Genomic DNA, 144,179 nt, shown 5'->3' on the forward strand with positions numbered 1-144,179 from the left:
GTAACTTCAGTGCCTTGAGTCTTGTGTTAGCCATCACAGAATCCTGAGAAGCTACAGTACCCAGAAGAGCAGAGATGAGTGATAACATACTAGCCACTTGGGAGAGCAACACGGAGCTGCAGCCTTGCCCTGGCAATATGGAGACCATGGGACGATTCATAAATCCATTTGAAAATTCTCCCACCACCTCCCAGAAGTACTTGAAGAGGTGGAAGATATTGGAAGGAGTTGAGGTCCAAGCATCAGTAAACTGCCACAGCAGAGAAAGGACATAATCAAAACCTTTGGCCAAAGTCCACGAGACTGTGAAGGGCCACACTAAAGCTGGTGTACATTACAAACACTTGAAGGTATATTCCAGCCAAGAGGGCCCCCTTCCGATCTAGGAAAAGAGAAGGGATGCATCAGTAGCTCCCCAAATCTTCAGATAAATAAAAGGTACCCCGTATGTTGTATGCCAACCTCTGATCATAATAAAAGGAAATTCACGAGGAACTAGAAAACAATGAACTGCACCACACGGAAATTTGTAGACTTCTGTTCCACTCCAGTCTTAGCCTCCCAACATGCCTTGCACTTTCCCACCTGTGCCCACCCCACCACCCAGTTTCAGCCTCTTCTTCACGGACAGAGCCTCTGTTTTGTTCTGGGTGGTAATGGGCACAGTTAGTGCTTCCAACTTGTGCGGGTGGGCACATTACACATTTCTGGGAGGATGCAGAAGCCTCGGGGTGATGTTTTCTTAGCAGCTCCATAAAAGGGGAGAGACTCCACTGGTATGTGCCTTTGCCCTTTGTCCTACCCCTTCTTGCACTGTATGTAAGTCCTCTGAGCTCAGCTGGAGTGATCTGATGAATGCAAAGCTAAAGCCCATGAAGACTAAAGCCTAGTTCCCAGGAGGGCTGAGTAGAAAAATAGGAGAAGAGAGCCCCAATGGCACTGTACAGCCACCCTATCGATCATGGGTCGGTCACCTCGAGACGTCAGGTTATGTCAGGTTATGAGAGTAAAAAATACTGAAATCAAATTAAGCCATCTGCTGGGTCTGTCACACATGGCCAACACAGTCCCTAACTGCTCCCTGCCTTTGCCTCTTTGCTAAGGCAATTTATTCCTCCTGTACTGCTCTATCTCTTCTTCTCAACTGGTGACTCCTTTATATTCCCATTTATATCCCCCGGTTTCCTCTGCACTAGTTTGCTGGTTGTGGCACAGGAGAAGCCTTTCCAGGTCCCTGTATTTCTATTAACATTTCTTTTGTGATGTGATGGATCTTCCCAGCTACACTCTGATGCCAGATTATGTCTTACCCATTGTTTCTTTTTGGATTTTTTTTTTTTGAACTTCTGCTTTTTGGATTTTTAAAACTTTTTAAACTTTACACTCAGTAGAACTTGGTCCAAAAGCTTCCCATATGAGATTCTGGTTTAAAAGGCAATTTTACCCTTGTTTAAACAGTGCAGAAGGTGAGGGCAGGAGTGGGAAGCTTGTTTAAAATCTTTGAAAGATGTAATTCCAGGGAACTTTTGCGTTAAAGTTAGTTCATGGTCTCTTCGCTCTCAACTTCAAATTTATAGTACACTAATTATGATTCATTCAGCATAATAACGCCAGACGCTGGCCCACACACACAGCACTAGACACAGCCAGCTACTACCAAAGCTGCTCAAAACACCATCTCTGGGCTGGGAAGGGGGGGGTCTTTAATTTGAGCACTCTTAACTATTCCTGAGGAAGTGTTGAGTGACTCATCCACTCCCTTCCAACACCTCCATCTCTCCATCCTGTGCCGGGTCCATCTGGCTTCCTACGGCCAAAATAGCATCCTGGGATGACTGTCCTAGAATGTACACAAATGGATACACACAATGGCGAAGGTTTGACCGTGTCCTAAAGTATTCCTACTGCCCCTGCCAGGTCTTCTCCACTGTGTGATTTCCCAGTAACAGTAAAGCCTGTCCAATATCCCTCAGACGTATTGGTCAAGAACTTCAATTCATCTCTTCAGATGTTCTTCTCTGAGGTTGAATGGATTGCCATGGTGCAACCTGGTGAAGGTATTGGATCCCTCCACTCAGCTATGCAACAACACACCCGTTCCCCAACTGTGGAAAGTCGTCCTGGGGCCCCAGTGTCTGTAAGTGCCAGCCCTGACAGGTGCTGCAGCAGCTCCCACTGACCCAGATGCAGAATGGAGCAGGCCCCCACCTCACATCGGCTAACAAAGCCAGCCACGCCTGTCCTTGGTTCACCCTGGGAGCCCATCCCACTGCATTAAATTTGGACTCAAGTAGGGCCTGCATTAAAAAGGTCTCTAAATTATTCATTATGTGGCCCTCCAGATAATTTGGGTTGTTGAAAACCGCAGGAGCCTTGTGAGAAGCTGTAGGCCAGACAGACAGCCACTAGGGGGTTCCCCACTAGCATCCGCCAGAACCCGAGGGCTGGATCCCTGGAGTATTCTGGTGTATTAGGCATGATTGATCAAAATATCAAACTGTTATTTTCTCCTTCCATCAAGATTTAGAAAGCAATAAGAATGTGCAGATGCCAAGTGGGGAGGAAACGTTAATGGTTTTACTTTCATTTGCTTTTGGTAAAAAACTGAATTTAACTTTGTCCAGCAGTATCAAACAGGGTGGGGACAGTGGCAACAAGAAAGCCACCAGGATGGCCCTCTGATTCTAGAACTGTAGGGCACAGGGATTTCTCTGTCTTTGAAGAAGCAGGAATCTTGTTAGAGCAGCCCCAAACCATGATTTTAGTAGGGAAGTCTACATATTCTTTTTCTTTATTCGCATTTTTATGGAGATAATCATAGATGCACAGGCAGTTGTGAGAAATCATGCTAAAAGAGACTCCATGTGTGTGTGCTATACTCCGTTTCCCCCAACAGCAACATTTTTCCAAACTATAGTATAATTCAACAACCGGTATACAGACATTGATCGTAATCAGATTTGTACTCCTGTGAGTGTGTGTGAATGTGTGTGCCTGTGGGGGGAGTCTATGCAGTTTATCTTCTATAGGTCCATGCATGGATCACCCTAGTTCAGGACATTGCACATTTCCACCAACACAAGGTTCCCTTGTGTTGTCCTCTTAACAAACACACCCACCTCTCCGAAGCCCATGGCGACCACCAATCAGCCTCCATTTCTAAAAATTTGTTATTTCAAAAATATCATATTAATGAAATAATACAGTTTGTAACTCTTCAGGATTGTTTTTTATTTGCTTTTGTTTTTTGTGGCTGTGTGTGTGTGTGTGTGTGTGTGTGTATTTGTTTGTTTGTTTTCCCCAGCATAATTCCCAGGAGATTATCCCAGCCAGAGTCTGTATACACTCCAGTGAGCTTAACCATTCACTTGTTGAAGTACATCTGGGCTGACTGAAGATTTGGCTGTTATAGAACCACATTGAAGATTCGTGTTTGTAGCAGAGCATGCTAGCTAATGGTGTTGCGCATTTTCACATGCTTACTAATCAACTGCACACCCCCTTCAGTGAAATCTCTTCATGTCTTAGGACCGTTTTCTAAGTTCATTTTTCGACTGTCGGGTTTTGAGACTTCTTTGTATATTCTGGGTGGGATATGTCAGATACGGCATTTTCACGTATTTTCTCCCCTATCTGTAACTTGTCCTTTCACCCTCTTTACACGGACTTTCCCATAACAAAAGTTTTTGAGTTTAATGAGCCCCAATTTATCTATATTTCCTTTCATGATTTCTGCTTTTAATCTCAAGACTAAACATTCTTTGCTTAGCTCTAGATCCTGAAAATTTTTTCCCATTTTTTCCAAAGGTTTTTATTTTTTTACTTAAACCTTTAAACCCATGATCCTTTTTGGTTAGTTTTATGATACTAGATTTAGATCAGTCGTGTGTGTGTGTGTGTGTGTGTGTGTATGCACGTGCACACGTTTGTTGAAAAGCTATCCTTCCTCCACCGAATGGCTATTGTATCTTTCCCTAAATCACTTGGGCATATTTGCGTGGATCTATTTCCAGGTTCTGTACTCTGTTCCATTGATCTATTTGTTTAAGTCTCTACCAATTCTGCACTGTCTTGATTACCTTCGCTAGCTAATAAGACTACAAGAAAGATTGATCCCCCCCTTTATTCTGCTTTGTCAAGATTGTTTTATCTAGTTTTCTAAGGTCTATCGTGCCTTCCCATATAAATTTTAGAATAAGCCTCTTTGTTTCTATAAAAAACTACCTTGCTGACTTTGATAATAGTCTCTTAAAACTATAAGTCCGTTTAGGTAGGAATTAACATCCCTGCTATGTTGAGTCTTCCAATTCATGAACTTACTTACTTTCTTTTTTTTAACATTTTTTAAATTGTCAGACTACAGTTTCTATATGTACTTTTTACACTTACCTCTAAACATTTTATTTTCTTCCAAATGATTGTAAGTGATGTGATGTTATGTTATGTCAAGTTCAGTTTACACATGTTCATTGCTAGTATGTATGTCGTGTTATGTTATTAAGTTCAGTTACACATGTTCATTTCTACTATGTAGAAATCTGATTGATTTTGTGTGTTGATCTCATATCTGGTGAGATATGAGATATTGCTAAATTCGCTTATTTGTCCTAGGAATTTGTTTTTCATAAATTCTCTGGGATTTTCTACAAGCATAATTATGTGATCTTACAGATAGTTTCTTTTTTTCAATCTTTATTCCTTTCTCTTCTTTTTCTTGCCTAATTCCAGTGGCTAGGACTCCCAGTACTATGTTGAATAAGCAAAGTAAAAGCCCACATCTTTGCCTTATTTCTGATCTTGGAGGGAAAACATCCAGTGTTTACCATTAAACTTGATGTGAGACAGATTTTTTGTAGATGTTCTTTGTCAAGTTGTAATAATTCACCTCCATCCTTACCTTGCTAAGAGGTTTTATCATAAAATGGTGTTATTTTTTTCAACATCAATTGATACAATCATAAGATTTTTTATCATGGTGTGATAGATGACTTGATCAATTTTCAAATGTCGAACCAGCCTTGCATAACCATAATAAATCCTACCTGGTCATGGTACATAATTCTTTTTATATATTATTGGATTCAGTTTGCTCGTGTTTTGTTGAGAATGATGCATCTAAGTTCACGAGAGACTTGGTCTACAGTTTTCTTTTATACTATCTCTCTGGTTTTGGTATCAGGGTAATAACGGCCTCAAAAAAATGAACCAGGAAGTGCTCCCTTCTCTTGTATTTTCTGGAAGAGATTATGTAAAACTGGCTTTAATTCTTCTCTAGTTGTTTTGTAGAATTCTCCAGCGTGCAGAAAAGAGTTAACACAACAGACCTGAGATGGAGATCCTTATAAAGACCTGCTTGCAAGGTTGACCTTGGCAGGTGTCTAGAAGCTTGGGAGGTAAATTGTTGCCTAAAGTGATACACCACTTCCCCTTACTGCTAAGAATGTTACCCAAACCATCAGCATGCTGTAGTTTGTGTGAAACCACTGCTTTCCTTCTGGGCATCTGGAATTTCAGTGATTGCGCTGTCACAGAGGCACTATGTGCCTGGATGAGCAACCCCAAGAAAAACCTTGGACTGCTAGGCTCAGGTGAGCTTCACATGCACTGTCATAACTCTTTGCTGGAAGAATTAAAAACTGTTTCACTCAACTGGGAAGTGACTCTTGGAAACTTGTCATTGGTTTCCTTAGAACTTTGCCCCATGTGCCTGTGCCTTTGCTGATTTTACTCTGTATCCTTTCGCTGCAATAAATCTTAACCATGAGTACAAAATATGCTGGGTCCCCTGAGTCCTGCTAGAGAACTTGGGGGTAGTCTTGAGGACCCAAAATATTGCTGTGAAACCATCTTGGCCTAAGGGTTTCTTTTTCAGGATGCTTTAAATAGCAAATTCAACTTCTTCACTAGTTCTAGGTATATTCAACTTGGTTGAAGTTTGGTAGTTTGTTATTTTCAAGGGAAGGATCCATTTATGCCAGCTTTTCAATTTATAGCATTCCCTTGTTATCTTTTCAGTGACTGCAGGGTTTGTAGTGATGTCTCCCAGTCATTCCCACTGTTGGTGATTAATATCATCACTATTTTTGCCAATCTTGTTGGAGGTTTTTAAAATTTTAATGATTTTTTTCCAAAGGACAAGTTTTTTTATTTCATAGATTTTCCCTCTTATTTTCCTATTTTTCATTTCATTAATTTCTGTTCTTTATTATTTCCTTCAATATGTTTACTTTGGGTTGATCTTGATAGTCTTCCTCTAGTTCCGTACAGTAAGAATGTAGATTATTGCTTTGCGACCTCTTCTTGCTTCTAATGTAAACATTTACTGCTACAATTTCCCTCAAAGCACTGCTTTAGCTGCATCTCACCTTTTCCCTTTCTTTCTTTCTTTCTTTTTTTTTTTCTTTTTGGTAACTGGTATACTGGTATTTTCATTTCCATTCAGTTCTGTGGTTCTAAAATTTTCCTTTGAGATGTACTCTTTGACCAATAGATTATTTGAAAGTATTGTGTTTAATTTCCATTTTCCAATTTTGGGGATTTTCCTGTTGCTAAAGGTTAACATTGCTTATTGATTTCTAGTTTCATTCCATCATAGTTAGAGAACTCTATAATTTCTTTTAAATTTTCTTAGTATTGATTTATGGCCCAGGATATGATATACCTTGGTGAATGAATATTCTAGGAGAGTTAAAGAAAATGTGCATTCTGTAGTAGTTGGGTGGAATGTTCTATATACGGCAACAAGAGGCTGTTGATCAAATACTGTAGTTCAGCTATTTTCTCCTAGTTCTGCCAGTTGCTAAGAAGGTAATGTTGAGGTCTCCAACTATAATTGTGGATTTTCTATCTCTTTTCAGCTTTATAAGTTTTGATGTATGTATTTTGAGGCTTTGTGTTTGGTGCACACATATTTAGGATCATTATGTCTTCCTGGTAGACTAATTTTTTTAAATCATTATGTAATGTCTTTTTCTCCAGGAATTTTTTTTGCTCTGAAGTCTACTTTATCAAAAAGCAATGTAGCCACTCTTGATTTCTACATTAGTGCTTTAATTATATATCTTTTTCCTATCATTTTACTTTCAACTTATGTCATTGAATTTGAATTGAGTTTCTCAGAAACAACATATAGATTGGTTGTTGTTTTTTTCCTTTATCAACTCTGCCAACCTCTGTCTTTTGACTGATGTATTTAGACCTTTTACACTTAAATATATATATATATGTTAATGTTTAAATCTTTCTTTAATTATTTGTTTGTTTTCTCTGTTTCTCATTTTTGTTTCTTTTTTTTTCCACTGTCTTTTTATGGGGTATGTGGACAATTTTTAATGTTCTATCTCTATTTCTGGTGTCTTTGAGTGTATTTCTTTATCCTGTTTTCAATAGAGTTGCTCCGAATGTCATACGTATCTGGCTTATAATAGTCTACTGTTGTCAGTATAAACACTCTGAGTGAGATGTAAAAAGTTCACCACTATTTATGCCCCTCTGCCTTCCTTCTTTTTAGATATTATTATCTTGAGTATAAAATGGTGTTATAATTTTTGTTTCAATCATCTACTGTGATTTGTTTGGAGTCATGAGTGCCCACCTTCTGACATTGACTACAGTTTTGTGGGTTCCTGAGACCTCATTTCCTTATTACACTAACTGCTGGTTTAAGCATTTCCAAGACTGTAGGAGACCTGATAATTTGCTAGAAAGACTCACAGAACATACTGAAGACTATTATACTCACTGTTAGTGTTTACTGAAGTGAAAGGATAAAAATTAAAATCAGCCAAGGAAAGAGGTACATGGGGATACCTGGGTGGCTCATTCAGTTAAGTATCTGCCTTTGGCTCAGGTCATGATCTCAGGGTCCTGAGGTTGGGTCCTGCATCAGGCTCCCTGCTCAGTGGGGAGTCCACTTCTCTCTCTTCCTCTGTCTTTCCCCCTGATTGTACTCCCTCCCTCTCTGTCACATAAGTAAACAAAATCTTAAAAAAAAAAAGTACATGGTGTGGAGTACAGGAGAGTTCCATGTGTGGAGTCTAGTTGCATCTCCCAGTGAAGCCATAGAGAACTCTAACTTCTCCTAGCAATGATGTGTGTCAATATTCACAGAAAATTGACAATCAGGAAGGCTTACCTGAGTCTTAGTGTCCAGAGATTTTATTGGGACTTGGTTATGTAAGCTGGATGGTTGACCTTAGTCTCCACCCCCTGTAGAAGTCCCAGGACCCCTGCCATAAATCACTGTTACAGTAAGTTGTTTGATGTGACCCAAGGTCTCAGGTAAACAAAAACACTCTTGTTAGTTAGGACATTCCAAAGGCTTAGAGAGTACCTCCAGGGGCTAAATACAAAAGGCAGACTTTAGGTAAAGTACATACTTTACTACTAATTTGCAAAACTATATACTAAACTAGTACTAAAAGAGCACTACATACTTTTTACTACATAATTTGCAAAACTCCTGAGGAAAAGACTAATCACTTGTATTTATGCTTTTTCCATTGTTTCTTCTTCCTTCCTGATAACCCATGATGTTTTTTACTCATTTCTACATGAAGAATTTTCTTCAAACAGTCTATAAGGGTGGCCCAGTAGCAACACATTCCTTTATTCCCCCTTTGTTTCAAAATGTCTTTATTTCTTCTTTATGCCTGAAGAATATTTTCACCAGATAAAGAATTTGTGGTTGATAGTTCTTCCCATTCAGCACTGGAAGAATATTACACCACTTCTTTCTGGCCTCCAAGGTCTCTGAAGAGAAGCCCACTCTCCTTTGAATTGATGTTTCCAGATAGATAATGTGTTTTTTGATATGCTTTCAAGATCCTTCCTTTGTCTTTAGTTTTCTAAGGTTTAATTATGGCATCTCTCGACATAGGTTTCTTTTGTCCTATCCTGTTTGGGGTTTTCTTAATTTCATGGAAGAAATTTGTGCCTTTGCCAAATTTGGGATGTTTTCAGCCATTATTTCTTCAAATCCTTTTCCAGCCCACTCTTTTCTCCTCAGATTCTGATGGTAAAAATGTTGAATCTTTTTTACAGTCCTATCCTCCCTGAAGCTCTGTTCTTTAGGTCAGTCTATTTTTCTCCTGTGTTCATATTGAGTAAATTCTATTGTTCTGCACTTAAGTTCATTGATTGTATTCTCCATCAAGGAAGAATGTCCCTCCCATCTATTTGTCATGAGTGGAACTCCTAATGGCCAGTGGTATTGAGCACACTGAATGTAGTCAGAGGGACTCCCGTTTCATGTCGGGGTGGAATCAGCTTCCTGGGGCTGACTTCCATTGCTAAGATGGGGGATGGGAAATGCCAAGTCTGGAATCCCTTCTTCTGTTGGCTGAGCAACATAAGATACCCTGCCTTTATTGTGTTCCCTAGTCCTGGGATCCCCAACAAATTCATCTTCTTCTCCTTTCAAAGATTTTCCACTGGTGATACTTGCATTATTTCCAGAGCTTGTAATTATACATTAATGAGGAGGAGCACATGGAAAAGGGGATTTAACTAGTTTTTGACATCTCCCTTAGAAACCTAGGACAAACCGAGATGCCCAGAGACATTACTGGGCATCCCGGCTTGTCCTAGTCTTCATAATAGTCTTCAGTATGTTCTGTGAGTCTTTCTAGCAAATTATCAGGTCTTCTACTGTCTTGGAAATGCTTAAACCAGCAGTTAGTGTAATAAGAAACTAGTTTTTGACATCTCCCTTAGAAACCTAGGACAAGCAGGGATGCCCAGAGGCCAGATTGAGGGCCTGCTGGTCAGAAGAGCCACTATAATTGTGCTTGTGTAAGAAACTGTGTCCACACTTGGAAAAATTTTAATTGATAGACACAGAGGATTGATAGGATAGAGAGAGAAATTAGAAGTGACCCGATGGCCAAATAGTGCAGCATGACCTATGGGTTTCTGGGATGTATTTGTGTATAAAGAGAACAGTGGGGAAAATGGGGTTGCATGGGTGAGGAGGGGCATCATATTTTTAGAGTTAAAAACTTCAAAAGCTAATATTATACTACTTCACCATTTATAAATAGGGAAACAGGCTCAGAGAGGACAGTTAACACCTTCTAAAAAGGCAGGGCTGGGCTTTGAAGCCAGGTCCACCTGTCCCTAAAATGCATACCTCTTCCACTGCACCTCCCCACTTCTTACAAATGGGTCTAGACCTCTGTCTTTAGAGTCACAACGCACTTCTAGACATGGAGTTAAATGAACCTCGGATCTCACTTTCATTATTCTGTGCCTTATTCAGACTTGGCAACAGTGAAGCATGTGAGCCAAAACAAGGAAGGTGTTGACCAAGGACTGCAGACATCAGAAAACTTTCTTTAAAACAGCAGGGCTGAAGAAACACACCTGAGCAGTAATGACTAGGGGTCCCTCTTCTCTGCCTGGTGCATCCTCCTCTCTCTCCAGCATATCCTGGGTCCAGTCTGGAAGCATGGGATTCTCTTTATTGCTCACCTGCCAGCCTTCTTCACCCTTCGTAAGGACTCCTCACCTTTGGTGCAAGAAAATACACATAATTAAATTTGGCTGGAGTTGGGAGAAAGCTGGATGGGTGGAAATGCCATGAATTTAACTTGGTGGGGAGGAGGGAAGTGTCTGATGCCATAGGACCATTTGTTTTATTTCTTATAGTTCAAGTCTGAAAAGGCTGAGTGCACTGAGACAAATACTCCTGTGTTCTCATCACCACGAAGCCCAAATTGAGACATTTATTAGATCTGAATTTAAAAATTTTTTTAAATCTCTTTCATCTAGAGAGAAATAATCATGTGTAGCTGATGTGCTCTTAATAATAGCTGTAATTAATCTGTGGAAGGTCTGTACTGTTCAAAATGCAATAGACGGGAGTGATGGCTGCTCCCTGGATTTGTAGCCTTTGGCTTCAAAACAAAGCCTGCAGGTTTGAGAGGAGATGTTGCAGCACAAGCCCTGAGAGTTACCTTCTGTCAGCTCCTCTGCTTCATCTTCATCTCTAATGTCCTGTGTATGTCAACTTTGGGGGGAAATGTTATGTTTTTAAAATCAACTCTCCCAAGTTTGACTATAAATCTCTTATGGAAATTAAAGATGAAAAACACATTTCTTTTTCACTGGTCTCATTTGTCTGATAAATGCCTTAGGGACTCACAGCTCAATCAATGCTTCCAATCTCCTGAATTAAATTATCTTCCTTTCGTGAGCTAGATAAAAATGATTTAAGTAGGTGGAATAATCTGGCTCTTATCTTAGTGTTATTGACTGAATGGCGGTATTATCAATGTTTTTCCCCCTCCTGTGTTATTTATTTCAAGAACAGCTTGGGATTGCTGGGAGAAAAAAAAAAAAAAAAAAAAAAGATTGTTTCACTAGAGAGTATGTCTCCAAATTAGTCACACTCAGCAAATAAAGGGTGTTCCCGTTTTCCCTTTGGAGTGAAAATGTAAGCTTGAGGCTAGTGGCCTTTTTCAAATGCAAGTAGATTCAGTGCCCTCCAAATCAGAGCATTCATACCACATTTAAGAGCATTCTTACATAAAACAAGGTAAGCAAACAAATTAGAATTACAGAAGAAACATAGGAAAATGTCTTTATCCTTCAATAAGAATAGTTTATCTTGGTATATTTCACATATTTGTTTATTTTACAAACATTTGTTTAGCAATCATTATGTACTAGACTCAAGGCCAGGCTCTGTGGATGTAAAGATGAATAATGCAAGAACCTGGAACTCACTTAGTCTGCAGATGGAGAAGTGCTCATATAAATAAGTGATGATACAATGTCTAAATGCTATAGTCGAAAGATACAACTGCCCTATGTGGGTGGGAGTCAGGATAAGAGCAAACCTACATGATGTATAACTTAAAACAGCACTGTTCAGTAGAAGTTTTTGAGATGATGGAAATGTTTGATTTCAGGTTTGTGCAATAGAACTGCCACTAGCTGCACGTGGCTATTGAGCACTGGAAATGTTTAGTTTTATTTCACTCTAACTAATTTTAAGAGCCACACGCAGCTAGCGGCTGCCTTTGTAGATAGCATAACTGTAAAACAATGGTTCTCAAGCTTTTAGTTTGCATCAAAACCACCTCAAGACCTCCATTCTGATTCTGTAGGTCTGGGGTGGAGTACAAAAGTTTGTTTTCCTAGAAGCCCAGGTGATTCTGATAGTTTGGGTCCATGGATCTCACTCTGAGAAGCACTCAAGTCCTGGAAGTAGGGCAACACCTGTCCTTTGCCAGTTAGACTTAGGAAGTGAATGAAGTAGACTCTAGGACCTTTTTCAACACCTACAAGGGCTTTCAAAATTTATAAAATTTATAAAACCTAAGATTGGTTAAGACCACTCTGACAAATTCTCCACTACACTTCTTTATCTGTTGGGTCATGTGAAGGGCCAAGGACATTTTGGGGATAGTGCTAAGGAGACATTGAATTGGACATTATTTTTTTACCTAGGAGGAGTATATTTTTGTGGTTTCCAGTCATGTGTGTGTATGGAGTTACCACAGGTAGTCCTGGTATGAATTGTATTAAGAATCCCACCACCCTTCACATCACTTGACATCAAGGAAATACAAATTAAAACCACATTGAGATACCACCTTAAACCAGTTAGAATAGCAAAAATTGTCAAGATAAGAAACAACAAATGTTGGAGAGGTTGTGGAAAAAGGGAAACCCTCTTACACTCTTGGTGGGAATGCAAGTTGGCATGACCTCTTTGGAAAACAGTATGGAGGTTGCTCAAAAAGTTAAAAAATAAAGCTACCTTATGACCTAACAATTGAATTACTGGTTATTTACCCCCACAGATCCAGATGTAGTGAAATGAAGGGGCACCTGCAACCAATGATCATAGTAGCAATGTCCACAATAGCCAAACTGTGTAAGAAGCCAAGATATCCTTCAACAGATGGGATTCTGTTCAACAGATGGATGGATATCCTTCAATGGATGAATGGAGAAAGAAGAGTGGTATCTATACACAATGGAATATTACTCGGTCATCAGAAGGGATGAATACCTACCATTTACAACAACGTGGATGGAACTGGAGAGGACTATGCTAAGTTAAATAAGTCAATCACAGAAAGACAATTATCATATGGCTTCACTTCTATGTGGAATACAAGGAATAGCAAGGAGGACCATAGGGGAAGGGAAGGAAAACTGAACAGAAAGAAATCAGAGAGAGAGACAAACTGTGAGAGACTGTGAACTGTAAGAAACAAACTGAGGGTTGCAGAAGGAGAGGTGGGTGGGAGGGATGGGGTAACAGAGTGATGGGCATTAAGGAGGGCATGTGTTGTGTTGAGCACTGGGTGTTATATGCAACTGATGAATCACCGAACTCTACTGCTGAAAGTAATGATGTACTGTTGATAATGATGTAATGTTGGTTAATTGAATTTAAATTTTTAAAAAATTAGGGGAAAAAAAGAGTCCCACCACTCACATTGCTGCTGACCTGCAGGCACTTAGTAGAAGGTTCAGGTCTGTAGGTTGTCAAATACAAGTATGTCAAATACAAGTATGTGACTCATGGGGAGAAACAAAGTTTGAAGTGGAATCTGTGGGAAATGTTTCCAAGTGGAAGGTTCAGTTCTTACAGGCACCTAGTCAAAATGGAAGCTCTCTCCTACAGAAATATACTTTGTGATTTCATGGCAAATACAATTATAAACAAACAATTCTCTTTTGTTTTCTTTTTGAAAAGAAAATAATGTTTAGATAAAGTTGGAAGACACTGTTTTACTTGCAATGTGCCAAGAGGTTTTGAAGTGTATCAAGAAAACAACTGAAAAATTAGAGTCCTGATCTGCATATAGAAAAGGGGTATTTGTTTTGGCCATCATTACATTTTTTTATTAAAAAGCTGAAAGAGAAATCCAACCAAAAATTAATGGAATATAAAAGTTATAAAGATGAGCAATATATTTAGTAAGGATTATTATTATTATTTGTAGCAAAAAAACATATTCCTTATATTAAACCAGAAGTAGTAATTCATCAAGAGAAAATAATACATTTTGAGTGGAAGTAAATATGAGCTCTTTGGGTTGTTTGATATTCCGATTAATGAATAGGAGTAAGTCCTATAGCAAAATGGGAGAAGATAGAACTCTTAACTGATTTGGCACAAAACGTGGATATAACCAACCATAACCTGAAACTAACAAGAAGTCACTGAATGAGAACCTTAGTGACAAAATAGTTTGAGTTTTGCCTATTCACAGAGTTTTTTTAAATTAATCTCTGTATAGAAAACAAAGTTGAAAAGTCCTTAAACCTCACATTGTATTAAAAAAAGCTCAATAGAGGGCACCTGGGTGGCTCAGTTGGTTGGGCAACTGCCTTCGGCTCAGGTCATGATCTTGGAGTTCCGGGATCGAGTTCTGCATTGCGCTCCCAGCTCCATGGGGAGTCCTCTTCTCCCTCTGACCTTCTCAGCTCTCATTCTCTTTCACACTTTCTCTCAAATGAATAAATAAAATCTCTAAAAAAATCATTTGAAAGCAGTCAAATAATGACTTAAAAAAATTCAGTACATGCTTTTCTAAATTTGATACTAATTCTGAAAATTTGCCAAAACAAATTGGAAACTAAATAAACTTTCTTTTTTTGTAAACTATCAGTCATTCAACACAACTTCAATCAACTGTGCTAGAGGAAAGACTAAATTATCTTCCTACTCTCTTTATAGGAAAATATTATCAAATTGCCATCTGAAGAGACTGAAGCAAAAAAAAAAAAATCTAGGAGAAACAAGTATTTTAGAGGGGAATCAGATAGCTAATTAATTATGAAGTTCTTTTTATTTTTGCAGTGTTTGTGGTACTTGTCAGAATTCTAAATTTAAAGATTCTAAATTTAATGGTGTGTTCTTTTATCATTTTAAATATTTGACTTAAACATTCATTTGTATTTACAGTTTTGTATTATTTTTCCTTCAAGAAGGCCCATAAATTATAAAAGCTTTAGACTCCACAGAACCTGAATTTAACCCTCTTTTTTTCCGAATACCTATGAAATGAGTTGAAATAATGCTTCAGTAAGCAAATGGACTTAGGAAAAACCTTCTTCACTAATGTACCTTCAGTGCTTATCACAGTGCCTTGCACATAGTAGATGCTTAATAAAAATTTGTTAAAGAATAAATGAAGCAGGGCGCCTGGGTGGCTCAGTGGGTTAAGCCCCTGCCTTTGGCTCAGGTCATGATCTCAGGCTCCTGGGATGGAGTCCCACATTGGGCTCTCTGCTCCGCGGGGAGCTTGCTTCCCTCTCTTTCTCCGCCTGCCTCTCTGTCTACTTGTGATCTCTCTCTCTGTCAAATAAATAAATAAAATCTTTTTTTAAAAAAAAATAATAAATGAAGCATAAAGCTTACATTCAAAACGTGGTGGGCAATTATCCAAGGCAGAGCTACATGCATCAAGAGGGGGCTAAGAGGTGGGTCAAGGAAAATTTTTTTTGCACATCTCATTTTGATGCTCTTCAGTAAGAGCACTCTGCTAGATTTTGAAAAGCTAAAGCTATATTTGACAGATCCTCAGGGACTCTAAGTCCAAATGAGGGGACAGAACCTAGTTAAATAGAGCACTGCTTTCTTTTAAGTGTCACTGGGGTGGTAAGATAGTCCAACGGACGTCAGAGGAGAGAGAGCACCTGGGGCCCATGTAGTTAGGACAAGTTCACGGAGAAGTAGTTCTGAAGAAGAGAAAAGGAAAGGAAGTCAAAGACTGGGAACGACAAGGGGTGAAGGTGGGAACCCACATGGTCTGCTTAGAAGGGAATGGGAGGCAAACAAATTTTGTGTGAATAGGGAGATTAGACAGGAAATTCCTGAAGGGAAAAGTTGGAACTCCTCTGGGATAATCAACTATGAAAGCCAAGAATACTAGAAGGAGAAGTTTGGTACCATCCTAAGGGTAGAAAAGGACACACAAAGGACTCTGCATATAGGAAAACAAGGGTCTAGTGCAGTTAAGAACACTTTGTCCTGGGATGCCTGGGTGGCTCAGTTGGTTGGACGACTGCCTTCGGCTCAGGTCATGATCCTGGAGTCCCAGGATCGAGTCCCGCATCAGGCTCCCAGCTGCATGGGGAGTCTGCTTCTCCCACTGACCTTCTCCTCGCTCATGCTCTTTCTCACTGTCTCTCTCTCAAATAAATAAATTTTTAAAAAGATTAAAAAAAAAAGAAGAAGAACACTTTGTCCCTGTGGTACAGAGGAGGGCTTGGAAAGAGAGACTCCAGCAGGGAGACCAGGCAGGAGGCTACCCCTGTAGCTGAGGCAGGGGAACGCAGGCCAGGGCTAAGGACTGAGCACAGCAAAGGAGGGAGGAAGCTGAGAAAGGATGCCCAAAGAAAGGGGGGGCACGCTTGGGTATTTGGTTTGGGGGGTTTTTAAAACACTTTCTGAATGTCAACACACAATAGAAGTTTTTTTCATGGACTACTTCATTTAACTGTCAGCAACTACAGGAAATAAAGGCCATCATCCCCACGATAGGGGCAAGGATCCCGGGGCTCCATGAGGTGGAGATGTGCACTACCAGGCAGGTTGATCAGGCTGTGTATTCCACAAACATGTCCTTTCCACACACCACACTGCCATAGGAGGAAAGAGGGAGGTGGAGTCAAGCACAGCTTCTAAGTTTGCAGCATGGAAACCGGGATGAGTGGAAATAAAGAAGCATCTGCGGGAGAGCTGGTGGGGTTAAGGGGGAGGAGAGGAATGGCCAGCTTTAAAGGCAATCTTTTGTAGGCAACTATTTCTGTGATTTCTATCTGAACAGCTGGAGGACAGTTTCTTTCCCCTTGTTCTCCCAGCCTGACAAGTATTTGGAGCCCTGGGACTTTGAGAGAATCACTCCGCAGCTGTCCCTGACATTTGAAAATCTGTTCCCAGTTTGAATTAAGTGGAATCTTCAGTCTTGGTTATGAAAGCTATTGCCAAAAAAAAAAAAAAAAAAAAAAAAGTGGTAGAGAGCAGTTTATTTAAACTTTTCTTTCTTGTTGCAACGCAATCCAAACAGACCACTCCATCTCCGGGGGGGCGGGGGGTGCTAGGAGGTAAGATCCAGAGCCAGATAAAGTTCAGTAGCTTCGTATCTAACTCTGACTTTTTCCCTAAAGGACCAATGCCATGGTCACACTTGAGGTTAAGCTAATAATGTATGAGTCCTGCTTCCTAAAGCTCCATCCTTAAGGAAAATGCAAATGCTAGGATATGCTCAGGAAAGGTGTATTTCTTCTGTTCAATAAAGGAATTGGTATTTATGTAGTTCTACAATTTACATTTTAGCAAAGATGTGTTGATTTATTTGAGTATTTTCTGACCAGTTTTAACATCTTATGTTCATCTTCCAAGGACAAATCACTACAGCAGCAAAACATCCTCCTCTTAACAGAAATCAGAAAAAAAAATTGATCACTTTCAAAGCTCCTCTTGTTACTGAAAGCATGAAAATTAGAGAAACAATACTGGCGCTTCTACAACAGGAAGCTCACTTTGAAGACCCTGTAGATATTCTCTTTGCTTAGAGGAAATCATAGTAAAAGTCAAAGTAACAAACTCTACTTGCAATGACTAGTCAAACACAGTTGTAGAATGGTCTTCTTAAATTACACTAGTGCTGTGGGGTCACTGTAAAAGACATAAATGTGTATATGGACCACATCTTCCTTATCCATTTGTCCGTTGAAGGGCATCTTGGTTCTTTCCACTGTTTGGCGACCGTGGCCATTGCTGCTATAAACATTGGGGTAGAGATGGCCCTTCTTTTCACTACATCTGTATCTTTGGGGTAAATACCCAGGAGTGCAATTGCAGGGTCATAGGGAAGCTTTATTTTTAATTTCTTGAGGAATCTCCACACTGTTCTCCAAAGAGGCTGCACCAACTTGCATTCCCTCCAACAGGGTAAGAGGGTTCCCCTTTCTCCACATCCCCTCCAACACATGTTGTTTCCTGTTGTGCTAATTTTGGCCATTCTAACTGGTGTAAGGTGATATTTCAATGTGGCTTTAATTTGAATCTCCCTGAGAGCTAGTGATGATGAACATTTTTTCATGTGTCTGATAGCCATTTGTATGTCTTCATTGGATAAGTGTCTGCTCATATCTTCTGCCCATTTTTGATATGATTGTCTGTTTTGTGTGTGTTGAGTTTGAGGGGTTCTTTATAGATCCTGGATATCAACCTTTTGTCTGTACTGTCATTTGCAAATATCTTCTACCATTCCATAGGTTGCCTCTTTGTTTTCTTGACTGTTTCCTTTGCTGTGCAGAAGCTTTTGATTTTGATGAAGTCCCAAAAGTTCATTTTCACTTTTGTTTCCTTTGCCTTTGGAGACATATCTTGAAAGAAGTTGCTGTGGCTGATATCGAAGAGATTACTGCCTATGTTCTCCTCTAGGATTCTGATGGATTCCTGTCTCACGTTGAGGTCTTTTATCCATTTTGAGTTTATCTTTGTGTACGGTGTAAGAGAATGGTCGAGTTTCATTCTTCTACATATAGCTGCCCAGTTTTCCCTGCACCATTTATTGAAGAGACTTTTTCCCACTGTATATTTTTTCCTGTTTTGTCGAAGATTATTTGCCCATAGAGTTGAGGGTCCATATCTGGGCTCTCTACTCTGTTCCACTGGTCTATGTGTCTGTTTTTATGCCAGTACCATGCTGTCTTGGTGATCACAGCTTTGTAGTAAAGCTTGAAATCAGGTAGCATGATGCCCCATTTGTTGTTGTTGTTGTTTTTCAACATTTCATTAGCGATTCGGGGTCTCTTCTGGTTCCATTTTTGTTTTTCAACATTTCATTAGCGATTCAAGGTCTCTTCTGGTTCCATACAAATTTTTGGATTATTTGCTCTAGCTCTTTGAAGAATACCAGGATGAATACCCAACTTTTGTAGCAACGTGGACGGGACTGGAAGAGATTATGCTGAGTGAAATAAGTCAAGCAGAGAGAGTCAATTATCATATGATTTCATTTATTTGTGGAGCATAACAAATAGCATGGAGGACATGGGGAGTTAGAGAAGAGAAGGGAGTTGGGGGAAATTGGGGGGGGGGGAGGTGAACCATGAGAGACTATGGACTCTGAAAAACAATCTGAGGGTTTTGAAGGGGCGGAGGGTGCGAGGTTGGGGTACCAGGGTGGTGGGTATTATAGAGGGCACAGATTGCATGGAGCACTAGGTGTGGTGCAAAAATAATGAATACTGTTATGATGAAAATAAATAAAAAATAAATTTTTTAAAAAGACATAAATGTTATGGAAATATACTTCTAGAATATTCCTTCCTTCACTGCCTATCATAGTTCATCAGACTGTTTTGAAAATCACATATAAACATTTCAACATAAAATGTATAATATATATTCCAGAGTTAATGTAAGGAATTTTGGATGGTGTTGGCTCTGGACCACTATAACATCACCCTGGTGTTATCAGCTCTGCTCAGAAAACCTTTCTGAGGGGTGCCTGGGTGGGTCAGTGGGTTAAGCCTCTGCCTTCTGCTCAGGTCATGATCTCAGGCTCCTGGGATCAAGTCCTGCATCAGGCTCTCTACCCAGTGGAGAGCCTGCTTCCCCCCTCGCTGCCTGCCTCAGTCTGATTGTGATTTCTCTCTGTCAAGTAAGTCAATAAAATCTTGAAAAAAGAAAAAGAAAACCTTTCTGAGGTGATGGGTAATGATTTTGATATATCTGACCACAAACATGAAGAGGTACAAAAAGGAAAGAATTTTTTTTAGACCCCAGCAGAATAAAAATAATATAAAATCAGTGTGAGGTTGTCAACTGTTTTGATTGTAAAGAGCTCTGTTTTAATCTGAGAATGTGTTTTTCTTTTCATTTTCTTGTTGTTAAAATTTCCATTCTTAAAAAACAATTTATAACAACAATAGGTGATTATTTGAGATTTGTTTCTAATATCATTTATTACAAAGTAGAAAGTTAGCAATAGTAGTTTAGTTTTTTAAACCATTTTTAATCTTTTAAGTGTACAGTTAAGTGGCATTAAGTACATTTACAATGTTGTGCAACCATCATCACCATTCCCAGAATTCTTCATCCCCCCAAACAAGACAGTCTGTACCCATTAAATGGTGGCTCCCCATTTCCCCCTTCCCAGGGCCCGGTAACCTCTGTTCAATGTTCAGTCTCCATGAATTTGCCTATCTAGGAGACTCATATTAAAGATTTTATTTATTTATTTGACAGAGATCACAAGTAGGCAGAGAGGCAGGCAGAGAGAGACGGGGAAGCAGGCTCCCTGCCCAGCAAAAAGCCCGATGTGAGGCTCAATCCCAAGACCCTGGGATCATGAACTGAACCAAAGTCAGAGGCTTAACCCACTGAGCCACCAAGGCACCCCTAGGAGACTCATATTAGATAAATCACATACTTGTCCTTTTGTGCCTGGCTTATTTTACTGAGCATGTTTTCAAGGTTTGTCCATGTTCTAGCCAATGCCAGAGTTTCCTTCCTTCTTAAGGCTAAATTACTCTATCCTATGGATGTGCTTGTTGATCTCAGTATTCATTTGTTAATAAACATGTGGGCTGCTGCTCACTTTTGGCTTTTGCAAACAATGGTGCTCCAATCCTTAAATCTTAATTAATTACATTTACAACAGTATAAAAAGAAAAAAATACTTAGAAATAAATTTGACCAAGGAAATGCAAGACTTATATGCTGAAAACTCCACAACATTTTGAAAAGAAACTAAAGAAGACATAAGTAAATGGAGAGACATCCCATGTTCATGGATTAAAAGACTCAATGTTGCTAAGACGTCAGTCCTATTCAAAAGGAGCTACAGAGTCCATGCAATCAATCCCTATCAAAATCCCAATGACATATTTGGCAGAAATTGCTCATCCTAAAATCTGTATGGAATCTCAAGAGACCTAAATAGACAAAACAATCTTAAAAAGGAAGACCAAAACCAAAGGACTCAAGTTTTCTGATTTTAAAACCTTATTTCAAAGCTACAGTCATCAAGACAATGTGGTACTGGCATAAAGTCAGACATATAGACCAGTTGCAATAGGATAGAGAGTGCAGAAATAAACCCTCCCATACCCAGTGAATTTTGACAGGAATGCCAACACCAATCATAGGGAAATGACAGGGTTTTCATCACATGGGGCTGTAAAAAGTAGTTATCCACATGTAAAAGGATAAATTCAGACCTCTACCTTATATCATATACAAAAATCAAGTCAAAGTGGATCAAAGACTTAAATGTAGGCATGTAAACTATAAAACTCTTAGAAGAAAACATGAGGGGAAATCTTCATGACGTAGGATTTGACAATGGTTTCTTGGATATAACACCAAAAGCACAAGTAAGAAAATAAAAATTAGACAAATACAGTTCATCAGAATTTTTAAAAAGGTGCATCAAGTTATGCTAACAATAGAATGAAACACTGAATGGGAGAAAATATTTGCAAATTGTATATCTGATGAGGGATTAATATCTAAAATATATAACGAACTTCTGCAATTCAACAACAAAACAAACCAACTCCAAAAAGGACAAAGGATTCGAAAAGGTGTTTCTCCAAAGAAGATCTATGATACATGAAAAGAGGCTTATCATCACAGTCATTAGGAAAATTTAGGTCAAAACTACAGTGAATTACCACTTCACCCACATTAGGAGGACTATTATGTTTGTATTAAATGGCACAGGGGAAAATAACAAGAGTTGGTGAGAATGTGGAGTAATTTGAGCCCTTGGGCGCACCGTTGAGAATGTCATGATGCAGCTGCTGCAGAAAGCAGTTGGGCAGTTCTTCGAAAAGTTAAACGTGCAATTACCCAAGGATCCAGCAAAGCCACTCCTAGATGTGCAGCCAAGTGAATCAGAAGCAGAGAGTCTAGGGCACCTGGGTGGCTCAGTCAGTCAAGTGACTGCCTTCAGCTCAGGTCACGATCCCGGAATCCCAGGATCGAGCCCCGACTAGGGCTCCCAGCTCCACAGACAGTCTTCTCCCCCTGACATTCTTACCCTCTCATGCTCTCTCTTACTTGCTCTCTCTCTTAAATAAATAAATAAAATCCTTAAAAAAAAAAAAAGAAAAGAAAAAAGAAAGCAGACAGTCAGACAAACACTTCAGGACACACTAAAAGAAGTTCTTCAGTTTGAAGGGAAATAGTAATAGATGTAATTTAGGATTCTCACAAAAGAAAGAAAAGCACCAAAAATGGTAAATATGTGGATAAATGTGAAAGATCACTTTGTCTCTCATTTCTTCATTTCTTTCAAAAACAACTGACTGCCACAGAAAGAGGCAGTCGGCTGTGGGCCTTGAGCCTCCATGCATGTGCCAGATTGCAAGGCTAATCTGTCCTCTGAGAAGGAGTAGCCAATGTAGCTAATCAAAAAGGCAAGTAAGTCAGTCACAGCAGTGGCAGTGAATACTGGAGAATTGGTCTCTTACTAGAAATAGGAAGACTGGCTTGTTCTCTGTTGTCTATGTTTTCTGCAATGTTTACCTCTTGCTCAGAAAGTCTAGATCCTTGACCATGGACCTCCTAGCTGCATCACAAACCTTCTGGACATGCCACATCCATCTGGGCCCACCACACTGCTCAGGTTAGACTCGAAGGCAGGAGGAACAATGCAAATATGCTGATGTCCTTAGTACTCCTTACACTGTGAGTGATAAAGCCTTCCATCTCTGGCCCAGAAGTTTCATGGCTTCTACCAGTATTCATGAACCAATAACAGGTTAATTTATTAACTTGCAAGCAGGGTGATATCTCTGGAACTTCAGAGTTCTTAACATGGGTTCGGGCACAAAATAATGATAATATATTAAGAGATTTATAGCATACATAGAAGTTAAATGTTATAAAGAATGGAAGGGATCTAATGGAAATGCATTAGTGCAAGTTTCCTACAGATGCGTGCTAGAATCCCTCGAGCAGCACACCGTCTAATAGAAATACAATAATATGCAAGCCATGTATGTAATTGTAAATTTCTGAGAGGCCACATTAAACACATATGATAAATCAAGAAAATTAATTTTGATATTTCATTTAACTCAGTATCCTTAAAATACTACAATTTCAACATGTGGTTCAACATCAAAATCATTAGCGAGATGTTTTACATCTTTATCCTATGCTCATTTTTCAGAGGCTTAGTGTGTATCTTAAACCATCAGCACATCTCAGTGTGGCCACACATCAGGTATGAAAACACACATCACTGCTTTAGAAAAACCATTAACAACATAAACAAGAAGGAAGAGCTGAAAAGCCAATAGATGAGATAAAATGAAGTACTAAAGAAATGCTGTTTTAATCCAGGAGAAGGCAGGAAAGAAGACAAAAATGTCAAAAAATAGGTAGAACAAAAAACATTTCTAGATACGGTGGATTAGTCTCTCATTACCTCCAGCTGGAATAGTGCACAGGAAAGGTAAGCACGAAAGCTCAAGTTGTGCAAACAGTTTTGTCCCAAAGCCACCATAATAAACTTTTAAAATTTATTCCTTTACTATATAGTTTATTTACCTATTTACCATAGCCACAGAGTGTTGTAGTTAAGAAGGTTGATTTGAGTACTAGCCCTGGATTTGAGTGTTGGCTCTACCACTATGTAAATCTTGGACAAATTACTTCATGGTTTCTTTATCTGCATAATGGATATTATATGATAACTACCTTAAATCCATGTCAAAAGGTGCCTGCCATCTTGGAATCCCTCAAAAATATTAGTTGTACATTATTATTATCCAGTCAACTAATTGTAAGGACCAATAACTATGGGCTTGACACCATTCAAGGCAGCAAGGATTCAAGGGTGAATGGCAAAATTCTTTTCTTCAACACAGAAGTGAGACACGTAATTTCTGACTGCCTACTTAAGTGGCCATCATGAAATGGAAATAAGAGGTACAGAGAAACAGTAGAGTAAATATACAAATGTTGCTATGTCAGTGTTCACATTACAATGTGTAATCTGTTTTCCTTGACAAAACTCAGTAACCAAGGAACCTGGAAAAACCATAAGTAGAGTTCTCTTCCAGTCATTCTTTCCAAAAATTAATCAGCTTTATTCTACTAGTGAATGGAAACGAAATCACTCTCATTTAACTTAGAAGAACAGTTTATACTTTTTCACCAAAAAGTTCAAGTCTTTTTACTCCTAATACTATTAGAAACTAGTATTTTATTGACAGTTGTCTCCACTAGCATCTTTTCTCAAAAGAATTTTGTTTGTTCACCCATATGACCCAACTTCTAATTCAGAGTTTTTGCCTAATGAGGACCACCAGGTTTTTAGTGACAACAATATAACAAGCACTTTCCATACACATTTAATCTCACTTTGTGTTCAAGCCTGAAACATGGCGTTAGAAAGCTGCATTTTGCAAATGAGAGTCTGTGAGAAGCCAAGGTCACAGAGTGGTCCGTGCTGGGGACAGAATGTGGATGGTCAGTGACTCTGCCCACATCATGGAATCTCTTCCTTACATAGTTTCCTCTTCTGGTGGGTACTTAGGAGAGATGCTAAGTTATTGAGTTGCAGTATTTCCCATTTGTTCAAAGTATAAGGAATTGGTCACCCCTTTCTGACTGCTCTTACACAATATTCAGAGGCTTCCCAAGGAGACCACGCATTCCAAATGGGAGCAGCAGCCTGGCATCATGTATTTGCTGCCGAGAGTGGCAGCCAAAGCAAGGTGCCTGGGAACTCCCCTTTTCCCACATGACTTCTCCGTTAATCATCTACAAATATGAAGAAGTTTTCTCAGTTAATACAACACCTTATATCAAGACTCTTTTTCTTATTTGTGTTTTTTTTAAGATTTATTTGTTTGAGAGAGAGAACACAAGCAAGAGGAGGGAGGAGCACAGGGAGAGGGAGAAGCAGGCCCCCCGCTGAGCAGGGAGCCCGATGCGGGACTGGGTCCCAGGACCCTGAGATGATGACCTGAGCTGAAGGCTGATGCTTAACCCACTGAGCCACCCAGAGGCTCCTGTATTTCTATATTATAAGCACTGTTTATTTTACTAATAGTCTGTATCATCCTCTGAGTAAACTTAAGTCTCAAACAAATCTCACAGCAAAATCTTCTTCACCTATACCATCTCCTAACACAGTCTATCCAAGGATAAAGAGCACCATGGAAAAAGTTAACAATAAATGTTTGTCAGTTGGGTTTTCATGAAGGCCTACACTCAGCAGTCTCTTACTTGTTGTTTCTTTTGTTTCAATTTGAAATCATAGTAGAAAAATAGGCAATAGTCAGGTGCAGGGATTTACAAAATGACCAATAATAATGTGAAAAATGTTCAGCTGTATGAACTGAAGGAAAGAAAAATAAATACAAGGGGAAACCAGAATTTATCTACTCAATTGACAAAAACAATTTTAAGTAATAATGCCTACCTGCTGATGAGATCGTTACATTGTTCAATATATCTGAAAAACAATATATCTGAAAAACAATACCAAAAAATTTGGTAATTCTTTTCACCCAGCATTTAACTTTAAGGAATTTACTTTAGGAAAATAATCATGGCTGCACAAATAGAGAGCAATAAGGAAATTCACTATAGCATTTTCTCTTATTACATAGCTATTAATAGTCTAAATGTCTAAAATATAAATTAGTTAAATAAATCATAGTCAATCCATAGAGTAGAATACAATACAGTTATTAAAAGTTGTGTCTTGGAAGAACTCTAGATGATTAGTATTAGTGTAGTATGTGACAGTAGGTGTTGATTTGTACAATACAACCCTGGGGGGGTGGACTCAAAGAAGATCTCACAAAATATCAGTAGTGGTTACCTCTGGGTATTGAGATTATGTATGATTATTTTTCCTTCTTTCCCAGCTTCCCTGTCCTATCTCCTACAAGGGACTATTATCCTAAATATCCTTAAAGTCTTTCAGTTAGCACATATTCCTTGAAGAATGAGAAGCAAAAAGAGAGAAAAAGGAAATTGTGAGGTACTTTTGGAAAAAGATGATATCACACTTTGCTAACTTCTTAAGGATCATAGACTCTCAGGGGAGGGACAGAGCTCCTCGCTTTGCCTTACTTATGAGAGCCCACCAAATCCAGAAGCCCAGCCACCAAGGCTAAAAAGACAAGATTTCTGGACCATCCCCATTCTCCACATTTCATCCATTCAGTCTAAAATATTTTACCGAGTCCCTATTATGTGCTAGGCACTGGACGTATTATAGTCAGGGGAAAAAGAGAAAGATGGAGGAATGGGAAGGAGGGAGGGACAAAGAAAGCTTCCCTAATATATTATGAGGGAATCTGACATTCACTGAGTGATGACCTATAAGCAGTGCTATGAAGAGGTGAGGTCCACTGGCTGCACAAGCCTATTTCAGGGACTTGCCAGGAGCTGAGCAGCTGTTTCTGGGAAGCCAGCATTAAGTCGAGCTCTAAAGGAAGCCTAAATATTAATTAATTAATTTAGTTTTTAGTGGGGCAAAGCACAGAGAGAGAGGCAGAGAGAATCTCAGGCAGACTCTTCACTGAACATGGAGTCCAAGATGAAGCTCAATGTCAGTACCCTGAGATCTGAGATCATGACCTAAGCTGAAATCAAGAGTCGGCCACTTAACTGAGCCGTCCAGGCAGCCTGGAAGCACAGGTATCAAGTACAGGAAGGGGTTAAGAGAATTCCAGGGCAAGGTAAGAATTCCATGTGCTGGAGATGCCGGGCAGGAAAGAGCCAGATTGCTATAGGAGCTGAGGGAGAGCAGGAGCTGGAGAAAAGACCAAAGCAGGCAAGGCTTCATGGACATGTCCAGGGGGCACCACCAAAGGATCTTGGCAGGGAGTCTCTTCACAGAACTGCATCTCAGCAGGAAAACTGGGTGCCAACTGGAGCATGGATTTGAGAGAGGGCTGGGTGGATCCTGGGAGACCATGAGGGGCCTGTCTAGGGTCATAGCAGTCAGGATAGACAGATACAAATGGGATGAAAGCTTCTCTTGGTGATGGACAGACTATTTTTAAGTGACTTCATCTCTGAATCCCTGATGGGGAGTCTCCAATCTTACGGTTCAAAAGCTCGAGCAAAGGAAAGATCGGCTTTTTGAACAAAAAGTGACGACTCAGGGCCATGGCTTTTTAACACAATTAAATTCCAGGTGAGCAGAGGCCATAGCCATGGAAAGCACTGTTTTGCCTGAAAAGTACAAAGTGCCTTTTTCCCCTGCTTTATTCATCAATAACCTTACAATTGGAGCTGATATATCTAGTCTTCAAAGAAACAGCAAAGACCTCAATTTCTGATTATTAAGGGACTTGCCATGAAATCATCTGACCCTTTGTTTCAGCAGTGTTCAGAGAGGAAAGGTGCCATTCATTAGACTCCTTTGGGGGCTCATCATTTCACTGGCCACCTTCCATGGCCTCTCTCTTCTGGACTTTGAAAGTCCTGCTTTCTGTCACGTCACATTTCTAATGGGAAGATACTCTTCTAATGAGAAGATATTTGTGTCCTACATAGGTCTGTCCACTTAGTCACTAGTCATGAGGGATAGGGCCTGGCATTGGCTGAAGAGCAAAGTCTGCAAGCAGTTTCCAAGTAGTGGAGGGTCATTTACTTTGATATCCCTAGAGGGGAAGATAAGTGAGCATAAAGAGACAGTAGTTAAGAGACCTTTTCCCAATGGTCAGGAACTTGGGTTCTGGATACTAACTGTCTGGCTTTCAACTCGGTCCTACCACATGTGTGATTCTGAACTAGTTACTAACTATGCCTCAGTTTCTTCTCTGGAGAACAAGGATCTTCACAGAATGAATCCGGAAATCCTTAACTAAAATCTTCGTGCACAGATGTATTTTAAAATTCAGAATTTCTTGATTTTAGAAAGGTAATAGGATTTATATTTTGTACCCACTTTCAGTGGGTCTAGTGCCTGTCCCCATCTCCCACTAATCAATCACATTAATGTTTCTGCAGCGAAACCCAGGTAGGTTAAATTAAAACTTTAAATTAAGAACAATGAGACTATGAACTCTCAGTTAGATTGATTTTTTTTTTTAACCAAGAGTTAAAAAGAAAAAACCTTTCCTTTTTCAAGACTTCGGGATTTCTAAGTTGTGAATGGGGGATCATGGAGCTATAGGTACCCCCCAAAGAGGTTTTAAGGATTAAATAAATGAGAGGGAATATATATTCAAGTACTTAGAAGAGAGAGAGGAGACCAGCCAGAGTTGAATCCAAGAGTTGATGAAGACCATTTGCCATTGGAGGCAGCATGCGTCATCAGGGCGCCATGGTGAAGGGGGCTCTCTGCCATCGGCTGGCACATGAAATGTAGACAAAATTGGCCTGTGGACATGCAAAACCCACCCAAGACTGAGTCACTTTCCCAAGGGAGCTGTATTCCTGTGTCCTCAGAGTCTCAAATTTCATTCTTCAACATCAAGAGTTTTCTTCTTAACATCACTTTCAGTGTTCAGTGCTCTCAGCCAATAATGTTTAACTCTGCAAGAAAAGAAAGGCAAACCCTAGGCAAACCTCGATGACAAAAAGCAACTTGAAACAAAGAGAAAGAATATTATCAAAAAAAGTCTAGCTTCTTTAGCTACAGTTGATGAGGCGTTGGAAGTCAATATGAGAGCCTGACAGTATCTTTGGTTACCATTTACTCATATTAAACCATATTTTATTTAACTATCATAAACGGGTCCTCATTTTATTTTATAGTTAGGAAACAGGACATTGCTAATGAACTATTTCGCTGTCTTTAAAAAGCTTCTAGTTAAAGAACTCTTCAAGACATTTTGGATTGCTTGAATTCAGCAAGCCATCATTGACGATTTCAGGCAAATCCTGGTTCTCCATAAGCAGAACTCGGTAGCGACAGTGGCTGATTCGACACTCCCATTTTGGGTGTACTATGAGTTATACAAAATGTAGTCTGCCCTTTAGCAGAAGAGTATTTGGATAAGGACCAAAATGATTTTAAAACAACACAAAACTGCATAGTTTGCAACAAATTAAATCTTAGAATCGGGAGTAGCAGAGTTCTCAGACCCCTGGACCAGAAGAAGCACTGTCATCCCCTGGGAACTTGTCAGAAATGCAGACTCTCAGGTCCCACCCGAGACTTCCTGGACCTATAACCTAGAAGCTCTGGGTTTGGAGCCTGGCAATCTTAAGCCCCCTCACTGATGCTAATGCCCTGAAGTCTGGCCTTCATTGCTCCAACCTTACCATGCCTCCAGAATCTCGCAGTACTCCATTTTGAATATATCCAAATTCCAGTGCAGTTCCTGAATCACGCTTCTTTTCACCACTAGGTCCTTTGGTTCACAATCTATGGCCTGGTCCTCATATGACATGGTTTCCTGTTGGCAGCCACTCACAGCTCTCTACCAGAATATCTGCTCTCTGTTTGGCCCTCCTGGGTCCTTCCAATGGTGTGCTGGTCATGCCGGGCTCTGCAGGGGTGCAAAGGGATAACTTCAATTGCTCTGCTCATTTGCATTTCTAAAAAGCTCCTAGTTGAAGTTGTTGCTGTTGCTTGGGGACCACATTTTGGGAATCACTTGAAAGCCAGCATCACTAAATTATTTGTAGGGGAGTGCCTAAAAAGAAGAAGGAGGAGGAGGAGGAGAACCACCAACCCAGACCTTTGCCTTCCCCAAATGATTGCTCTGACATGTTTCCCAAGAAATCCTAAGTATTCATCAATTAAGTCAGTGTATTTGTTTTCACTGGTAATTAAATTCCACTTACTTCGAAAAAAGTCTGAGGTAACTGAAGTTAACCTATCAGCAGAAACAGTCAATTTACCCAGTGAGCTCAGAGAAGTGCTTTACCTCTTGCAGGGGAAATGGCATACTCTGTTGCTCCTCCAATCTGCTGGCCGTGGCCCTGACCCTGGTTCTCTCAAGCTAAGGTGGAGTGGAGTAGAGGTGGGAAACCAGGGCTGAGCAGATCAGCAAAGGTCGTGGAATAGGGGATAGACTCTAAGCTTTGGAAAGAAACTGGGATGTGACGTTAATAATCCTGCCAATGACCAACACAGTTAATGCCTTCACACACACACACATCATCTTAAAAGGGAGGCTCTCACTTCCCCATCCTTCCCCACCGTTGGCCAAGCCAAGCCGGAAATAGAACACAGCTCACCTCTCAGGGACATCCCCTCCACTTCATCTCCAGAGACCGCATCTGCTGCTCCCAGAACAAGCTCTGTTCTCACAGCCACACAATTCACTGCTAAAACCCTAATCCTGAGAGTGGGGCTAGAGCCAGATGAGAGAAAATGCCAACAGGGCAAAAGCCTCATTCCAGATCCCAGATATGACTCTGCCACCTTCAAAATGGCAAGTGCTGCCTGCTGGCCCCAGCCAGGTCCACAGCCCACATCAGGAGCTTACGGAGACATTGGAGGGCTGTTGATGAAAACCACACCGTGGCCTGTGGCTTTTGCTTTCCTGAGTCCATTACTCCATCCGGGGGTGGGGGGGTCTAGGGAGGCTGTTTGGAGGGGCCACAGCATAAGGTCATGCATCACTTGCTGACTCCTCCCTGTGAAAGCAGAGAGTCAACATCCAGCCCACCGGAGACATGGGCCATTCTCACCCTGCTGATTCAAGGGTCAAAGGTCCTGGGGGAACAGGGCCTCAGTGAACTGCCTTTTGCATCTCACAGTGGTTCCTCAGGAGCGTAAAATAGGAGAAGTGAAACCGAACATTCACCGCTGTAGCAGAGGAGAGGAAGAGCCCAGAGGCCCCTTGTTTGGGGCCCGTTATTTTCCAGTAGGTCACATGCAGGGCCTGGCCATGAAGGGTCTCACGGTGGCCGTCGTCTTCTGGACTCTGATATCTCCCAGCAGCGGCAGCAAGGCCTGGCCCACGCACACGGTCTGCCGGAATGGGAACCTGGAAGTGCTCTACCAGAGTTGTGGTAAGGTCTTTCAAAATATGCTATTTTGTGTTTACGGGGGAAATGGAGGCCCTCAGATGAGGGCTGTTGTAGTGTTGAGTTGGGATTGGGAAGGGGTGAGAGAACCAGGACCCAGAGGCTTTCTCCACTTGCAGTGGGTCTGCAAGGCCATCGAGAGCCCTTGGGAGAAGGAGGAATGCAGGGTGGGGAGTGGGAATGAGTTTGAAAGAGCCACAAAGAGGACAAGACAAAGGCATTGAGTCTAAATAGACCAATTCACTAAAATGGCAGAGCCCAAAATGACCAAGGAGTCTACCAGATCATGAAACCCCATTAGCTCAAAATTAAGAAAAGATGCTTCTATGAGTCACCTCCACCCCAAAATGTACACCCCGACTACCTTCCAGGTTATTGAGTTTGCAAACTGAGTGAAATGATCTCGTACGTCAAAAGAGAAGATTCCTGCCTTCCAGTGACCCTCCTCAGCGTCACTGCTCACTAATTCAGCACGTACTCAATGCCAAGGTTTTTTCTAGAGCCAGATATAACCAAAGAGCATACGCCATGGTTATTACCCCAATGGGGCCAACATCTTTACCAACAAACCGTGCAAGCTAATGAGTAGAATTCAGGAAACAGCAGCTGTAGGTATTTGAACCAACACTTTTGATTATATAATGGTCTACAAAGGCTGTTAGAGCAGAGTACCACAGACTGAAGTCTTAAACAGCAGATATTTATTTTATCACAACTCTGGAGGCTGGAAGTCCAAGATCAAGGTGTTGGCAGGGTTGGTGTCTCCTGAGGCCTCTCTCCTTGGTTTGTAGGTGGCTGTCTTTTCCCTGTGTCCTCACACAGTCTGTCCTCTGTGCCTGACTGGATCCTGATCTCCTCTTCTTTTTTTTTTTTTTTTTTTAATTTTTTTTTTTTTATTTTTTATAAACATATATTTTTATCCCCAGGGGTACAGGTCTGTGAATCACCAGGTTTACACACTTCACAGCACTCACCAAATCACATACCCTCCCCAATGTCCATAATCCCACCCCCTTCTCCCAAACCCCCTCCCCCCGGCAACCCTCAGTTTGTTTCGTGAGATTAAGAGTCACTTATGGTTTGTCTCCCTCCCAATCCCATCTTGTTTCATTTATTCTTCTTCTACCCACTTAAGCCTCCATGTTGTATCACCACTTCCTCATATCAGGGAGATCATATGATAGCTGTCTTTCTCTGCTTGACTTATTTCGCTAAGCATGATACGCTCTAGTTCCATCCATGTTGTTGCAAATGGCAAGATTTCATTTCTTTTGATGGCTGCATAGTATTCCATTGTGTATATATACCACATCTTCTTGATCCATTCATCTGTTGATGGACATCTAGGTTCTTTCCATAGTTTGGCTATTGTGGACATTGCTGCTATAAACATTCGGGTGCATGTGCCCCTTTGGATCACTACATTTGTATCTTTAGGGTAAATACCCAATAGTGCAATTGCTGGGTCATAGGGCAGTTCTATTTTCAACATTTTGAGGAACCTCCATGCTGTTTTCCAGAGTGGCTGCACCAGCTTGCATTCCCACCAACAGTGTAGGAGGGTTCCCCTTTCTCCGCATCCTCGCCAGCATCTGTCATTTCCTGATTTGTTGATTTTAGCCATTCTGACTGGTGTGAGGTGATATCTCATTGTGGTTTTGATTTGTATTTCCCTGATGCCGAGTGATATGGAGCACTTTTTCATGTGTCTGTTCGCCATCTGGATGTCTTCTTTGCAGAAATGTCTGTTCATGTCTTCTGCCCATTTCTTGATTGGATTATTTGTTCTTTGGGTGTTGAGTTTGCTAAGTTCTTTATAGATTCTGGACACTAGTCCTTTATCTGATATGTCGTTTGCAAATATCTTCTCCCATTCTGTCAGTTGTCTTTTGATTTTGTTAACTGTTTCCTTTGCTGTGCAAAAGCTTTTGATCTTGATGAAATCCCAGTAGTTCATTTTTTCCCTTGCTTCCCTTGCCTTTTGCGTAGTTCCTAGGAAGATGTTGCTGCGGCAGAGGTCGAAGAGGTTGCTGCCCGTGTTCTCCTCAAGGATTTTGATGGATTCCTTTCGTACATTGAGATCCTTCATCCATTTTGAGTCTATTTTTGTGTGTGGTGTAAGGAAATGGTCCAATTTCATTTTTCTGCATGTGGCTGTCCAATTTTCCCAACACCATTTATTGAAAAGGCTGTCTTTTTTCCATTGGACATTCTTTCCTGCTTTGTCGAAGATTAGTTGACCATAGATTTGAGGGTTTATTTCTGGGCTCTCTATTCTGTTCCATTGATCTATGTGTCTGTTTTTGTGCCAGTACCATGCTGTCTTGATGATGACAGCTTTGTAATAGAGCTTGAAGTCCGGAATTGTGATGCCACCAACGTTGGCTTTCTTTTTCAATATCCCTTTGGCTATTCGAGGTCTTTTCTGGTTCCATATAAATTTTAGCATTATTTGTTCCATTTCTTTGAAAAAGATGGATGGTACTTTGATAGGAATTGCATTAAATGTGTAGATTGCTTTAGGTAGCATAGACATTTTCACAATATTTATTCTTCCAATCCAGGAGCATGGAACATTTTTCCATTTGTTTGTGTCTTCCTCAATTTCTTTCATGAGAACTTTATAGTTTTCTGAGTATAGATTCTGTGTCTCTTTGGTTAGGTTTATTCCTAGGTATCTTATGGTTTTGGATGCAATTGTGAATGGGATTGACTCCTTAATATCTCTTTCTTCTGTCTTGCTGTTGGTGTAGAGAAATGCAACTGATTTCTGTGCATTGATTTTATATCCTGACACTTTACTGAATTCCTGTATAAGTTCTAGCAGTTTTGGAGTGGAGTCTTTTGGGTTTTCCACATATAGTATCATATCATCTGCGAAGAGTGATAATTTGACTTCTTCTTTGCCGATTTGGATGCCTTTAATTTCCTTTTGTTGTCTGATTGCTGAGGCTAGGACCTCTAGTACGATGTTGAATAGCAGTGGTGATAATGGACATCCCTGCCATGTTCCTGACCTTAGCGGAAAAGCTTTCAGTTTTTCTCCATTGAGAATGATATTTGCGGTGGGTTTTTCATAGATGGCTTTGATGATATTGAGGTATGTGCCCTCTATCCCTACACTTTGAAGAGTTTTGATCAGGAAGGGATGTTGTACTTTGTCAAATGCTTTTTCAGCATCTATTGAGAGTATCATATGGTTCTTGTTCTTTCTTTTATTGATGTGTTGTATCACATTGACTGATTTGCGGATGTTGAACCAACCTTGCAGCCCTGGAATAAATCCCACTTGGTCGTGGTGAATAATCTTTTTAATGTACTGTTGAATCCTATTGGCTAGTATTTTGTTGAGTATTTTCGCATCTGTGTTCATCAAGGATATCGGTCTATAGCTCTCTTTTTTGGTGGGATCCTTGTCTGGTTTTGGGATCAAGGTGATGCTGGCCTCATAAAATGAGTTTGGAAGTTTTCCTTCCATTTCTATTTTTTGGAACAGTTTCAGGAGAATAGGAATTAGTTCTTCTTTAAATGTTTGGTAGAATTCCCCCGGGAAGCCGTCTGGCCCTGGGCTTTTGTTTGTTTGGAGATTTTTAATGACTGTTTCAATCTCCTTACTGGTTATGGGTCTGTTCAGGCTTTCTATTTCTTCCTGGTTCAGTTGTGGTAGTTTATATGTTTCTAGGAATGCATCCATTTCTTCCAGATTGTCAAATTTATTGCCGTAAAGTTGCTCATAGTATGTTCTTATAATAGTTTGTATTTCTTTGGTGTTAGTTGTGATCTCTCCTCTTTCATTCATGATTTTATTTATTTGGGTCCTTTCTCTTTTCTTTTTGATAAGTCGGGCCAGGGGTTTATCAATTTTATTAATTCTTTCAAAGAACCAGCTCCTAGTTTCGTTGATTTGTTCTATTGTTTTTTTGGTTTCTATTTCATTGATTTCTGCTCTGATCTTTATGATTTCTCTTCTCCTGCTGGGCTTAGGGTTTCTTTCTTGTTCTTTCTCCAGCTCCTTTAGGTGTAGGGTTAGGTTGTGTACCTGAGACCTTTCTTGTTTCTTGAGAAAGGCTTGTACCGCTATATATTTTCCTCTCAGGACTGCCTTTGTTGTGTCCCACAGATTTTGAACCGTTGTATTTTCATTATCATTTGTTTCCATGATTTTTTTCAATTCTTCTTTAATTTCCCGGTTGACCCATTCATTCTTTAGAAGGATACTGTTTAGTCTCCATGTATTTGGGTTCTTTCCAAACTTCCTTTTGTGGTTGAGTTCTAGCTTTAGAGCATTGTGGTCTGAAAATATGCAGGGAATGATCCCAATCTTTTGATACCGGTTGAGTCCTGATTTAGGACCGAGGATGTGATCTATTCTGGAGAATGTTCCATGTGCCCTAGAGAAGAATGTGTATTCTGTTGCTTTGGGATGAAATATTCTGAATATATCTGTGATGTCCATCTGGTCCAGTGTGTCGTTTAAGGCCTTTATTTCCTTGCTGATCTTTTGCTTGGATGACCTGTCCATTTCAGTGAGGGGAGTGTTAAAGTCCCCTACTATTATTGTATTATTGTTGATGTGTTTCTTTGATTTTGTTATTAATTGGTTTATATAGTTGGCTGCTCCCACATTGGGGGCATAGATATTTAAAATTGTTAAATCTTCTTGTTGGACAGACCCTTTGAGTATGATATAGTGTCCTTCCTCATCTCTTATTATAGTCTTTGGCTTAAAATCTAATTGATCTGATATAAGGATTGCCACTCCTGCTTTCTTCTGATGTCCATTAGCATGGTAAATTCTTTTCCACCCCCTCACTTTAAATCTGGAGGTGTCTTCGGGCTTAAAATGTGTTTCTTGGAGGCAACATATAGATGGGTTTTGTTTTTTTATCCATTCTGATACCCTGTGTCTTTTGACAGGGGCATTTAGCCCATTCACATTCAGGGTAACTATTGAGAGATATGAATTTAGTGCCAATGTATTGCCTGTAAGGTGACTGTTACTGTATAGGTCTCTGTTCCTTTCTGATCTACCACTTGTAGGCTCTCTCTTTGCTTAGAGGACCCCTTTCAATATTTCCTGTAGAGCTGGTTTGGTATTTGCAAATTCTTTCAGTTGTTGTTTGTCCTGGAAGCTTTTAATCTCTCCTTCTATTTTCAATGATAGCCTAGCTGGATATAGTATTCTTGGCTGCATGTTTTTCTCGTTTAGTGCTCTGAAAATATCATGCCAGCTCTTTCTGGCCTGCCAGGTCTCTGTGGATAAGTCAGCTGCCAATCTAATATTTTTACCATTGTATGTTACAGACTTCTTTTCCCGGGCTGCTTTCAGGATTTTCTCTTTGTCATTGAGACTTGTAAATTTTACTATTAGGTGACGGGGTGTGGGCCTATTCTTATTGATTTTGAGGGGCATTCTCTGAACCTCCTGAATTTTGATGCTCGTTCCCTTTGCCATATTGGGGAAATTCTCCCCAATAATTCTCTCCAGTATATCTTCTGCTCCCCTCTCACTTTCTTCTTCTTCTGGAATCCCAATTATTCTAATGTTGTTTCGTCTTATGGTGTCACTTATCTCTCGAATTCTCCCCTCGTGGTCCAGTAGCTGTTTGTCCCTCTTTTGCTCAGCTTCTTTATTCTCTGTCATTTGGTCTTCTATATCACTAATTCTTTCTTCTGCCTCATTTATCCTAGCAGTGAGAGCCTCCATTTTTGATTGCACCTCATTAATAGCTTTTTTGATTTCACCTTGGTTAGATTTTAGTTCTTTTATTTCTCCAGAAAGGGCTTTTATATCTCTCGAGAGGGTTTCTCTCATATCTTCCATGCCTTTTTCGAGCCCGGCTAGAACCTTGAGAATTGTCATTCTGAACTCTAGATCTGACATATTACCGATGTCTGTATTGATTAGGTCCCTAGCCTTCGGTACTGCCTCTTGTTCTTTTTTTTGTGTTGAATTTTTCCGTCTTGTCATTTTGTCCAGATAACAGTAAATGAAGGGGCAAGTAAAATACTAAAAGGGTGGCAACAACCCCAGGAAAATATGCTTTAACCAAATTAGAAGAGATCCAAAATCGTGAGTGGGGAGAAAGGGGATAAAAAGAGGTTCAAAAAGGAAGAAAGAAAAAAGAAAAAAAAAAAAAAAGAAAAGAAAAGAATATTTTTAAAGAAAGAAAACACCTAAGAAAAATGTAAATATATATATATATATATATATATATTAGATAAACTAGTAAAAAATCGTTAAAAAAGAAAAAGGTAACAGTTAAAAAAAAATTTTACCCGAAGGCGAGAAAAAAAAAAAAATGAAAAAGAAAAAATTAAATTAACTGCAAGACTAAAAAAAATCACAGGAAAAAAGCCATGAGTTCCGTGCTTGGCTTTCTCCTCCTCTGGAATTCTGCTGCTCTCCTTGGTATTGAAACCGCACTCCTTGGTAGGTGAACTTGGTCTGGCTGGATTTCTTGTTGATCTTCTGGGGGAAGGGCCTGTTGTAGTGATTCTCAAGTGTCTTTGCCCCAGGCGGAATTACACCGCCCTTACCCGGGGCCGGGGTGAGTAATCCGCTCGGGTTTGCTTTCAGGAGCTTTTGTTCCCTGAGCGCTTTCCGTAGAGTTCCAGAGGACGGGAATACAAATGGCGGCCTCCTGGTCTCCGGCCCGGAGGAGCCGAGAGCCCAGGGCCCCACTCCTCAGTGCGCCCTCAGAGAACAGCGCCCAGTTACTCCCGTCTGCCTGACCTCCGGCCGCGCTCCGAGCTCACCGAGCCTGCGACCGGTTCAAGGTAACACGGAGCTGCGAGCTTACTGTCGGCTCTGTCTCTGTAGCCGGCTTTCCCGTTCCAATACCCGCAAGCTCTGCGACACTCAGACACCCCCGATCCTTCTGTGACCCTGCGGGACCTGAGGCCACGCTGACCCCGCGTGGGCTTCGCTCCGGTTTAGCCTCTGGAGCGATGTCCCTCCGCGGAACAGACTTTTAAAAGTCCTGATTTTGTGCGCGGTTGCTCCGCCGCTTGCCGGGAGCCGGCCCCTCCCCCCGGGGTCTATCTTCCCGTCGCTTTGGATTCACTTCTCCGCCGGTCCTACCTTTCAGAAAGTGGTTGTTTTTCTGTTTCCAGAATTGCTGTTCTTCTTCTCTTCGATCTGCCGATGGATTTTCAGGTGTTTGCAATCTTTAGATAAGCTATCTAGCTGATCTCCGGCTAGCTGAAGCAGTCTCAGCTTGCTACTTCTCCGCCATCTTGACTCCTCCCCCCTGATCTCCTCTTCTTATGAGAACGCCAGTCCTACTGGATTAGGGCTCACCTACAGGACATCATTTAACCTTAATCACCTCTTGAAAGACCCTATCTTCAAATAAAATCATATTCTAAAGTACTAAGGGGTAAGACTTCAACATATCAGTTTGGTGGGGACAGAGGTATGCTTCCGTCCACAAGGGGGGCCTGAGTGCAGGAAAGTGAGTTCAGCATCAGATCGCATCTTGAATGAGGATGAGAGGGACAGCCTCATGGAAAAGCGTGCCAGTGTGAAATATGACACTTCGAGGTAGACAGGAAGCAAAATGCAGTTTGGACGGAAGGAGCTGGAAAAGTGATGCTCTTTCAGTATTTAAATTGGCCTCATGGTAAGCTGGGGATCAGAGAAGATGTTAAGCCTTGGACCCAATAGCTGACCTGGCAGCTGCTACCCAGGGAGTTGCCGTGGAGAGGTTGGGATGGTCAGGCTGGTCTCCGGGGCCATTTGTCTGACTTGATTTCACTCTTTGAAAAAGAAGGAACACTGAACGTTGAAATGCACAAAAACCTTTTTTCTGATGTACAAGCGAATGAATGGCGAAATGCTGTAGGTGCTGATCTCATTACTCTCGCTCTTCCATGGGGATGGGCCGCTTTCTGCTGGCATCTACGCATTGTAGGTGCAGCATGAGAAGCAAGAGTTGAAATGAATGGACTGCTCAGGATTTGTTTTTCCAATTCAACCTCCCATAAAAGGTTGCCATGGCTGGTCCCTCCCCCAGACCAGCCTGCAGCCTGCAGCCAAGCCTGGCACAGCCTTTCAAGTCACTGCCAAGAAAGACCAGAGAAGCGGATGCATCAGGAGAACAAAGCTTATCACCGGCCTCTGGGTATAACTCCACCCTCCCTGTAGCTGCTCTAGTCACCAAATGTCAACAAGCCCTGCTCCGGGCACTCAGAGGAAAGGGATGGAGGAAATGCAGCTCTCACTGAAGAGTAGTGGGAGGATCAGACCATTCAACAACAGGGTAAATGCTCTGTGTTTAGAGGGACAAAGGCATGTATCATGCACCAGGGGTCATGGTAGTTGGAAAGGGTTAGTTTGGGGGTTTAAACACTCCAAGGGAAGGGACATCAAGCTTGACCTCAACCTCGAAGAATGACAAAAATGGTAATTATAACGCCTTATGTCCGTGGGAGGTTTACAGGTATTCAGGACTTCCTATGCGTTACTACTCTACCGATGTCTAAATCAGAGTTAGAGATGCCAGGGAACTCTTCCAAGGTCACACAGGTAATTGGGCAGAATTGTTTCCGGAGAGCACAGAGGAGGCAGGAAGTAAATATCTGCGGAATCGAAATGACTTGATCCCAGGCCCGGCTGACTCTGGAGCTTGTGTTTTAATCTCCTGCTGTCTGGAGTTTCGTCAAAAGGCAGGTGGATGGAAGTGGGGTATGGGAAGGATAACTTGGCACAGAGAATGGCATGTTGACAGCAGGGAGAGGTGACCAGGCATAGAGTTCAGGTGGCTGCAGTAGGGCTGGAACACAAGGGGTAAAGTAGGAAGGGTGGGGAGAGCCCAGGTGTGATGGTGAATTTTATGTGTCACATTGATTGGGCCACAGGAGGCCCAGAGAACTGGTTAAACACTTTCTGGGTATGACTGTGAGAGTGTTTCTAACCATTAGCGCTGAAATCACTGACCTGTGTGAAAGCAGATCACCTTCCCCAGTGAGGGTGGTCACCATCCAATCTGTTGAGGGCCTGAAGAGAACAAAAAGGTGGAGGAAGGAAGGATTCACTCTCCGTCAGCCTGATTGTAAGCTGGGACTTTGACCTCCTGCTTGGAGCGCTCCTGGCTTTCAGGCTCGCCCTGGGATCTTCAGACACACCACCAGCCTTCCTGGGCTTCCAGTTTGCAAATAGCAGACCATAGGGCTTCTCAGCCTCCATAACCACATGAGCCAGTATCTTATGATAAATCTCTCTGATTATAAATATTTTTTTCTAGTATATATTTCCACTGGTTCTGTTTCTCTGGAGAACCCTAATACAATACGAGACAAGGTTGGGCTGCGTCCCCTTGGCAATGAGGAGATTACATTTGGAAAGATTCCCTCAGGGAATGGATGGAAGTTTGAATATTAGCTTGAAAGTTATTCGAGACCACAGCCAAGGTTTGTAGCCTATAGAATCAATAATCGAGGGGGTGCCTGGGTGGCTCAGTCAGTTAAGCCTTCAGCTCAGGTCATGATCCCAGTGTCCTGGGATCAAGCCCCATGTCCAGCTCTCTGCTCAACAGGGAGCCTGCTTTTCCCTCTCCCTCTGCCCCTCCCTCCTTTTTGTGCTCATGCACACATGTGCTTACTCTCTCTCTCTCTCTGTCAAATAAGTCAATAAAATCTTTTAAAAATAATAATAATCCCGGAAAGAAGTATGACAGGTCAAACTAGTATCCTATCGAAAGCCTCAACATCAGAGGAAATCTTTGGTATACTCTGGTGTCAGCAGAGAAGAAAGAAAGCAGTGCCCTGAATTTTCTCCAAAAAGTGGGTCCTGGCTCATCTCCTGAAAGCCACTGAGCCATCAGAGACTGAATAATCGAATACCCTTCCCCAGATGGAGATGGTCCTCCCTGTAGCTGCTGGATTCACAGCAGGGCAACCCCCCCACCCCTGCTCCCTAGACTTTCACGCTGATAACACAGAACAAAGGCCATGTGTTTAGACCCTCTATCCAACCCTGGTGTTCAGATCTCTTCAGTGTGTGTCAGGGGCTTCTAGAGTCTCAACATACACACAGATGTGGGGGCATCATCTGGCAAAAATAGAGGATTTACTGTTTTCTGGGTTTAGTGCTTCATTTTTTCCTTCTTGTTTCATTTAATAATTTTAGTGGGAGGGGCAGCTCTTAGGCCAGACACTGTTCTAAATAATACAAAAATCCTTGAGGAAAAAGAAAGAAACTCACAGAAAGTTGCTGGGCTCTGAACACTGACCAGGAAGTGAGCATAATTTTCTGAGAAAGCGGATGTCCTGCTCTGTCCAACTGTTAATGCCACAGTAAAGACTGACAGAAGGGGGAACCAAAGCATCCTTTTATTAGATCATAAGACAATCCCCAGGGCTAGCAAAAGCCCAGGGACTTCACGCATTCCCATGCCACAAGTGTCCACCAGTGTATTTATTTATATTCTGTCTCTATCACACCAGCTCAGGAGATGGATTACAAAAGTCCACAGGTTTGGAGGATGAAGCAGGTTGTGGGAAAACAGGTTGGATGTCCTGGAGACATCAGGAAACATACAACAGATGAGGCAGTGTGAGGAGTAAGATCCGTGGGTCTGAGCTCAGCAAACCTCATTCCAGCCATTGGGCAATATTCTCTGTCTCCTTGATTGCAAAGTGGGCATATCAGTTTCCTATGGTGTACTAGTACTTACCACTTGGTGGCTTAAAATGACACACATGTATTCTTTTAGTGTCCCAGAGGTGAGAAATCCAAAGTCAACTTCACTTCGTGAAGGGCCACACTCCCTTGGAAACTCTAGGGGAGAATCTCTTTCTTGGACTTTTCTAGCTTCTACAACTATATTCCTTGGCTCATGGACCCTTCCTCCATCTTCAAAGCCAAAAGGCCAGCATCTTGCTTCAACATCTTGTTCTCATATTGCTTTCTTCTATGCCAAATCTCTCTCCACCTCCCTCTCTGAAGGGAACACTGAGATTAGGATAATCTCCCCATCTCAAGATCCTTAAATTAATCGCATCTACAAATTCTCTTTTGCTGTGTAAGATGACATCAGCAGATTCTGGGAATTAGGACATGGATATCTTTGGGAGCCCTCATATATCCCACTACAATAGAGATTATAATTTTACCTACCTCTCAGGGCCATGGGAGGATTAAGTAAAAGGATTGTATGAAAAGTGCTTAGTACATACTTAGTACATAATTCTTTGCTGCTAATGACTTGCAAGACATTTTCTAGTCAATAGAGGTGTATTTTATTATGACCTTCCTTGAAACCATATCAAACAAGGAAATTACATCACTTGCAAAATAAAATCCATTTTTAAGAAGTCTAGCCTTTCCTGATACTGGGATGAACTCTGAGAGGAATTTCTACCTGGAGCAATGTGACTCCCATCCACTGTTTCTCATGGAAACAAGGAGCAAGGATTCATCACTAAAACACCACTCAGGATCGCTTTTGCAAATGGCCCGAGTGGAAGCTTCCATGAATGGTACAATTGCAGGTCTGGATTGCTCAAGGGAAAGTTAGACTGCCTATAGGTCTGGATGAGACACATGTGCTCCAGGCAGACTTCCATGACTCGTATTGTTGCCATTGTTTTTTGCTGTTTGGGGTTTTTTAATAAGCGTTGGCAAGCAGAGATCTAGGTTGTAATTTTTGACAAGAACATTGAGTGTAAACTTAGTTTTGTCATTTAACGTACTTTGATATGCTTTCACGTGTTTTGACATCAGCCAGGCCAAGAAGAGGGTCATAAAAAGTAAAAAACCTATGACATATACCTAAATGATTTTATGTCTCCCCTTTGATATCTCTGACAGTCAACCTGGCCATTTCAGTGGTTCCTAGGAGTAATCTAGGACAGGCACTGGCAAATGAAGCCCACAGGCCAAATTCCACATGTTGCCTGCTTTTAGATGGCCTGTGAGCTAAGAATGGTTTTTACACATTTAGGTGGTTACAAGATTCAAAAGAAGAATATATGTGACATATGAAATTACATGAAATGTCAATTTCTGTGTCCATAAAATTTTATTGGAACATGAACACACTCATCTGTTTCTCCTATAAGTAGGGTGATAGTGACTATATGACCACAGATCCTGAAATATTAACTATTTGGCTTTTTGTAGAAAAACTTTCCTGCTCCCTGGTCAAGGGTAGGAAAGAATCTCTCAAGCTGTTCCCCACCTCAGAGGCTCTAGTTCTGTGTCTTCTGGATGATTTTAGCCATACAGAAGCTGTGTGGCCACGTAATCTTGACACCAAAACCACCATGAGTGAAGGAATTCATAAGATACCTTTGAGAACATCATCAGTTCCATAATAATCTCCAGCTGCTACATGGCATTTTATAATTCATAATGTCCCTTCATTTAATAAGGTCTCATTCAATCCTTACAAATAGTCCTATGAGGTGCATAGGATATTTATCTCCATGTTCCAGATATGAAAACTGAAGCACGTACACCTTAACTATCTTATCATGTAACATAGACTGAGCCATGAGACAGCCGTAAGTGTCTGACTCCATGCCCAGGGACTCAGAGCTACATTATGGAATTCCAGTAGGGAGCAACCCATGCCGTCTGATCCCAGAAGCTCAGGGTAGGGATAGGGAGAAGAGATCGCTCAAAAACTAAGTCTTTGGGTGAGGAAGTGAAAGCCCTACCCTAGCAGAAGCAGGAAGAGGAGGAAGGGTGGAGGGAGGAAAGAAGAAGAGGAGGAAGAGAGCGATTTGCTTTCTGATTCGATTCCTCCAGCCTCCCCTCTCTGCACGCACTCAGAGCTGGATCTGTTTGGCTCTTCCCAAGTATCCTCAGGGACCTGTAACAGCCGTAGAAGAGAAGGAGCACCCACATTGGCATTCATCAACCCATGTACCAAGTTCACATTCATTGCAAGATGTTCGGAAATGACATCTACCAAAGCTTTTTAAAAAGCAAATGAAAGTTCATTCTCTTACCAGCAAGATCAGCGTATTTTTCAGATGGAGCCCCCCGCCCCGCCGTGAGGTTGGCTTACTTATTTTATAGGAAACCTTATTTCCCTCACATCCGACAGCAATTTTCAGGGTGGAGAAGCTGGTGAGTCGGGAGGGGAGGGGAGTGGTGAGGGAGCTCTATCTCCAGCAGTAAGTTGAGGGCAGTGGGTGGTTCCTAAGGGTCAGCCACCTGGGAGGTTCCAGGGTCAGGGGACCATGGCCTCTGGTCACCATGCTTCACACTTAACACCTGCTGTTCTCTCCCTGAAGGCAGGCAGCCTGGTCCCTATCTGCCCAAATAGGTTTTGCATGTGTGCTGAAGTTTGCAGCAGGGCAGGCACTCTATCTGACCTCCAAAAAAAAATCTTTAATTACAAAGTCAGAATCAGGTCACGTGCATCTGAGTAATCCGTCAAGATAGTCAAACAGGACAATTAATCAGACCTTAAAAATGCAAAGCAATGCTGGCAACAACTCCTCCAAAATAAGGGTAAACCACAAATGACCTGGCTGAAGAGCAAAGCATGTTGAAAAAATGTTGGTAAGAAAGTTATTTTAAAACTGCCCTGGAAGGAAAGGCGGCGGGGAGGGAGGGGGGCCTCCTTTCCTCAAAGTCTAGTAATTGTGAAGTAAATGGAGCATAAAACAACACAAAAGAAGCAACACTATCAAAAAATATATCATAATAATGGAAAATATCACCCCCCACATAGTCATTTAACAGTACTTTAAAATATTACACACAGAAAGCAATTTCTCTCTTCCTTTATTTTCCTGGATTAATAGGGATATAAATACTGTACAATTAGAGAAGAGCAGACAAGTGGGCGGGGAGACAATGATGCCATTTCAAAGGGATAAATGGGCACGCAAGATGAAACAGTTGGTGTAGCCACTTTGGAAAACAGTGTGGAGATTCCTCAAGAAATTAAAAATCGAGCTTCCCTATGACCCTGCCATTGCACCTTTGGGTATTTACCCCAAAGATACAGATGTCGTGAAAAGAAGGGCCATCTGTACCCCAATGTTTATAGCAGCAATGGCCACGGTCGCCAAACTGTGGAAAGAACCAAGATGCCCTTCAACGGACGACTGGATAAGGAAGATGTGGTCCATATATACTATGGAGTATTATGCCGCCATCAGAAAGGATGAATACCCAACTTTTGTAACAACATGGACGGGACTGGAAGAGATTATGCTGAGTGAAATAAGTCAAGCAGAGAGAGTCAATGGTCACATGGTTTCACTTATTTGTGGAGCATAACAAATAGCATGGAGGACATGGGGAGCTGGAGAGGAGAAGGGAATTGAGGGAAATTGGAAGGGGAGGTGAACCATGAGAGACTATGGACTCTGAAAAACAGCTTGAGGGTTCTGAAGGGGTGGAGGGTGGGAGGTTGGGGGAGCCCGGTGGTGGGTATTAGAGAGGGCATGGATGGCATGGAGCACTGGGTGTGGTGCAGAAACAATGAATCCTGTTAGGCTGAAAAGAAATTAAAAAAAAAAAAAGATGAAACAGTAAGCTGCCAGGAGCATTGCGAGGTCTTTTTGCTCAAACATAAAGTCAGAAAGTTGATATTAGTCATGATAGTAGCTATATGCCATAAAATTACTATCATTTTTAATGTATATTTATTAAATATATATAAATATGAGTGTCAACATTGAGGTGCAGACTTTTAAAGATGGGGAAAATATTTTTAAATAGATATTTATATGAATATATATATATACATATATATATATATATATATATATATATATATATATGAGTGTCAACATTGAGATGCAGACTTAAAGATGGCACAAGGAAAAAGTTGAAAGTGAAAAGTGAAGAGGAGCTGGAGGAGGACTAATCTTGTAGGTGAGCTCTGGTCACCAAGCCACTGAGTTCCTTCTGGCTTCTGTAAGGTCCTTTCAGCCAGACCTCCAAGGCACTGTGAATTCTCCCAAGTATTTTTTTAATGAACATGCAATGTATTATTTGTTTCCGGGGTACAGGTCTGTGATTCATCAGTCTGACACAATTCACAGCACATACCATAGCCCATATTCCCAAGCACTTTTTTAAAGAGATACTAAGAGATGCTAAGTCCCTTAGGGGCTAGGGACCTAAGGGGGGTGGGGGCAGCCAAGAGGGAGTCCAAGAGGCTCTTTGGTGCAGACAGGAAACGTCTTCCTAGGTGCTGTTCACTGTTCTTTCCATCCTCAAGCAAATTCATGAGAAGCAGATTTGCTCACGTTTTTGGAGTAGAATCTTTGAAGAGGTAGAGATGAGAGAGGACGGTTGTCCAGCTCTGCCACTCTTTTTGGGCAAACGACAACACAGACAATCTATTCCCGAAGCTGCCACAGTGTGAGGTCCAGGGCAAGGCTTCAGACACTGGACTACAGGAGGGGGAGCACGGGGGACCAAAGCAGCTTTTCTCCAGGCCAAGGAAAGTGCAGGTGAAAGAGCCCCTTTCCGGCCCCAAACTGTGCAGTTGGTGAACCTGACAGAGGCCATCAGGGGCCAGGCCCTTGGTGAAGAGGGAGCCCCCAGCTGGCAGAGGCCCCTGCAACGTAAGAGCAAGCTGGAAGGCACAACATAGGAGCAGTGCTGCTCACACATACTGGGCTGGCGGGGGCGGGGGGGGGGAGATGCTCCCCTCCAAACCCCAAACAACAGGACTGGCATTTTAATGCAAAGAAAAGGGTGACGCACGCAGGAACCGTGTGCCGTGTGAGTCGATGTTCAGTCCTTTCTGGGATGCCTTGTAAAAGTGATATCCCAGTGTCCTGATGCAGCAGCTCTATCCTGGGGCCCTAGAGAGCCCAGTGAGCTTTGGAAGAGGGGCTCTAGGGTCTACCAGAAACAACTTTGACCACCGGTCTGGGTGCAGCCGATGGATTACTCATGCGCAGTGGGCAATGTGCGAGTCACATCCGCCAGCCTCCTCACGGGATTCAAGAAGGCATCATTGTGCGTCCCTTCTTGAAATTCTGTACCACTTCCCTCCACTCCTCTCTGCCTTCAGGACAGAAGGGAGTGGTGACCAACCCAGTGGCGGGCAGAAGAAAAGATCCTCAGCCCAGAAAATGCTGCTTCCAAGCACAATTTACAATTGAAGAAGCGCTGCCAAGGGGCTCCCTTATTCGAAGCCTGACATATCCCCTTATGGCCAGGTGGGAACTGTGCCAGCCCCAGTGAGAAAATCCAGAACAGAGTGATCAGCGTTCCCTCTGCCTGTTAGCCGTTAGAATCTTGTCCCATAGCTGAGATCTTTCCTATTCAAGGGTCCTCCATATATTTTAGTGCTGTGTTTAATTTTCCTGTAGCATATTATAAAATCCCCTTAAACAATTAAATACGACTTGCACGATTAAGTCAAAATTTTGTAAATCAAATAAATTAATTTTATTACAGGCATACATACATTGGTCACACCTTTATTAATAGAATTGTCTTGAGCATTTAACCTAAAACACCAGATTTCCTTAAATGCTTTAAAATCTTTAAAAGCAGTCAAAGCAGATAAAAATTATCACAATGATTATTCCACTTACTACCCTTTTTGTTAAACTACAGTATCTTTCAAAATATCTGTGATAGGGGTTTACATTTATGTCTTTAACAAGGTTACAGTGGCATTTACTCTTCCCTATAGTCTTACATCTTCCTGGGGTTATAGTCATGCTTAGTTCAGTATTTTCCTAGGTGTCTAGGATGCCCCAGACCAAAGATATCACCTCAGACTAGCTGAGGATCCAGGTTCCAAGTTACCGATTCTTTGATTGTGGGATCGATGGCTGGTCAGTAAGCTGGCTTAAACTACTTCAACCTGAAGACCTGACGCCCCTTCCTTGCACATGTTGCTCACTGTCTTAGCATTATTATACATTAACCTGGTCTCTCAGCATTTCAGGAAACTTACACCGCCCGTGGTAATGTCAAAGGTATATTTAGAGGGGTTTTTTTAGAGGAAATGATGGACTTTGTTTGCACAGTTGACACTCATCTGCACAACATTTAGCTGACTCATCAGCTTTGAAGACAGCACTGAATTGTTCTTCTACTTGTATCTTCTGTGTGACTGCTAGTGCTGATTGGATTGTCGTCTAGCTTTCTAACCAAATTGTGTATGAGACCTCTCTAGCTCATCAGTCCTTCTGTTTCTTTCTTATCTTTTTTTCCCCCTTGCTCAGTCACAACTCTTGGTCCTTACTCTTACTTACTTCCAAAAGTAGAGAAAAGTGCATTGTTCTCCCTGGTCTATCCATAGGGGTGGAAACACTCTGAATCTTCTAAGGTCTAAGAATGAGGCTACGTGCTCGTCTAGTGCTTGGGATGTGACCCGACTTCCTTCCTGCCATTGTTACGGCTGCAGCTCCCAGACATGCTTGCTAAGTAATTCTCAAAGACAGAGTCATGAGAGATGAGGTCTTCAAGAGCTCAAAACAACAGGCCCTGTCTTTCTGCCTCCTCCCAGCAACTGTCTGATATTGCCAATTGTGTTTCCCCAACCAACAGAGAGCAAGTTCCCAGGGGTGTCCTCCTGCCCTACACCTTCTCTGTCAGGGATGGGCATGACAGGCCACACTAGCATTTCCTGGCTGTCTGTTTACAGGTCTGAGGCAATGGTTGCTAATCAGAATTCACAGTGGCTGGGCAGCTACAAATGGAGGAGAGGGACGCCCGGGGTGAGGTTCCTGGAGCAAGTCTACTGCTCTGTGAGGCCAAGGATCAGTTTCTGACAGTCTGCCTTATGTTATCTATTGTGGTCATGGGTGCCACATGACCATCTATTTCTCCACATGCCTGGCATTTGCAGGCACATGGAGAGGGATCAGTATTCTGCCACTCCTTGTCCATAGGCTCGGGGCAAACTGGGGACCTCTTATAAAATTGGGAAGTGTCCTAGACAGACAGAACTTCAGGGCTTTCATCCAATTGCCTCCTTGTTGGGAACAACTTGAGACAGAGAGGAAATCAATGTGTCCTAACCATAGCCACAAATCTTCATGGAAGCTGAACCCAGTGGGATCTCCCACGCCAGCGCTGCTTCTTCTCACAGCATAAAAGCCATGATGGATAAATTAACACAATTTCAGATCAAAGACATTGTGTACAGCAAAATCAGCCCTCTCTTTCATACCTATATCCCCAAAGTGTAAAAGTTCCTCTTCCTGGGCATCCCTTCTCTTAAGACAATTTTTCCACATCGTTTCTTGCCCAGGATCCTATCAAACAAAAGCCATTGCATATACAGAAGACCTATGGAGACTCACTTATAATACTGAGAGGAACAGTGGCTCCATAAATATAGTCTGATTGCAGATCTTACATAGAAATGACTTGGTTTTATAAAGCAGTGAAAGCAAGAGCATGTTTAGAATAGAGTTGCCTTGTTCTGTAGTGTGAACCTCATAAGTAATCTGACAGTAGCTAGTAAACAAATCACCAGGGCAGGAGACACTTAATTAGCATATGATAGGTGACTTGGACCCCTAAAGCCCTAAAGGTTAATGCCAGCTTCCTACTTCCTCTGGTCTTTTCTCCATATGTAGAAAAGCTTGCTAAATATAGCCAACTTCAGCCATCCAACAAATGCCTAAATGCCCAAAACCTTCAGCCCTCACTCCATTGGAGTCAGCTGTCTTGGGTCTGAATCCTGGGCTATTCCAAAAGGGAAGTACTAGGAGCTTCGATTCCCCGCAGAGACTCTAATTTCAAACCTGACCTACACTGAGCTGTTTGGGATTCAAGTAGAGTGGAGTGTGGGCAGGAAGATAGTTTTTCCAGGGTAGACAATAGCTTTTCTGCCTCACACTTGGCTTTGGTTTTAACTAAATTAAAGAGCAGTACTTAAGTGAGTGTGTTTGTTTAAAAAAAAAAAGAAAAACTGAAGAAAAATTACCAGTGGCTCTTGGTTTATTTGAATCAGTGGTTGAACAAAGCACAGGCTTGCTAGCAGGTATCAAGTGTCCTGATTTTTGGATGCATAGCTCATCTTGTAATAAAATGAGAGAAAGAGAAAGCCCAGAGGTAGAGGAAAACCAGCACTGAAGTCTTGTCCACTCTCAGAAAATTTGCCTGTCTCCAAGCACCAGAACTCAGGCTTCAGTGACGGTGTGGGAGTCTGGCAGCATCGTCTTGTGCTATGCAAGTTGGGAAATTGACTCCTTCAGGAAGTTCGGTCCTTCAAAACATTATAGCCACAATTTTAAAAAGTGAATAAGAAGAAAAAAATAATAAGTCAGCAAAAGTAAAAGACAAGGAAACTTATCTAACTTTCCTGGCCTCTGGAGAAATAAGTTTTCCCCAAGAATTAGCTGCAGACCAGAAAGCCCATAGGTTTGGGGTCCAAATGTGTATTATCTTCATGATCCAGGAAACCCCAAGCCTAGAAATTAAATCACAGATTTTTTTTGAACCAACATAATCTGGAGTTTGCCTACAAAAGATTCCCAGTAAAGACACTTTCCAAGCGATACTTCAGAAAGAAATAAAATGATCTCTCCGAAGCTGGTTTGGACATGCAAGATGGAATGGCAAGCAAAGAATTAGAAAACTCAAATAAGCAATGAATGTAAGGATGATAATAATGTCTAATTTGAAAAGGGAATGTATTTGCTTTCCACTGTTGCATAACCAATTACTGTAAAACCTAGCAGCTTCAAACCATAGATATTACCATCTCACAGGTGTTCCCTGCAGGAGTAGTTGGGTGTCCCTGACATGGGGTCTCTTGAGAGCCTGGTCAAGGGGTTGGTCTAGGTGCAGCCGTCTTGAAGCTTGACTGGGATAAGATCTGCTCCCAAACTCCTATGACTACGTGGCTAGAGTCAGGCCCCAGAAGGTCACTCCGAGCTCACTCACATGGCTGTTAGCAGGATTCAGGTCCTCCATGGCTGTTGGTTGGAAGCCATTGGTTCTTTGCCATGATAGCCTCTCTACAGGGCCACTCACAACATGGCGCCCTGCTCCCACAGAGCAAAGGCTCTAAGCAAGAGAGCATAAGAGGGCAAGAAAGGCCTTTGTTTGTTTGTTTGTAGCCTAATTTCAGAAGCAACGTCCTACCACCTTTGCCATGCTCTACTGCTTAGAAGCAAGTCACTAGGTCTCAGGGGGAAGTTTTGCATAAGGGTGTGAATTAGGAGCAGGGACCACTGGGAGCCATACTGGAGGCTGCCTACCAGAAAGCAATAATTCAGCACAAACTACAGGATAATAATAGCACCTGAAGGAAGGAGCTGGTGAGGGGACATAAAGCATTCTGATGACCTTGTCCTTGTAATTTTCGGGGAGAGGGTTAAATTCATGTTTACTTCAGCAAAACAAAAAACTTCTATTGTCATATGGTTATACAACAGTGTGACTATACTTAATTTAACATTACCAAACTGTATGCTTAAAAATCATTAACATGATAAATGTAATGCTGTGTGTTTTTTACCACAATAATAAATAAATAAATACATACCAGGAGAAAAGCACAAAAAAAGTAATGTTTCATTTTATGCTTTATTAAGTAAAATTTTCAGGTTAGAAATTCAAGGGTAACTACTTAAAAACTAGCAATGTTGTATATTACTTTCAAATTAGTAAAAAGGAAAAAAAAAAACACTTGAATCAAAATGTTAGAAAGAAGGGGACAAAGGAGCATATAAACATCAGGGCATTAAGGAAAGAAAACCTAATAATAAATAAGAAATAATTACAAATGTATTAGAGATTCTCATATGTAAAAATTGACTAAGGTAAACCGATTTTTTTAAAGAATACTAGATTGAACTTTTAAAATCAGCTCTCCGGGGGCACCTGAGTGGCTCAGTCAGTTAAGAGTCTGGCTCTTGATCTCAGCTCAGGTCTTGATCTCAGGGTTGTGAGTTCAGTCTCCATGTTGGGCTCCATGGTGGGTGTGGGGAGCCTACATAAAAATATATAAAAAATATAGACCTGGGGCACCTGGGTGGCTCAGTGGGCTAAAGACTGCCTTCAGCTCAGGTCACGATCCTGGTTTCCTGGGATCGAGCCCTGCATCGGGCTCTCTGCTCAGCAGGGAGCCTGCTTCCTCCTCTCTCTCTGCCTGCCTCTCTGCCTACTTGTGTTCTCTGTCAAATAAATAAATTAAATCTTTAAAACTATATATATAGACCTAGAACATACCTAAAATACAGACCCACAGTGAACGTCAGATTTAATGGCAAAACACTGGAACTATTTCCTTTATTTTTTTTTTTTTGGATTTTTAATTTTTTAATTTTTTATAAACATATATTTTTATCCCCAGGGGTACAGGTCTGTGAATCACCAGGTTTACACACTTCACAGCACTCACCAAATCACATACCCTCCCCAATGTCCATAATCCCACCCCCTTCTCCCAAACCCCCTCCCCCCAGCAATCCTCAGTTTGTTTTGTGAGATTAAGAGTCACTTATGGTTTGTCTCCCTCCCAATCCCATCTTGTTTCATTGATTCTTCTTCTACCCACTTAAGCCCCCATGTTGCATCACCACTTCCTCATATCAGGGAGATCATATGATAGTTGTCTTTCTCTGCTTGACTTATTTCGCTAAACATGATACGCTCTAGTTCCATCCATGTTGTTGCAAATGGCAAGATTTCATTTCTTTTATTGGGATTTCATCAAGATCAAAAGCTTTTGCACAGCAAAGGAAACAGTTAACAAAATCAAAAGACAACTGACAGAATGGGAGAAGATATTTGCAAACGACATATCAGATAAAGGACTAGTGTCCAGAATCTATAAAGAACTTAGCAAACTCAACACCCAAAGAACAAATAATCCAATCAAGAAATGGGCAGAGGACATGAACAGACATTTCTGCAAAGAAGACATCCAGATGGCCAACAGACACATGAAAAAGTGCTCCATATCACTCGGCATCAGGGAAATACAAATCAAAACCACAATGAGATATCACCTCACACCAGTCAGAATGGCTAAAATCAACAAGTCAGGAAATGACAGATGCTGGCGAGGATGCGGAGAAAGGGGAACCCTCCTACACTGTTGGTGGGAATGCAAGCTGGTGCAGCCACTCTGGAAAACAGCATGGAGGTTCCTCAAAATGTTGAAAATAGAACTGCCCTATGACCCAGCAATTGCACTATTGGATATTTACCCTAAAGATACAAATGTAGTGATCCAAAGGGGCACATGCACCCGAATGTTTATAGCAGCAATGTCCACAATAGCCAAACTATGGAAAGAACCTAGATGTCCATCAACAGATGAATGGATCAAGAAGATGTGGTATATATACACAATGGAATACTATGCAGCCATCAAAGGAACTATTTCCTTTAAAAGCAAGGAGGAGATAAGCCTGCCCACCAGCCTCACTCCTATCCAGTCCTGCACTGAAGGCCCCAGCCAGCCTTCTAATCAGTAAGACAAGAAAAATAAAATATTTAAGGACTTAAAAGGAGGGAACAAAAATGTTATTATACACATGCAATAAGACTGGCCATGCAGAAAAAAACCTAATTTAAAATTATTGGAATTGATAAGAGAGTTGCCTGAACAATTTCTTTGGGGACCAATGTCTGACAGAATTCCTGGCGATAGCTAGCGCGGGTAGCTTTGGTGAATTCATTTTCATAGCTGCCGCGTAGATAATTAGTCGTATTGACTACAATTGTATCCATTCTCCTTTTGATTAATATTTCGGTTGCTTCCAATTTTTTATGATTACACACTGTTGGCAGCACTTATTATTTATATCTCTTTGTATCAGAAAAGGTTTCCCAGCCCAGGACTTTTCTTTCCACTTCTCCCAGGTTTAAGCCCGAACAAATTCCAAAAATTTGGAATTGCTCTAGGTTCACCAGCCTTGTCTAGTGATGTTTCCACACAACAACAGTTTTTTAAATGTTATGTTCTGAAAACACATGAACAGATGGCAAGAAAAGGCTGAACAATATCCACATGGTTACAGCCATGACGTGAAAGAGACAGGTGAAGAGCTGAGTCAGGGGTCTACGTAAAACTTCGCTGCGGTTAACATGTGCTTCATTTAACCTGAGTGTGGGCGGGGGGAGGGGGAAGCAGGAAGGCCGTGGGCATTCGGCATGTGCGCTATTCTCATTTATCAATTTGAAATCAGGTTTCCCGTCTTATTTTTCCTGTCAGTTTGCTATCTTCCAGTATAATTTTTTTTTTTTTGTTATTTTTAGCAGCAGTATTTTTAATCTTCTAATCAGGAGGGAAGTAGTAGGCTTGTGTTGATTTGGGAAGCAGAGAAATGAGCCCTTTCTTTGCTTAGGGGTTTATTTTGCTGGTAGATGGGCTGCCAAGCCAAAGGCAGCGGGTCCCTTTCTCCTCTGGCATTGACCTCTAGCTTGTAGTCCTATGTTATTCATGCTATGGGGTCTTATTTCCAGGGTGGTCTATCACACAAGTGGCAGAGTGCTAACGAGAAGTTTCCCATAGAAACATCTCCCTCCTCCCCAACAGGGAGAGATCTATTGCAGATCTGGGACATCCAGAAAACCTATTCTGTCTCCGTCTCACAATGTGGGGGAAACAGGAAGACATGGTGAACTGGTTTGGAGAATGTGGAATTCTGCTTCCCTGATTTCAGTACAAGACCCTATGGCAGAAACTCTGGTACCCACCTCACCATTTCAGGAAATCTCCATGGTACCTTTAGGAAGTATTAATGCATGCCCTGGAGATTCTGTACCTCTTATTCTCTAATAAAAAAGGAGTCGGTGATTGTCCTTGAACACTTCCTCTTCCTTCAAAGGCCTCTCTATGAGGGTGCCCTGCTCTTCATTCTATATCAGGGTGGTCACATCTAGAGACAGGGCCCCTGAATGGCCCCTTGGTCAACTTGCTAACAGTGATGAGGAGGATCTTAACACATGTTATAGACTGAATGTTTGTATCCCCTCAAAATTCATGTGTTGAAGCCCTAAACCACAATGGTGTTAGGAGGTGATTAGCATTGGATGAGGTCATGCGAGGGGCCCCATGCTAGAACTAGGGTCTTTTTTTTTTTAAGATTTTATTTATTTATTTGACAGACAGAGATCACAAGTAGGCAGAGAGCCAGGCAGAGAGAAAGGAAGGGAAGCAGGCTCCCTGCTGAGCAGAGAGCCCGATGCGGGGCTTGATCCTAGGACCCCAGGATCATGACCTGAGACGAAGGCAGAGACTAGGGTCTTTAGAAGAGGAAGAGACCAGAGCAAGCTCACTCTCTCTCTGCTACACAAACACACTTTGAGAAGGAGGCCATCTCTACCCCAGGAAGAGGGCCCTCACCACAAACCACATCAGCCCACACCTTGAACATCCAACCTACAGAACTGTGAGAAATCAATGTCTTTTGTTGAAGCCCCCGATCTGTGGTATTTTGTCATACCCACCCGACAGACTGAGACAACACGTCAGCTCTGTCAATAGGCTTGCTTCCTAGGAAAAGTGTAAATTTATTTTTTTTCCTCTTGTGAGTCTGATGGGGGATTGGAGGCAGCATAGACAATTCATTACCATGCGTGGGGAGAGCAGTACCCGAGGGGGATGAAAAATACATCAAGTTGATCTCATACCAGAAAGCATTAGGGAAACAAATCTCAAGAATTAACACTTGCTCTGCAGGCCTCCGTATGATGGAGTGTGGCCAAGATCACCTCCCAAGCCCTGCGGGCAGCATTGGGAAGGAAGTCTGGTGGCTAAGGAAGGAGCTCCCTGCCACAGTCATCCAAGCCTACCCACCCAGTATGAGCATCAGCAATAATCAGCCATGGCTGCCTGTGCACATCACGGCTCCTAGTGTTTGAATCATTCCTGGGAACATTCTTCTCATGTCACAGAGGGAGTCTCGTCCCAATCCCCAAGGCTGAGCAGGTGCAGAAGTTACGTGACCCCTGCCCAGCACGATGAGCTCCTCCTGTGATTTTTCTCCAGGGAACACGCTTCTCCATCAAGAATTTTTCTTTAAGAGGACCTGCCTACATGGCTGGAGAGAGTGTAAAATGTATAGCCACTCTGGAAAACAGGGAGGGTTCTTTCTTAGAAAACTAAACATACATTTACCATAGGACACAGCCATCCCGGGGCTGGGCATTTATCCCAGAGAAATGGAAACAACATAGTTCATAAAACCTGTATGTGAAAGATCACAAGGGCTTTATTTGTGATTGCCTTAAACGGGCCAAATGTCCTTCAGCAGGTGAATAGTTAAACAAACCATGATCCATCCATACAGCAGAATACCGCTCAGCAACCAACACGAATGAGCTATTGATACACACCACCACCTGAATGATCTCAAGGACATTACACCAAATGAAAAAAAAAAAAGAATCCTATCTCAAAAGGAAGATCCGTTTATAGAACATTCTCAAGATGACAAATTATATTGATGGAGAACAGATCAGTGGTTGCTAGGGGTAGGGAAGGGGATAATTATCAAAGGGAGCACTAGAAAGATCCTTTGTGTCTGCTTTTTGACTGTGGTGGTGTTTATAGGTGATACAATTACATAGAACCACGCATGCACGTGTGTGCACAGACACACACACACGCATGCGTGTAAAAACTGTTTAAATCTGCAAGTGGTCTGTAGATGGTACCCGGGCTGAGGCCTTGGCTCTGAGATCCAGTTGTGTAAGAAGTCACCATGAGTGGCGGCAGGTCAAGGATACACAGGACCCCTCTGTACTCTTTTTTTGCAACTTCTTGTAACTCTATCATTATTGCAAAAAAAAAAAAAAAAAAAAAGTTTTAAAAAAAAGGCCTGGCCTTTTTGAGCCCAAGGCCCCGCATCTCACTTTCGGGGGTTTTGTCGACGGTACAGGCGCTGAGCCCCACAGTGTGGGCTCCACAGCCCCTGCCTCCAGGACATCTGAGAGACAGGCACCAGAAGGAAGTGTGAAGCTTAACGTGGTGCTAAGTAGCTCCTTCTACAGGTGAGGAAAGGGAACTCGGTGAGGTGGGGTGATGGCTAGCTGTCACCTTGACTTAAATTCTGAGTAGAAGTAGCTACTCCTAGTGCTCCTACTAAGAGTCCCCTCAGATGGTTTGCCTAGAAGGCCAAAGTGAGACAAGGCTGGAGTTTTTGTTTTTATAGAGTATGTGCATGTGGGGGGGGCAGGGAGGGGTATTTAAGAGCTACAAAGGGTAAGGTGGTGTGTGCACCTGCACATCAGCAATACAGTCGTGCAATTCCCCCACGACAGTCAGATGTTCAGCGGAGCCAGACAAAATGTGAGAACTCAGAGCTCACCAGCAAGACACAGGCCAGGGACTGATGGCAGAGGCCCTTCTTCTTCTTCTCCTTCTCCTTCTCCTTCTCCTTCTCCTTCTCCTTCTCCTTCTCCTTCTCCTTCTCCTTCTTCTTCTTCTTCTTCTTCTTCTTCTTCTTCTTCTTCTTCTTCTTTTAAGATTTTATTTATTTATTTGACAGACAGAGATCACAAGTAGGCAGAGAAGCAGGCAGAGAGAGAGCAGGTGAAGAAGGCCCCCCGCTGAACCTGATGCGGGGCTCGAATTCAGGATCCTGAGATCATGACCTGAGCTGAAGGCAGAGGCTTAACCCACTGAGCCACCCAGGCACTCCCACAGACTGAAGACAGACAGAAGAACCTACAGAGGTTCTTCTTAACCCCACAGAAACTGGTGCTCCATCAAGATTGGCTGCTTCTTGGGAAATACACAGGAAGAAGGCAGAAATCGATCTTTCTGGTACCATTCTAAACAACAAAAGAAAGAAAATGAAGTCTTCCGGACTTTCCAGGATCCTTCCAGAGGTGACTCTAGGATCTTTAGGGTCTGTGTATGTTCAAACACAAACCACCCACTTGTGACCTCAAGTCTTTGAAGAACTTGAACTGGCTGCCCTATTTTAAAGAATTTATGTATTTATTTAAGAGAGAGACAGAGAGTGGGGGAGTTGGGGGAAAAGCAGAGGGAATGGGACAAGAAGACTCCACGCAGAGTGAGGAAAACCTGACATGGCACTCGATCCCACAACCCGGGGATCATGACCTGAGCCTAAACCAAGAGTCAGATGTTCAATGGACTGAGCCACCAGGTGCCCTGAACTGGCTGCATTTATAATATTCAAGGTGAACCTTACAAATGCAGAACGGACTTGATAACACAAAGGGCTTTGTTGACGTTCCCAGCAATTACAAGCTCTCTGGGACTTCAGAGTTTCTTCAGAGTTTCTGTGTATGCTGTTTCTGCCCCGAGTTTCCTGGCAAAGAGTTCCTGGAGACAGACGGTCTGCCTGGGTTCGTACTCCAGCCCCTTCCAGAGGTTCAGATGACCCTGTCCACTTTCTTTAAACCCCCCTTGCCTCAGTTCTCGGGACTCAAACATAGAGATGATAAGCCTCGTACGACTTTTGCAAGGATTTGAGCTAATACACATATAGTGTTTCAAACAGCCCCTGCCTATGGTCAGAGCTACAAGGGTGACCCCCAGGGACCCTCCCCTGTAGACTGTGACTGGTTATCCATGACCACCCACACGGGATTACACACACCTCCGTTGTTCCTCACCGTGCCTTGTAGCTACGCAGTGTGGAGACTGTCTTTTACCGTTCCTTTGTCCTTCTACGCTCTGTGTTCCAAAACGTCAGGGGTTATGCCTAAAACAAACCTGCCTGTCTATCCTCACACCTTACACGGTGCTCAGTCCGTGGTGGGAGCTCCGAACATGTTTGTGATTGGATCAATAAACAAGCAGTATTTGGCTTCTTGTCTCCCCTGTTGAAGTAACATCTTTACCCCATTTTCTGGGCATCCACCAAAAATGGAAAAGTCCTATTGTTAGCAGGTTCCACTAGCTGCTCTGGCTTCAAATTTATGTCCCAAACACAGCCGCACTGGAGGAACATTTACGCCCCAGTCCGAATACTGAGAATGTGGGGAAAACATGATCTTTTTTTGTTTTGTTTTTGTTTTGTTTTGTTTTTGTTTGTGTTTTTTAATTTTTTATTTTTTATAAACATATATTTTTATCCCCAGGGGTACAGGTCTGTGAATCACCAGGTTTACACACTTCACAGCACTCACCAAAGCACATACCCTCCCCAATGTCCACAACCCCACCCCCCTTCTCCCAACCCCGCTCCCCCCCATAAGTGACTCTTAATCTTACAAAACAAACTGAGGGTTGCTGGGGGGAGCGGGGAAAACATGATCTTTATGGCCCCTTGTATTAGGAGAAGACAAATTGAGATGGAGACTTATTAAAAGGGAAATGTGTTAGCCAAACACTGGAGGAGGTAAATGAGCAGGTGAATCGTTTCCAAAATCACGTTACTCCCTTACTTCCCGCTGTCTGTCTGGTTGTTTGTCAACATTTCCTGAGTCGCCCAACCCACAATTATCCAGTAAGTATTACATAGCATAATCAGAAGAACAAGAGGTTATCAGAGTGGAGAATTTCGAAATAGGAAAGAGACTGTATGTTGTTGTTGTTTTGGTTTGGTTTTTTTTTTTTTTTTTTCATTCTCAAATTCTTACAGTGATCTTGTCTGTAGAGTTTATAGCTTAAACCCTACCTCTCTTCTGAAAATGAAGAAATTGTTCTTTCTGTGTAGCCTGTATTTAAGCCTATGTCCTGGAACACAGGTAGCCGCCAAAGAAGAAAAAAAAATGCTCAGTACAAAGTAGATGGGCAAGTTGACATTCCATCCCCAAAGGTCATGGAGGTTTATGGGTAGACATCAAACATACACAATATGACACACTTTGCCAAGAATGACACCCAACAATGCTCCTGAGACTAACTGCAGACCTTGGTCACCTTTATGGACACAGAGGGCAGAGGAAAGTAAATCCAATTAGGCCACAAAAGACACAGCTGATCTCTTAATCTCCTCCTTAATTAAAACCTTTAATGTACAATCACAAGCTGGTTTTTGGTTTTTAACTTCAGGGATCACTTGGTTCCCTACCCCAAGGGACTGCTCCTGTCTCAGCACAGAGGTCTGAGTGAGCCCGTGCAGGCTTCCCACCTGTCCTCATGGCCAGGCTGCTCCCAGCCCACACCTCCCACTTCCCCTCACGTACCCTCCACCTTATGCTCCCTCTTCCCCCAACAGCCCTCAGTATCTACCTTTTTAGCTCTATCCTCTTGGTCCCTGAGCCCGTATCTCAAACCTTTTCATGCCTGGGTAAGTGTTTGGCATTGAGTCAATGTTCCTGAAATAAAACAGAAAAAAATCTCTCAGGGGCTGTTCCAAGAATTCTAACTAAGTAGGAGCCCTGCCTTTCTTGCAAGATTCCTTTACAAGTCAGTGGGGTAGCTGCTAAGGCCCTGGGGTGCCTGGTGTGCGTCCAAGTCCTCAGTACTGAGACAATGAGAAAATATTTCATTGTTTCTCCAGAGAAAGAAGCTAGAGGTGGGGGAAGGAGCCAGGAATAGAGTGAACCCTCCCCCTCCCCCTACCCCAGCAATCTCAATAAAATCTATAAGATTTGTGAGAAGGTTTGTGAGGACATTTCTTGGGAAATTCATGAAGGGATTAAACTTTTAGCCTGGAATGATCCCTGGTAGATCTAGAAGCCCACCCAATGTGATCCTAAGCTCAGGGAATGAGTACACTACTTGGTGTGGCTTATGGCAGTGGTTTTCTAAACGAGGCTAGACAATAGAAGTATTTAAGAATCGCGATGCCCAAGTAGTATCCAGAATGTCTAGGATGGGAGCCAGGTATCGGTATCTTGACTGAACTCCCCAGGGGACCCCAGTATGTGGCAAAGTTTGAGAATCAGTGCTGAAGAACATCCCCCCACACTGGTTATGTTCAACGCGATTCTATTTATATCTCAAGGACTGAGAGCCCCTAGCTGACATCCAGGTTTTATTTAAGAAATAATCTATTGAACTTTACTAAATTATTTTAATCCTAGAGTGTTCTTAACGTGAAAAAGAAAATTTTAAAAAGAAGTTGGTTTCATTTTGTATGGCCACAAGAAGTAGAGTCTATGCTGCCCTTCCACAGAATCAATCCTTTCTTTGCCCCGTGATTGAATATCCATAATGCAGATGCTTCATGAATTATTTTTCTTGATTCCTGCAAAAACCTTCTAACACCCCTGCTTTTTCATTTGTGCTTTACCAGTGTCCTTTATGATGAGAAATGGCTTTGCAGAGTGAGTGATCTACGCAATCCTAGCCAACGGTCCTCACAGGCGAGCCTAGCCAGCAAGCCTAGCAAAACTGGGGAGCTGGGCCAGCTTGCCTTGTCCCTCCTTGTGATCACCCTGAGACATAAGAGGAATACAGTCTTGGTGCATGTGTTTGAACTCATTTTGCCTCTGTCCAAAGCTCTGTTTCCTTCTCTCATTCGGTTGACCTCCCTTGCTATTTGTCTCTTGCATACAGCAGTCTAGGGGCAGAGCCACAGCAGGCTGAGTCTAGAGGCTGAAATCAGTCATTTCGCTGCCCTAGATCTCAGCCTCTTCAATCACAAAATGGGGATATTAATACCTGATGTCCTGGTCACCCACAAGACAGGGGACAGAGTCAATGATTCATATATATCTTAGAACCACCTGGTTCTTTGGCTTCGAATCCAGTTCTATAAATGAGCAAAGATGGGCTGGTGTCAGATATTACCTCTCAGCCCGTTTACCGACCCCTACTCACTCATGCTTCGTATTCCATAACACCAGCAGCCAAGGACATACTCCTTAGCTTTTCCTTTTAAACTGAACCTAGTTCACGGCTTTCAGAAGCAGGAGAGAATTGCTTTTCAGCACGCCCAGCATTTAAAGAACAGTCCCAGAGTTCATCTTCATAGCCACACACTTAGGAAACCACCTGTGCATCATGGCCTGGTTCTCGTCCCCCGTCAGAAAACAGACATATTTGCAGGAAATGCAGACATGAAATGTGATGGGTGTATCCTGGTTGTGCCTCCGTGTCAGCAAACACTGCCATGGTTCCTGACATTCCTAAGCCAAGAAGCGTGAAGCCTTCCAGAGGATCCTGCCCAGAGAAGAGGTTTATCTGCTGGCAAATCCTTACCCTTGAATTATAGTTGAGATGCAGGAGATGCATGTTTGGAGGTCTTATTTTCCATTAAAAACAAAAGAAACAGAACGATCTAACTTTTCTCCAGTTTTCTATTCCGTATGGGTTGGCTCCAGATTAGTAACAGAAAGTTAAATAATTATCCATACCAAACAGAACAGGCAAGTTCCTTGGATGCTTCCAGATTTTCAGGAAACCCTGCTAATTTGGACACTAGTCAATCAGCAGTAGGGCCCTGGGTAAACCGGCCTAGTCTAAAGGCTTCTACCCCACCCCGGTCCCACAGCAGCTAGCAGTGTCTGGCAGGTATTAAACAGTTAATAAATGCTCTTGAAAGAATGAATGGCAACACTATCGGGAAGACTGAGTTTTCAATGAAGAGGGACTGGGTAAGGTAGTTTGGAGTGTGTCCATGGGAGATGTGCCTTGCACACAGAAGACTGCAAAATGTTGACTATACTTTGACCTTAAAATAAGAGATTAAGAGCATAAATGTATCTTATATTCAGTGTCTTTGATCTTGTAGGATTATAATTAGATGCTGGAAGTTTTATCATCCAGATGAGAGCAGAAGCATTTTCTTTTCTTTTTTAATTTTTTTTAATTTTTATTTTTTATAAACATATAATGTATTTTTATCCCCAGGGGTACAGGTCTGTGAATTGCCAGGTTTACACACTTCACAGCACTCACCAAAGCACATACCCTCCCCAATGTCCATAACCCCAACCCCCTTCTCCCAACACCCCTCCCCCCAGCAACCCTCAGTTTGTTTTGTGAGATTAAGAGTCATTTATGGTTTGTCTCCCTCCCGATGCCATCTTGTTTCATTTATTCCAGAAGCATTTTCTGATTTGCTTTATGCCTCCAAGGTCAGGGGCTCCTCCGACCATGTCAGGTATGCAGTCAAATGAATGAGAAGCTGAGTAGGAATTCCTGTTCTCGAGCCACTAAGATGCACTCTCTGCCAGCTAGGAGACAAGTTCAAGTTCCTCTCATCCTCATTGTAAGATTCTGCACTGTGGGGCATCCTGGATAACACAGGATGAATCTGCGCATTTAGAATTCATTGTTGATCTACTCCTAAGATGCAAAAGGTCAAGCAGAACAGCCTCCAATGGGTCATTATTTTGGGTGAGACATTTGTCTAGGTCTTTTGGATCGAAGCTCAGCTTCATTACCATTTCTCTCTTTATGGTCTTTAACATTTCTGTTATGGCTCAAAAACCGTGGCCTCCTAATCTGACAGAAGCCAACTTCAGGTCATTCCAGGGGACTGTGACTCAGATGTCAAGGGGGCAGCCCATGTTCCCACACTTTTTTTTTTTTTTTTTTGTCAATAATGAATTCCCATGGAGTCCATGTGTTTCCCAGTTAGAAGCAACCCAAGAACGCATTCATCAATGTTACCAGGCAGCTGCAGGGTGTTGTAGTTCTTGGCCTCATATATTACAAACAGGTGGCATTCCAAGGTGACGGTGTTCCTTCCATTTTTGTTATGTTTGATATCAAGAGCCATGTTGAAGCAGTTTGAATCCACCATCTGCATGCCCAAGATAAAACGAGAATAAAGTCATAGATAGATCTGACTTCGGCATGTGGGTCACTTCCCAAGGAAATGCTACCAAAGACAGGGGAATCAGGGTGGAGCTGCTGTTACTTGAAACCCTGTCCCATCAGGAGGCCTCCCCTGTGCAGTCCTATAGTAACAGGATTTGAAAGGCAGAGACTAGAGGAGATCAGGAAATAACAGAGCAACATAGCTAGATTACCTTCACCACGTTGTAAGTCAACACTTTATCTTCAAAGGCAGGGAAGGAGTCTGAGGGAAGGGGCAAGAGGAAGACACCACAGTGCCATCAAGGACAGAAGAAGAAAGTTAATTTCATGTTGCCATGGTAATGAATTTCCAGCAAAGACATCTCATTTACACATGGAGCCTGACATACCATCCTCTTTTTAGGGATTCAGTGACCCTTGAAAGCTGTCCTGGGAATCACACAAACAAATAAGACACCCCAATCAAAAGATGGCCATGCAAGAAAAGGGACTTTCAGATCCGGGTAAAAGTGGGTGTGTGTGGTAAATGAAATAGAAACTTGCAGAATTGATAATCATCCAATTTAAGGGAAAAGGAAGTTCTGTTTGTTATTTTGGGAAAAGATTTCCGAAAAATGACTAAGGAGTATCTGCCACTATTTGACCGGGCCCTAGATTTTCAACCACACTCAGAAAATCCATCCTAAGTGCCACAGCAAAATTTCCATGATGATGACGACAACGTCAATGCACTAGCCCCTTCCAAGAGAGCCTTCCTGGTGTTGGCAGGGAAAGAGATTGATACCACTGGCCTCACAACTCAGACTTCTCCAATAACTGCCAGCTCCCACCAAAGCTGGAAGTGAAAGCTCATCTGACCTTCTGTGTCAAGCTATCTGACCTTCTCTCTTTTCCATCTACGTATCCAACCATCTGATATATTGGAGCGTGGCCCCTAGACTAGATGCTGGTTAGCGGATGGTGCATAAACACAGCATAGTTCCTAACCACTCACAGCTTATGCCCTGGTGTAACCTAAGGAAACAGACTAGTGATCATTGCCACAGTCACAATGATGGAGCTATACACGGGTGCCATGGGAGACAGGGGGAAAGACAGGGGAGTGAACCCCCACTGGAATCCTGGGGTGGGGTGGTTGAGCTGGACTGTGAAGGTGCAGAAGACCAAAAGAGAAGGCAATCAAAGTTTTCCTATGAGAGGTCTAAATCTCTTTGAAGACATCTACAGGAAATTGGCCTGATTGGTTTTTACACTGCAGATAGAGGTAAACATGTTTTCAGAAAGCCAGAGCCACTAATCCAGAAAACACTGAGTTAGCACCTGCCATTGGAGGTGTGTGTTAGATATGATGAGAAGGGAGTTGTAATCAAACTATAAAAGAATAGAATATGATATAATAACATATAATAATAGCAAGGTCCTGGCCCCAGGGATCTGACACTGTTTAAGGAGGCAAGGCATTATCACATAAAGCTTTGAGTAACTACACAATGTTGCCCATGTTACCTGCTAAATAATCAGTATAGATCATAAATTCATAGGAAAGAAAAAAGAGAAAGAGCTGGTGGAATGCAATAACAGTTCCCATAGAGGTCAGGGTTTGGATAGAAGGGAGAGAAATTATTGCACGTAAGGAAAATACAGATTAGATCATATCACCTTTTCCCTCTACAATCATCAATGACACCCAAGCACAGTTACTGGCTCACTCTTTGTGATTCCATGGGCCAGAACATCTCTGTTTGTATACTCCTGAAAATTCAGAGGGCTTCTTCAAATCTCCATAGCCCAAGCACTCAGCATAGTGCCTGCCATTGGTGGGGGCCTCCGTATATCCATCCCAGAACATTTGGAAGCACTCAGAGACATTTGATTCCCAAGTTAACTGTGGACCATATAAGAGCAAGTAGGCTTGTGAACGCCCAGTTGGAAGGGCTCCTGGGGGTTCCAGCAATATAGCACAAAATGCACCCTGTGGTGATGAATTCTATGCATCAACTTGGCTAGGCTCTGGTGCCCATCTGTTTGGTCAAGATGTTTCTGTGAAGGCATTACATGGGTGTGATTAACATTCGCAGTCCATAAACTTTGATTAAAGCTGGTGATCCTTCATAATGTGCATGGGACTCCTCCAATCAGCTAAAGGCCTTCAGAGAAAATACTAGAGTTTCCATAAAAAGCAACTCAGTTGCAAGACTGTTAGAAATGCAGCCTGAGTTTCTAGCATGCTGGCCTGCCCTGCAGGTTTCAGACTTGTCAGCCCACACCCACCCATAGTCACACAAGGGAGAGAGAGGGAGAGAGGTAGAGAAAGAGAGAGAGCCATTGCCTTCCTGCAGCAGGAAGAACATGGACAAGCCCAGGGATGGATTTGGCAGAGATGTGGAGGGCCAGTGGAGGTGGGGCTTAAGGAGCATCTGTTCTGCTTCAGGGCAACAACAGATTGTAAAGTGTAAGCAATCAAATTGTAAAGGCATGCACATGCCCCTGCATGCCTATACACATGTGCACACACACACACACACACACACACACACACAAATGTATATAAAACCTGGTACAATCTGAATATGCTCAGTTCATCGGACCAACATCAGTGTCTTGCTTTTGACATTGTACTATATTATATGTAAGATGTTACAGTGAGGGAAAGCAGAGTGAAGGGTAGGTGAAATCTCTCTGTACTTTTCTGAATTTTCCATGAGAATATAATTATTCAAAATATAAGGTTAAAAAAGAAAAGCCCTTAAGCAGACCCATGAGCTATGAAAAACAGTAGCATGAGAGTTGTCCCTCCTATAACTCTCCAACCACCCAGCAAACAGGCTGCAGGGTGCCTGCCAGGTGCTGCCCATAGACCCCAGGTCTCAGCAGCCCAAGCCCAAGAACACACCAGCAGGGAACCCAGCAGGGGCACCGCCCTCCGCCTCCGCCCCCTCCCAGACCCATCAGCCTTATGTGCCCACTGCCCTCCAGTGAGGAATTGCATATCCAGAGCCTGTGCCCTTGGGTTCGGTGTCCTATTTGCTGGTTCTAGCTGAGGCCCAGAACTGGTTAGAAACCGTCAAGGCAAGTTTGTCCTCTCCTGGACAACTGGCCAGCTCCGTCCAGACCAAGAGAGCAGAGCCCACCAGCAGAGAATAAGGGACAAAAATGGTTCTGGAGCTGAGATTTGTTAAGATCCTGCCCACACTTAGCCCACCTGTTTATCTGAATCTCTTCTACCCTATGAATGAGCACGAAAATAGCCCCCAGATGCCTTGGACTGTCACTGCCCTTAATATGTAAGGCAGACACAGCTGGCTGCTCTTCCCCAATTTCCTCTCAGCTGTTTAGAGGAGCCTGTCTTCCACACACATGCGCCCCAGAGGCCAGAGACAGTGGGGACAGTTTGGGAGCATGCTGGGCTCACTCACTGCAACCACTATCCTCCCTTGGTCAGAAGCCATAGATGTCCACGGAACACACGGGGCCGGGGGCGGGGGGGACATCGCACAGAGGCTAAGGGAAAAATACTTAAAATGGAAAGATTGTATATTGCATGACGAAGCTTTTGGCCTCTTTGCTCAGCTCATTTGCTGTTATACAATGAAGTGTCTAGAGGAAACATTTATCTCTGCCCTCACAGCCCAGGAACACCAACTCTCATTAACTTTCCAATTTCATTCCTTCAGAAGATCCAAGTTCAGATAATCCAATTTATATGTATTAAAAATTACTTGAGGCAAGTGTCCAAGGGAGTCCCCCCTCCTGCCCTCCGCCCCACCTGGTAGTTCTCATATTACATAAGAAGGACTACTTAAAAAATGCAACCCACCATCTTTTGTTTTGGTACATGAGTCTGAGGCACTTGTCTGGTAACTGAGAAAGCAATTCTTGAAAGCAGTGGTTCTCCACCAGAGGTGTTTGTCCTCCAGGGGACATTTGACAGTGTCTGGAGATACCTTTGGTTGTCACAACTGGATTGGGGGGGGTGCTGGGTAGAGGCCAAAGATGCTGTTAACATCCTATAACCCCACAAAGAAGGATTATCTGATCCAAAATGTCAGTAGTGCCAAGGTTGAGGAAACCCGCCTTCAAGTTCTGCACAAGTTTACTACATGTATAACCTTTATCACTCATTCAGCAAACAATCACTTGGAACCCAGCATAATCTTCAGACAGTGTGCTAGGCCCTGAGGCTGGGAGCTGCCTTCCAGTGTCTAGTAGAGGAACGGCGAAGGTCTAAGGAAAATACAACGCAATACGGATTCTGAGTGAAAATACATATTACCACGGGGAAGGACGTGCGTCTGTGAGGCTGGGACTAGGGGACAGGAGGAAATGATGTCACTTCCCCCAAGACAGCTGCAAACTGCATATTCAATCTCAGATATAAAATTCGATCTCAAATATAGAATAAATATAACTGCTAAGAAAGATTACCAAGCCCCAAAGCATTTTTGAAGCAACGGCCTTAATGTTTTTAGATACATATGCATCCTCAGAGAGAAACAACCTACTGTTTTCTCTGTGACTTTGTTCCCTATTAAGATTATTTTCCCAACAGTATTTTTGCAGTACCAAGGAGATGTTTTACTTCCTTCTCCTGCCCTTAAGTTTATCCTTTCCATCTATACTTTTAAAATGTCCATAAACACACCGTGAAATTCTGTAACTGCCTGTCAGCTGAGGGATACATATGTAGACCCTCACATCTGTCCTTAGACAGCAGTTTGATTTGATTCACAATTCTGAGGATACACGTTCCTGAACATCTGTCCTTTGGCCTCTCTTTTTTGATACTGAGTGCCAACTGTGTAGTAGGGACAATTGTCTCCATAATTCCTGCTCCCTTTCCCCAAGCCAAGAGAAGCCCAGGACGGCACAAACGGGCTGATGGAGAAGGAAAATGAACCTAAGAGAAAATGGCCTTTCCCCAGGAGAATGAACGGCCAGATCCAAGACAGTTTGCTCAAGCGAAACAGCACCATAGATTAGATTTGCAAGGCAGAATAGCCTAGCGATCATTTCCATGGCAGATACCACAGACAATTACATATCTTCCAGGTCAGCAATGTGAATGATAAAACTGTCTGGAACACCATCACTGACAAATGTGAGCTCATAGCTAAGCTGAAATTAAAACCAGTTATAAAACAGAATTATCACATGCCATATGCCCATGCACAAAATATTCCAGGCCATCTTACAAATTAAATCATTAACATACAGCTTGGAAGCTCCACTTCGCGAATACTTGTACACCATCCAGGGCTGTCATTTTTTGTTTGTTCTTTAAGCCTGGGTTCGAATCTTGACTCTACCCCGCTTATAGTCCTGGGACCCGGGTAACTTAATAAAAACCTCTCTGAGTCTCTATTTTTTCCATTTGTGAAAGGAGGACAATCATAGCTATCTCTCAAGATTGTCATTTGTCATAGGAGTCTGGGTCTCATGGGGAAAATACAGACCATGTCAGTTATTGTAACTGGACAGGGAGGAAGCAGTGACCACGCTGACATTTGGGAGAACAGAGGGCAGACGTTGGAGTTATCAGAACTTGGAGGCTTCAAAGAAGGTCCCTGTGGAGTTGGAGCACAGACTGCTGGGGATGGGGGGAAAGGGTCTGCAGCCGAAACTGCCATAAGAGAAGCTTAGGAGCCCATGCAGCTGAGCCTCTGCTGATTCTGGGAAGGTGCAGAAGAAAGCAGGACACTGGAACCAATGGCCACTGCCAGGGTGACAGGCCATCTCCAGGTGACACCCTCAAGGACCAGCAAGTGTGGAAGAAGGAGCAGCTTGCTTCCCCGGCTCAGCCTCAGTCTCCCTCTGGTACCTCTGCTGGCAGATGGCAAAGGAGAAGAGTGAATGCGGAGAGCCCCGACTTTGCACAGTGGAACTCGGAAGGCTAGATTTCGAGCTGAGGGACACATGGCTCCTTTATCCACTCGTTACCTATACGCTGGGGGTGCTGTCCATGCGTCTGACTGAGGGGCTCTGTGCTATGCACTGGGGAGTCTGGAGGATTCAGCAGAAACTGCTTATAAGGGCACCTGGGTGGCTCAGTTGGTTGAGCAACTGCCTTCGGCTCAGGTCACGGTCCTGGAGTCCCGGGATCGAGTCCCGCATCGGGCTCCCAGCTCCATGGGGAGTCTGCTTCTCCCTCTGACCTTCTCATCACTCATGCTCTCTCTCACTGTCTCTCTCTCAAATAAATAAATAAAATCTTAAAAAAAAAAAAAAAGAAAATGCTTATGAAGTGTGTAGCTCAGTGACAAGGACAACTCAGTTATGATCCGTTCTCTCTCAGACCCAGTGAGAAACATAAAGGAACAGGAACCAGAAACCAAACCAAAACAAGAATCCAGCTCCTGCCTTTCAGAAGTTTCGTTTTTAGGTTAAGTGATATAGGATGAGTCCCAATAGCAGAGTACAGAATAAACCACATTCATACGCCTTGAAAAAAATATTTCACGCAGAACTATTTTAAGAATTCAGAGAAGCCAAAAAATATTTGGGGGATGATCAGGGAAACCCTCATTAAAAAAAAAAAAAAAAAAGATGGGAATGAACAAGACTTCACTTAGACCACAGCCAAAAAGATAGGACCATTACACATTAGAGAAAGCATGTGAACAAGTAGCCTTGGTGGGAATTTGCAGGGTAACCTGACCTCAAAAAATGGAGGATGGATTCCTGATGTGGAGTATGGAAGGAGGGGCCAGTAGGACATTTCCTGACTTTATTCTGAGGCCTAGATGAGCCTCTGGGACTTTCTGAATGACCAGAAGGTATGTATGAAAGATATTATCTTTGCAGTCTAGGTTCCCTCTATCATATCTAGCACAAGACCTTGCATATAATGGAATGTTTGGGGAAAAAATTATGACATTGACTGAGATAGGATGGGGAAAAATTATAAAGGCAGGTCCTAACTGAAAATCTGCATGTATTTCCCTCTTTCGATTCTGTAATAAATGCTTAGTGAAACGTTTCAAATAATCAATGAGCAATTTCAAAGCCAAAAGTTCAGGAACTGCAAGAAGTCAAGCAATGACAAAAAACCTAAGTAAGGGTGTAACCCCCCACCCCACACCAAGACCTATGCTCATTTCAGATTGAGAGTCTGCCATAGGAACATGGCATTGACCAACATCAACTATGGGGAGATTGGGGAGGATTACTGATGGCATCATGAATTCATACAAAGAAAAAAAAAGTGTGGGACAATATGTTTTTGAATCAATTTTGGTGATTCATGTAGAAAAAAATGATATCGCTGGTGTGACTCTGTAATGGAAGTTTGCAGAGCATACAATGTACTCAGGCCTAATCTGTTGTGTTCTTCTTGGCAGATCCATTACAAGATTTTGGCTTTTCTGTTGACCAGTGTTCAAAACATTTAAAGTCAAATCTCAACATTAGATTTGGAATGATTCTGAGTAAGTAAAGAGTATCGACATGAGATAAAACGTTGCACAATCTCTTCCTGGTCCACGCATTCCGATTACTTCCATTAACGACAGGAGCTAAGTGGCCGGCTAAGCCACTGCCCCCACCGCTGGAATCGGGTCTATTTCCATCTCCGTTTTTACTTCTCTCTCTGGGTAACATCCATATATAGTGGAACTCTCACTGAATGCTGTGTTTTTTCATTGAAAAGACTTGAAGCATTCGTTTTGATGAAATGAGCACCTGGAATCAGTATATCCAACAACAAAAAGAGATAACATCAGTATGTAGGCTTGACGTCTATGTGGGAGAGAGAGGGCTTTTGCTTTGTTATCTTGGCAATGAACAAGTTTACCACCAGCAGTACGGCTTGTCATTTGATTTATTTCATTTCCCAAATAGCTGATGCAAGTTCTTAAACCTTTGACAAAGGGAAAGTTATGTAATATCTCTCCTTCCACCCCAATCCATGAGCTGGGGTACTCTCTGATTGTTTCTGTTTATTTGGCTGTGCCTTTACAGTTAGTCATTCTATTGCTATAGCTGCTAGAGTATCTCCCTTTAAAGCAGTTTTATCAAAACCAGAACTTAGCGTGTAGAATCATTCCAGGGAAACGGAGGGAACATCTCTGGGGACCCAGAACTCTTGTGCATCTTTGTATTTCCAGAACCTTACCCAATATCTGGATTCTATAGCCGCAGCTGAGTAATAAAAGAGGAATGAAAAGAGGAGTAGGGGGAACATAAAAAGGAGGAATGGAGAAAAAGACAGAGCCCTAAAGCCTCCTGTGTCATATGATACAATACCTACCTAAAAACTGGGGGGGGGGGGTGACGCCACCCCACCACTCTCAGGGGAGACACGTGATACTATGCAGCTGGGAAGTTGTAGAAGCCAGGCCTGCAGCCATCACCTTGAGGGGGTACGGCATCAGGGCAGGGGAGCACAGCAGAGTGCCTACCTTGCTCTGAACAGATCAAGCTCGCTGAAGGGCCACATCCATACCTAGGGCTGCTGTCATTGTGCTTCTGTGCTGTTTTACGAAAAAGAAGGCAGGCAGGCAGGCAGGAAGGAAGAAAGAAAGTGGGAAAGGGAGGAAGAAAGGCAGAGGAAGGAAGGAAGGAAGAAACCTGTTCCCACACAGGGCAGGCTTCTGGAAATAAAAGGCCCTTTGGTTCATGCTTCTATAAATGTTGAATGCTTTGATACGCAGCGAAACCCACGCTAATAGTAAAGCCGATCTTCTCTTTCCCTTTAGGAGAGGACATCAAAGAGCTGTTTCTTGACATAGCTCTCTTCACTAAAGGATCGTCCATTTTGAATTTCTCCTATCCCATCTGTGAAGAGGATCTACCCAAGTTTTCTTTCTGCGGAAGAAGGAAAGGGGGTAAGTTGTCTGCCTTGCCGACTGCTCGCTGTGGTCGAGAGAGGGATGAACCATGGCTTCCCGTTGAGGCCACAGCCCTGGTTCTGACCCTCACCTTTGGACCAGCTTAACCTTGCTTATCAGCATGTGTCCTATAAAAATAACCATGAAGCCCATTTCACACAACCTACCTTATACACTGAGTATAAAAACCAAGTGAAACATGCCTATTATGAGACACTTTACAAACAGAAAAATGTTACTGTTCGTTGTGGCACCTTGTAAAAAAAAGAAAAAGAAGAAGAAAAGAGGCTGGCATCAGAAAGAACCAAGAGCTTCCCCAAATCCACTGAGATTCAAAGTATCTTCAGGTTTCTCCTCAGCGATCTCTTTAGTGACAGGGTCTCCGTGATATGGGAATGGACTCTAAAAAAAAGAAAAACAAAGTGAAGCTTTCTAAATGTCACTGTTGTATTGTGTTCTTGCCCAGTTGAGTCCTTGACTGACGGGGACATTAGGTAGCTAGATTCGAAGTACACAGCGTAAAACCATGACACCATCTGCTCCTTATTGCAAATCACTAACTGCCTACCTCCCTGCTGTACATACCCCAAGGAGCACAAGAACCCAGTTCCAGCCAGCCCGCACCTCCCTCTGAGTCTTGTCTTCCCGCAACATCTTCACCACGGCCCTGAGAGGCCTCCGTTTATTTAACTAAAACGTCGATGGGATCTCTGACCATCCTCCCGGAAGTCACTCTCCTCTACCTTCCCAAGACATCCTTCCCTGCCCCAGTGGCCAAGGGGGAGCGCACCCTTAACCTCACACCCCAGAAACCTCCACCTGTTTATTTCCTCATTCAAGGAAGCCTGAGTATAATCACCCAATTATGCTTTCCAAACAAAGAATCTAGAAGAAACTGGGGTTCCCGTCCCATAACAAAGAGGTGTGGACAGAGGAAGTTTGTGCAGGAAAAGAAAACAGGGAATTTGAGAAAGTTGCAGGCCTCCTGAAGCTGGGTGGGCGTCCGTTCAGCCTTCCCTCCTCATCCTCTTCTCTGTTCCCCCAAGTGTGGGATGCATAACTGTATTGGCACAATCATTTATTACCACTTGTCATCCTTGGTAGAGAATGAGCTTCTTGGTCTTTAAGCCCAGGACTTCAAATGTGCCTGCTCCATGGGGGGTACCCAGCACTGCGCACTCCTGAAGACAGAAAGAGCTCGCATCAGTTAGCACTTGTGCCAGGCACTGTCCTAAAAGCTTCACAACCAGTCAGTCATTTACTTTCTACCCCAACCCTATGAGCTAGGACTTATAATACTCTAATACCGAGCCCAGAGCTAGTGAGAGAGCCATGGCTCGAACCCAGATGAGCTGGCTCCAGGACCCATAGTCTTAGTGGCTAAGGAACGAATCAACCAAAGAAGAAACAAGGAATTGTGCCTTTTGGCCAGGACTTTATTTGAAGTCATCATTCAAGAACTCTTTCTGGCCTGGGATCTGACTTTGTTTCAAATAGGGACATTTTTTTCTTCCTAGCTAACCTACCATAGACTGGTGAGTCAGTTTTCCTCTCTGAACTTACTAGAAATATTTTTGATTGAATGGGTGCATTCGTATCATTCCCCAGCATGGTGAGCTCCTCGTAAGTTGATCCCTCTTCTATAGCCAGTGTCTACAGTTTTATTGGCCTTTATTTTGCTTATCTTTCCCATTTTACCCCCACATAAGTGTCCTTGCACCCAAGTGTGGAAACAAATATGCTTGGAAGCACTATGAGTTTAGTTAGAAAGAATGCATGCTGTGTCACCTTCATTCGTACTTCCTTCTAGTCCCAGAATCAAGTCTCCCTTGCTCCCTCCTGAAAGATGGAAATGGGGTCTGGTCTGATTTTCCTGCCTCCTTACTGCTGGCAGGGTAGTCTTCTCAAATACAGATTTGATGAGGCTGGAGAAAGAGGCTACGTTCAGCCAAATGTATCACTCCCTCTGGATGTTCCTGGAGCATCTCATTCCTACTTATCTCAGCTAGAATCATATCCTATCGTGTGGGTTTCTCCCTCCTTAAACTGTGAACTCCTTGAAGGCAGGAATATTTCTTGCTCCCCTCTGTCTCTGGAGACTTGGCAAAGAGAGCCTGACACAGAATAAAGATACAATAAATACTTGTTTTATTGTATTTTTATATGATGGATTGAATGCAATATACCAGCTCATCTTAAAAGCGACTGTCTAATGATGCTTATACATGCCACTAAGATACAAGTGCATCAAATCCTAGCAAACAGTGAATTATCTTGGCCCTCCATGTTTAATAAAACCTGTTTTTCCCCCATATGAATAGTTTTAATAGAATTACTAAAACAGGAGAGATATTGTTCCCCCAAACTGAGATGTCCAATTCAGCTCAGCATCTCAGAAGGCTGGTGCTTGCCTTATCTGAATGCAGCCCTATAGCCATTTTTTTTTCTTTATTGCTGCAGGGCTAAAACCTGCATAGGCAGCCTGAGAAGCCGGCACTCAGGGAATTACCAGGAAATTTCATACCGTATAAAACAATCACAAAACTGATATACAAATGCTGCATGAACAAATAACTAGGTACATTATATATGCCAGAAAAACTAACATCTTAAATGTAGTGGCTTCTTGGGTTATTACGCTTTGCTTTAACCCACCCACAAACCGACTGCAGGAATGATTCTACCGGAAGCAGCGATTAATTTTAAGAACAGAGGGAGGGGGGAAGTAAAGAGCTGAAGCCAATTCAAACCCAAGCACAAGCTGCTGTTGACATATTAGGCAGGAAACAGAGTCCCTCTGGGGTTTGCAGGTCCTTCTTAGCAGAGCAGTGAGAAAACTTGGTGTCTACTGCAGGTGGCACGGGAAGGTGTTTGATATCATTTGTTTGATATCATTTCCAAGGCATTAGTATGCATTCCTCCACTCCCTACACCCTGCTGGCTGTTCTTCAAGCCAGATAAACTACAAAATGGTTCAGGTTTAGTGAAACTATGTGGATAAAATGTATCCTTCCCTTCTGCATCTTCCCCAGCTGGCTCTAAGGCAAGAGCTCATTTTAGTTTTTATGGTGTGATTAGCCATTTGAGGGGGATAGCCTATGTGTCCAGTTATAGGGGATTGATCAAGCAGATCATTGTTCTGCCAAATGCAGGTTCGATGTGCTGTGTTTTTAAATGATGTTGCAGGAAACTATTAAATTACTTGAAAATATACTCACAAATTTTGTGAAGTGACAAAAAAGCTTGCATGAAAGAGTACTCACTGTTGGATACTGTTTTTAGTAAAACATGTGTAAGTGTATGCACCATTGAGCTCTGAAATAGCATACACTTAGGTATGAATGGTGGTCAGCCCTCAGTGGTAGAACTACTGATCTTTGTTCTCATCTTTTTGGAAATCTCTTCTGCTTTCATAATAAATTTACAAGGTTCTTCTTTTCAATGTGAATGAGCACTGTAGGAAAGAATAGAGAGGATGAATTCTCTTCTTCCTCATCCTTTTTTCAAAAAGAATCAACCTACTTAATAGTCAATGATATTTGGAGTTAGAAAGTTCTGAGTCCACGTGTGGCATACAATGTCCAAGGATCTTTCAATATTCATTCTGGGTTACTCACTTTCCCCTTTACCCAGCTGTAGGTTCATTGAGAAGGAACCAAAACCGGTCACTGTTTCACTTTGTTCGTTGTTAATGTTCCCTTATTTCCTTTCTTGCCCCTGGTGGCATTGGGTTATGCAGATCCATTGGCTTTACTTGATCTTGATGCTTTCCAAAATGGCATCAGTTTTTAAGAATAAACTGGGATTAAATCGAATGTCCTAATGACCACAACTGATGACTACTCCTAAGAAGAGAACAGTAATGTCAGCAGAAGCTCCATAGCTTTGGGCGGGTCCACAATGTGCCAACTGTGCCCTTACCCCAGTGGATCTCAATCTTGGCTGTATATTAGTTAGACCCACATGTGGCTTCTCAGCCATGGAAATGTAGCCAGTCTGAACTGAGAGGAGTTACAAATGCAAAGTCCAAACTTGACTTCAAAGACTCTGTATGGAAACAAAGAATGTGAAAGATCTCAACCATTGTTATATTGTTTATATACTGAAAATATAATATTTGTTATGTACTATGTTAAATTAAATTTATAAATATTATATAATATACTAATTATTTATCAACAAAAAGGATTATTATTGACATGTTAAAATTAATTTCACCTTCTTAAACATAGTTACTAAAAACATGTAAAATTATACATGCGAGTGTCATTATAATTTTATTGTCAATTCTCCATTATAATTTCCCTTTACTCTTTTGGACATCCCAATACCCCACACCCTAGACCAGTTAAATCAGCATCTTGAGAGGAGTGACCCCCACCAGGTGATTCCAGTGCTCTGCCAAGGTTGAGGAGTCCTACCTTAGCCCCAGATAGGGATAGTTCAGTAACAACTCCCATTATTAACCAATTTATGGCTTGCACCAACCTTGTGAAGGATAGAAACTATTGTTATTATCCTCGTGCAGCAGATGAGGAAACTGAGTCCCAAAGGGGTTAAGAAACTTACCCAAGGTCACAAAACCACGAGGTGGTAGACCTGAATTTCTCTCTCCAGGAAGCTGAACTCCAGGAACTTGCTCTAAACCTTTCTGTTACATATTCTCTTTGAACATCAAGAAGATACTGCTGGAAAAGTATGACTCTTTTCAGCTCTCCACTAGAATTGGAAACAAGGATTTAAAAGGTACAACAAAATTATGAGAATCAAATAATCATTTTGGGCATAACCAGCCGTTAGATAAGGTGGTGGTTCCCGAAGTGTATTTCTGAGACCAGCAACATCAGCATCATCTCAGGAATTACCAGAAATGTGCATTTTTGGCCATCACCCAAAATTATTAAATTAGAAACTCTAGGGTCAGGGCTTAGCACTCTGCCTTTTAACAAGCCCCTTGGGTCACAGATCAGCAAATTTGTTCTGTGAAGAGTAAGGTAGTAAATATTTTAGGCTTTGCAAGCCACATATTCATGTGGTTTCTGCAGCACAAAAGTAGTAGAGACAATATGGAAATGAATGGACATGGATGTGTGCCAATAAAACTTTGTTGACACTGAAATGTAAATTCCACTTAATTTTTCTGTTGTTAAATATTATTCTCCTTTTGATTTTTTGGAACCATTTCAAATGTAAAAACCATTCTTAGCTCATGGCTGCTGAAAAAGATGCATTAGGGGTATTTGGCCCACAGACCACAGCCTGTCAGCCCTGCTCTAGATGGTTCTGTCACAGGCTTGAGAACGACTGCTATAAGGAAAATGAGGACTCAGGGCTCTTAGCCAGAATTCCTGAGCATAAGTACTCCCTGGCTTTCACCAGGGTGAGCACTCACCTAAGGTTCAGGATAAATTCAGATTAGGTTACTTTGGAAAATGTTAACAACTTCGCTCTAACCGATGCATTGCCAGGGCCAGCAAACCAGATCTGGGGCTTCACATAAAGACTGGTGCATGAGCCGGTGGCAGGGGGAAAAGAGACCTGTTTGAAAACACCAGAAAGCAGGATTAATGGTCTCCATCCCTCCCATAGCTGCCATTTACAGGCTGGGGACAGAGGGCTCCTCTTTCTGGAGGATCGTTTGATCTGTCTGGTTCTCAGTTGCTTCATCTATAGAAAAGAGAAACCATAATTCTTTTTCAAGTAATAGTGAATACTAAAAAAAAAAAAAAAAAAAAAAAAAAAAAAAAAAAAAAAAAAAAAGTGTCACATGCCTGGCACATTAGAAAACAATAAAGATGGCAGTGACATGTCTCTCTGCCTCCTCCCCTACCTGAGGGACCTGGAGGCAGGGGTGAAGCAGCTTGAGGGACATGCAGTGGCTTATATACCGGGCGAGGGTCTCCCACGCAAACAGGGTGGGGGCAGGTGAACTAACACTGTGCCACGTGCTCCGGGTCCCAGGATTTCCTGAGGAGTAAATGAATAAGTCTCTTCTTGTGTCTTCCTATTCCATTTTGTTCTTTTATCTCAGTCTAAGGTCAGCCTCTAACATTCTCATTTTATGCTCCCAGCTTGACTTCTTTCCAGAATGAGTAGAAGTGGAAATGCCCACTTCCATCCTGGAAATGTGACATCTATCCACAGAAGTGTGGTTTGTCCCCGTGGCCCCAACAAGACTAACCCACAATCGCTGACATAAAAACTTATACCAAAATGTGGATTTGTTAGCACTAACCTCCACCACAAATAAGACCCCATAGCTCTGCCTTGGAAATGAGTTGAGTTCACTAAAGTCCTTTTCATTCCCTTCTGGTTTATCAAGCTAAGAACATACTTGGATATCCATTCTTGACAAATTGGGGTTCACTTTGTTCAGTGACTTTCCTAGAATATCCTGTCTCTGGAAGATGAAGATGAAATGAAAAGTAGAGTGTAAAACTGGTAGTGGGACATACTATTGGACATGAAACTGAAGGATCAATGTGGGAAGTAGGAAGAGATCCTTCCCGGACACATTCTACCCAAATAGAAAGTGGGGTAGGGGGACTCAGAGGCACAGAGAGGCTCAGGTTTTGGCTCTCCAGAATATAGCATGGAGGGCTATGTAGATCCTCTAATGTAATGAACCTGGAGATTTGGGCAAAAACCTAGATTAATACCCTAAAATAAAAAGAAAGAAAAAGGATTTTCACTTGTGATGGCAAAGACACATCAGGTGTCGGACTTGATTCTGCCCAAACCTCTTTGAGTACAACCCAGGCGAAGATCATTGGTTTCACAGCACTAAGTAATAATTGGTTTTCAAAAATGATTTGCTTATTGCTTCATAGGATTAACAGGTGAATATTAGCTGAACCCAACCCCTTGCCAAAACCAACTAAAATTAAAATAAATGCTTGAAAGAGCTAAATAAGAGCATCTCATAGGTGTGTGTGTGTGTGTGCGCGCACGCGTGCACGCATGCCTGTGTACACTAGGTATATATAATTTTAAAGTAGGAAACCCACAGGTCAAGGGCTTCTCTCTGAGACCTTGGCTGCCATGACCGACATGGCTGAGGCACAATGAAAAACTGGGAAGACTTGATGTCATATGCACCTCAGAATCCCAGGGAGGTAGAGAAATCAACAGTCCCTACAAGAACTGCTAGTGCACGGTGCACCTATCTCACTCTGGATAGACTAACCACCTTCCAGGAAAAGCAAAATCTGCCAGCAGTTACATACAATGGATATTGACACACTTCAGGCAATATGTGGGCCACAGCAACAAATCAGCTGCGGATTTAATCTTAACTGCATCTGGAAAGCTTGTAATTAAAATAAATATTACGGTGACACCTTTTACAAGCTGGAGAACCCTTTAGTCAAGGAAATAATTGCTCCCTGGTTTATCTTTTATGTAAAGCTGAATGTTCCTACTTTAAGTGTTTGTCCAAAGTGGGGAATGCATGGTAATTAGATGAATTTCAATATGCAGCAGAGTAGATCCCATGAGAACTGTACATAAAGTCTGACATGACATTTCCCACAAGGCAGATATTATCTCTGACAGCAGCTAAGGGATCCTGCTATAATATTCATTGATTTTACGTATACAAATAAGACCAAGGCAGAAGCATAGGGGATGTTCGTGTTGGCTACCTGTCCTCCCTCCCCTTTGTTAGCTCGGGTGTCTGTCATCTGTCCTGGTGTTATGCTGGATGAGTGCATCCGGCCATCGTCTGAGCTTCATTAATATTAATTGCAGAAACGTCTCAACTTCAATGTCTGTAGCGATTCAGAATTGGGTCTGAACAGTTCTATCTAGATGAGCAATTCAGATCTCATCAGCTAGATTTCTACTGCCCTAGCCCTCTCTGTTTCTCTATGCTCCTTTTCACGGGTCTGTGAAATGGAGGAAGTTTAGAAATTGCCTAGATTTGGAGAAAAATCCCATAGATGCTTTTCGCAAAATGTCTATGCCTTGCACTGCTGTAGTAAAACACAGGACAAAAACACCTTCCAGGCAAGTGCTCCCTTCAAGAGTCTCCACCATTAATCTACACCGACGGTCCTGACAATCTCTATAAAGCACGCCCACAGCCAGGCACCCCCACCGTGAGCCCCACTTTTCAACTGTTTCACATTCACTGCACACACACTAACGAATGCAAGCCCCAGGATTACGGTCATTGATTTCTGCTCTGAGAGAAGGGGAACAAGCGGCTTTATCTGAGGCCTCGATTTTAAAATACGGCTTCTCTGGATTGTCACCTCTGTCCCACTTGTTTGCTTACCTTTGGTTTCTAGGCCATTTTAGGCCACCTGCTTCTGCAAGCTGCTTTGCTTCGGGCTTTCTGCTCTGCTGTCCCTGTAACTTCCTTCTCAATCTCTCCGGATCCCAGCTTCTCAGCCTTTTTCCCTAGATGACAAGAGGGCTTAGATGGTGACTCGTGTGCTTGGTTCCACTTTCCTTGGATGAATCAATAGACCCATGAGCGGGGGGGTGATGGTTCTCAGCTACGTGGAAAATTTCAGTTTCTCCTGCCATTACGAACCCCACTGTCATTCTATCTCTGCAGGAGCATGCTACCAATCTGGTTTTATTCTCCAAGATTTTTCTGGAGCCTGCCTCATCCCACTACAGGGATGCCTTGGAGAGCAAGAGGCTTGGCCCGGCCCAGTGGTTCTCAAACTCACACATACATCTCATCACCTGGAGGACTTGTCAACTGCACCCCCAATTTTCAATTTAGTACATCCACAAGTCCCTGAACAAGGGGCCCCCACCTTGAGAACCACTAGCTTAGTTAGGGATATGCACAGGGTTTGAAGCTGCACAGAGGTAGACCATCACTGCCACCCATGTTTATGTGACTGCAAGCAAACTACTCCATCTTTCTGAAAAGCATCCCTTTTTTCCTGTGTACAATAAGGAAAATACAAGTGACCTCATGGGACTGTTAGAAGGAGAAGACGTGGTAATACATGCAAAGCCCTTAGAGCAGAGTCCGGCACAGAGTAAGCACTCCGCGCATGATAAATGGAAGCTACTTCAAGCAGCTGATTAGGGATTTCTCAAGCAAGGGCTCTGGGCCCCTGAAGTCATCCATCTCAGAGTGGAAGTCTGCATTTTAACAAGGCCTTCAGGGGCAGTAGAGCTTTCGAGGTAAGAGGAACAGGACTCCAGTCCAAGCTGCATACCCTCTGGTGGCTGACACAGGGGAGTCTCCGTGGGCCCTTCGTGTCTTGAGAGAGAGCTCATTTGCATTTTTCCTGGCACTGGACATTTGAAGCATCATCTTCACCTTCAGACCTCCTTCTCTTCATGTTTTATTCTTTGCCTGCTTCCTTTGAGCTGCTGTGGGTTTGCTGGTCAGTGGTCAGTGTTGCAAAGTGATGGAGAAAGTCAACAAAAACAGAGGTGTGTGATGTACTAGCAGAAAACTCATGCTCTTAAACTGCAAAAAACAGAAGTCAGAACGATGTCACCCTGGAGAGGGTACAGCAACGACCAAGCAAAAGAGGACTTTTTGTTGCAAAAAAAAAAAAAAAAAAGAAAGAAAGAAAGAAAGAAAGAAAGAAAGAAAGAAAGAAAGAAAAAAGGGAAACATATTGCCTATTAAGGAATCCTACAGCCCTGAGAAATTTCTATCTATAAACAAATTCGAGCCCATCTGTAAGAGCCAATAATGTGTTGGAACGGTCCTCTGCCATCAGTCACAGTTTCAGTTTAGCTGAACCCAGCATATTTCGACTAATGATGACCTAGGAACAAAGCATTTTTAAATTTTCTAAGATAATACAAGCTCCTTTATGAATTCCCAGCCTGTTGTGGATTTTCAAAAGTCTGGCTCAACAGCTCCCACACTTCCATGTAATAATCATTTATGAAGCCAATTAAGAAGGCCAACTCCCAGCTCCCTGGACCACTCCAAAACTCTGATCTCACAGTTGCTGGTATTTGCATTTTAACAAACATCCTGAGAGCCCCGATATGCATGGACCTCAGAGACCCCCCAGTCTGAAAAAAGCCATCCTCTGCAATGTCTATTCCATTATTTCCCATCGCATTGCTGTTTCCTGTGTCTGTCCCGGGTTTCTGGAGATCAATTCAATTTCTCTTCTTTCTCTCCAGCAATGTCTTCTTCATTTCCATTTCTGGAAATCCAATCAGCCCACCAATTCACAAGTTATATTTTGAGAGTTGCATTAAGTATTTATCCACTGAAATTCAGAAATAAGTTGGTAGGGGAAAAAGAAAACTTAAATTTTCTTTCCCTTCTCACTGCCAGAAGTTATGTATCTCTTGGAGGGAAACTGATCAGCCTACAAGACCAAAATGTCTTGTAGGAGGAATAAACTCGGAAACAAATCATTTCACCTTCTAGGCCCCAATTCTTCATCAATGACTTAATAATTGGCACTGTCTGGGGGTACGGTACCTGAGTGGCTCAGTCAGGCAAGCATCTAACTCTTGAATTTGGCTCAGGTCGTGATCTAAGCATTGTGGGATTGAGCCCCACATCGGGCTCGGTGCTCAATGAGGAGTCTGCTTGGGATTCTGTCTCTCCCTCTGCCTCCGTCCCTCCCGCAATGTGCGCTCACTCTCTCTCTTAAATAAATAAATAAATCTTTTTAAAAAAATAGATAATTGGCACCATTTGGTAACGGAGCCACTAGCCACAAGTGGCTATGAAGCACCAGAAATGTGGCCAGCCCAGAATGAAATGTGTTTTAAGTGTAGAATACACACTAAAGTTTGAAGATTTTGTGCCAAAAAAAAAAAAAAAAGGTATAAACAAGACTTCCAAATAGCTCTTTAATATTTTTATATTGGTTACATATTGAAATTATAGTATTTTAAGATGTGGGTTAAAATATATATTCTTAAATTAATTTTACTTCCTTTTTCCTTTCTATAAAATGTAACTACAAAAAATTTTAAATTATGTATGTGGCTCACTATCCAATATGATAGCCACTAGTCACATGTGGCTATTTAAATCATTTACATTTAAATTAAATTAAAAAATTGAGGCCATCAGTCACACTAGCTGCATTTAGCTAGAGGCTACCATATTTGATGATGAAGATATGAAATATTTCCATCTTTGCAGATCATCATTAGACATCACTGACCTAGTAGTTTCTATATTGCTCTAATTTTTTTTAACAATCTATCCTAAATGAAAGAATGTGAGATATAATGAAAATTTCAGTCCCCAGCCTAAACTGTAATCCCAAGTGCCTTCTCTTTTGCTGAAATCTTGGGTTATGCTGGTGTCATGGTTCTGAAGCGCCCTTTGTTGAGGTCCCAGATTAAAAAAAGCCATCTTTCATGGCCCTTTCGCTGGTCAGTAATCTGGAGCCTCCTCTCTTAATCCAAGACTACTGTGTATCCTACTGCTGTTGTAACAAATGACCACAGACTTAGAAACTTGTAACACAAATGTATTCTCTTGTAGTTTTGGAGGTCAGAAGTACAAAACCAAAGTGTAAGCAGGACTGTGTTCCTTCTGGAGGCTTCAGGAGAGAATCCATTTCCTTGACTTTTCCAGTTTCTAGAAGTTTCCTTGGCTTGTAACCACTTTATAATCTTACTGAACTCAGTAAGATAATCCAGGTTCACCTCTCCATCTCTAAATCCTTAGCATAATTATATCCACAAAGTCACTTTTGCCATGGAAGGTAACATACTCACAGGCTCTGGGGATAAGGTCACAGACATCTTGAAGGCTGGGCACTAACAGCCTGCACAACCCCCAGATGGAAAACCAGTCCATCTTGCCTGACCTCTTCGTACCACCTAAAAAGGCCAACTGATTGTGCATAATCCAAGGAGAATCCAAACTCTATGTTTTCAATGAAAATGCCCTCACAGAAGTCAAACCATTTGGAGAACTTCACAGATGACACAGTCACTCATTTACCGGAGCAGAGATACAAGTTCTCTGTTAAGGGATCATGGGGCGCCTGGGTGGCTCATTGGGTTAAAGCCTCTGCCTTTGGCTCAGGTCATGATCCCAGAGTTGTGGTACTGAGCCCAACATCGGGCTCTCTGCTCGGCGGGGTGCCTCCTTCCTCCTCTCTCTCTGCCTGCCTTTCTGCCTATTGTGATCTCTGTATGTCAAATAAATAATCACTGCTCAGAAAAGGTTGGCCTTGTTGGGCCATTATTGTCACCTTGTCTGAGACCCCATAAAACTTCTACCTGCCATGGACCCTACTCATAAGGAAAGCTATTTGGTTGGAAGTCAGTTCCATGACTGGAATCATGCCAGCAGAGAAAGAGGGTGAGATAGAAATGAGTCCCTTGTAAGAGTTTATTATTAATTATTTATTATTAAGAGGAAGCAGGCATGTGATTGGGGGAAAAAAGAATAAGGATAACAAAGGTCTCTTTGAATCACCAGAGAAGTGCAAGAAGTACCATGAACAAGGAAGCCCTGGGAAGATTCTCGCTTTGTAGTTTTAAAAATGATCCATTGCAAGGACACAGTGAATGCATTTGAGTTGTAAATAACATTAAGTTTCTCTAGTAGTAAAAGGCCAAAACAAAGCTCTCATAAACCCGTTTGAATGAACAGTGAAAGATACTGAAGTAAAAAAAGAAAAAAAGAAAGAAAGAGAGATATCAAAGTAGTACAGACAAAGCTAAACTGTAGTAATCCAAACTCTAATCAGATACTTATGAGCTGCAAAGTACAGTTACAATTTTGAAAGCACCAGAGCTAAGATGCCTAGAACTGACCAAAGGGAACCAGCAGCATGATGGACATCTCAAGATAGGTTTGGAAATAAAACTGAACATTTTCTGGGGCACCTGGGTGGCTCAGTGGGTTAAAGCCTCTGCTTTCGGTTCAGGTCATGATCCCAGGGTGTTGGGATCGAGCCCCGCATCGGGCTCTCTGCTCAGCAGGGAACCTGCTTCCCTTCCTCTCTCTCTGCCTGCCTCTCTGCCTACTTGCGATCTCTGTCAAATAAATAAATAATAAAATCTTAAAAAAAAAAAAAATGAACATTTTCTAACGACTGAGCTCCCAGTAGTGACAGGAAAAATTCTCCCAGTTAAAGGGTCATCTGATAGGTCCAGGAATCTCAAAGCCTCAAATCAGTTTATAGAACACACTTCACTTATTACAGGTTACACCACATTGGACCAAAGTTGCCTGCTGCTTAGGGCCAGTAAGAGTCCATGCAACCGAATGAAGACACTAGAAACCGAGAGGCCAGTGTGCACCTCTCCCCCTCCCTCTGCTCCCTCTTTCCCGAGATTGCCGGCTCCTTCTCAGCCACACCCCCCACCTGCCCACCCAGCATGGTCTTCACCTCCTTGTCCCTCTCTCTCAACTCCTGCCTTCTCCAAAGTGTGAGGGTCTGAGCCTTCTCAGGGACGATCCGGAACATTCCTTCTTCCTCCTGCTCTTCCGTGTGGAAGTCAGAGAGCAGCTTTGAGGCTGCTCGGATTTAGCTTCTAGGCTGGTGGCTCCCACATCACAGGCCCAAATATATCAACAGCCAGCTTTCTGAGGCCATCACTAGCTCATATGGTACGAATTAGGAAAAAGTTCACCTTCTGCCAGGAGACGTTGTTGGTTTGGGGCTCCCCCGCAAAGTCAGAGACAGGGACTCGGGGCTGGGGAGTTACTAGGAAGCAATGCCAGAAAGCATCCATGTGCGAGGTGCTCGGGGGATTCAGGGCAGGAGGAAAAGCCAGGAAAGGATAAATGGGCAACTGATTACCGGGATGGGAACCAGGGCTCAGCCCCACTGGGATCCTTGGGCAACTGCAGGGTGCTTGTCAGGATTGTCCCTCGGAGGTTGGGGAGGTTGTGGAATTTATCCCCAGATTCCAGTCCTCCTGGGTTGAGAGCTTGCAGAGGATAATGCCCTTGTGGTTGTCCTATGCAGGCCGTTGTACAGAGGGAAAGTATGGAGAGGTGCCAGGCTCTTGACCCGGGACAATGTCAGAGGCATGGCTGATGCTACCTAGGCTGCCCTGATTTCAAAACTGGTTAGGGGAGTGGCCAGGACAGCAGAAGGATCTGCGGGTGGGACCCAGCCCAGACCAGGCTGCAGAGCCTGGGCCCATGGAGCAGGAGCTGGATTTGGGCTCCCACTCAGGCCCTCGGCTGGCAGCCTGTGCAACTGCACATGGACACTCAGATCACTTCTGAGGTGATACAGGCGTGCTTACCACACTGAAGTCCTCTGGTGGCCACCCTCAGCAAAGACATAAAGAAAGCACATGGGCACCCGGTGGCTCAGTTGGTTAAGTGACTGACTTCAGCTCAGGTAATGATCCTGGAGTCGCAGGATCGGGTCCCACATTGGGCTCCCTGCTTGGCAGGGAGTCTGATTCCCCTCTGACCCTCCCGCTTCTCATAGTCTCATTCTCTCTCTCTCTCTCATTCTCTTTCTCTCTTTCAAATAAATAAATAAATAATCTTATTAAATTTAAGGGAAAAAAAAGACATAAAGAAGGCACAGATTCTGGGGAATAAAAGGCAAAATGGCCTAGGAGATAAAGAGGCTGACAAAGTCAGCACACCAAATTAATTAATTAATTGACTAATTAATTAAAATAAAACATAAAAAATAAAAACTGGGCCTGGAGCTACCTGCCCACACTGCCTGGACCCCATCCGTTGAAACCTCAAGGCTTTCAGGCCCACGAGGAATCTGTCTACAGCCACAGTCGCCACCCCACCCCCACCTTCCAGAGGCAGGGGACACTCCTCCAAGTCCCCAGGCATGCAAGCGTATTATGAATTTAAACGAGAGCCCTGAACAGCAGCTAGTTCAGCGCCCTGTGGGACCAGAAAGCATTTTTACACTCTGCAGGGTCAGAGACTGAAAAAAAGCAGAGCTAAAATCTGGGAAGAGATGAGGAGCAGCGCCCGGGTCTTAGCCATCTGCCAGACTTGAGTGTCTTAAAGGAAATGCCCAGAGGCAGGGAGAAGAGTGAAGATTATATTTAGAGCTTACTAAGATGAAGTAATGTGTTCGTTCCCTCTCGCTCCGGGGACAAGGCTCCTAGTCTGCTTGGAACAGTCTCCCGCCTCCCTCTTTGCTCTGGGACCACTACCCACAGGAGCCCCCCCGCCCCGCCACAGGGGCCTCCTCAGCTCCTGAGGTGCCCCCACTCACTGCAAGGCAGGCTGAAGCCTGTGTCCTCCTAGTCGAGCACAGCTCCCCCCAAAATTCCCTTCCACTGGGCCTGGCTGGTAGGAAAAAGACTTGAACCTGGAGTAAATAAATAAATGATGTTTTTTAAAATCTTTGCTCTGAATATACTAATTGCCCTATTTATGACAAATTACAACTCAAGTATTTTTACATTTTGTCGAGCATCCTCCTGGTGCTTCAGTATTGATGACATTTAGGTAATAAATTTGGAAGACTGGAGGCAATTGCAGGAAGATACCAGGAAGGGCTAGGAAATGAGGAGAATGCATCCCACAGAATCCACATGTTCAGGGAGCGTTTCCAGCGGGCCTCCGTGCTGCCTGCAGAGGACTAAAGGCTGTAGAGCAGGGGGCAGCCCAGAACCTTGTGCCCATTGAATCCAAAACCCTTTGGGACCTTTTGTTTCCACAATTTAAAAATCTATTTCCTTTCTGAAAAAGACACTATGTGCCAACCACACGAAGATCTGGGTCAAAAACAAAGCCAATTTGCAGAAATGACTTCATGTGTTCCGAACCGGTGAGATGGGTTTCTGTAATCCACAGCACCGAAAACTGATAAAGATTTCAAATGGAGGAAAGGAAGGAGTGGGTACAGATATACTGGGGCTCTTTTTATAGTCCTGCAGTGTGAGAATGTTAATTAAAGGAATCTCAGAATCGGGGAGGATCTAAGAATGGAAGGGGTGAGAATTTAATTTTAGGTGTTGTTTCATTAGATTTAAAAAAAAAAAAAAAAAAGACAGTTTCATGAGCTACCTGCAGTCATTCTCAAAAACTTCATGGACCCCCCAAAAGCTCCAAATGAAACTGTAAAGTATGAGAGACAGAGTTCATGAAAACCTCCCAGCCCAATTTGGTTGTGGATATAAGCATGTGAAACACACACTCGAAAACCTTGGAGCAGAAAATTAGCATAACAGGATAATAGATATCATTCTAATGTGATTCTTCAAAGAGCAGTCCTCACCCATATTTTTAAAACAAAAGACGCGAACAGATCTTACGAGCTGTTGCCTCTGCCAAAAGGTTCCCAAACCTAGGCTTGATGTGTTTCTCAGCATCCAAGTAAGTCTTGATGACGTTTCCTTTCTTCTCATCCAGTGGGTAATAACACAACTAATAAGTAAAGGCTCTAGCCTTCCTGGGGATCTCACTCTTCTCAGCAAGTTTACATACAGTTCTCTGGTCCACCCAATACACTGCAGGGGAGAAATTCCCATTTCCATCTTGCAAGTGTAGAAATTAACAGGCAGGACGGACACTGAGCTGGCCAATAGGAGAGCTGCGTCCTAAAGTCAGTTCTGTCTGTCTCCAAGGCCAATCCATTTGCCCTGTGCCACCTGAGAACAATCAGTAGAAGCATACAGCAGGGGTAAAATGTGTCCGAGGGAACCCAGCCAGGCCGGACGTGCACAGACATCCTCACTCCCTGTTCTTGGGTTCTGGTCCTGTTCCCGTGTCCCATACTTTAAGGGTCAGTGTGAGTGATCTGGACTGATTCATGCCCATAGCATTCACAGTCCTTGCGTTGTGAGCAGCAGAAATCCGTTCCTGCCAATAAAAGCAAAGGGATTTTCTGGAAGGCTATCTCGGAGTCACAGAAGGAGAGCAAAGGCTGCAACACCAGGCAGAAAGCGACCAGCCCCGGATGCTGGTGAGCCGGAGTAAAACAAATCATCTCTTGCCAGAATAGATTGGCCCTGGGTCTCTTCTTTGTCTTCTTGCTCAGACTGCTCTGGCTTTGGTCAGAGAACATCCACTGGGGAAGAGAGAATTTCCTAAAAAGGAATGTTGTACGAGTAGCTGGGCTACTGCATAGCACAACTGCAGGGGGCACCACTCACATAGATTATAACGTGAACGCTATGCCCTTGAATGCCAGCACTACAACTGAATCTCAGGCAGCTCCCTCTGAATGGTCTGCACTTGTCAGAATCACCACCCGCATATACCTCTCACTTCTCACACCGTTAACTTTCTGTGGAGCTCGTCATTGTATCTTTCCCAGTTACACTGGAAGATTCTTAAGGATGAAATCCAGAATTTCAACATCTCTATTTCTAAAACCACACCATACAGAGAAGTAGTTTCCAATTAAACTTTTGCTTATATCCACAACCAAATATATATTTCCTTTCAAATATAAGTAGATCAGGGGCACCTGGGTGGCTCAGCCAGTTAAGCATCTGCCTTCAGCTCAGGTCACGATCCCAGGATCCCAGGATCCAGTCCTGAATTGGGCTCCTTGCTCAGCTGAACGCTGCTTCTCCCTCTCCCTCAGCTTGCCTCTCCCCCTACTTGTGCTCGTTCTCTCTCTTTCTCTGTCAAATAAATAAATAAATAAATAAAAATCTTTTAAAAGATGAATAAATGGCTCATTTAGTGTAATGAAATAGGAATTTTGTCCATCTGGCACCCAACATGTTTGCACAGTATCCTTGCAAGGTACAAGAAACTGACCACGGAAAGGAGGGATGGATATGTTGGGTGCATGAGCACTTAACAGAAGCCAAAGGTTATGCTAAGAATGGGTCTTCTGGTAGAAGTTCAGGTTCAGATTCCCTGGAGAAGCCTTTTTCAAAAAGGGTTACCCTTACTCTCCTGATATGATTCCATGCGGGCAGCTGCTCACGCACCAACCATGCTGTCCCTGGCCCAAAGCCCCTTTTCATGGAGAGAGTTTAGTCAGTCTCGAAATGTTTCCTGAACAGTGATTAGGCATCAGAGGCTATGTGAGGCAGGAAGTCACTGGGCCATTAAAAGAGCTCAGTACCTTATGCCATCAGTAAACCAGTAAGCATTTATTCAACTCCATTGTCCTCCACCATCCCTCCATTCTCGCCACCGGATTGGCTGCTCTGATGGCTCATTCCCTAATCCAGTGTCCTGTGTCAGCAGAGCCCAGGCCCAGAGCTTTCCATCAAGGAGAGGATCACAATAACAGGAGCAAGAATGAAGTTGGTTGGCAAACCCACGTCCTGACTCTGGATCTGCTCATTCAACAACTTCTCTAACAACCCTATTTTACACCCTCCTGTGTGTTAGACTTTGCAACGTACTGAGAGTCATGCAAACAAGAAGGCATAGGCTACTGAAGGAAACAGCCTATAAACAAATGAGTACAGTTCTGGGAAGCCAATGATTCAAATGGCTCACATAATATTCTCATGTACTGTTGTATTGAGCAGCAGGCATAGTGCCTGGTCTGCACTGGGCGGATGCCCATGGTGTGGACTGGTTAAAGTATTAATGGCAAACACTCACTGACTGCTTACCATGGGCCAGGTGCTATGGAAAGAGTTCTACTTGTGTTAACTCATGGGATGTTCATGACAACTCTGTAAGGTGAATATTATTATAATCCCCACCTCATTTCCTGTTGAGGAAACTGAGGCACAAAAAGATCCGGTGACTTGCAGACTAATAATAAGAAAAGCCAAAAATCAAGCCCAGAACAATCTGACCCCAGAGGCTGTGCTCTTAAATATTGTGCTTATACTGTGTGAAATGCGTGGGGCTGGGGTGGGGGATGGGGAGGGGGCTGGGGTTAGGAGAGCCGTTGGGTCAGAGAGACAGCAGTAATCCCTATGAGGAACTGGGCATGGTTTCGATATTCAATATTGACATGAATTGCCCACCCACCACCATAACGTCCCAGCAGCTTGACCTCCACTAATGTTTTCCATCATTCCACCTCGACCACTGACTCCCACATCAATTCTGTGTGTTGTCATCACGAGCTAACGCACCACTTCCGAAATCTCAGTGTCAAGACATCTGCCCTCTGGCTTTACCATGTCCTTCCAGCACATTCTAGGACCTTCTTCATAGCAATGATGGAAACTCCATTCAGCTGACTCTACCACTGTTTCTACAGCACCTTCATTGACTTCCTTACCCTTCCTAGCTTCCTTGACCTCTTCTTAGAAGTCTATTCCCAACAGCCTGGACTTTCTCTCCTTATCATTCTTGCTCACTAAGACTACCTAACCATCTACCCTTCCCATTCTTGTATCAGAGCTACAGAACGTTGCCTCATTCCCTCCTCAGGGCTTAGCTCAAATATCATATCCTTAGAGATGCCTTCCCTGGCCAGCCATCCAACCAAACATGGCATTTCCTCGTTTGATATTTTAGCAAATTACTAATTGAGTGCTTTCCAGACATTGTTATTAGCACTTTGCGTTGATTATTTGAATCCTCAGAGCTCCAGGAAGCGGACACTGTTATTGTCATTATTGTACCCATTCTGAAAAAGGAAACTGAGCCTAAAGAGGTAATGACTATCCCACGCGGTCTCAGGACTGAACCCCACACAGCCCAGCTGCAGCCGGGCCTCTTAACCATCACACCATCTGCCTTTCACACAGCCAGCATATCTTCTAGCACTTTCTACAACCCAGGTACTGCCTTATTTAGTGATTTACATGCCATCAGTGACCTCTTCAGAATATGAGCAGCTGTGTGGACAGAGACCTTCTTCTCCATCACTGGATCCCTAGTGCACAGTGAGCACAGATAATACGAGCAAATCATTTTTGTTTAATATGATCGAGTAACATTATGTTTGTTTTGTGTATGTTTCAGAGCAGATATACTATGCTGGCCCCATCAATAATCCTGGATTTGAAATTCTCCCGGTAAGGTCTTGGTTTTCTGTTCTGCTCTGTTACTTAATTTTTATATTGAGTGGTTTCTTAGAGGAGGAGGAGGTGGAGGACAGAATTAAATTTAAATGGTTTCCACTGGCCATCACTAAGAAAACCCTTCTTCAAAAAAGCTGTTACCTCCTCCTGGGCACTTACAAACGTTTAAACACTGATTTTGCCATTTTGGTATTTAACATTTTATGTTCTGATGGACCCTTGGGGATCCTCTGGGCAGACAGCTCCCGCGGAGAGGGACACCCATGTTCTATCCTGCAGGATCGCCTGTGTCTTCAGGGACTGCATGGTCTAAAGTCGCTGGGGTGCGGCATGTCAGTGAGGCTGGCTGTGCAGAGAAAAGAAGAAACATGCAAACAACCATGACGGCTTATAGGCTCTCAGATTCCGGCCTTACATTATTACTCGTGGCTGCCACAGGTGAATAAAATGTCCCCACCCGGACCATTCACCGGCAAGTCTCATAGCTAAGAGTAGAGTTTTCCACTAACTCCTTTTTAGGCAAAATAATGTGACTTTCTTAAATGGCTGAATTTAAGCACCTGTGACATAAGCAATACATTTGCAATATGCTACTCCTGAGACAATCTCATGGGCTATCATAAAAGGAATCACAAAGATGTATTAACTGTGTTTTCTGTTTCAACTTCTTCCTCTCAGTTTAAAAAACAAAACAAAACAAAAAAACAAAAAACAAAAAACAGTTCCTGACTCTGGGAAAGGTTCTCCTTCTGCATAATGAATTTGTTTAACTTTGTTTCATTTCTTGTGTGTGTGTGTGTGTGTGTGTGTGTGTGTTTCCTTTTTGTTTACAGCCTCTGAGTTCCTCAGGTGCAATCCTTTCTGTCTAGAACATTCTCTAGTGTTGCTCTTGCAGATGGGAAGTTTCCAGCTTCCCCTTCCCCTCCAGGGTTCTCCAATCTTCTCTGCAGACCTTTCAGTAAAAAAAAATATGAAAGTCTTGCAAACTTCCTTACCTTCTAGAATGTAGGACCAAAATTCTCCCAGCTAGTTTTTTTCTTGAAATCTTTGTTTTTTGGAATTCTTTTTCCTTCCCTATTTTCCTTCCGAATCTTCTCATCCCCCCTTCCATGGGAGATTGACTTGAAATTTGCCAACAATTGGTTTTCATCTTGCATTATTGGCTTAAAATAAAAACAGTGCTCTTTAGGAGTTGCTATGAAATAGGAGGGAAAAGAACTTCTTAAAGGCACAGAATCCATTTGAAAGAAAATCTGGCAGAGATGTAAAAGCAGTTTTACTGCTTTCCCCTAGGACACTTGGGTGAGGGCAGGACCTGCATTCTTCAACCAATGATGGTGCTCCGAGATGTTGCCCAGTGGAAGGGCCAACCCAGGCTCAGGTGTCCCCGCTGTAGGCATGATTGCTTAAGGATGCATCGGTCCTCTTCCCCTTTTGAGGTTTAGGGTTCGGAAGCAGAAACCTAGCCAGCCCTGACTGCACCCAACCTGCTGACAGCTCGCCAAAACTGACAGGGGACAGAACCCAAGTGGGACACATGCAACCTGTCACGTATGCTGGAGAGGCCGCCGCCCGCCTTAATCTCAACAGGAGCTCCCACGCTGGCTGAGAACCAGCTGCAGCCAGCCCAGCTTCCTTGGCGGACAGCCAGCCAGCAAGACTCAGAAACTTTGCTTCCTAATATGGGACAGAGACAGTATGAAGCCTTCTGGTTTTAAAAGACCTGCCCCGGATCCCCTCCTCCCACCAAATCCCCCAGAGAAGGGCTCTGTGCTAATTCCATCCTTGCTTGGCTGGAAACTTTTCCACTCAGCAGTCAATCTTGCTCAGCAGTGTCTTGGTGTCACTTTCTTTTTAACACAGCCAGTCCCTTGGCCCAGGGACTGAAGTCCTGCCCAGAGCCCTGCATCTCTATGACTGCTGTTTTCTGAATTAGAATTTAGAGATCCTTTGGGCTTCTAAAATGTGTGGACAATCACTTGTAGGTAGAGCCTAATCTGCCTCAACGCCAAGGATACGACTGTAGATTCCTGACCCACGCATGCAGAGCTCTCCTCAACAGTGAAGAGTCTGCTGCTCTCTGTCCCTTGTCCCTAGTCTATTCCCCCCCGTCCTCCTAGTATGTCCCTCCACTTTCCTGCAGGTGAGCACAGTTGCCCAAATCTTGCATTCTAAACCAGAGTCTGCGTATCTTGTACATAGGTAGGTATGTGTGCGCGTACGGAATGTAAGTATGGGAGTCATGATCTAGAAACCTTCCTGCAAATACATCTTTTCTTAGGCTTTATAAGGCTATATTGAAAAATTCATTTGCTTTTCGAATTGGGGAGTGTGTGCGCGCTTGAAGGCACATGGACACGAAACGTAAGGTGATGGCGAAGGGGACACGAGCAGGTGCACGTCTGAACTGCTCTTGACTCCTACTGAGTTCTCTAACTTCCATACTGCTTCGGTTAAATCCCTGTGCTGCTTCTGAAATCACAGCTGCTCATATCTGAGCGGGCAACCTCACGGGAGCCTATGCTGTCATAGATGCTCAAGCGGAACAGCGCCCTAAGGGACGCTCCAAGCAGCCCTCTCGCCTCAGCCGCCATCCAGAGAACAGCCTGGCCCTGGCAAACGCAGCTTCCACTGTTGGGGAACCCGCTCGCTCCTGGACCTCTGCTAATTGCTAGAAAGTTGTTCTTCTCCAAGAAAAACTGCCTCTCCTGCAACCTCCATCCAGTGTTCTGATTTATTCCTTCCCTCCGGCCGTAAACAGATTAAACCCCTTTTCTTCTTTGGGCGACGGGCACTTCAAAGATGTGCCAGGAACCTCTTGGGAACCTTCCCTTTTGGGCCCTTTGCCCTGCTTACCAGCACCTCCCATGGCCCAGAGCATCTCTTTCCGGACTGGTGAACCTACAGACATGTCCCCACTACGTGGCCTCTGGGGCCTGGGGTGGGACTTTGGCACTGAACAGACACACGGGCTCAATTTTACATTCAGCCCAACCACTAACTACAGACGAAGAGAGTCCTCTGTGGAGTGTCATTGCCAGAAAACAGCCCTAAAATGTGGCCATACTTCCTCTCATAGAGCATTCTGGTTTCGTGCAGTTGAATTTTGATCCCCGAGAGGCCTTCTCTGTCTCAGCAAATGGCACTTGATCGTTCCAGTGGCTCAGACCAGGATCTTTGGCGTCACCCTCTGCCCCTCTCTTTCTCTGCCACCTGCATGAGTTTTCCCGGTAAAGCATTATGGGCTCTTTCTTCAAAATCTGTCCAGAATCCAGTCTAGATTCCTTTCCTCATCTCTGCATCCGCTCCAGCTTGGGTAGACTCCCACCTGGTTTTAAGGGCTTCCACTCTCTGCCCCTACAGGCTCTGTGGGCGGCGGGAAGGATCCTATTACCCTACAATTGTGATCAGGCCAGTCCCCTGGGGAAGTGCTCTCATGACCCGTGTCCCTGTCAGAGTAGGAGCCAGCATCCTCACTGTGGCCCGCGAGACCATCCCTGTCTCATGACCTCGCTCTCCTCCTGTGCTTCCCTCTCCCAGCAGTTCCGTGGGGGTCCTCCTTGTTCCTCACACACAGAGTGCCAGCCCTCCGAGCAGCAGGGGTGCCCCCCCCTTCTGCGGGTCTTTACCCAATGATCCCCTTTGCAGCTCAACCTGCTTGAACCACCTTGCCTAAAACTGCCCACCAGCACTAGCCCACCCACACCCTGCCCTGCCTGGCCCAGTGCCGCTGCCTCTCCCCTTCCCTGCCTGTGTTCTGTCCCCAACACCGGCATAGGCAGAGCGCCCATAGTGAAGCATCGAGGACATGGTCTGTCTGTCCCAGGGAGCCCGTAAGTGCCTCGAAGTGAGTTTGGTTTCCCTGGTTCTACTTTATCCCCAGTGTCTAAACCAGAGCTGGCTCCTAGGAGGTGCTTGCTGACCACCGGTGGAATGATGGATTGCTTTGCGAGTCACACATCTCATGCTTTCCCTGCGTCCCTTCCAGGGAGAATACCAGGTTTTGCTGGAACTGTATAATGGAGACCGTTCCACGGTGGCCTGCGCCAATGCCACCGTCATTTCTTCCTGAGCAGCTGAAACTTGGGGCATGGTGTGTCTGCTGGAAACGGCAAGCCACTGAAGTTGGACCTGCTCTGAAGAAAAACCAGTCGACGACAGAGAGGCAGGCACAGGTTCTAGCCCCCGGACCAGACATCCTCAGACTCCACGTGCCTACATGCTTCTAGGTCACCTCCTGGTAGTCACGATGTTATCCTGTGGGTCTGCCCTCCTCCCCAGCTCCTTAGGAGTATTTCCCCTGTGACCCCAAATAAAGAAAGCTGGTCCACTGTGGTTCCTCGTGGTCTGTTCAAAGTCTCAGTGCAATGCCGTAGTTACAAGGTGATCTCCTCCAGACAAAGTGCCAGGTGCTGGCGAAACATAAGGAGTTCTAAGAGATTGAGAAGGCTGGGCACCTAGGTGGCTCTGTTGGTGAAGCAACTGCCCTCGGCTCAGGTCATGATCCCAGAGTCCCGGGATTGAGTCCTGCATTGGGTTTCCTGCTTGGTGGGGAGTCTGCTCCTCCCTCTGACCCTCTCCCTTCTCATCCACTCTCTCAAAGAAATAAATAAAATAAAATAAATAAAATAAAATAAAATAAAAGAGATTGAGAAGGTTGACCGCCTGGCTGGAAATCGAGAGCGGGCCAAAGGTGTCCCTTTTCCTCCTCTTTGCCTGAGTTTGCCTGAGCAAACTCCAGGCACTTTGGCTACAAAGGTCAAGTTGAAGATAAAAGCTTACAAAGAGTGACCTTCAAATCCTGCCTGGCCGAACCTCATTATAGCATCGTCCCCCAAGCATGGCTGTCCCTGGCCTCAGCATGCTATGGCTCTCTCTGATGCATTCATTATTCTCAATATATACCTGCTGAACTCTTACGTGCTGGGCCCTATGCTCAGCCCCGAAGCTACTCCAGGGAGCAAGACAGACAGTGTGGAGCTTATGGTTGCCTGAATTATTAAAAAGGCATGTCAATCAGCAGACATATTCATTTGCATTAAAAAACACCTTCCAGGGCCTCCATAAATAAGCAGAGCCATTCTGGAAGCTCCGTCTTTTTCTGTCCCAGGATGTGGCTGGGACACAGGATGTGGCTGGGTGGCTGTGGACACCCAGGGGGCTCCACAGCCCTGACATTATCCCGTGCCCCTCTCCCCACTCTGACCCTTCCAGTGTCCCTGGGCCCAACATCTGGCCCTCTTGCACCTACTGCGGGGCTGGTATCAGGGGACTGGGTTGACTTCAGCATTTGTAGGTCTTAGATATCCACAAAAGGGCCACGATGTTAGAGATTAAAAGGGGAAGAATCCAGAGTTTAAAAATGTTCATTGCTATTAATTACCATCTGTACATAATTAAACTACCCAGAATAGCAGGCTGTAAATGTCTGGTGAATTAAAACTTTAAAACCAGCATCTGAAGGTTTTGGGTTATGGAGAAACAAAATTATAGCAGTGTCCTTACTTACACCCATTAACATTCGAGAAAGAAGACATACTGTGGTTATGCCCGGCCAGGGAGCAGACCTCTGAACACACACGGGGCTGATCCTGTTATGTACACAAACAGCAGACTGAATTTCTGACCCTCTGCCGTTCCCTCTAGAGAGACATTCCCCTGCGCCCCTTCCCAAAAGCATCCTTATGTGTGGAGTAAAGGCCATGCTGAAGTTCTGAGTACTCACGTGTTCCAACAGCTCAGGCCAGTGGCCAGAGCCTTCCAGAGGCAGGGACAAGGGATCCCAAACTAGCTCACTTTTCATTTTTCTGCAGTTCATCTGTTCCCTTTCCCCTTCTCCGTTCTTTGTTGTCTTCTTAGAATTCATTGACTGTGTGTGTGTGTGTGTGTGTGTGTGTGTGTGTTTGTGTGTGTGTGTGTGTGTGTGTGAGAGAGAGAGAGAGAGAGAGAGAATGAGAGAGAGAGAGAGAGAGAGGTTCAGACCTATGAGTTTGGATGAAACAGAGATTTCCATGTACAGGTTTGGCCCCAGCTATGATGGAGTACACTCAAACACACAGCAGCTGTGCTCAAGGATTGATTTGAAAAGGGAAAGAGAGTGTTTCTCTGCCGCAAAGTGTGTGTGTCCTTAGTGTCCTGCCATGGGCTTAAATTTTGCTATGAGTTCTTCTCCTGCAAGCTGAGAAAGATTTTCCACTGGCTCCGTCTTGGTAGGAGAAATGCCGAAATCGTTATTGCTACATGACTTGTTGGCCGAACACAAGAATGAAGATGAAGCTTGAAACTGCTGTCCCAGGAAGCCGGGGGCATCGAGGGGGAGGTGGGCATCCTGAGGCAAGCTCTCTGGGGCCTGCTTGGAGGGCAAGTGTGGAGGGCACACTGACAAAGAACTTGAGGTATACCTCATTTTCTTATTAACAGAGTTGTTGCTGTTTCAAAATCACTACAAAGCATTCTCAACATTTCTTCTCAATAAACTTCCCTGAAAAGAAAAAAGAAAAAAAAAAAAAACACATCTCAGTTTGATTCAAGATGATGCTATGTTCCCAAAAAATTCCTGTGGCAATCAGACAGCTCCCACCATCTGGGCATCCAGAGGTCCCTCCTTATATTTTAAGGGACACTCTCTGTATCCACTTAACCCTTGAATAGCACGGACATTAGAGGCACCAAACCCTCATGCGTTTGAAAATTCACGTATGACTTCTGACTCCAAAACCTCAACGACTAAGAGCCTACGGTTGACCAGAAGCTTTATGGATCACACAGTCAAGTAACACATATCTTGTATGTTCTCTGTGTTAAATATTGAACTCTTACAACAAAGTAAGCTTAGAGGAAAGAAGATGTTAAGAGAACATAGGGAAAGAGAAAATACATTCACAACGCTGCAGTGTATTGAAAAAAAAAACATACGTATATATGTGGACCCTCACAGTTCAAGCCCATGCATTTGATAATCAAGTGTGTGTGCGTGTGTGTGTGTGTGTGTGTTAATATAGGGTATATATGCATATCTTTTGGTGGGAAGGGAATGCCAGTGCCCAAAACGGGTCCAGAGAGAAAGCTGAAGATCATTTGGGCAGCGTGACTATATCGCTTATGTTTGGGCATAAGGACCAGACGCTCAGCTCAGTCTGGCTGACACATACAGGACCCCGTTGGCCCCTGTGGTTGCTGAACCCTCACGTGTTCCTGCATCAGCCGCATTTTGCTGCGAGGTTCACACTTGTCATCAGCGTTTCACCTCTATTTCTCCATGGTTCTTGCACCTCGGGTCTCTCTAACTATCGGTGTCACCCTTGGACAGTCTTTCCTGTAAGAACAAATAGTTTCACACCTGTCCAATGTATAAAGGCAGAGAGACAGCTCTCTCCGGAAGCCCTGCATTCATTCTGAGGGCTCGGTCATGCGACCCGACCCGGCGCTGGATTGGAGTTAGACCCACTGGAACCACCCTTGTCCCTAAGGGAAAACTGGGGGAGTCGGCAAGGGGGAAAGGGAGAAAATGGGAGGAAAGACAGGGTAGGCAGGAGCTTGTCTAGAATCAGGCCGGCAGCACTGTGATTCTAACTCGCCCCTACCCGCTAACGGAGTGAGTGACTTAATTCTCTAACTTTGGCTGGCTTTCCCACAAGTGTCAGCAATAATACCACCTTACAGAGGTACCGAGAACTAAGAGAGAGAATGCATGGCAAGCTCTTAAAATAGTGTCTGGCGTGTAACTCAATAAAAGGGAGTTATTATTCTGCTAAGGTGGTGCCTAGTCCCTCTAGGCTGCTGTCACAAGAATCCCGTAGCCTGCATGCTTTATAAACAACAGATATTTATTTGTCACGGTTTTGGAGTTTGGAAGTCCAAGATCAAGGTTGCGGGCAGATTCAATGTGTGATGAGACCCTGCTTCCCGGTCTATAGGAGCTGTGTCTTCCTTGCACACGCAGGCAATGCCAGGTAACCTTCCCAGACCTTTGTCATGAGGCTTCACGCACATGTCCTAGTCACCTCCTAAAGGCCCCACCTTCACATACCATCACACTGGGAGTTAAGATTTCAGCCTGTGACTTTGGAAGGGCACAAACCATTCTGTCCATAAGAGGTAAGTATCCGCCTTGGAACCAAAGCCCTGTTCCCTAATTGCCTCTCCTGTCCCTCTTACCCTGTTGAGGCTAACGGTCTTTGAGCCCTGCCTTCACCCATAAGCCCACATTCCTTTCTAAGTGCCGAAGTGTTCCCTTGGCACCTTGATTTCTTTCTTCTGAGAAAGAAAGGGTGGCGCATGTTCACCGAGCCATCTGCTGGAACCCTGAACTCTGAAGAGAATGTAAGAGAAATATTCAGGTACGAGTCCCCCCACCCCCAAACAGAAAGAAATATTATAACCAGGCCAAACAGGCCCGAGGAAAGAAACTGTGAGTCATCCTTAATTAAACTTGTTTCTCCCAAAAGAAAAAAAAAAAAAAGGCAAAGAGATACACATGCAAGACGGGAAGAACTAAATGTAACATCTGCACATTTAACAATTACATCTGCCTTCAGCAAAGATAACCCAAAATAGCTGGTGAGAGAAGGAAGGGCCACATCCTGATTTTAACCGGGGTTTGTTAGGGAGGGGGTCATCATCTCAGCCGTTCCATTTCAGATTTGAATTAGCTGCATTTTTCTCGGTCAGCAAAATGAGTTCCTCTGTCTAATTTCCTGCTCATTCTCTCTGGTGACAAGCGGGGATTCTAGGGGGATTGGGAAGGCACTATTTTATCTCCAGTGGCTGTGTTTGGACCTGAAACTTTCAGTGGGCTCCAGATGCACCAGCCTCAACCCCGCCTCCCTTTTTTCCCTCTCGGCCCTCTCATCCCGCTTTCCTTTCAAATGTGCAACAAAACCAAATTCTTTCCTCCAGGAGCTTGGTCTCCTCACTCCTTCCGAAAAGAATGTGTGCACTGATGTTATTTCAGCTGAAAACAATGATTCCCACCCATCTACCCCTCCCCCCACCAGCTGATATTTCTGCGGATTCCCTCCTCTCCAGCCAAGGTCTGCAAAGAGAAAACATCTATGCCGTGGAAGCTATACCACTCAATTATGGCTTCTCCTCCTTTCCTCTATTCAGAAAGGGTGGAAGAAAATTTGAGAAGGGGCCAGAGAACATTATTGAAATGATCAGAGGACAGGATTCGTTTTCCAGGTAAAGATGAACTACAACTGATTAAAATGGATGGGTGGAGAAAGACAACATCTGAGAATTGGAACAACGACAAAGACAACGATAATAATAGGGTTCTTGAAAGGTAACAATTAGCCGAGCATTTGCTATGTCCCAGGCATTGATTCACACACAGGTACTTTCCCGGCGTCAGTCACAGCCAGTGGGGCCAGTGATAGGAACATCCAAGCCATGCAAGAGAAAGCTGGTGTGACGGAAGGGAGCTAACTGACCACACACCCCCCACCCCCGCTCCATTCATGAGCTCAACCATCTGGGATTCAAGTCCGTCTGACTCCAAACCCAATGCTTGCTGCCTGATGCTGCCCCCGGTTCCTTGGTTGGAGGTCACATAATAGGGGGCATGTTTTGGATTTAGTTGTGGGCTTGCAGGATTTGTTAATCCAAGCAGCAAACAGGCTACAAACAAAGGTGGGCTAATAATGGGTTCAATTAATTCACTGATGAGAGCATAGGAGAAAAGAAAAGAAAAAATAAAGACCATGAGAGTTGAAGGCATATAGTGAACTACTGAGTTTCATAATTTGGAGGAGCTCCACTCTGCTCTTCAGCAACAGCCAAAAATAAGTAAGTAAATAAATAAATAAATAAAAATTGTTCACTTTTAAATCCATCTGGATGAATTGGATGAGTAGTACAGGACAGCCTGGCTTTTTTGCTTTCTCTATTCCTTTCTTCCTTCCTCCCTTCCTTCCATCAGTAAATATATTTCCAGCACCAACTACTTGCTGACAACTGTATTAAGCACAATATGTAAAATACTGATGTATTTATGTATGTATGTAAAAATGAATAATACATAATTCCTGCATATTTTAGGAAAAGGAAAGAAGGGAGGTATCAAAATCTTTTATGTTGGGCAGCCCATGGTAGGTAATTGGAGAGAGGAGTAAAACACGGTGGCTTCACAGGAAGAATGTACAGGTTGGTGGAAGGGGCCATGAGCTGGCCTTCTAGGGTTGGATGGGATTAGAGATCCTGGTGCCCATGAAGGAAGCAGTTTCGGCGCTGGCTTTCTGCCTATCTGCCTGGTATTTCATTCCTAAGGGCTGGGACATACTTTATTTCTTCAGTCATTAGGCAGTGAGTTCAATTTTAGACGAAATAGGATATATACTAAAAGAGACTTTCACCCAAATGCAGGCTTTTCTGTTAATGCTTGGTTGTGATCCCTGAAAAAATCAATGAATCTGCAAGAGTTTATTGAACTTATTGTGGACCCAGATCCTAGTCTGAGCCTATCCTCCGGCCAAAGGATCCCCTTGTCACTCTCTTGAGCAACTCCTTTCTATCCATCCATCCCCGGCAAGAAGTTATTCTCTTCAGCAAGTGTGCTCTCACCCCTTTGATGTTTGACTTGTTTTCTGAGTCCCGATCCATGGCGAGAGGTATGGCACTGACCCAGTACGGGAGGATTCTGTGCAAGGTTCCCATGGATAGGATGGATGACAGAAGGAGAGAGAGAGGATGGCTCTGAACAAGAGGCAGCATGGAAACCTGAACAAACAGTGAGAAGGGGACCAGGGACTGGAGAGGCAGGGAACAGGGGCTGGGGAGCAGCTGTTTTGAGGGTGATGAGCCGCCTGTACTAGGATATTTGGGGCTGACATAGTGCCTGTAGCAGCCAGGAGGCCCAGACAGGCAGAGCCCAAAGCCACCTGGCCGCATGCCCTGCAGCTTTCTTCCCACATTTGCTTCCCAGAACCCACACAGTCACACTCATGCTCCACAATGCTCGGCAGCCAAGATCATGTTCTTTGTAACTTCTCCTCCAGTTTCCATTCCTTTGGACTTCTGTTACAAAAATATCATAGAATAAGGAGATTTGAAACAACAGAAATGTATTGCTCACCGTTCTGGAGGCTGGGAATTCCAAGATCAAGGTGCTGGCACATTCAGTGTCTGGTGAGAACCTGCTTCCTGGATCACCGACAAATGTCCCCTTGCTGCATCCTCACAGTGTGGAGGGACCGGGGCTCTCTCTGGCATTTCTAGAAGGGCCTTAATCCTATTCAGGAGAGCTCCATTCTTATGACCTAATTATCTCCCAAATGTTCCCCTCCAAATACCATCAGCCTAGGGTTACATTTCGACATGAATTTGGAAGCGACACAGACTTTCAGACCATAGCACATCTTTTCTTTCTTTTTCTCGCCTCATTTTTGGTGATGAAATGGAAATAATTGAAAGACAGCTTAAGGCAGAAACTCCTTCTACTAATGCTTAGCTATCCCAGACACTTAGAAGAAAAGATAATTATATAATGTGATAGAGGTGCTAAATATCACTACAATGGCAATCATATTACAGTCTATAAATACATCAAATTAACACATTGTACACATTAAATTTATACCATGTTGTGTTAATATATTCAATAAGAAAGAATGAAAGAAAGAAAGAGAAAGAGAGAGAGAGGACAGAAGGAAGAAAAAAGAAAGAAAGAAGGAAAGAAAAGGAAGGAAGAAAGAAAGAGAAGTTCCCTTATTGGTCATCTGGTGTCAAGCCCAACCTGGCCTATATCTGCAGGTCTTCAGAATGATTCTTTCCACCAACCTAATGGCAAATCTCCTATGTAGAGTCATTGAGAAGAGAAAGGTGCTTACACACCTGCCTTATTCCCTGGCCATTTTTCATAATCTTACTGGGTTTGTCCACTGTCACCCCCTGAAGTAACACACAATTTATTTGTATTTGTGGGTTATTCTTTTTCCATCACAATCATATCCTGAAGGCCGTCTATCTGCAGTCATTTGTTTTGTTAAATTCCTTAACTGGATTTCATTATCCAATATTTTATGGGTTTTGACTTCAATATTTCACAGCTATGTGTAGGGCGCCCAGAATGTTGGAATTGGAAAGAAGTCACTAAAGCCGTCTGCTGAGAGCCAGGGCACGGGTGTTCTTGCTCTCAGGGAGCTTATTCCCAGAGGCCTTTCAAGGCTGGGAAAGGAGCGCTTTAAAAAAAAAAAAAAAAAAAAGGTAATTAAAAAATCAGCACAGCTTCAGAAAGAAACCAATTGTCTCCTTTCCAAAGGATACCATGTTGTCTCTTCCAGATATTTTCAGGGTGGAAATGATGATGTTGGCACCAAGCTCCTGAGGGCAAAGACAGAGACAAAAGGAGGTCCAGGTGCCCCGTCTCCACACCCAGCCTCTTGGATTTGTGGCAAAGTCCCGAGGAGAGAGAAGCTGAACCAGAAACTGGCTTTATAAGGGATTCGGGTCACCCATGGCATTTTGTAGGGCCCAATGATCTTCTAGTACACAGACAAGTGGGTAGAACACAGCATGGCTTGCTTCACAAACATGAAGGACCCAGCACAAAGTAGGGGAAGAAAGAACCAGGGCTTGGGCATAGGCACCATGCTGGTCTGAAACACACAACAGTAGCTTTAACAGCTTGGACAACAGTGTCAGAGGAGAATGGTAAAGAATGAAATAGGAAAGAGCTGCTCTTGAGCTGACACGAGGCACCCAGAGGTAAGCAGGCCAGGAAAGGGGAGAGTCTGGAGAGCTTCTGTAACATGCAAGTGGAATGCAAAGTCACTGATATTTAATTAAGTCATATTTATTAGAGTATCTTCATATGAATCCACAGATGGACCCAAGAAATTCCAATCTTACTGGTGGGCAGCATTTCCCTTCCCCAGAACCACGTGGGAATGGGTGTCCCATTTCCTTAGCCCGTGATCCCACCTTATTTCCTGCTGTTTCCCCCCTGACATCTGGAACTCCATTTGGACCTACTCGTAACCTTTGTACTATTCCTGTAATATTGTTTTTCCATCTGCTGAAAGACAGATAGGTGTACTGTTCCCATCATGAGTAGAGTTTCATCCTCACCATCCTTCTGACAATAGCATCAGAGCCTATTGTCTGTTTATATTCTGGCCTCGAGCACACCACTCAACCCCCACAGCAACCCTTTTACCTTACCCCGCAAGAAAATATGCCATGGGGTCTGGAGGAGAAGAAATTCCAAAGTCAGGGAAATTTACAAAGTATTATACAGTTACATGTATGGCAAGACTGAAATTTGTGGAGAACATTGTCTTAACTGTGCAGATCATATTTATAATTAACGCTCATTAGCCAAGCACTTAGAGGTTTATTATGTCCCTTCCTTTCTAAACTCCACAAAAATCAGATATGGTCTGAATGTTAGGCGCAGGAGCCAGAAGCCATCTAGTGAAGATTCAGACTACCAAGATAACTGTAGTTAATTTAGCTAATGAGACTGGAAGAAAGAATTGCTGTGAATCTAGTCTCTAACTGCATACCAAGGACTCCTTGGACAGCCTTCCAGCACGTGGGATACATTTTGTTTCAAAGGAACAGATGCCTTGTCACGAAGCAAGATCAAATGCCATGCTTGGGACTACCATTGGGATGGATGGCATCCATTATACGTGATTATAAAAAATTATATGTGATTATAAAATGGTGCCCACTCTGGTGAAACCAGAATTAGTGTCCTATGTCTTGAAAAGATGATACTTCTGTGCAAAGTAAAGGAATGCTTGTCTTTTGGCAAAACATAAGCCTCTGCCCAGATACATGACTTGGTTAGGGGGCATACACTGGATTTCAGTCCTTTGTCTCCTTTTGTGCAGTCCACCACCTATACAACCTTACCAGAGACCCAGGCCAAGCTTTGGAATCTTGTCTTACTACATGGCATGCACTGAAGAAAGAGAGCCAAATAAAAGAAATATTCTGTCTCATAGAGACATTGGTCTCTGCCTATTGATTAATGGTCCCTGATCTCATTATCAGTCTACCCTAACCCAGTACCCACTCATCACTTCCAATAACTACACTTAATAAGGAGCCACACAAGCTGAAAAGTATTCTGGAAACAAAACTGCTAAATGAGACAAATACTTGGGCTTCTCTTTAGTCTTGCTTGTCCTTGCCATTTTTCCAGTGAACTTGGAACTGAACTTGTACCATTGTAACAACAACAAACTTGTTAACATTCTTGTTCCGTGACAGACTTGTCCCTATTCAAAATGCTACTACTTCATCATTTTTGAGATATCACTTCCTCCAAGAAGCTTTCCATCACTGGCACCCAGGCTGGGTTAAAAGGGCTCCTTTAGCACCCTCCCCTTGCCTTCACCATTCTAATCACGTTCTACAATTAATTCTTTATTTTCTGTCTGCCCTATGGAGGTATAAGCAATTTGAGAGCAGAAACAAGGACTCCATCACCTTTACTCAACTAACAGACACTAGGCTCTGATGCTATTGTCATAAGGATGGTGAGGAAATCCTTAAATATTGTGGAATGAATGGCGTAAGGAAGGAAAATATGTTGATTGTGCACTGTATTAGTTTGCGAGGCCTGCTGTAACAAAAGTACCATCAACTGGCTTAGAACAACAGCAATGTATTGTCTCACAGTTCTAGAGGCCAGAAATCCAAAATCAAGGTATTGTCAGCACCATGATCCTTCTGAAGGTGCTGGGCCTCTGAAGGTGAATTCTATGCTTCTCCTAGCTTCTGGTAGCCACAGGCATTCTTTGGGTTATAGATGGATCAGTTCAATTCTCTGTGTTCATATGGCCCTCTCCCTGTGCATCTTTCCATCATCTTCCCTCTGTACATGTCTGTCTCTATATCTAAATTTCCCTTTGTATAAGAATGCCAACCATATTGGATTTAGGCCTGCTCTAGTGATCTCATTTCAATTTTATTATCTCTGTAAACCCCCTACTTCCAAGTAAGGTCATATACTAAGGTCCTGGGGGTTAGGACTTCAACACATCCTTGGAGAGGATACAGTTCAATCCTGTTTATTTAGCCAAATTTCCATGTGGGTAATTTTTCTTAATCCTCCTAGAAATCCCATGCAGTAGGTTGTATAGTTCCCGTTATTGATGATATTGCAAACTGAGACCATTGGGAGAGCAATTAGTGAAGCCTTGTTGAGTACCCATGTGTAGGCAGCTTCAAAGCCAGACGGAATGTCATGGTGAAGACAAGCATGGACTTGGGGTACAGATGGACCTCAGCTGAATTTCTGCCCATGCTACTTCTGGGCCATGTGGCCTTCTTCCTCTCACCTGTTACATAGAGATGATGACAAAACCAAAGTGTTTGTGTCATTTAGAGATGTGGTACAAGTAAAATGATTACCATATATGTGTCTAATAGAAACTGACAAAAATTAGCTAATACCATGTCCTGCATGATATTACTCTAACTACACCTTCTTGAGAAGCAACCTGAGAGACAGCACCAGGTTTCAGTTAGAAATGAGGCATGAGTCTCCAGTTCATCTGTGAAGGGTGAAACTTTTCTAGCAAAGTCCACCCATCTTTGTATTCATGAAGAAGCCATCTGTTCCCCTTCCAGCAACCCCCTCCTCCAACTCTGATATGATATCCTGAGGAGAACAGGAATGTCCAGGAGCAGCCGCCTAGCCCAACATCCTCCGCTCTGACATACTATTGCACTGCCACTAGCTCCCTAACCTGTCCTTTCCCCATCTTTGTCCCTTTTGTTACCATTTCATATCTGACACGTAACAGTGGGATACATTAAGCAAACACAAGCCACAGAGATTTTCAAAGGAGGAGTCAAGGGAGGAGAAGAGCTGCATCTTGAATCCTGAAAAATCTCCAACAAAGCAAAACCCGCACTTTTCTGGAAGGTGTGTGTGTGTGTGTGTGTGTGTGTGTGTGTTTAATTCTTTATTTTTTTTAAATTTAGAGAGAGGTGGGGAGAGGCGGAGCAAAGGAGAATCTTAAGCAGGCTCCACCCATGTGTGTGGAGCCTGACATGGGGCTTGGTCTCACAACAATGAAATCACGACCTGAGCCAAAATCAAGACTCAATCCTTAACCAACTGAGCCACCCAGGAGCTCCTAGAAGGTTCTTTCAATAACTGGCAACCTAACAGTCCTAAAGTCTGCATCTTACCCAATCCTCATTCCTTCTTTCCTTTGTGCTTAAGGGGGTCTAAATTTGAAAGCATGGTGCCATTGAGAACAGATCGGAGTTGAGAACCAGCGACACCACTTCCCAGGTATGTGACCATGAGAAAGCTACTTAATTTTTCCCTGTCTCCCCTTTTGTAAAGTGGGATAACAGTTTCTGCTTCATGGGATCCCCACAATATATAACATGTAGGGCTTAGTAGTTCTTCTTCCTTTGAGTCATTTGTAGCTGCGCATGCACAAGCACATATGTCTACGTGTCTATATTTATATAGAACATTAGAACAATTCTACATACAGGCTGAGAGATAAAATGGACTTTAAATCCACTGATGCAACTTGTATCTTAAAATGCAAAGGTTTGTTTGGTGAAAAAAGTCTGGAGATGGGCAGCAGTAATGGCCATACAGCAAAGTAAAGGTGATTAATGTCCCTAAAAACTTAAACATGGCTAAAAGTGCATGTTATGTATTGCTTTACCAAATTTTTTTTAATTTGAAAAAAAATTAAAATGAGTTCATTCTATTTTTCCTTAGTGGGCAAGAAAAAGAGAATGGAATCATAAATGTTTAATATTTGACATGATCTCCCCATTAATCTAACACTTTTCACAAAGGGTTCACTATTGTATAAATCTTTTCAGATTTCTTTGATCCTGAAATTTTGGCAGACATTAGCACTATAATAAAAACGTGTTCAAAGGCATTGTTTAAATTTTTTCTCAAGATGCTTTGTTCTTTGTTAAGGGTAGCAGTCCCTTTAACTAAAGCTGGGAACAGAGTCAAACTCTGGAAATGGGACAGGAAAATATCTCTTATCAGAGAAATGCAGAGAGGGAAGATCTTGGGCCTCTTGAACTTCATACTCCCCACCCCCCAACCCATTCTCCCTCTCCCGCTCTTTCTCTTTTTCCAAAGGAAAGAAAAGAAAGAAGGTTTCTGACTGATGCAAAACAAGCAAATAAATGTGTCCAAATATCCCAGAAAGAGTGAAAAAGGAAGAACACTTCACTGAGAACCAGTGGCCTTGAGCACATTGACTTTGGATTTACCTGAAATGGCTTTTTTCAGTCCTTATTACGATCTTGGTTTTAAGATCACTGGGCTAGATACTTTCTTACAAATTATATAATTTAAAGTCACCACTACCCTACAAACTAATACTATCCCCCTTTAAACAACTTTCTAAATGAAGTTCAAAGAGGTTAAAATTAATTCCCCAATTAAACATGATTGAAACTGGTACCCAGTCAGTAATTTAAGTAGAGTTATTCTTAGCAGAACTATATTTTCTTTAAAGATTTTATTTCTTTATTTGACACAGAGAGAGAGAGCACAAGCAGGGAAAGTGGCAGGCAGAGGGAGAAGCAGGCTCCCCAGGATTGTGTTCCTTCTGCAGATTCTAGGGAAGAATCTAGTCTCTTATTCTTCAGCCGTACACATCCTCTGGCTCACAATCTGTCCCTCCATCTTCAAAATGTTGCCTCTGTGTTTTTCTTCCAAAGTCACATCTTCCTTGGAGTCTCTCCTACTACCCTCGTCTACATTTAGGGACTCTTGTGATTGCACTGGACCCAACTGGATAATCCAGGATGATCTCTACATCTCAAAGTCCTTAATCATACTTACAAAGTTCTTTTTACTATAACACAACAGATTCTGGGCATTAAGACAGAAACATCTTTGGGGGCCTTTATTCTGTCTTCCTCATCAAACCAGACTGAGGGATACACCCAGGCTCCCAAAGGAGGGGCCGACTTCATTAAAAAAAAGAAAGAAAGAAAGAAAAGAAATAAACCCCTTGCTAAATCAAAATACTCAAATGCAGTGCTTCCAAGTAACAGCAAACCCTTAATAACCTTGCATCATTCATAGTTACAGAAAGGTAACAGGTTTGTCTGAACTAGCGGAATCAGTGAAAAAGTATTTGTGCATGTTGGAGCAGTCCCTCAAAAATTAAAAACAAGGGCACCTGGGAGTCTCAGTGGGTTAAGCCTCTGCCTTTGTCTCAGGTCATGATCTTAGGGTTCTGGGATGGAGCCCCACATCGGGCTCCCTGCTCAGCGGGGAGCCTGCTTCCCCCTCTCCTCTCTCTCCTGCCTACTTGTGATTGCTCTCTCTCTCTCAAATAAATAAAAAGATTTTAAAAAATTAAAAACAGAATTACCATATGATCCAGCAATTTTATTCCTAGATGTGTATTGAAAAAAAAATTGAAAACAGGAGTTCAAACAGATATTCATACACCTATGTTCACAGCAATGCTATTCACAATAGCTGAAAGGTGGAAAAAACCCAAGTGTCCATTGATGGATGAAAGGATGAAAACATGGTGGTCTATACATACAATGGACTACGATTCAACCTCAGAAAGAAGGGAATCCTGACACAGGCTATAACATGGATGAACCTTGAAGATATGAGAAGTGAAATAAGCCGTCACAAAAGAATGAATACTACATGATTCCACTTATATGCAGTACTTAGAGTCCTCAAAGTCACAGAGACAGAAAAAGGAATGGTGGTGTCCAGGGGCTGGTGGTGGGTGAAATGAGGAGTTATGGTTAAACACAGACAGTGTTAGTTTCAGAGAAGGTGACAAAGTTCTGGAGATGGACACTGGTGATGGCTGCCCAATGGTGTGAAGGAACTTAATGCCATGAATAAGTGGTTAAGATGAAAAATTTTATGTTATGTCTATTTTCCCACAATTTAAAATAAAGGTCTTTGTGGATTTTTCTAAAGTTCTTATCACTAAAAATGAAACAGAAATGCCAAAAAGAGAAGATTTGATGAAGTATACAGTGTTTTGCTCAATTCCTTGTATTCATCAGCTCTTCTACTCCCCAAGTTTTTATTGATCTAAACGGTCAGACCTGGTAGAGATGGCACAGAGGGGCCAGGTTATTCCCAGCATGCTGTCCTCTGCCTTGCAGCCCAAGCCAGGTTGTCCTTCTTTTTTATTTTGTCATATTCCCATCTCCCATTTCGGTCAGCTCATCAGGAGCTCTTTGACGGCCGGCTGCCCCACAAGTATCTGTTGCCATAACTTTCCCACACCACAAGCCTGCCTCCCTCTGAGTCCAGGGCTGCACAAGGGGATTTGCTCACCATTTGTTCCTGCGAAGGGACCACATGGGTGTGGACCATAAAACTCAACCGCGTACATGCACTTTTCTGTACTATGTTTGTATCTCTAGAAGATTACATTTATCTGAAACATTTCTAATTTTCAGTCAGTGCCTTTATTCCTCCCTTCTTGTGGCAAACATAACACAGGTCTCTCTCAAGCAATTCACCAACCTTGCACACAAGCCAACATGGAAATTCAAACCCATGTAAAAGAGAAAGTATGTGCTTGGCAGAACCCAGGTCTCCCCCCAAGAGTTCTCAAGGCTCTTAGAGCCCTCCAGGACACAGACGTTTGGGACCCCCAAGGTGTGAGAGAGAAAAGATGACATACTGAAGCAGCCACACGAACCATGGCCACTAATGGGGCCCATCAGCCACAAGTTCCACACAGACCGTGGAGGCCCACACAGGCCATGGGGATATGTGGGGGTTGGGGGACATATTCTGAGTTAGAAGCTAGTAGACCCTTAGAGTTGTTTTTAAGTCTGTCAATAAAAAACTAACATATATAAAGTGCTCAATGCCCATACTTGACATATATACAAATGCCCAGTAATGAGACCACCACCTACTATTATTTTTACTATGTGACTTGGGACACATTTTGATCTAATCAAAGATGTGTGTCAGGCTTAGAATATTATTCCAATATAATATGCCCTAACTAACCATTTATGGCCTGAGGAAAGACTCAGGGATCTTTACTCATGGAGTTTAGAAAAAAAAGAAACAGAGAATCAGCATCTGTGTATCTGAAGGATGGACCCAGGGGAGATTCCCACATGTTTGGCAAGTGGAATGAAGCTGTTGTTCTAACTGCAGGACTGTTAAACAGGCTTGCAGCTCTGATGTGATTCCTCACATAGACTCCCCTTCAAAGATAGAGGTGAGGTAGAAACCTAAGTCCTTACATAAAATGGGAGTGGGGTCAGAGTTTGAGTTCCAGCCTGGCCATGGACGATGGATGAGCTGCCAAACTTTGAGCATGTGTTTTCACCTTCCTGGGTTTCAGCTGCCTGGACTAAATGATCTCAGCTATCCTTTTGGTCCTAATATCCTTTATTTTTAAGTATTCCAGCCTACTGGCAGTTTCATTTTTCACTGCAACTAAATAAACTCAATATTCTTTATCAATTCACTTCTGCTGAGTTTAAAATGAACCACTTCCTCTAATCCTGGATTAGGATGGTTATTCCAGGGATAAGTGATAAAAACTTAGTTCTGGACTTACCAGTCTGAGAGCAAAGCCCCACATCATGGAGAGGCATCCAAGGTGTAGTCTTTCTGTCTTCAAATCCCTCAAATGCAATATGCTCCAGTCTCTTTTCCATCTGCATAATAGAGGTGAAGTCAAACCTCTGTTTGCAAAGAATGATTGAGCTCTAAAAATAAAAAATAAAAAAAATCATGAATTATACATTTGGATAAACATAAGCTATGCTATTTATTTATTTTCCAAGTGTTGCTGGGTAGCAAATTTACACTACCAGTCAAAAAGGAAGAAAAAATGTGGTCTGTTTAGTTTGGATCTATACCTGATCTGTTTTCCTCCTGAGCTCCCACTATCATGTAGCATAGGAAAGATAATTAATTATAGACTGATTTTCCATCTGAGTTAGATGCAGTGACTTAAACAGACCCTTTGGTATTCATGTATAGGAGAATTATATCTCAGCTCCCTTCCTTCCAAGCCCATCTCCTCTAGGTGGTACCTGGTATATGGGGAGAAGGTCTCCTGTGAATTCATGGTGGTGGAAAAAGGGATTGGGGGAGCCAGGAATTATCCGCAGCCCCATCTTATCTTGGCCAGTCTGGCACTAAGGTGGTCTGATCTTGTCTGTTGGATCCACCAGTCTGCTGATGATATCTGTATCTCATGGCCCTGTGGCCAATTCCATTTCTGTGAATCCTCCCACTGACTCAGCCCTCTTTCAGTTCTCACTGGTCAACAGATAGCTGAGTCTGAGTTCCTGACCAGGCTTTGTGGTGAGGATCTTCACAGTGGGCCCATGGCTTTCAGTACAGCACTTTCTCTATTTGAGAAACTAGGTAGGGTTGAGAGTGTTAACCAGATTTGCTCTCTGTCCAACCATGTCATACTACCATGCTTGATCACACTTTGTTAGTATAGTTCCTGCATAGCATTATCCTCCAAGGTTCCAAATGGTGAAGAGAGAAAGCATGCCCCACTCTCTGCCCTCTACATTCCCTTTGATCTATTTGTCACAGTTCTATGCTGGTATTTAACAACAGACTCTCCAAGAGTTTGAAGTGTTTTCCAGTTATCATGGTGCAAATATCTCCACCACTTCCAATTTCAAGTTGAAAAGTATTTTAACAATGAGTTTGCAAAATTCTTGAAATTTTAACAGTTGGCTCCACACAGCTGATACAGGTCAACTCCAACACTCCTCAAACAATCTGACACTCTTAATCTTCCTCACATAACTAGAGAAAATTGCCACACACTTCCAACCAGCTACCTCTCCTGCCTCTTTTTCATGATTTTTTCTCTCATCATCTTCCAGGATGGAAAGGGGTGGATTTCCCCTTGTTCTGCTACTCAGAGCAGCAAGCTGCCCAAATAAGGCATCTGCTCAATACCGTGGAATGAATGAAACCCCTCCCCCTGCCAGGCATGGTTCTTGAGATGCTAAATAAGAGCTAAAAATATTATAAGATGTTTTCCTTTACCAAAACCTATTGTCAGGTTGGAAAAATTAATTTTGAATATCAGAAGCTGAACATTCAGTTATTCATATTAGATCATTTCTATCAACCTATCTTCAAGTTCATTGGCTCTTTTTTTTAATCACTTCCCTGAAGCCCACTCAGGTTTTAAAATATTGGTTGCTGTATTTTTCACTTTTACAGTTCCCATGTGGTTCTTTTCACTATTTAGTGTTTTTGTTTGCTGAGGGATTCTATCCTCTCATTCATTTCAATAAGGTTTGCCATTACTTCTTGGAGCATTCTTATAACTGCTGCTTTAAAGTCTGTCAGATAGGGAGAGAAACCTGGGTTGTTCAATCACTTAAATGTCTATCTTCAGCTCAAGTCATGATCCCAGGGTCCTGGGATTGAGCCCCACATGGGCTCCTTGCTTAGTGGGGAGCCTGCTTCTCCCTCTGCCCGCCTCTCCCCCTGCTTGTGCTCTCTTTCTCTCTCTCTCTGACAAATAAATGAATAAAATCTTTTAAAAAAAAATCTTCCAGATAATTCCAACATCTGTAATATCATGGCTTTGGCATTTGTTGACTCTTTTTCCATGCAAGTTAAAATTCTCCTGGTTCTTTGTATGCTCAGCAATTTTAGATTAGTTCATGGATATTTTAGATATTGTAAGTCTCCAAGTATTATTTCAAACCTATGGGGAATGTTGATGGTTTTGTTTAAGCAGGGAAACTTTGTTTAGCAGCCTCTGTTGGGTTCAGGCTGTAAGTTCAGAGAAGCCATCTGCCCATGTGGTTTAAATATCAGTACCACTGTCAAAAACTTTTGCAGCACTATTCAGATGTGTCCCACTTGTGTGTCACTTAGTGGGTGGTCTGGGTGGTGGGTTGTGGTCTATCCAATGGGTCAGTTCTCAAAGTCTATGACATTCTGTTATGACATGTTGTTCAGGTTTCAGATCCATTCATGTACAATTCAGAGGTGAGCCCAGCCACTCAAAAACAACTTTACTTTCAAAAAAGATTGCTTTTCTGAGTTCCTCCCTCTCCATGATTTCCCCAATATTTTATGGTCTTATCAGTCTCCAGCCAAAATGAGGGGACTTACTCAATCTGACACACACTTGGTGCATCTGAGCCCATGCCTGGGACCAAGCAATGAAAGAAAGTTCAATAAATAAATAAATAAATAAATAAATAAATAAATAACAAGGGTTCAGCCCATCTTCTAGGGACCACAGCTTTTGCATTTGGGCCCCCATTGCTCCCAATGTTCCTGCTGCCACCAAAGGATTGCTTAGAGGCTGAAATGAAAGAGAATGGAGAAAATAGGAAAAATGGGGATTTTCCAACTTTCTATTAACATTAGAAGATCCCTTATCCACTCTTTGAGTCTGAACCAGAGAGCATCTCCTGGATCTTCCTTTGTTTGTGCTCATTACTTTCCAGGTCTCAGGCCATGTGCTGAGTCCAGGACATACAGGAAGGGGAAAAAAAACGTGAACCTTCTACTGGCTTAGTGGTACTTCAACTGTTGATCTTCTCTGATCCATTTGCTACTATTTACCTTCAGAGTCCTTAAATACCTACTCCATGCATTCTGTCCAGGTTTCATTCCTGATTTAAGAGGGAGAGACTAGATGGGGTGTGTTTAATTCATCTTTTCCAGAACTAGAACCCTCACAATGAAGTCAGAGAAAACTTTCTAAAGCACAAATGTAGCCATAACACTCCTGAGCTTAAAGTTCTAAAAATCCCCCTGCCTTGTGCCCTCAGAGCCCTTCAACTGTGACGCCACACACTCCCCTCCTCTCTCCAGCTTCCAGCCACTCCCTTCTTTCAATCTGCTCTGAGGCAACTTGCCACTCGTGGAGTGCAGGGTGCTTTCCTTACCCAGCCTTTGCCCATGTTGCTCCCTTATCTAGAATGTGCTTATGCTTACCCCTTCTTTCCTGGCTATTTCCCCATACATCTTAGTTGAGTGGTTGCTTTCTCTAGGAAAATGTCTCTTCCCCACAAGAATGGATTAGTTTTCTCCTCAATGAGCTCCCACTGTATTCTTTCACAGTATTTCATCACTTTGTGCTACAATTATTTATTTATCTGTCTTTCCCACCAGACTGTGAGCACCTTTTAGGCAAGCATAGTGCTTTCATGAGTTTCTAATAAAGGGTCTGGCATATAGTAGGTTCTAATCAATATCTGTGAAATGAATTCTGTCTGTACCAACAATGCCCCTGAGAAGTGGATTTTCTACCCCTGAACTACTGCCTCCTTCGTTCAGGCCCTTGATCATTCCTTGCCATTTGGTGCTCTGTCATCACTATGCTCCCCCTTGGACTCCATGTCAGATCCTGGTTTGCACCTCTCCAAACTTCCATTGTCAGAACCCCCAAATTTAGGGGCCCATCTTTAGACTCAGGTGACTGAGTGCTGCTCATTCAAGACCACCACTTGACCTCAGTCAGTATCTATAGAATTGATTAGTACAAGTATTCCACATGCCCTAGGAAATAGATTTCCTCCACTGGACTTTTGTTCAGGTTTCTGTTAGCCACCATATACTAACCACAAAAACCATGATTTGGGGGTTCACTTTACCATCCCACCCAACTGCCTACTAGACCTGCACTGCACAAAAGAAATTTGATGTACAAGTCATAAATATAATTTTAATTTTTCTAGTAACCACATTTTTAAAAAGATAAAGGAACACTTGAAATTACCTTTAATAATATATTTTATTTCACAATATATCCAAAATTTCTCATTCCAACATGTAATCAATATTTCTAAAATTATCCAGGAAATATTTTTACATTCTTATGTTCACACTAAGACTTCAAAATCTAGTTTGTATTTTATACTCACAGCACATCTCAATTTGGATAGCCCTCATTTTGAGTGCTTAAATGCTACATGTGACCAGTGGATGCTATATGGGACAACCTGTGCCTGGGGACTGGGCATCAAATTGTTAGCTAGACTTACAACACAACCAACACTCTGCACTGAGTCTCTATGATTTTTTTGTGCATTGTCTAATATAATTCTTACAACAATCTTATAATTAATGACTATCACAAATGAGGAAAATCTCAGAAATTAAGCCCAAGATGACACAAGTAATTCAGTGGCAGAACAAATGCTAGAATCAGATTGGTGTGTCTCCAGGTCCTTGTATTAACTTCTCTTCTACTGCCTTCTAACCTGTAGGGCACTTAGTAAACAGAATATGCTAACCTTCAGATGTCACACATTGAAAATACACATACAGTTTAAAAATGATACAGGTAACATAGTTAAATAGTTTGGATGGGTAAATTCATGTTTTGAAAGTCATCAGAGAGAAGAGCCATATCCTTCCAGAAAACAGCCCATGTGCCATTGTCAAAGAGTGGTATTAGATTGAATAATGACAAACCTGAAAAAGGGTAACAGGTATTAAGTTCTCAAGCTCTGAAAGCTTCTAAAGGAATTAGTTTAGAAAAAGTTAATTTTCAACAGATTTAACAAACAATTAAAGTCAAGCTGGTTTCCTTCTTGGTCCCTTCATTCAGCAAACTCTATGAACCTGGCACACAGTGGGGTGGGGGAGGATTTAAGCTCTTTTTTCACACGCTGTTTTCAAAGACTTCTCCATAATAAACATCAATGGTTTTCTTCTCTTGCCCTTGCTAACTAAGAGGGATGCCGTCCTAGCAACAGAAGGGTGGGATCTGCTAGTATTCTTAGCCCATGGGATAAATATCATATCCCAATCACAGTCCTGGGTGATTAAGCTTTTCTTTGTGTCATCATTTATTCCATGGGAAATATTTACTCCTTTAGGCTTCAGGCATTACATGCAAAATGTAGATCTTTTTCAGTTAAGATTAACTTCTGTTTCAAGTGACAGAAAATCAGTGATTTATACAAGTTAGACGTTTATTTTTCTCTCCCATGAACCTAAACTGTCCATGATCACTGGGGCTTGGGTTTGTTTCATTATGTGGCTTCATCATCCTCCCACAGCGGGCTTCTGCCTCATGGTCCAAAATAGCTATTCAGGTCTAGTCATCTGATCAAGAGAGGAGAAAGGGCAGGAAAGGAGTACATAGTCCTCTTCTTTTACGAGTCATTTCTGAAAGTTGTTTATGAGCTTATGCATATACCTTATTGGCCAGAACTCAATACAAGACCATCAAACTTCAAGAGAGGATGAGAAGTGTAATCTTTGCTCTGTGTATCTGCAGCCGCAATAAGAATGTGCCTCTTGGATCTGGGATGCCAGAAAGTGTCATTGTCTAAGGGCCCCAGCTGCTGCACTCTAAAATCCATTATGGCAGTTGTGGTGGGGAAGGAGCTGCAGTCACATAGAAGGGCCAGAGACAGACGAAAACACAGGACAGCACATAGGAAATAGGAAAAATGAATCCCCAGTAGCAACTGGTTTAGAAAATCAAAGACCTGAATTTTGTGAGTTCTAGCAAGCCATGCAGTTTAAGTCTGGAGTTTTAAAGGTCAGCATGTTTGGCTCTGGACGAGCTTAAAGGACATTGGAGCTAGTCTTGGAGAAAAAGCAGGGTAAGCAACCCTTGCCCATACGGTGGAAATAGCAATCTGAACAGCAGCCAGAGCACACAGTATAGAGGTTAGTTCCTCATCTTAGAACATGTCCCAGAGAGGCAGCATTCACAGAGACCCTTCTGGGGGGTGGGAAGGAAGTGGAAGTTGCCATTTCTCTCCTCCAACCCTTAGCATAAGCACTGGGCCACCTGTGGGAACAATTAAAGCACCATCACTTACTAGCTAACTTGCTTACACCAAGCCCAACACCCCTGTACTCCCATATAACCGTCCTTCTCAGTCATGCTTGCCTCATTCCCAGTCTGCCAGGCCCTTCCCCTAGAAGACCAGCCCAAACCCCTGCCAACACTGTATCTCCCAACCCAGTCTTTGTTCCAGTGGTGGCAGCAACAGGCCTTATTTCACAAGCAGACTGGAGCATGTCTAGTTAAAACACATTCAGGCCAGTGAGCAAACACTCCCCACTACAGGCAAAAAGAACATGTATAGATGACTGGCCAGGACACAAGGGCAGAATGCATGCAGCACCCATTGAGACTCTCCCAAAAGTGCCAGGCCCAGGGGAACAAGGGGCACTACATTTTAGGGTATTGCAGGAACTCTTCTTCAAAAGCCATCAGTCTCAAGAACAGAAAATGGAACTGACTTACCCAACACAAAGAAACAGGCACAGAGACTTAGATGAAATGAGAAGACAGAGGAATTTAGCCCAAATGAAAGAATAGGACAAGGCCATGGCCAGAAATCTAAGCAAAACAGATATAAGTAGCATGCCTAATGGATAATTTATACCAATGATCATAAGGATACTCACTGGATTTGAGAAAAGAGTAGAGGACCTCAGTAAGGCCATTAGCACAGATATAAGAAATAACATAGCAGAGATAAAAGGCTCAATAAGTGAAATGAGAAGTGCAGTTGATGGAATGAACAGCAGAGTGGAAGAAGCAGAGGAATGAACTAATGAACTAGAAGACAGAGTAATGAAAAGTAATCAAGCTGAACAAAATAGTGAAAAAAATAACTATGTAAAATGAGAAAACACCTAGGGAACTCAGTGACTCCATCAAAGGTAATAACATTTGTATTATAAGAGCCCAGAAGAGAAGAGGCAGAAAAGGGGGCAGAGAACTTAATCATTTCAATTTAATAGCTGAAAACTCCCCTAATATTGGGGAAGGAAACAGATGTCCGGGTCCAGGACGCACAGAGAACCCCAACAGAATCAACAAGAGCAGATCCACATCAAGACATATGGTAATTAAAATGGCAAAATGTGGGGTGCCTGGGTGGCTCAGTGGGTTAAGCCTCTGCCTTCGGCTCAGGTCATGATCTCAGGATCCTGGGATGGAGTCCCTCATCAGGCTCTCTGCTCAGCGGGGAGCCTGCTTCCGTCCCACCCACCTGCCTCTGCCTGCTTGTGATCTCTCTCTGTCAGATAAATAAATAAAATCTTTTAAAAAATAAATAAATAAAATGGCGAAATGTAGTGATCTAGAAAAAATATTAAAACCAGCAAAACAAAATAAGTCAATTACATACAAAGGAAAAACCATAGGCTATTGGGGGATTTTTCAGCAGAAACTTTCCAAGCCAGAAAGGAGTGGCATGATACTTTCAAAGTGCTGAATTCAAAGGACAAAAACCTGCAGTCGTGGATACTCTATCCAGCAAGGCTACCATTCAGAATAGAAGGAGAGATAACAAGTTTCCCAAACAAACGAAACTAAAGGAGTTCCTGACCACTAACCAGTCCTGCAAAAAATATGAAAGGGGACTATTTGAGTGGAAAGGAAAGATCAAAAATGATAGTATGAAGGTAAGAAACATAAAGGCAGTAAAAGTTAATACTTCTATAAAAACAAATCAGTCAAGGAACTCACAGCATAAAATGATGTAAAATATGACACCATATACATAAACACGGGGAGGGGGAGTAAAGGATGGGCTCAAACTTAAACACCATCGACTTAACATAGACTGCTATATGCAGAAAAGGGCATGTACAAACATAATTATAACCACAAATTAAAAAACCACTAATAGGCCGCCTGGGTGGCTCAGTGGGTTGGACAACTGCCTTCGGTTCAGGTCATGATCCTGGAGTCCCAGGATCGAGTCCCGCATCGATCTCCCAGCTCTCTGGGGAGTCTGCTTCTCCCTCTGACCTTCTCCTCGCTCATGTTCTCTCTCAAATAAATAAATAAAATCTTTAAAAAAAAAAAAACACTAATAAATTTGCAAAGAAAAAAGAGGAAGAATTTCAAATATGTCATTTAAAAACCCAGCAAACCATGGAAGAGAGAAAGACAAGAAAGGATCAGAGAAAAATCTTCCGAAACAACCACAAAACAGGTAATAAAAAGTCAATAGATACATATCTATTATAATTACTTTGAATTAAATGGATTAAACACTCCATACAAAAGAAAGTGGGTGACAGAATGGATTAAAACAAAAACAAAAAACAAGACCCATCTATATGCTGCCTAGAAAAGAATCAGTTTAGACCTAAAATCACCTGCAGATTAAAAGTAAGAGGATGAAGAAACATCTAGCATGCAAATGAATGTCAAAAGAAAGATAGAGTGACAATACTTACATCAGACAAAATAGACTTTAAAACAAAGACTACAGCAGGGGCACCTAGGTGGCTCAGTGGATTAGGCCTCTGCCTTCGGCTCAGGTCATGGTCTCAGGGTCCGGGGATCGAGCCCTGCATTGGGTTCTCTGCTCAGCAGGGAACCTGCCTCCACCTCTCTCTCTGCCTGCCTCTCTGCCTACTTGTGATCTCTGTCTGTCAAATAAATAAATAAAATCTTTAAAAAAAAAAAAAAAGACTGCAGCAAAAGACAAAGAAAGACATTATATAATAATAGACGGGATGATTCAACAAGAAGATATAACCATTGCAAATATTTATGCTCCCAACATGGGAGCACCCAAATACATAAAACAGTTAATAACAAACATAAAGGAATAAATCAATAATAACACAATGGTAATAGGGGCCTTCAATACCCCACCTACATCATGGACAGATTATCTAAACAGAGTATCAATAAGGAAATGATGGCTTTGAATGATACCCTGGGCCAGATGGATTTAACAGACACATTCAGAATATTCCATCCTAAAACAGCAGAAGACACATTATTTTCAAGTGCACATGGAACATTCTCCAGAAGAGATAACATTTTGGGCCACAAAGCAAGCCTCAATAAATTAAAAAAGATCAAAATCATACCACGCATCTTTTCTAACCCTAAGGCTATGAAACTAGAAATCAACCACAAGAAAAAAAGTCTGGAAAGACCACAAATGCAGGGAGGTTAAGTAGCATGCTACTAAGCAATGAATGTGTCAACCAGAAAATAAAAGAAGAAATTGGAAACAAATGAAAATGAAAACACAATGGTTCAAAATCTTTGGGATAAATCAAAAGCAGTTCAGAGAGGGAAGTTTCTAGCATACAGGCTTACCTCAAAAAGCATGAAAAATCTCAAACAACCTAACCTTACACCTGAAGGAGCTAGAGAAAGAACCACAGAAGGAAGGAAATAATAAAGAGTAGAACAGAGATAAATGATACAGAAACAAACAAACAAACCAATTAAAAAAATAGAACAGATTAATGAAACCAGGAGGTGTTTCTTTGGAAAAAATCAATAAAAATCAATAAACCTCTAGTCAGACTTAACAGGAAAAAATAAGAGGAAAGGGCCCTAATAAATAAAATTGCAAATGAGAAAGGAGAAATAACCATTACAGAAATACAAGCAGTGATAAGAGAATATTATGAAAAACTATCTGCCAACAAATTGGACAATGTAGAAGAAATAGACAAACTCCCAGAAATATATAAACTACCAAAACTGAAACAGGAAGAAACAGAAAACTTAAAGAGACTCAATACCAGCAAAGAAATTGAATCACTGACCAAAAAACCCCCAACAAAGAAAAGTCCGGGCCAGATGGCTTCCCAGGCAAATTCTACCAAACATTTAAAGAATAGTTAATACCTATCCTTCTCAAAGTATTCCAAAAACTAGATGAGGGAAGAAAATTTCCAAATTCATTCTATGAGGACAAATTACCCTAATGCCTAAACCAGATAAATACATTATCTAAAAAGAGAGAGAGACACACACAGAGACAGAGAGAGAACTACAGGCCAATATCTCTGATGAACAGAGATGTAAAAATCTCCAACAAAATACCAGCAAACCAAATCCAGCAATACATTTTTTTTTTTAAATCATTCACCACAATCATTCCTGGGTTGCCAATGTGGTTCAATATTAACAAATCAATCAGTGTGAAATATCATGTCAATAAGAGATAGGATAAGAACCATATGATCATTTCAATAGATACAGAAAAACCATTTGGCAAAGTATGACATTCATTCATGATACAAAGCAGCAAAGTAAAGTAGGTTTAGAGGAGACATATCTCAATATCACAAAGGTCATATATGAAAAACCCACAGCTAAAATAATCTTTAATGGGGATGAGAACCTACAGAATGGGAGAATATATGTGCAAATGATATATCTGATAAATGGTTATAATCCAAAAAATATAAAGAATTTATATATAATTTATATATAATCCAATTAAAAATGGTCATAAGTAATGAACAAACAATTCTCTAAAGACATTCGGATGACCAATAGACATATGAAAAGATGCTCAATATCACTGATCATCAGGGAAATGCAAATCAAAACTATAATGAGATAACACTTCACATTTGTCAGAATAGCTAAAATCAAAAACACAAGGAACAACAAGTATTGGCAAGGGTGTGTAGAAAAGGAACCCTCTCACACTGCTGGTGGGAATGCAAACTGGTTCAGCAACTGTGGAAAACAGTGCGGAGGTTTCTCAAAAAGTTAAAAATAGAACCACCCAGATCCAGCAATTGCATGATTGAGTTTTTACTCAAAGAATACAAAAACACTAATTCAAATGGATACATGCACCCCAATGTTTATAGCAGCAAGATTCACAATAGCCAAAGTATGGAAAGAGCCCAGATGCCTGTAGATGGATGAAAGAATAAAAAAAGGTGTGGCATATATATTTTATATACATATATATATTTTTATATACATATATATGCATGCATGCAATGGAATATTACTCAGCCCTCAAAAAGAATGAAATCTTGCCATTTGCAATGACATGGTTGGAGCTAGAGAGTATAATACTAAATGAATAAGTGAGTCAGAGAAAGGCAAATACCATATGACTTCACTCATCTATGAAATTTAAGAAATAAAACAAATGAGCAAAGGGGGAAAAAAGAGAGAAAGAGAGGCAAATCAACAGACTCTTAACCATAGAGAACAAACCGATGGTTAGCAGAGAGGAGTGGGAGGGTGGCTGAGTTAAAGAGGTGATGGGGATTAATGAGTGCCGTTGTCATGAGGAGCATCAACTGATCATGATAAAAACTTTTAGAAGACTGACATTTGTCATTGCATGATTAAAGACCTATTTTAAACCCAATAATTTTTTTGTAGGTAACAATTTTCACCTAAGTTCCTAATCTTGGACTGATTTTCCAAAACGAGTGGATAGAGTAGCATAAATTTGTTAAGAAATCAGGTTTAGAGAGTGGGCAGGAGGTCTTAGAAACTCATATAAGGTCTAACCACCTATTTTGGACAAAGCTGATGAACGCTGAGGCAGAAGGTATAGCAAACTGCTCTCACTGATTCTTTTCCCCATTGCCTCAAACGCAAACATTCCACTATATATTTTATTTTTATGTCGCTATTCTGTCTGCTTTATAATTCTTGCTAATATGAAATCTACCAATAAATACTCTATTTAAAGAATAATTTTTCTATTTCCCCCTTGCGCCACACAGAGCTTATAAAAACGGAATACTGGGATAAGGAAGCTTTCCTTACAGTCCCTACCATGTAGTTCACAAAATCAGCCAGAAGGTGGCAGTAATGACCAATGAGAAAATCTGGACGCTGGGCCTCATCAGCTTTTCATTGTCCTTTGGATGCTTCCTGGATCTAATCTGATGCTTATGAAAGCGATTTCCTTCTTACAAAACACCAGGCCCAAAAGAAACTAACCTCATCCTGCAGATAAAGAATGTTTGTGCCTTACGAGTTGTCAAACTCTCTCAGCGACAGCCAGACCTTCAATAAATATTTTCCCAGCAGCAAAAGGCAGCTGTGCATTTTAGGAAGCCACGAGGGACACAGGCTACGCAGAAGCCCCAGCCCTTATCAGATCGGCCCTCTGGGTGGTGGGAAGGTGCATAAAGAGGAGGACCCAGCCAAGCAGCCAGACCCATTCCAGCTCCATGCGGGCTGAGCCGGCTCAAGGATTTTGCAGGAAATAACCAGAAGCTGAATGACTATTCTGTTGAGGTAGGAGTGCCGTTCCCAAGTTCCAAATCACTCACATGAAGGGTTTTCCCACCAGCAACACCCAGCGTGTCTTTCTTGTACAAATACAGGTCTGCTAGTTTTCCTGGTAGATGCTTAACGGAAATGGCGTGGTGCCTCTCTTATAATGTACAGATCTAGTCTGGCTGCTCATGCGGCCACCGGTTCCGAAGGACTTGGAAAGACACTTAAAGGTTTGAGATCCGACCCCTGTGGGCAACAGGTGCCATTCAAACTTCTTAAGCAGGGCAGGAGGGTGGCTCATTGAATTTAGAAGTGGCAGTGAGAAGAAGCCAGAAAACAGGTTTTGTGTCCCTGAGTCTCAACATCCAGCCATTCTTACTGCATTTCTGGTAACACGTTTTGAAGAATGCTGAGGAAGAATTCTGGCAATGAGGTGGTCATTTCCTGTCTTTGCTGCATCCTTGGAAGCCAAGCGGTGCCCATTTCTATATAATCCCGCAGGAAACAAATGATGGCCGGAGAGCTCCTGGGCCATGGCATCGGAGGACCCAGCTTCCAGATATGGAACAGCAAAATAAGCTCTCTAACTTGTTTCCTCGTGTGTTAAACGGAGATATGAATCCTGCCAGGGTCGTTAAGAGGATGAAACGAGGGCATACATGCAAATCCTTAGGACACTGATTGAACTACATTACTAAGTTCTTGATTCCCCACTAGCGATCATGGACATAGACTTGGCCTGGGGAATGGTCATGAAATAGAGCCAGCTTGCTTACCAGCAGATGCCAGCAAGCTTTGCGATTCCCCATATCCAACAATCTATAAAGGTCCTTGCACGCACACACACATGTGCACATGTACACACACACACACACACACACACACACACACCAGGTCTGCCTAAGTCCCTGCTTTCTTCATCCACGATGTCCTGGACTTTTTCCTTCCTCCACCTGCATGAAGATCCTTCCAGAAGGCCCACCCTACAGCTCAGCCCCCTCAGATTCTACACGTGGCCCACCCCCCAGGGCTTACTTGAGCGAGGCCTCGACTATCACTGTGGCCAGAGAAAAGTCACCTGCTGCTTTTGACAAGAATAACAGAAATGTTGGCTGATATGCCATCAGAAGTCTTGACACCAAGCCAAGGCTCTCGCACAGATCTGGACTCCGGGGAGGGGAAGGTGTCCTGCTGAGCTCCAAAAGGAGGTGGGAACTCACAGAATCACGCAAGGAAAAGGCCGCTGTGATAAATACTGATTTCACACCTATTAACCTCTGAGAATGAGCTTGCGGGAACCCCGGGTACTTTTTACAAGTGAGCTAGCTATGCCCCCTTCCCATCCTGGTGAGGCCCTCAGGTAGAGCTCTCCTGGCCCCACTGTCCCCTTGCCCCTGGACTGTTTACCAGAGCTGCCTTGGTGCCCAGCATTCTATTCTCGCCAGTTCTATTCTGGGCACCTTTATGTGCCTCACAAGGCAGGAACCCAATGGCTCAGCCTTCCGAGTGGAAGCTTCCAAAGCTCTAAAAGGGCTTCTTCCTGGAGGAGGGGGTTCATCCCCAGGCCCTACTCTTCTGATATAACTTGATTGGCTAATGAAGCCTGTGCAGCGCCTGCTTCCAGCCACCTGTGCTCCACACACTGGTTTCCAAATTGGCTTAGAATGTGTTTTCCCATGAAAATAAGGAGATTTGCAGCAATGCATTTGCAGGACTCCCTAAGACCAGTCAAACCCTCTCTAGGCCTCAGGCAGAGGCCAAGGAGCCAGGGAGAGTATAGCAAACTGGGGCGGGGGTTACCGGACCACTGTCAGAGTCGGGGAGCATTGGGGCAGAAGGCCAGAAATGCAGGGCGACACAGTGGCAATGCCCTGAAGCCCAGGAGATGACGAAGGATTTCTGAAGCCACCTTAGGAGTTTGGACATTATTTTGAAGGCAGTGGGCACCATCCAAAGGTTTAAAACAGGGAGCCCACTGATCAGAAAAGCTGAAACCCTTCTCCCCCGCAGGATATTTCAACCGTGGGAGCAAACTCTGGCCCCAAATCTGGAGCCACAAAAGCTCCAGGACCACAGGTTGGAGAGCACACGTGGAAGGAACACGCCGGACCCCCACTAGGGTGGGCAGGCAGGGGGACACTGACATCTTAGCTTCAGTGTTGGGGGACACAGAGAGGGAGGATTGTTCCTTCAAAAGGCCAACAGGGCACCAAATCCCGAATCAGGAGCCTGGGCCTGGGGTGAGCTTCATGCACATGGACATAACCCAGGGATGTCCGCATCCCTGAAAACGCAATTTCCTCCAAGCCTAGAAACTGCCGTCAGCCCAGACGTGATGACCTGGCAGAGCCAGGCCGGAAAGAATGGTGCAAAATGGAAAAAGACTGGGCCTGCTTTCTGTGAAGCATTTGTTATCTGAAAGTGTGACAAGAACCAAAGTCCGGTGCCCTTCAAACCAGAGTGTATCGATTTCTTTTTACGCCCAGATAGGAGTTGCAGGAAACTTGAGGCTTGTGGGAAGTAATTTAAGGTTAAAATATTTTATGATAGAATAGTGTTTTCCTAAAAGCAAGATAATATAAATAAATACACCTGTGGCACCAATGATAAGGTTACATTTTTCGATTTAAATGTACCAAGAAATAAATTCATAGGGCACCACCAAGGGAACTCAAAGACACACATATCCCTAATTATAGTGAACCAGTGCGGGAGCAGAAAAGCAAGCCTTCCAAACTGAAATGTTATACAACCCAAACAATGACTTTGTGTTCTCCGGATTACACGTTTTGTATAGTGAAAGCAGGTTGATGTAGCTCATCTTCATTTTTTATGATTTTTTTTTTTTGCTTTAGAAAAATGCCAGGATTAACAAAAACCCGACTAAAATTTTATCTAGAAACATAACCCTACAGTATTGGAACTTCCCCCTTCCAAAAGCAAAAGAGTATCTTAGCTAGATAGCAAAAGTATTGGCAGTTTTCCATGAGAGTTTGAAAATAGTTTAAAGGCAAGATGGCTCACATATTTTTCCATGAATACATTACAAACAGATTGATGAGTATTAAAATATAAAACGTAAATACTACCGTATACCATGGAATCTGAAATGGTTGACAGCACATACACTGAGGAAGCACCAAGAGAGGAAAAACACTCAGATCTAACTGTACATGCCACAAGACTTTCTTAGGAGTTCGAATTTTTAAAGAAATTTTTAAAAGTCCTTCTAGAGCTCTTTGGACATAGAATTTTTTAAAATCTTGTATCACTATTCTTCATACGCAAAAAGGGAACTATAAGCTAAATACATTGGTTTAAGTCATGCCTAAAACTTTTTCCACAGACAGCATTTACCTCTTTGGAATCACTCTTTGATGCAGAACCTTGGAAATCCCTATTCCCCCAACCGCAATTGTCCCGTGAGCCATCCAGAGCTTTCTGGAGAGTTCTGGGTAGGGCTGTCTTCCTTCTAAGAGTGCTCCACGATTGTCTGGGATTTTCCTCTAAGTCTTGGACACCTGCCGTCTGAGCTTTGATGCTCGTACGCTGGGCCACACGCTGCCTGGCCAACAGTGATCATTAGGCACAGGGCTCTCAGACGGCTGACGCATGAAAAAGTGCTCATTTTAGAATCAATGAAATGGGGTGCCGATGTCCGCCTGCGGTTCATGTGTGAAATCTAACCCCCAAGGGGATGGCATTAGGAGGTGGGCCTTCGGGAGGTGACTAGGTCTTAAGGGTGGAGCCGTCTTGAATGGGGTTAGTGCCCCTGTAACAGGGACTTTGGGGAGCTCCCTCACTCCTTCCATTGGGTGATGGTTCAGCAAGAAGCTGCTGGCTCAGCCTGGTCAGGAACTGGACTCTCACCAGACGTCAGATCTGTCGGTGTTCAGTCCCTTGATTGTGGGCTTCTGAACCGTGAGAAATAAATATCTGTTGTTTATAAGTCACCCGGTCTGTGACATGTTTTTCTGGAAAAAACTTAACGTGTACTTTTACTGTCTCCCATCTCTGCTTCCCCCTACCCAGATACTGTGTGTGTGTGTGTGTGTGTGTGTGTGTGTGTGTGTTGGGTGTGTGTGTGTGTGTGTGAAGATAACTATTAGGGAAGGAGGAGAATCTGACATCCATAATAAAAAAAAATGGGAAAATCCACAACTGTAAAAAACCACAACAAACCCAGGATTTGGGCTTACTGTGTCAGTGGGCTATCCAGAATGCCACTAGTTCGTCCGCACTGTGAATGAGCTGTGCGGGGAGGGAGGCTGTGTGTGGCAGAAACAGCACAGGCTTTGGAGTTGGGCACAGCCGGGCTTGGATGCTGGTTTTCTCATCTAACCCGGTCAGTCATGCTCATGGCTTGGGACCTCTCTAAGCTCCGATGTGCTCTTCTGCAAAGAGGACAATTATAGTCCTTGTCTCACAGGGCTGCCATAAGGAGGAAATAGCGTAACCTATGTAAATTCTGTTAATAAATGCCAATTATGTTTTGGTCCCCTTCATCTCTCCCTTAATATCTCGAAATCTCTCAAAATATCCCTCCCTCATATCTCAAAATAAATGAGAACTACCATTTAAAAAAAAAAAAAAGTTGAAACACATTTTTGTCTGTATTTCAACTGAGAAATACAGTGGAAATAATTTCTCCTGAAACTCATATTTGTTCACAAGCACATGAAAAAACAGTAAAATATTGGGGACAATTTTTTTTTTTTTTTTTTTTTTGCATTCAACTACAAATGGTGATCTTTCAAAGAATATCCGTTGGCATGACTCAAGCCTGTAGAGAAATGAGTTCTGTTGTGTCCTTTGGTGTTCATGGATGGAGTCAGAGAGACTCTTCTCCGGCACTGGCAAGTCCGGTCAAGTGCATATGGTTGGTGATGACCTAGCCCAATCCCAAGACTGGCTTGCACAGAATGCTTTCTCTCCCCACCCTTTCCTTAGGCATACCAACTTCTACATTCTCCTGGCTGCGCCCAGTCAAATGCCCCAGCACGGGGCATGCAAACGCAAACCTCTGCCTTCCAGGAAACCCAACAAACCTTCTTCCCTGGGGTTGGTTCCTGTAAAAGGTAGGGCTCAGCGGCAATGGGGAGGAAATCCAAAACGGAATCCCAAACTCAGCAGCAGCTTTATTTTATGGCTTTGGGAGATGATTAATCACTTTGCCTTAGTTTCCCATCTGTATAATGAAAATAATAGTCTCACCTCCTTTACAGATCTGTTCTGATAACTAAAGAATTTGAGAAACATGACTGTTTTGTCTCTTCTACTGGGGGGGACATAGAAGGGATGCTACCACTAGGGCATACTTGTGAATAAACTTCCAGCCTGACCATTTAGTAAACTGTATTTCTGAAAGTTTCGTTTCTATTGCTACTCAAGGCCATAATATAGATAGTGGGTAATCCTTTCTTTCGTGCTTTCTTTTACCTGTTTTTGGTCTCTGCAACTTATTTCCTCCCTTCTTTTGGAAACAACGCCCCTTTCCACTGGGCATCCGCAGTCTCCCCACCTCCCTACCACACCCCATCCCATCGCATCCCAGTGCTATTTGGGGATCCAAGCAAAGACCCAGGATCGAGTCTGGTTAGTTAGAAGACCCCATCTGCGTTAGCCTGGATTTTCCCAAGGGCAGAGCATGACATGCAATTACATGCAAAGAGGGCCCGGGAGCAGGAATAAGGGAAGGAGGAAATGTCAGTGCAAGAATGTGTTATCAAGTTAACCCCCAAGATGGATGCCTGGACAAAGATCTTGCTAGGGTTTTTGGAGAAACCCATGCAGTACATCTCAGAATCATCTACCTGACGGATGAGAGACAAAAGCATTTATCCTATGATCTCTGCCCCCAACAACATTCACCTCTATTTCCAGGTTGAGCAGATGTGAGTGTTGGGGGAGGTCCTACAGATGTCTCTCACCATGTTTAGAACTCTGATTGGAAGCTAGAGGCATCCAAAGTTGAAATGAGATACACATGCCACCCAAAGAATCCTGACTGTTGGGGGGCATAGATTTAGCAAGGAACCCGGCAGAGTAAGGAACGGCACAAGAGGTAGGGCTCACCCCCCAACACTGGAAAGAACCATTTTGCAACTGACAGCAACTAAGGAGCCCCTCTTAAACTGGCACTTGGAGGCCAAGAGTTTAAATCTCTGATGATTGTGATAAATTTTCTATACACATATTTAGACAGTCAGGAAACCCAAAACAAAATCTTTTAGTAGATACCTTTCTCTAGATCATACAAAAATGCATGAGTTGTTTCCTAGTGTCTCTTTACCAGCCAACTTTGACAACTTATATTACATGTGATCAATAGAACACAAGCTCAATGAGATGATTGATGTAAGAAGTGTGTCAGTGTCGAATAAATTTAACAAATACTGTATACACATTTCCTTGATCCTAACACTCACTTTTACCAACTTTTCTACATTTCTAAACTCAGTATTCATCTCATCATTAATGTACAGTGCTTCCGTATATAGTTTTGCTATGATTAAAATTCTTCTTTTACATTTATGGCCAACAATAAGAAAGACCTTAACGTTTTGACAAAAATATTGCAGGTCATGAAAATATCTCACTGATGATTGATGATGGGTTATTCTCGTTGATTACTGAGATTGCTTTGCATGGTTTCAGCTTGCTTGGTCATTCCTAGAGTCTCACAGTACTGGGCAAAGCAAAGACTACATGTAAAATTCTGATGTTAAGAAGAAAATTCATGTGGCCCTATTCTTCATCATTTGAAAAACATTATGGATCCTACCATTACGGAGTCATGTAAGAGATCCAAATATCAAGGTGACACAAAGCCTTCCCTTGCATAGCTTATAGCTGAGTAAGAAAGGTAGGAAGAGTATGACGATAATGGTTAATGGTAACATGCATTGATTGCTCTAATCATTGAGCAATGCATTGAGCGCTGGGCACTGCCCTAAGTCCCTTTCTTACTGTGCCTCCTACTAACCTCAGCAGTGGAAGAAATTTGCAAGGACTTAGGATGAGCTCTGATGGCTCAAAGGAGAAGGAGGAGCAGTGAGGCCTTCAGGGACAATGAAGATGTCACCCTTTTGAGCTCAGTGTCTGCACGTGTTCATGTGTCAAGATAGGCCTGGCCAGTAGCTCAGCACCCATATTTCCTTTCCATATTTAGAGGCCCCCACAGCATGCCCCCAGGAGGGTGGGAGGCACAAGTCGGGGCACTTTGGATGGGCACAATCACCACAGCAGTCCCCATCAGGATGAGGAAGGAAGATGGCAACCACTGCGCTTTCATTGGTAAATGTCTGACTCTTGATTTCGGCTCAGGTCGTGAGATCAAGCCCCGTGTCAGGCTCCACACTCAGCAAGGAGTCGGCTTGAGATTTTCCCTGCCTTTTCCTCTGCCACTTCTCCCATTTGAGCTATAAATAAATAAATAAATAAAATCTTAGAAAAAGAAAATAATCGGTGCTAATATGATGTGTCCTTGTTCGATCACTTGTCTCCCGGCAGTCCCTCCAGACTGTGCTATTTGGTGTCCTTTCCAACTATACTACTAGGTGGTCTTGTTTTGCTGTAGGCAAAAAAGATTTTCTAGGGGCGCCTGGGTGGCTCAGAGGGTTAAGCCTCTGCCTTCGGCTCAGGTCATGATCTCAGGGTCCTGGGGTCGAGCCAGCAGGGAGCCTGCTTCCTCCTCTCTTTCTGCCTGCCTCTCTGCCTACTTGTGATCTCTGTCTGTCAAATAAATAAATAAAATCTTTAAAAAAATAAAAAGTTTTTCTAGATATATACATACATGCACACACATGGATATGGGTATAAATGACATTCACTTTCTCAGGCGGTCATAACAAACACCACAGACAGAGTGGCCTGAAAATAGACACTGATCTCCTTAGAGTTCTGGGGGCTGGGAGTCCAAGACCAAGGCGTGGGCAAGGTTGGTGTTTTCTAAGGCCTCTCTCCTTGATTTGCAGATTCCTCTTTCCTGTGTCTTCATGCAGTCTTCCCTCTGGGCAATGTGCTCCTAGTGTCTCTTTGCTCATCCAAAGTTTCCTTTCTCATAAGGACACAAGTAATCTAGATTGGGGCCCACTCTAACAGCTTCCCATTAATTTAAGTATGTTTTTAGGACCCCATCTCTAAATATGGTCACATTCTGAGTCTATAGGGGTCAGGAGTCCATCATATGAATTTGACAGGGGACACAATTCAGCTCAAAACAGATTAGATAGATGGATAGATATCCAACAAATGAAATCTGTAGCTTAAGACACCGATCTATGTCCCATAAATGAAAATGTCAAGATGGATTTCAGAGATCCAAATTTTGTAGTTAATCGTGATCCCTCAAGGGTCTATTTTCCTCTTACAATCATCGTCATCACCTCTAAGCTGATGTCCCATGTATGTGCATCTTAAATCTACATCCCTCTGCTGAAGGTCTGACCCGCATTTGCCATGACAGACTGGATGTTTCCTCCAAGGCATTCTGCAGACACTTTCAACTCTGTGTGTCCAAAATAAAACTCATCCCCATCTGCACAAAATCTCTTCCTCCCCATGACCTTCCTCCTTCCCCAAGGTCCTGCCACCTTCCAGACCTCACTCTCCTGACTCCAGAGGGTCCATCTCTGTCTCCTTCCTATTCCTTGACTCCTGATCCAATCAGTGGGTGTGCACAGACCTCTGAAGTGTCCTTCTCCTCTAGCTGATCTGCAGCATTCCTGCTGTACACCCACCCACAGTACAAGCCTATCTGCCTTTGAGTGAGGAATTCCAACAGCCGCCCATGAACCTCCCACACCCAAGCTCCTTCTGCTCTAGTCCAGTCTGCACATGGCACTCCCTGGCACACAAGGCTTCAATTGCTCTTCACTATCCTTTAAAAGCAAACCTCTCATCCTGCCATTCAGAGTCCTCCATAACTGGACAACTCTACTCTCCACATAGCCAAATGGCCATACCTGCCTATTCCAACAAAGTCCTGCCTTAGAAAATCCTGCCCAGGTTGCTTCATTCATAAGAAGCACCAGAAGTTACCAGCCCAGCAGGGATTGTGCCCTATTTCTTGCTCTATATTTGCCTTCCTTTCTTCCTTCCCTTCCCTTCCCTTCCCAACACATACACACAAACACATGTGTCACATGCACATGCAAAACATTTACATCTTTAAATACAGAAGGGCACTTATCTGAAATAATCATCAAAAATCAAGAATAATGCACGTGTTGTACTGGGAGCACAGGGGGAAAAAAAAAGAAACGTAAGGAAAATATGGAAATCCCAAGGTTGAACCAATAACCATCCTGACCTCTTACAGCCTACACTAACAGAGGCATCCGTAACACATTCTCCCTCAGAGGGATGCATCTGGGCCAGCAAGAGACTTTCATGAGGCTGTCCAAAGGCAAGGAAGATTCTTCTTCAAGGGCAACAGGCCTAGAGACAGAAGTGTATATGCTTTAAATGTATGAAGGTTCTCTTTCTTTGACACCAAGGAGTTCAACTGAAAAAAATGTACTTGAAGACAGTAATTAGAGGAAAGAAAAAGGGAAGGGAGTATGGCCCATATTCTCACTCAGGCAAAAAGAAAAAAATTAAATAGAACACTGAGAAGATGGGGTCATCACCAGATGCTGAGTGTGTGTATGGCTGGTAAGCTATTAGCACACAGAGCAGGGAGGAGCTTTGCTGACCACGGAAATATGTACAGGCTCCTTGTAGCTGAGCCTCTCGTGTGAACACCATTGAAGGCATCAGTGGTGAGCATGTGAGTGAGCGTATGTCTCAGCAGAACCCAGCACAGCGGCTTCGAGGAGAATCCATTTCCACTGCACCTGGAGCTGCCCAAGGGAAGCCTGATTAGTTGGGAGAGTGAAAGAGAAAGCAGCAGACCCATTGTCACTCTTCCCTCTGCTCCTAAATACTGGAGACTTTGGAGTTGAACATGTGATACAGTATTTCCTGTCATTCAGTTGACACAGACCTGTGACCCCATGGGGGCCCTCGGAGAAGCCCACGCCTTCACCCACACCCCATAGAGAAGTTCGCCCTTTACAACACATGCCTCAAGCCCCACCCACTCTATTTCTGCGCACACACCCATCCAGCTCTCTTCCCTCCTCTCTTCACCATGGTTACAGGAGCCTCCACCCTCAACTTCCCTAAACTGAAAACTGGCAAAGAACCCAAGGAAATGAATGTCCTCCTCATGAGCCAGAGTTTTGCTATGCACTATTTGGATAATAGTATTCTAATGGAATACCTGGAAGTTACAGAGCATGCTCTTTAAACACAACTACCAGTTAATAAGCCCTAGAAATGTCTTAGGACTCCCATGGAAGAGTGAGTTTTCTCTTCAATGGGGACAGAGCAGTCAGGTCAGTGTCTAGGTCTTGTCTGGGAACAAAATTTCATAAGAGACCATTTGCTATATTGTATTGAGAGTGAATGCTTAAGGAGCTGAACCAGGCCCCCTGGAGGAAGAAAATGCTAGCGAGAATCTGCACTGGGTATGGGAAGGGAAGGGGCATGTGTTTGGCATCCTGGATGGGGTACATCTCAGGAATTCTTTTATTCCATCCTCACAGTTTCCTGTACAATAGATGTCAGTCTCATTGCATAAACAAGGCCTCTGGGTGGCTTGCACTCAGGGGGAGGGAGGATGCCTTGTTTTGGGGGAGGCATGGATTCCTCTAATTTCAGATGAATGACTCTGACCTTGAAACTCCCCATTGGCCCTGCCAGAACTTTCTTAAATCTGCACCACATGTGATTTCCTTCCTTCTGTCTTCCACTGGGGTCACACCTGCCTCTCGTCCAGAGGTTCTCCTGCTGTCTCTTGCAGGGAATCTGTGCCCTTTGGGAACTCTCTCCTCTCCTCTTCCCTCCTAGGTGCTAACTACAGTCAAGTCCAGCATAACCTGGTTGGGGAATATGCTGGTCCTGATAAGGAAATAAATAAATTACACACCAAAGTTGCTGTAAGAATTAGCCATACTTACTAGCAAGTGCTAGGGGCCTTGGCCAGAAGGATCAGAGTGTAGGACTCAACAAAGCAGGAGTCATTGACTCAAAGGCAATTTCTCTAGAGTCAGGATTTAACATCCTGGCAAGGATCCCAGGGAATGGACACATTTTCTCTTGCAGAAATGCTGGGTGGAGTAAAAATACCCAAGCTGCCCTGACAGGCAGCCAAGGGAGGGATGAAGAAGCAGTGTGCATTTTGGAATGGGTATATATATAAGGTGAGGCAAAAACCCACCAGAAGATGATGCCCCACCAAAGGCGCAGATGGCACACCTTTCATCAAAGCCATTGGAGCTGTGCTGGTGAGGGCTGCCAGCATCACCAATAGGCCCAGTGGTGGCTCTGCTCTGCAGGCCAGGGCTGACCACAGGAGGAGTGGATGGTTTATGAAGATCCATGGTTAGCATGAGGGAAAGCCTGGAAAAACTCACAACCAGGAGTCTGTGATTAGCCACCAGAAGACATGGGGCCACAACCACCCTACTGACTGGGGAAGTCAGAGAGGCAGCCAAAGAGGCATGCCTGTCAGGGAGCTGGTTTGCACAATGTGGTGTCCCAAGGGCAAAATAAACAAGCAACCGAGAAGGGTGGTGCTTAATATCTACAACAACAAAGGTAGGAATAGAGGTGGGGAGGGCTGCGGGGCTGTCTCATTATTGAGCTTCTAGATCTGAGCCAACTTTCAGATTTGGAATTCATTCGCCAAAGAGGCAGAAGCCTGCAATGCCATAGCAAGCTATGCTGTGGAGATAGTTCTATCTATTTCCTGGGGCTGCCGTAGCAAAGTGTAATGAGTAGGTGGCGTAACTCAATAGAAATTCAGTCTCTCACAGTTCTGGATTCCAGAAGTCCGAAATCAAGGTGTTGGTAGGGCTGGGCTCCCTCCAAAACCTGGAGGGCAATCCTTCTTTGCCTCCTCCTGTCTGGTGATTGTTGCAATCTCTAGTATTTCTTGGCTTGTACATGTGTCACTCCAATGCTTGCTTTATATGGCTGTCTTCTCCCTGTGTCTTCATATTGCCTCTCTTCTGCGCCTGTCTCTGTGTTCAAATTTCCCCATTTTTCAAAGACTTCAGTCATATCGGGGTAAGATCCACCCTAATGAACTAAACTCATCTTAATGTGGATAAATCTGCAAAGATCCTATGCTTAAGTAAGCCCACATTCACAGATAATGGGGGATAGGACTTCAACATATGTTCTTTTGGGGGAACACAATTCATCTCTTAACAATATTTCTTCTCAGAAGGTCACGTACTAGGTGACTAATCACTGGGGAAAGGGGAAAACCCAAACCATTCAAGGATTACTGGGCACAGGGTCTGAGTTGACATTGATACCTGGAGACTTGAAGTACCATCATGCCCCCACTCCTTAGAATAGGGACCTGTAAGTCCTATAAGTAAGTGGAATCCTCATTAATGCCCAGCTCACAGTGGCCCTACTGGCTCCACTGACATGTCTGTGGTCATTTCCTTACTTCCTAAGTGCACAATTCTAGTTGGCTTACCTGGGAGTTGAATTAGCTTCAACACTGGCCCTTGGGACAAAACCTTTCACTGCACAACACCACATCTAAAAATACCTCCACTGGCCAAAGTAGTAAGTCAAAAACAATATGACATTCTGAAAATGATGGTGGAAATTTGTACCACTATTAATGTTCTCAAGGATACAAAGTCATAGCACCAATCATACCTCCATTTAATTCCGTCTGGCCCCTGTGGAAACTGACTAGATATTGGGAAATGACTAATCTACAAAAATTAGACAAATAGTAACCCTGATCACAGGTGCTGTGCTGGACATGGTCTATGGCATGCGGTCACTGACCTGGAAGTTGCATTCTTTTCATCTCCAATCAAGAAAGAGGATTAGAAACAGTTCATACTAACGTAGGATGGAAAAAATATTCCATTAGAACTTTGCCTCAGGGCTAGATGAATTCTCCTGCCTTCTGTCATAAAACGGTCTACAGATAATGGGGATGATCTGAACATCCTACAGAACATAATGACACCATAGTGACTGGACAGAAGAAATAGTAGGTGGACAGTTGACTGGATAAAATGCAGGCACTAGAGAGGATAGGAAGTAAAGAAGGTCCCTATGGAGTTTCAAGGACCTGCCATCTGAGCAGGAGCTAGTGATCCTGACCAGTAGGAAGAGGAAGGGCTCCTTTTACACAGTGCGGCAGGAGAATTTGTGTGGAGCCCAGGGATCCCCTCAGGTGGCTCCGGGCAACCCCTTCCCCATAGTAACTGTGAATAGGCACTCCCAACAACCCCACATTGTAAAGGTGATCAGGCCCCTTCAGGAATGAGGTCTGGGTCATACCACCGGGTAAATCACCATGCTCTACCCAGATGAGAGATGAAGGGAGGAAGCCATCAGACGGAGAGTAGAAGAAAGGGAGAATGAACACGAATCGTGGTCCTGATGCGCTCCTCCTTGGAGAAGAGGCCACGGGATACTGAGGAGCTGTTCTCAGAATATTTGTGGGATTTAATACATCGCACAGTATGGGGGCCGTGGGCCAGCCCCAACCCTCTGAAATCTACCTCTCCCAGTCAGGGACAGCACAGCAGGGACAGCAATCAGGGCTCCTCTCTCAAGCAACTTGAGCTCAAGGACCTGTCATCCTCCTGCCAAAACTTCCTTAAAACGGTTTCCTCCCAGCCCTCCAGCCATCCTCTCTTCTTGGAAGAGTTAGACCTGCTTCCCAAAAACTCCCCAGCCTCCTGTGGCTTCCTACTGATCTTAACTTCCTGTAGCTGCTGCAACAAATCGCCATAAGCTTATGGGCTCAAAACAACACAAATTCATTATCTTACAGTCCTGGGAGTCAGAAGTCTGAAATGGCCCCTCAGGGCTGCATTCATTCTGTATGCTCTAAGACAGAATCTATACTCTCTGTATACTCTTCTGTAGCTTGGAGAGGCCACCCATAGTCCTTGGCTCCTGGCCCCTTCCTAATGTCACTCAGACCCCTGCTTTGTCATCATGACTCCTTCTCTGACTCTGCTCTCCTGTCTTCCTCTTAGAACATAGTATCTGTGATCACGGTGGGTCCAACCCATCAATCCAGGATAATCTTCCCATCTCTCAATTCTTTTTTTTTTTTTTTAAGATTTTATTTATTTATTTGACAGACAGAGATCACAAGTAGGCAGAGAGGCAGGCAGAGAGAGAGAGAGAGAGCAGGAAGCAGGCTCCCCGCCGAGCAGAGAGCCCCATGTGGGGCTTGATCCCAGGATCTGGGATCATGGCCCAAGCTGAAGGCAGAGGCTTTAACTCACTGAGCCACCCAGGTGCCCCCTATCTCTCAATTCTTAACTTAATCACATATCTAAAGTGCTTTTTGTCCCATGTGGTAACATGTTCACAAGTTCTGGGGAGTAGGACATAGACATCTTTGTGGCATTATTTAGCCTATATACTTCCCATTTTCCCTACCAGCATATGCCCTGAGTGTTTCTCACACATCTAATCTCTCTAATTCATCTTGATATCCTTCTAGGAGAATGTGAGCTGGCACCTGGGTCATCCACTAGTACCCCTTAAATCTAGGCAAGCAGAGTTCTTGGCCCCGGCCCTACACCTCAGGGGGCCCTGTGCTTTGGAGAGCCTTCCCCAAACTCTCCAAGCCCCTCTCTGGTGCCTGGAATGGTCCAGGCTGATGGTGCCACTCAGGTGGGGTTCTGACCTGACTGAGACCTGGGTGCATGCCAGTCTCTATCTCCCCTTTAGAAATGTTCTCCAACCCCAGCCTGTGCACAGATTCAAGCAAATGCTCTGAAGACCTCTTAGACAAGTGCCCTTGAGGTTGTTCTGGGGCCCCTAATTCAGCCACAGTTCTAGCAGGGAATTGCCAGAGTAGGCTCCAGCTGGCCTCCATGTTATTTCTTCTGGATTGCATGAGATTGAGCCATCAGGGTAATGCTCAGATGCTGACTTTGGATGACGCTTACTCATTTCAGATATGAGAGAAGTTCAGTGCTCTTAGCTATGTTGCTTCAATCCAAACACATCCACGAGAGCTGTGACATTATGAATAATAATGACAATGCATGGGAGATATACAATTAGCCAAGATTTAAAAGACACACCCACATGCGTACAAAGGGATGGTTTCAGGACCTGAACAGAAAGAAATGGCACCTGGACACCATGCTTGTTCTACTTTCAGAATCTGGATGCAACAATTATAGCCTATGAAAGAATGCTCCCTAACTACACAACATAGATCACAGAGGAAATACCGTCTAGAAATGGAGTTCTTTCAATAGAAGTTACAAAGGGGGAAAGATGAAGACACTGGGTTCTTCTGGGTTTTTTCCTTTGGTTTCTGGTCAGAATCAGCTGGGCATCTTCACGACCATGGGATTTCCATCCCGCGTCTTGTCCTTGGTCATATAAATCCCCAGATTCTCATCATCAGGTAAAACCTGAGGAATAGTGGGCTACAGGGCTGTATGAAACACACAAGACTGCCCCAAAATGGGCACCGAGAGCCCATTTTTACTTTAAGAATTGCCTAGCATCCTACTTGTATGAGGTTACCTAGAGTAGTCAAAATCGTGAAGAAAGTGGAAGGGTGGTTGCCAGGGGCTGGCGTTAAAGGACTGGGAAGTCAGCCTTTAACAGAATTTCTGTTGTACAAAATGGTAAGACTTATGGAGATGGGGAATGGGGGTGGTTGCCATTACAAATGCATTTAATACCCTTGAACTGGACACTTAAAAGTAATTTAGATGGCAAATTTTTATGTTTATTTCACTTCCGTGAAAATATTTGAGAGTATCCAAAAAAAAAAAAAGAGAGAAAAAGAGGAATGAAGCATGTGTTCCTACATGCTATAGCACGGATGAACCTTGAAAACATTCCACTAAGGGGAAGAAGCCAGTCGCAAAGGTCACACATTGTATGACTTCACCTACATAAAACATCCGGAATGGATAAATCTGTAGTTGCCATGGCTTCGGGGAGGTGGAATTAAGGAAAAAACAGATTAATGGGCTTCCTTCTGGAGCGATGAAAATGTTTCGGAACTAGATAGGGTCGTGTTTGCACAGCACCACGAACGTGTTAAATACTACAGAATGGTTCACTCTAAAATGGTTAAGTTTATGTTATGTGAATTTCGCCTGTAATCACTTTTTTTGAAGTCCAAAAAAAAAAAAAAATTGCCTATCAGGCTGGCGGGTACAGGAAGGAGTAAAAATAATCAGTCTCACGTACCCGGAGCCTATCTGGAGGTGCCATTTGGCCCAGATTCCCCCCAGCTCCAGAAGGTCTTCTCTCTGGACCACAGTCTGTGCGAAGAAACCCACCTGTGGGCCTCAGCAACTTTCCATCTGCCAGATCAATGCACAGCAGCCGTACAGCCAGCTCTATGCAGAGGCCCTATGCATCTGCAGGGAAACACCCAAGATGTGGACTTGGATCAGAGCAGCTGTGGGGAGAGCAAAATCCATGTGGCCGTTCAGTCTAAGGGTGAGCCAGGGCTCCTCCGTTTTCTCACCGTAATCTCACCTTAGGAGATACAGCCCCCGCTCTGGCTTTAAACCGGAGGCCTCACAAAGGCCCTAACCACACAATGCAGGGCACTCAGTGAGGCCAGAGAGAGGAGAAGGGGAAGAATGAGCAGCCGGGACATTTCACATGGGCCATGAGGCAACAGCCATGGGGGGGTACTGGGGGATGAGCTTGAGATTAAGTAAAATTACTGTGAGATAGTTTGTGTCTTAAGGAGAAGACAAGAAGTCCCACTCAACAAAACAAAACAAAACCAAAAAATTCTCTTTGGCGAGGGCCATACTAAATGTACAGGAGGGGGGGATGATGATGGGCCACGTGCCAGAGGACATGGACAAGGAGGTGCCCAGACCCAGAGAGAGAAGTAGCCACAGGACGGCGTCTCTTCCCTCAGAGACCGGAGAGAAAGGGAAAGGAAATGTGGAGTCTGTTGGAAGGTGGAGGGAGAGCGACTCAGGAAGCACAGAGCAGATGGCCTTAATCTTCTAAGTGGGAAGGGAGGCAACATCGGACTTGGCTGGGTGGTGATGGGAGGCAGGGCTGAGCAGGGAGGCTGGACAATTCCCCTGTGGCCACAGAGGGGCCAAGAATAGGGCATCCTGGGTGAATAACAGCAGTGGTTCTCAAGCTTGCCTTGGGAGAAGAATCTCAGGAAGGGAGTGTCAAAAGGCAGATTCCCCAGCTCCTCCCCTGGAGGCTGATTCAGTGGACCTGGGCTGGGACCAAAAATCTACATCGTTAGGACAGCCTGCCTACACACTTAACACCAGGGAAGTTCGGAAAAACAATGGATGAAAGCTCTGTTGAGCAGCGTGGAGAGCGCGTGAGAGGCTGGATAACATGGCGTTATCAATTTAGCATCCTTTTCACAGCAAAACACTGCTGCCCCCAAGTCCATGGGGATAAAACTGAGAGTGGGGTTTTGCACAGTGATTGAGTCCATCCAGGAGGACGGGCTTTATCCAGAAGGTTCAGGTTTATCCAGAGGGAAAGGGTTTATCCACGTAGGTGTGGTGGGAGGTCCAGGGCGTGGGGATTTATTGAACACAATTGAAATGCTTGACCTTCAACCCGTACTTGGCAGAGACCAGAATGATGGCCAGAGGGAACTGGTATACCCTGAGAAAAGAGTAGGGAACGGGCTCAAGTTCAGGCAGTCAGAGAGGGTGAGGAGATGGGAGTGGTTTGAGGGGGAGATGGGAATTTCAGAACTGGACAAGGGGTCTTTGGGTCTAGGCAGAGCTGCTCACCTGGGAGAGGCATATTCCCAGCTCACCCATTAGACTGAGTACAACTTCCTGATACAGCAGTTTTGCACATTTATTTGGGGAGGAAATGATTTTTATACTACAATGAACACATTCCATTAATGTGCATGGAATAGTAAGATTAAAAAAAGAAATACTTCAAAGACTTTTCTCGGGCTGCCTCGGGCTGCACGCCCAGGGTTGGTGCCCCTCTGGGTTCGGGGGACGTTTGAGAAAGATGGCTGAGGAATCTGTACACTTAAAAGCTCCAGGACCATCCCTGTAAGGAGGATCTCCCAGTAGGGACAGGCAGTCAAACTTTCTGGAACTTCAAGAAATTGCTAATCGTTGACAATTTTTGCTTATGTGAATGACTACTTCATGGGATTCAACCTAATTCGGAGATTCACGTGGTAGGTGTTTCTCCCTCACCACCGTGTGGCCTCAAGGGGGCACTGCTCCTCCTTCTAAAGTCTGCCCCAAGGGGTAAAGGCCTCTTCCTTAGCTTCCTGAAACACCACCAAGTCAGGGTGGGAACAGAGAAGCCTATTTTAGAAGGAAGCAACCACAGAGAGCCACACAAATCTGAACAGTGCAGCTCCCTGTCCCCTAAAATGTGGCCCCCAGACCAGTAGCATCAATGTCACCTGGGAACACAGATGATTCCCTGCCCCCATTCAGACCTACTGAATCGGAATCAGCATTTTACAAGATGCCTCAGGTGATTTAAATGCACACTGGCTATTTGAGGGGCAGTGGTCTAGTTGGCAAGGTTCTACTTATTGGACACCTGTCTTCCTCGCCTTGGCCACCTGGATCTGTCTGCTCAACACCCACCTCCAGAAACCCTCTCCTAGAGCCCTTCACTCCCAGCCATCCCCGTGATACAGCTTCCTGTTTGTGGATCCACACTTCTTCTTTCAGGGAGTGTATTAACTACTATGGCTGTGTAACAAATGACCCTCAATGTTAGTTTAAAGCCATTAACATTTGTTATCTTGTGGTTTCTGTGCACTAGGTATCCGGACATGGTTTAGCTCCGTAACTGTGACATATAAGGTCTCTCTCACACTGCTGTAAAGTGTCAGCGGTCATCACAAGGCTCCACTGGGGGGTATTTTCACTTTCAAGCTCATTCCTATCAGCGCGTCAGCAGGTCTCCAGTCCCTGCTGGCTGACGACCAGAGCCATTAACTTCCTGCCACATGGTTCTCTCCATAGGGTTAATCACAACATATCAGCTTGCTCCCCTCAGAGCAAGAGCTTGGTAAGGGGAAAAGGAGGGGGCAGAG

The 144,179-nt window shown here is 43.2% G+C and overlaps 1 protein-coding gene and 1 long non-coding RNA gene across 2 annotated transcripts; one reads left to right on the forward strand and one right to left on the reverse strand.

The window, feature by feature from the left end:
* The first annotated feature begins 30,688 nt into the window (after positions 1 to 30,688).
* On the forward strand, positions 30,689 to 96,482 carry LY86 (lymphocyte antigen 86). The gene is made up of 5 exons (XM_059179183.1): positions 30,689 to 30,937; positions 70,839 to 70,925; positions 72,195 to 72,323; positions 92,089 to 92,141; positions 96,136 to 96,482. Exons 1-5 carry the CDS (start codon positions 30,799 to 30,801, stop codon positions 96,217 to 96,219), a joined length of 492 nt encoding a protein of 163 aa, XP_059035166.1. The 5' UTR covers positions 30,689 to 30,798; the 3' UTR covers positions 96,220 to 96,482.
* LOC131834493 (uncharacterized) lies at positions 76,224 to 80,699 on the reverse strand. Its single transcript, XR_009354914.1, has 3 exons — positions 80,605 to 80,699; positions 76,896 to 77,045; positions 76,224 to 76,373 (listed from the first exon to the last, which is right to left on the reverse strand). It is a non-coding gene; the product is annotated as an uncharacterized LOC131834493 (long non-coding RNA).
* Positions 96,483 to 144,179: the final 47,697 nt, after the last annotated feature.

The sequence above is a fragment of the Mustela lutreola genome, chromosome 6, assembly GCF_030435805.1.
Source record: "Mustela lutreola isolate mMusLut2 chromosome 6, mMusLut2.pri, whole genome shotgun sequence".
In the NCBI taxonomy this organism is placed as follows: domain Eukaryota; kingdom Metazoa; phylum Chordata; class Mammalia; order Carnivora; family Mustelidae; genus Mustela; species Mustela lutreola.

What these genes read in the sequence shown, in the direction of transcription:
- LY86 (XM_059179183.1), top strand. Translation starts at nt 30,799, where the DNA reads ATGCAGGGCCTGGCCATGAAGGGTCTCACGGTGGCCGTCGTCTTCTGG. An exon ending in AGTGCTCTACCAGAGTTGTG is followed by an intron (nt 30,938 to 70,838) that starts GTAAGGTCTTTC and finishes TCTTCTTGGCAG; the next exon opens with ATCCATTACAAGATTTTGGC. An exon ending in CTGGATTTGAAATTCTCCCG is followed by an intron (nt 92,142 to 96,135) that starts GTAAGGTCTTGG and finishes CGTCCCTTCCAG; the next exon opens with GGAGAATACCAGGTTTTGCT.